Raw genomic sequence first — 144,179 nt, 5'->3', positions numbered from 1 at the left:
GTCTCCCCTGTGGGTGGCAGCAACCCAAGTACTTGAACCATGTTTCAGTGCCTTCCCAGACAGATCAGCAGGAAGCCAGATCAGAATTAGAGCAGGTAGGACTGAAACGAGCATTCTAACATGAGATGCTGACGTCACAAATGCCAGTTTAGCTGGCTGTGCCACAGTGCCAGCCCCTGGACGATTTCATTTCTATTATGCCTAAAAATCCACTTCACAGCTTAGCACTTCCTAGTTAAGCAGTTAGTAAATATCAAAATATCTACTGTCTATGATAGTTGTCAATGATTATACAATTATAATGATGATGTGAATCAAATTTGCATTTTGATAGAAGTATTCTGTATGATATTTGGAGAATCAGCACAAATGCATGGCATCTTGTGATATGCTATAAAATATAGACTGAGCTAAATTTAAAAAAAAATCTGTCTTTTGGTTACATTACATTCTTTGTAATTTCTTACAGAGTATTAGAAAGCAGCATTGGGGGATTGGATTCTAGTTCATAGTAGAGAACGCTCAAGCTAGCCACTTCAGTCCTCTTTTCCATTGGAATAACACACCTAACAGACTTGTCTGGTTTGCAAAGTTACTCTATGGATCGAGCAAGATTACTGCAAGGATTAAAGTTGTAGGACTATATAATGTGGAAATTCATACAAAAATATACAGAGAGATTCTTAGGCGAAGTCTTGTAGTGTTATCCATTAAACAGTGCCTTCTAACTAAGTCAGAAAAAAACAAATATTCAACAGCAGAAAACTCTTGGTCTGGGTGAGATGATTCTCTCAACTGGATAACACTGAACAACGGCTTGTAGCAAAGCTCCTTCAACATCATGTGGCCTCAGAAGTTCGTGAGAAGGGGTTCAGAAGTGGGCTAGAGCTGAAGCCTGGAGAATTTCAATATGCACAATCAAGTCAGCTCTAGCTTCATAAAAGTTACTTTTGCAAGGTAAGTAGAAAGAGAAGTTTCTTCCTTCCTATACCTTCTTAAATAAAGAATTATGAAAGTGCACAGTGGCTAGATTCAGCTGTTGTATCTTTTTTATAATTGTGAAAATTCTCTACTAGTCAAAAAGAAATCTCTATGATTATTACTGCAGCTGACTAGCATTTGTACTAACAGAAAATTACAGTCCATGGACACATCCAGTTCAACACCAGTTTCTCTGTGGCACAAAAGCTAAGACTGTTCTTACATTTGCAAAGTGTTGCAAGCCATTTAAAAAAAACGTTTCATGACTGAAAAATTATGCCATTCAGATCTCAATGTCAATAAGCAAAGTTTTATTGAATTATGATTCTATCCATTGGTTTGCTTCTGTGTTACCTATAACTGCTTTCACACTACAAGAGCAGAAGGGAATCAGTGTGACAGAGATGACACGCTGTATGATCCAGAAAACTGAAAATAGTTGCCGTCTGACTGAAACAAAGACATTGCCAATCTTAGATCCACCCTGTGTATAGCATGTATGGTACAGTAGATTTCACATCCATCATTTCTTGGAGTTTATACGGTGCAGCATTTGAAGGACAGTTTGATATGTGAGAGTATTTTTTACAGTTCATGAAAATGGGGTTAGAAGGTAATTCTGTTTGGTGCAAACAAAACAGAAACCATAAACAAACCCTGAAATCCATGCGTATCAGCAATTTTCAGAAAGTTTGTGGAAAAATCTGTATTATGAAAAACCTGTGTGGACTGTGAAGTTTTTGTCCCACAGTGAGCTTATCTTTTAATTCCATTTTGCCAGAAACTTTCTTGAATATTTTTGGGGCAATCATGAGTTCACACTTGGAAGAAATCGCTGTGTTGAGATGCAGGTCCTGAGCTTGTTCTAAATGTAGAGTCAGGGTTTCCTGACTCTGAAGTCCAGGGCTCCTGCTGCCCATCTGTGACTATCTCAATGCAAACTCCTGCTGAGGCTTCCTGACTTGATTTCCAGGTCTCACTTTCAGGTGAAAACCTTCCTTAAGAACCATGCTGTCCGCACCGCCTTCTTCAGTTCTTTAAAATTCAGTTCATACTTCTGAATGAATTTGGAGAATCTGTGGGTCCAAATGTGCCAAACCTCAGAACCTCACAATTCTCTATTGTGCATGGTGACAGCCTCATATTCATTACAGATCACACCACTGTGGGCTTTCCTAATTCATTGGAATGCTCAGCCTAGTTTTAATGCTTTAGGTCTTCTTTGAGGACTGTGTTTATACCCTATTCTGGGAGCCAAAGACTTCTCAGCGAGGAAAAAAAGATTGTTCAAAAAGTTCTCATGATACGTTACTGTGTCTTGGCTTTATTATTCATTAAGCCAAAACCTTTGCTTTAATTATTTCCAAAGATCTGGACTTGCGTTCCATGTGTTAAGGACATAAAGTCAGCAATTGAAGTTTTCAAATGATCCCACCCATGTGGGAGACCTGGTGGAAGCTCCTGGTGCCTGATTTCAGATCAGCCCAGCTCTGGTAACTGCAGCCATTTGAAAAGTGCACCAGTGGATGGAAGACCTCTCTGTCTGTCCTTCACTCTAAAAATCTGCCTTTCAAAAAAAAAATAAATCTTCAAAAAATGTAGAGATTTAACATTGTGTGATGCTCAGCCTAAGTAACTCAATGTGAATTACAGAAAGTACAATTCATTACATTATTTTAAAAGGTATTTCCCAGGAATTGACTCTATTTGAGCACTTTGTCGTGTACTTCTGACCCGTCATTTTTGTGCAGGAGCTTCTGACACCATTGGGAAACACGAGCAAATAAATTATAAGTGAAGTACAGTCTGTTAAGTGCTGTCAAAGCTTGAGCCTGACATGGGACGAAGAAAGCCAACTGTGCACGGTAAGGGAAACTGAGTTCTGAATAATGAAACTGAAATCTGAAGAAGCCCATTTCAGAAGAGAGGTTTTACACAAAAGACTCAAGGCAAGAGGCAGCTGGTTGGATCTTGAACCTACAAATCGTCTCCTAAGAGCAGAAGGGGAGGAGCAAAGAGTATGAGGGATAAAGTGAATAGATCCATATACTTCTATAAACACAAGAATATAATTTTGAATGTGCAAAATATTTCATTAGTTTAAGAATGAAAAAAACTATTTCTGGAAAGTCTAGATAAGGTGATTCAATTTTAAAAAAGCATTTGCAGTTCATAATACCTAGTAACTTCTTGATAAAGCATCAGCTTGACAGTAGCACAAATACTACATTTAGATTTCCTGACAGGATACCTTGTGTGTTTTCTGATTGGAGCCAGAACAAAAGGCAGAATCTGCCTAGGACTTAACGTGTCATGTGAATCAAGAACGGTTAAAAGCCAGGCAGACTTGGCCTCAAATTCAGGTGTTACTATTAGCTCTGTGTCCTCGGGCAGATTTTTCAATCTCTCTAAGCCTGTTTCCTCATCTGTAAAATGGAGATAATAATATCTCACATCCAGAGATGTTGTGAGAATTAAATGCAGTAATACCTGTGAAATGATTAACGCAAATTGACTGGCACAGAGAAAGCACACAAAAACGGTTGCTTCTATCCAATAAAAGACGACGCCGGCCATGTGGTGGAGACGGAGGGGGCTTTCTGGGAGGTGCACCGTGGTGAGAAGGACTGTCTCAGCTGGCTGCGAACTCATCCTGCTGTGCTCCGATCTGCTGGTGAAGAGTAATCCCGCGGAAGAACAAGCAGCCAAGCCAGGGCGGCTGATCCGCTGCCTTGGGCTAGCCAGCAAATCCGAGTGTGAGCAGAATGGAAATCACCTGCTTACAGTAAACTAATCACGGTGCACTCGGCACAGTGGCGAACATGCTTGGTCAGAATTAATCATCTAAAAAACCTCAGCTACTTAAAATTCATGAGCCATGAATATGGTAATGAGGCATTTGTCACTTTTATAACTTTTTATAGGAGAGAGTGTCTAATGTAGGATGGAAAAGGATTAACATAATTTTTGGAGCATGCGCTCCTTTTTCCTTCCATGTTTGCTGAGACTTCATAATAGGTTTGCTGCATATTCTGCGCTTTAAAAATCAGAACCGGGTTTCGAGTTTGAAATGCTTATTTGTAAATGGATCAACTCATTTGTACAGAACTAAATGTTTCTAAGTATAAAGCTATTATCATTTCTGTGAATCCCTCACTCTGTGATATTAATATCTGTTTTAAAGAAAAATATACATACATGTGTATATAATGACTACACATTTGGCAAAATGTTCAAAAATTACAAAATAAAAATAATAAAAATGAAAAAAGATCAAGATCTTTCTGACTCAATGGTTCTCAGATAATAATTACTTGAGCTTTTTAAACAAATGCGCTTAAGTATATTATATAATATATATTCACATTAATACATGTTACATTATATATTTATGCTAATATATAATTATATAATCATATTAATATAGAAAATATATTAATATAATCATACATAATATATTATATATACAATAGTACATTGTATATTATAATGTATTATAGTTATATTAATATGTAATATTACTTATACCATATATGTACCCACTTATTTAATTTAGTTTAGTGATCTCTGGTTCAATCTACTTTGTTGCAAATATCAGGATTCTATTCTTTTTATAACCAAGCAATATTTTTTTAAGATTTATATATTTTTATGCACCATATGTCTACTTATCTAATTATCTATTAATGGGCAGCTAGGAAAAACCAACTTCTTTTTAAAAGTTGATAAGATATATGAGTCTCAAGTTTAAAATACGAGTGTTCTGTCTATCAAAGAGGCAAACTGGAGGATTAACAGAACTCTTTCCTCGTCTGCTTTGTCCAGATCAGGACATATCCAGAAACAGGTTCCAAGCAGGAAAATGAATCCAGCCATTGATGCCCTAATGGGGCTTGGAGGAGGGCACTGTCTTCTGTCCCTGACCTTTGTGGTGAGTCATGGATAGCCTTCCTAGGATGAGTTTTCAGGCCACATCAGAGAACAAATCCTCTCAAACATTCTAAATAATAAGAACATTATTCAACGCTTGAATGGTCTTGGTTCACACCACTTAACCAGTTGACTTGGGGGCTTCCCCAAGTGAAAGATCAACCCGTTTCTGTTTTTTTTTTTTTTTTAATGTCAGTAGCAAATACAAATCTTGAAATATGGTCTCTTTCTTATTCCATTAAATTGTACATATTCCTGGGGAGTAGCACTCCCCCTGGACTACACTGACTCACATCAACGGTCAGCCTTAGAGGACAGAAGCAACAAAGGCGAGTCAAAACCAGCTCTTCATTTGCATCATTTGCATATCCTGACTGCCCACTGAAGAAATGGTAAAATCATCCAGTTTTTTTTTTAAATCCCCTACAGCACAATCTCAAATTTGGGCTAATTCTAAATCCTATTTTTTGTTGTAGTTTCATATGAGGCTAATCAAAGCAAGACCCCCAAAGAAACTCATTTTGACACATACACTTCAAAAAATATATATATACATATGTAGATGTATACACTTCAAATGATTATTGGTTGTGACTTCTAAAGATTTTTGCATTCATAATCGAGAAACCTAACAATGTGAAAAAGTAAAGGTTTTCATCTTTTACTTTTGGAAAAAGGCACATGCTGGAACAGCAAGCAATTCAAAGCAAAATTATGCACCAAAATCATTTTTGTTCCAATATAAACAAAAAAGCAGCCAAAGAAAATAAAAAAAACAAAAAGCTTTTCACCAGAAACAAACAAAAACAACTCCAGCTCTATCCACCCCGTGATTATTTCTCTGAGATCTAAATTCCTCCCACAGGATGTAGTTCACAAATCTCCATCAGTATTCGGAGCAGTGATGCTAACTCAATCTGGCTTGTCATGTCAGTCCGACACTCATTATCCCACTTCTCTTTTTTCTGGCTACTTGCCTTTTTTTTTTTCCTTTTTACCTTCCAGACATCCAAACTGAAATATTCCTGAGAGAGATTGCCTAGCATTTTGCCAAAAACATGAGTGGCAAAATGTGAAGTCTTGTAGCATCCTAAACTGCCCAGGAAAATACCACAGCAGAAGCTAACTACAAAAGAATTCCAGATATTCAGCAAAGAGGCAATCTACAGAATGGGAGAAAATATTTCCAAACTATGCATATGACAAAAGATTAAAATCCAGGATCTACAAAGAGCTTAAGAAACTCAACAAAACAAACAATCTAGCGACATAATGGGCAAAGGACATGAGCAGGTGATTTTTCTTTTCTTTTCTTTTTAAAGATTTTTTATTTATTTTTATTGGAAACCCAAATATACAGAGAGGAGGAGAGACAGAGAAGAAGATCTCCCATCCGATGATTCACCCCCCAAGTGGCCACAACGGCTGGAGCTGAGCCGATTCAAAGCCAGGAGCCAGGAACTTCTTAGGAGTCTCCCACGCAGGGGTGCAGGGTCCCAAGGCTTTGGGCCATCCTCAGCTGCTTTCCCAGACCAAATGAATGGAGCTGGATGGGAAGTGGGCTGCTGGGACATGAACCAGTGTCCATATGGGATCCCGATACATGCAAGGTGAGGACTTTGGCCGCTAGGCTACAGCATCAGGCCACAAGTGATTTTCAAAGAATGAAATAAAAATGGCCAATAGACACATGAAGATATGGTCAGGATCACTAGCCATCAGGGAAATGTAAGTAAAAAACCACAAGATTCAATTTTGTGTCACTCCAAAATTTAAAAAAAATGAATTCTACTAAGGATGCAAGGGAAAAGGTAGCTTATCTCAGCTCACTGTTGGTGGGAATGTAAGCTAGTACAACTATTATGGAAGACAGTACAAACATCCCTCAGAACTCTAAAAATAGATTTACTATATGACTCAGCCATCTCACTTCTGGTAATTTACCCAAACAAAATGAAGTCAGCATATGACAGAGTCATTTGTACCCTCATGTTTATTGCAGCTTGGCTCACAATACCTAAGATACAGAATCAACCCCAATGTCCCTCAACTAATGACTGTATAAAGAAAATGTGGTATATAAGCACTATGGAATACTACTCAACCATTAAAAAGAAGGAAATCCCATCTTTTGCAACAAAATGGATGCAACAGAAATCCATTAAGTTTAATGAAATAAGTCAGTTCCCAAAAGACAAATATCATGCTTTCTCTGATACATAGTAATTAATACAGACATAAAAACACAGGAATGAAAAGGACACCTTGAAATTTGACCATTTTTAGCCCTTGTTTACACTCATGTGGAAATGTGCTTTTTCAGCTTTTTGCTTATTGACTATTATGGTTAGTAGTGCATTAAACCTGTGACTGCTTAGTGTTGAGGGAGGTAGAGGTGAGTAGAATGAGTAGATTGGCCAGTGCTAAATACAGGTATCTGTTAAGAGAAACAGGCTTGTGTTAAAATTATTTGTGGTAATGGCTGTGCAACATTCTGAATTATCTTAAAAACATTAAGTTGCATATTTTAATTGTATCATATATGAATGATTCTCAATAAAGACTCTTTATAAAGAAGTGTTATCATAATACTGTAATTGCAATGAGAAATTTTGGTTCTGATGAACTTTATTGATTTTACTTGCTGGTAAAGCAGGTGGGAACTACTGTGACATGATCTTAGAGATAGGTAAGCAGGTTGTTAGTCTGACATAAGCTTCTGAAGAACAAGTTATTGCATCGTAACAGGGCATTTTCTGCCAGAAACACTACCTCCAGGGTGGTTCCTTAAACAGCATTATCGCAGCATCAAAAATAAATGTGGATTATTCTGTCAAACCATTCCATATATTTCAAGCAAACTAAACCAGGCATTGTCTGGAATGAAACTAACACAAAGTAGCATGCAATACAGGTGGAAAAAATCTCATTAAGAAGCAATGATTTCAACTGTTACTACTGACATGTCATTTAAAAAATATTTTTGGTATAAGACTGTGGGCAAGTCCCTTTCTTTCTCAGCCCTTAATTTCTTTTCCTTTTTTTAAAGATATTTTTAAATTGGAAAGTCAGATATATAGAGGAGAGACAGATTTGCTGATTCACTCCCCAAGTGGCCGCAACGGCTGGTGCTGCGCCGACCTGAAGCCAGGAGCCCAGAGCCTCTTCCGGGTCTCCCTCACAGGTGCAGGATCCCAAGGCTTTGGGTCATTCTCTACTGCTTTCCCAGGCTGCAAGCAGGGAGCTAAACAGGAAGTGTAGCAACCAGGATTAGAACCAGTGCCTATATGGGATCCCCGCACATTCAAAGCAAGGACTTTAGCCACTAGGTTACAGCACTGGGCCCAGCTCTTAATTTTTTAATATCTAATGATAACATTTCTGTCCCAATGTAAATGCTCCAGCACTTCCTATTATATTGTTCCAATGATGCCTTGATATTGAACTAAGGATGAGAGAGGTAATATAATCCAAGAATTATATTCCACCCAGTTCCAACAATTACAGATTAAAATAACTGACCCAAAGACTGACTTTGGTTCAGACTTTGAAAGAAATCTCTCTTGTTAATGTTTTGGTTTATCACATTACCACAGTAAAGTTGAAAAGACAGAAACAAAAATAAAAGTGATGTTTATTCGTACTGGGTGGGGATTTGGATTTACATTTTCAACAAAATTGTCATTCTTTTGACTTTCCTTCAGAATGGAGTCATCATACCCAAAAAAAATATTATTAAATAAAATGCTTGTTGGGGAAAAACATACAAAAAGTTAGTAGATAGAAAATCTAAGTGATTTTTCCTCTTTAAAATGTGACCCTTTATTATTTATTTTTTATTATTATTTTATTGGAAAGGCAGATTTATAGAGAGAGACACAGAGAAAGGTCATTCATCTGCTGGTTCTCTCCACAAATGACCACAATGGCTGGAGCTGAGTTGATCCAAATCAGATCTCTTTGCATCTCCCATGCAAGTGCAGGGCCCCAAAGCTTTGAGCCATCCTCCACTGTTTTGCCAGACAATAAGCTGGGAGCTGTATCAGAAATGGGGCAGCTGGAATACAAACTGGTGCCTATTTGGGATCCTGGGATGGGTGCAGGTGGAGGATGAGCCAAATGAGTCATTGCACCATCCCAAATGTGACCTTTGTCAGGTACATGTGATCTGTGTCAGTTAAAGTAATCACTTCATTCTCAGTTTCAGTTCTCTGTGTTTATGCTCCAACAAACAGTAATTCAGGCATTTGCTCTGATTAAGAGTCTAGACAAGATGGCTTAGGATGAGCAATCACGCCTGTTTGCCACAAGACGGGGATTTTATGGATATGAGAAGTTTAGAACTAGTATCAGAAAAGACCTAGAAGATTAGAATGGTTAGTCACCCTAGATCTTTCTTTAAACCAGCAGAAAAGATAGACATCCCTTGTCAGCATCCTCAATCCAAAAGGTTCCTAGGTAGTTCCGATGAGAAGCCAGGTTACCTGACACTTAAGCATTGACAGAGCATTTATGAAGAAACCTAAATGCTGCAAGAACTCACACACACAGCATATGGCAAACAAACTTGAAAGCAAGAAGCAGAACAATGATTAGAGACAATGATACACTTGCTATGGCAGTGAGGGGGCTACATCAGAAGCAGACACACACACAGGCCTGGAGGTATGACCACCAAAGTCTGTGACTAGGCTAAGACTAAAACTTGAGACCTGTGTGACTTGAGGCATCTGGCATCACTTCCCAGTTCTTTTCCTCATCTCACTGAGCCGGGTAACGTGAACGATGCTGCAGGGTTTCATCAGCAGTACTCCAGGTACTCCCTGTTTCTACATGAAATCTCTGTAGCAAAGTTCACCCAAGACCTGGCCATTCTAAGTTTACTAACGCATGGTTAAAACCAACCCTAGTGCCAGGAATTACTTATGGCTTTTTTCTTTTTGTTGCCATGCCCACAACTTACTTTATTTTTTTAAGTTGCCAGATATGCTACATATGGCATCCAGATGGCAGCAATAAAAAAAAGAATTTCAGTTTCTCTTTTCATTTATAAATGGACAATGGACAAACGAAATGCAAGCTCTGACTTCATTTCTAGAAGTCTATGTTTTCTGTGATTTGCAAGCAGTGGTGTTTGGGCAAACAAAGGGATCAGGTGATATACAGTCTTGAGTTAGGTTGTGTTCTGTCCTAAACTTATTACATGACCTCAGGTCAGTTTTCTGCTTATATCCTTCTAAAGCATGGTAGCTGCACAAGATGACCTCAGCAGTATCCTTATTTCTTATTTTATTTTTATGGAAAGTCAAATATACAGGCAGAAGGAGAGACAGAGAAAGATCTTCATCTGCTTGTTCACTCTCCAAGCAGCTGCAGAAGCTGAAGTTGAGATGAAGCCTCCTCTAGGTTTTCCACATAAATTCAGAGTCTGAAGGCTTTGGGCCACCCTTGACCACTTTCCCAGGTCATATGCAGGGAGCTGGATAGGAGGAGGAGCAGCCAGGACACCAACCGGCTCTGTATAAGACACTGATGCTTGAAGGTAGAGGATGAGCTGGCTGAGCAGTGGTGCAAACCCCCTCCGTATTTCTATCAATTGTTTTTGCAGCACTAGAGTCCAGGTTATGTTAAGAACCTATGGGGCATCAAGGTTTTGTGAACAAGAAGATATTACAGCTTGCAGAACAGTATGAAACGAGTGAAGATTGTTATATATAGGTCAAATATTAGCTCTATGTTTATGGAAGAGAAATTATCTCATAAAATGATCAGGATTTGACAGATTCCTTCCTACAGTATATGAAAGGTGTTACAAACTTTTGCTTCTAAAAAATATTTTTATCTAGATATTTGCAGTGGGAATTCATATATTTACTTTAAAGTCTTCTTGTCTGTAAAACAAAATGAATTACCACCCTCCTGTAACATTGTCTCTGGCCTAAGTAAAGGGGAAAAACATTTTGGTCAGCAATACGGTAGAATCAGAGAATGTTTGCCTTATTTAGTCATGGGCTTGGCTGAGTCATCTCGACTGATATTGTTTGGAATGAAAACTTGACCAGATGTTCGCCTAAATGAACTAGCGAGATTAACTATCAAACCCACCACATTATCTTCAAGGGTGGGTATAGTCATCGCCAAAGAATTTCCTGGATTTGCACACAAAGGTTACGGATTGTGTTTTCAGTGAACACTTAATTAAATGCACACAATGATGCACAGAGAGCCGACGAAGCTCTTCACATCTATTAGTTCATATGGACACACATATTCACTCCAGGGTGTGTACTGTTGTCTTTTGTTCATGAATGAAGTCACCAAGTCTCAGAGAGGTCAAGGAACTTGTGTGAGATCATCAAGCTAGGAAATTGCAAAGCCAGGATTTGAATTCAGGCACTTCGACCCCTTGGTTCATACTTGTAAAACTATGCTGCATTTGTCTTACACAATTCCCTGCTTTTGACCCAAGGTGCCACTAACACACCGAATATTAGGCTCATCAATAAGAGGGAAATGAGAGTTTGAAGTCTTATCAGTACGAAAAGAGTGTATATGTGTGTGTGTACACATATATTTATATACATAAAGAAAGAAAGGAAGAATGCTAACTTTGGGAGAAAACATTCAAATACCTGGTCAGAAATCTCCTGGGTTACTAAAATACATCTACTATTTATTCTATTTAAAAATAACTTGAGGAATGTGAGAACTGAAATGGAGACCTCTGCTCCTTGTCTGAAAAAGCTATCTGGAATGTTTTTTTGTTGTGATCAATGCCCAGTGGATAATATCAGTTGGTGCTTCTTGGTTAACCTTAAAAAGAAGCAAAAGCAAACTGTTGGATTCTCCTCATTTACGATGGAATCCCAGATATTTCTTTGTTGTACCAGTTCACACTGACATTCTTCTTTGCTAACTTTATTATCTGAGAGCCTTTTAAGTTTTTGTTAGTATACACTCCCAAACAAAATAAAGAACGCATAACATGCAGAGCCTGGCACGATAGGTCAAGGGCTAAATACTCACCTTGCAAGCACCACGATTCCATGTGGGCATCTTTTCATGTTCTGGCTGCTCTGCTCTTCATCCAGCTCCCCTGCTTGTGGCCTGGGAAAGTGACAGAGGATGGCCCAAAGCCTCGGGACCCTGCACACCCATGTGGGAGACCCAGAAGAGGCTTCTGACTCCTGGTTTGGGATCAGCTCAGCTCTGACCACTTCAACCATTTGGGTTAGCTTCCCGCAATAGAATCACAACTCAAAAATACTGCATTCTGAAGTCTACTGCAAATAAGCCTCTTGTAACAGTTTGCACTAATGCCCTTCAACAAACTTACTCACATGCGGTGCTGCTTGATTTGAGCAATTTCCAAAGTGAAGTCTGAAATGCAGGCAGTATCTAGGCCCCTATTTTCTGGTGCTTTAACTAGTTTGTTTTCTTAACAGAACACTTTCTCACTTGTATTTCTAAAATCATGCCATTTCACTTAATGCCCACTTGTTACTACTGTCTTTTGCTTCATAGTCTTCTAGCAAATTCTCTCATAAAATTTAGCATAGATAGCCTGGTGGCTAAAATGCTCGCCCTGCATCCGCCAGGATCCCATGTGAGTGCTGGTTCTAATCCAGCCTGCTCCATTTTCCATCCAGCTCTCTGCTTGTGGCCTGGGAAAGCAGTTGAGGACGGCCCAAAGCATTGGGACCCTGCACCCGCATGGGAGACCCAGAAGAAGCTCCTGGCTCCTGGCTTTGGATCAGCTAAGCACTGGCTGCTGTGGCCAGTTGGGGAGTGAACCAGCAGATAGAAAATCTTTCCTCTCTGTGAATCTGACATTGCAATAAAAATAAATAAATGTTTTTAAAAATTTTAACATACTTATTTACATTTACCTTTCATAGGAAGGTCGAGATAGCCACCATTTTAATGACCATAATAATTCCAGAGGTTTAAACAATGGGGCCAGAAACACACACTGGGGCTTTATGAATATTTTCGAATTTAGTGAGTGAATGAATGAGTTAACAGAAAATATAGTAGTTGCTCTGTGTATGTATTATATTAATGTTCTGCCCTCTACATTTTTAGCACTTCCTCAGATTAAGTGGATATCTCATAATATTCCATTCAACAGCTCCTGGGGAATGAAATATCACACACAAAACGGAGAAAATACATGTACTCCACACAAACTCTGGGAGGCAGATGTCCCACACCATCACTGATGCGCTTACGTGGCTCAGAAGTGAGTTGACAGCTAGTATGGGTTTCATGGTGGTCATCTAGTTTCTTTAGAATTAGAGTCATATCCCCCGGAGAGACCACTATCTAACCAGGTCAGTATTCTGACCTACACTTCAGCAGATATGAAATAAACCATCTCTCTTCACTAATTTTTCTCTGCAACCATTTATGTCTTAGACCCAAATTCAAGTCAACTCTGCATATGTCTGAATTCTGACTCAAAGAGCAAAATAACAGGAATACTGCACTTGCTAATTAACATACCATATGGACCAACAGGAAAAGAAGCTTTGGTTTGAAGGAGAGGTTCTAAATTGTTTTTTGGAAGGTTTGAACATGTAAACCCTTCATGTAATGTTTGCCTGTTGTGTTGTTTCCATATGAAAAACTGGAATTCTGTGGAAAAGTCCCTGGAGATTTTCAGAGGAAAAAGATGTGGTGTAGGTAGAATTTGAGATCAGCAAAGAAACAAGCTGCCTACCAGTTAATCAGGCTACCAGGCTTCAGGCTCCTCCCTGAATCACTTCCCAATAAGCCCTGGAGTTAGCTACAGAGGGATGCCTGGAAGTTCACTGTGTCTGCTTACTGTCACATGGCTTATTTCACTGCCTAATCTCTGCTCTGAGAAGCACAAAATTCAAAGTCACGGCAGGGGTGACCACCAATCCCGTGCCAGCTTGGGAGAACAGTGCTGCCTCCTAAGGAGTCTCACTGGAGAGCGATTAGGGTACACAGCAGAAAAGACACACACATTTTCTTTTCTCACTTTTTTCTCACCTTTTCTCACCTCAGTACTACCTGAGTATTCCTCAGCTAGTAACATTAATAGTTTTTAAACAAAATAGCAAGCCCTAAGACCCACTCCTCACTAATAAATGAAAAGGGATGAATAGAGATGGGTATATGTAGGATATCTTGTTGGTAATATGGAGGAGTTGTTAACTACAGACATAAGTTAGATCTAACAGGGAGGCACTCAAAATATTTGTTGAATCAATGATTTTTTTACTTAAATCTCAGTTTACTAGATGCTTGATTTGTGTCTAGTACTTTTTAATTTAACATTTTCTCTATTAATTTAACAGACAGGTTGAAGGAGGGAGAAGAGGAGGTGGCAGAATGGGAGGCAGAAAAAGAAAGAGAGGGCCTACCTCGGTAGCCTAGTGGCTAAAGACTAATTTGCATCTGCTGGCATCCCATATGGACACCGGTTTGTATCCCAGCAGCCCCACTGAGTGTGGCCTGGGAAAGTAGTCCAGGATGGCCCAAAGCCTTGGGATCCTGCACCCGCATGGAGACTTGTAAAAAGTTCCTGACTCCTGGCTTCTAATTGGCTTAGCTCTGGCTTTTTCAGCCACTTGGGGAGTGAATCATCAGATGGAAGATCTTTCTGTCTCTTCTCTCTGTATATCTGACTTAGAGAGAGAAAGAGAGAGAAGTTTGAAGAGGTCACCCCGATGCTCTTTCACATGCTCATAACTGCCAGACCTGTGCCAGGCACCAGGCACCAGGTTTGCCAGATGGATAGTAGAGACACCAATGTCTGGGCTATCGATGATCACTGTTTTCCCAGCACACTGGCAGGACACTGAACGGGGAGTAGAACAGCTGGGATTTGAACCAGGCTCCAACATGGGATATCAGCAGCCACAAGTGTTGGCTTGACCCGTGGTACTATAGCCCTGGTCTTAAGTGTCTCTTTTAAAGTCTGTTAGTTTCAATTTCATTTAGTTACAAAGGGGCTACAAGAACAATCTCATAAGATAATATATGCTAAGTTCTTAGCACAGCACAAGCATAGAATAAATGCTCAAATAACAGGATTTATTTTCATGTTTACACTTGACAGCTTCACAGGTTTGAACAAATTTCTGAAACACACAAAGTGGGAATCCACACAAAATAAGAAAGTTTGGAGGACCATGGGTTTGCTGATGGTTGCTTTACCCTAATTTCTGTTTTTCCTAGCTTTTGTTTATTTGTAGGTATGCTAGAAGCTTTCATAAACATCCCTGCTCACTGAATACATAAATGATTCTTCACGTAGACACAACTATAATTACCTTTGTGCACGGACTTTTGTCAAGTGCTTCTCTAAGGACACTAAGAATTGCACAGAAGCCCCTGAAGACAATCTGGGTCAAAGCTTCGCTTGAATCTACTCAGTGCATCAGGGATCTGTGTAAGGTTGTATTTGCTGAAAACTTCTGATAGTTGAAAGCATATTGACATGGGTAAATCATTGACTATTTGGTCACTTACTTATTCATATATTTGTTAAAAGTATGATTATGCAAATAATAAACCAACAAATATTCAATATCCGGCTTAATGAAGCTTACAGTCTCACCGATGAGATGGGATTTAAAGAAGCAAGTAGCTATAAACTGTAAGCAGTAATGAAGATGAGGTGTTTTTCTGGTTATTGAAGTGATGATCAAATATTTAAGGGGCAAGTGGTATCATCACATGTGAAAAGAACAGGGTGACTGAACTTGAATCTGAAAGTCTCATACATTACTTCGCCTTTTTGGCTAGGATTCATTTAAATGTCTTTCGGCTTTGAATCTAAGACAGCTAATTTAAAGAAAGAAGATGAGGAAAGCATGAAAATTTCTGCTGTACAGAGCAATTAAAATGGTAGCACAAATAGCTTGTGGAAAAAGAAGGGCTCTTTTAGTTTCCCTAAGCCTAGTAGCAGCTTTGAACATAATTATTGACTTGTGGAGAACCCAACTGTAACGTGTGGTTTTTGTGCATAATTGCTTTAAGAAATGTCATTGCTTTTAGGTCATTTTGTGGTAAAGCCAGCTTTTTTTGTTATGGTTTCACCTCTGAACAATAAATGAGACTTTAAGTTCATAATCTTGGGAAGAAAGAGCAAGTACTACCTTAGATCTCGCAGGTTATCGAGCCTTCAGCAAAACAAACCACTTTGTACTGAAGGACAGCTGAGGTGGGAGGAATGGGGCTTAATGATTATTCCAGGACTTGTTATGCATACACAGGGATTCTTAATGCTGGCACATACAAAGTCAATTGAATTGAGAAGGCGAGAAAACAAACACTCACACTTGTGAGGAGAAAAGGCTGGGAAGCAGAAGTGGAGAGGGGGCTCCTTCAGCACCTCCTTGTATCCTGGTCTGCAGAGAAAGCAGAGAAGTGCCATCTTCCCAGGTGTCTGGCCCTGTAATAATCTTGGAAGGGGAATGGCTATTCACAGGGTGCCCTATACTTCCCAGATTGCAGAGGAAGGAGAAGGGGGCAAGGCCTGATTAGCAAGTAAGCAGTTAATATTCTACTCGGTGCGGAGCTTCTGACTTGCAGGAACCTCCAGCTCCTTTGTCCTAGACTAGCAATCCCATTATCACATCCAGGAAACATCACAGCTATTTCTTTTGGAATTGTGGAACAGCAGGTTAAGCTGCTCTTTGGAACACCAGCATCCTATAGCAGAGGACAAGTTCGAGTGGCAGCTGCTCCGCTGCTGCTTCAGCTCCCTGCCAAGGTGCCTGGGAAGGCAGTGGAAGATGCCCCAAATGCCAGAGCCTCTGAAATCCAACTGGGACACTGTGACACAGTTTCTGGCTCCTGGCTTTGGCCTGGGTACAGCTGTCTATTACGGCCACTTAGTGAATAAACCATGAGTAGAGGAGCTCTTTCTTCTCTTTCTCCCTCTCTTTCCCTCTCTCTGTCTCTCTTTACTTCAAATAGATGAAATAAAATTTTTCCTTAAAAGCATATAGTTCACAGAGCTGTGACCAAGACGGGACCAGCATGATAGTCTAGTGGCAAAATCCTCACCTTACGCACCAGGAACCCATATGGCTGAAGGTTCTAATCCCGGCAGCTCCACTTCCCATCCAGCTCCCTGCTTGTGGCCTGGGAAAGCAGTCGAGGACAGCCCAAAGCCTTGGGACTCTGCACCCATATAAGAGATCCAGAAGAAGCTCTTGGCTTCGGATCAGCTCAGCTCTGGCCATTGCGGCCAGCTGAGGAATGAACCAGCGGACAGGGGATTTTTGTCTTTCCTTCTCTCTGTTAATTTACCTTTCCAATAAAAATAAAATTTTAAGTAAAAGGAATTGTGACAAAGTAGACACATCTATACTACCAAGATAAAAAAAAGCACATCTGTACCATCTTCCAAGATAAAAAGAGAATATCATTAAAGAAGGCGACATTCGACCTAATGATAAGACCCCCACATCTCACATCCAAGTGTCTGGCTCTTGATTGCAGGTTCCTGGGTGTAGACCCTGAGAAGTGGCAGTAATGACCCAAGTGGTTGATTCCTATCACCCATGTGGGAGAGCTGGATTGTGTTCCTGGATCTCTGATGTAAGCCCAGTCCACGTCATCATGGATACTTGGCTAGTGAACCTATGGCCACAAGGTCTCACTGCCTATTCATGTCTTTTTTCTTGCTGCTTCTCAGAAAACAATAAAGTATAACAACACCAAAAACCACTGCTGTGTATCTGCCTAACCGCTTCCCATGCTCTAGGTGGGTATTACTGCCCTGAAGTGTAACAGTACATATTCATTCACCTCACTGTCAGATATTCAACACACTGCATGTGTAACACTCCGTATTTATTGTATATAAATGGAGTACATAGTATTCAATATTTCATGCCTTCATGTCTGGCTTCTTTCTCTCAACTTCATTCTTGTGAGATTTTCCCACGCTGTGTATAGCAGAAGTCAATTTTTCATTATTATTTCTGTGCAGTTCTCAAATACTGCTATATGAACACTCCACAGTTTATCCATTCTACGCTCACTGGGCATGTAAGTTTCTAAATATATTAATATTAATGTTCTGTCAAAATACCCTTGTTAGGAACTTATAATAACCAAATACATCTATTTCTACTGAGCACATATTCATCTAGGAATAAATAGTATGAATCTATTCATCTAATAATAAATTTTCTTGACCATCTATTCACTTAAGGTTCATTATGAATAGATAAAGTTAAGCAGTTTTCCAAAAAGGCTATGTCAATTTTTATTCTTTCTAACAACATATTACAATTTCAACTTGAGCATGAAGATGGTCAGTTTTTTAAAATTAGCTGATTTTTGTGAGAAACAGCACAATTTTTAATATTTATGTATGCAATTGTTTGAAAAACTGTCAATTTCATGTTCGTTTAAAATGAACATAAAACTATGCAGCTTTGATCTTTACCAGTTCCTGATTTAATTATGCTGTATTCCACACAGAACAGTAATTAATATTAACGATTTAAATTGAAAAAAAAAGTGGAAGGCTTACAACACACCAGATACTATTCATTGTACTCGGGACCGGTTAACTCACTTGTTCCTCATAAACTCACAGGAGATAAGCTCTAGTGTTGTTTTCATTTGGTCTAGAACAGAGAGCCAAAGATGTCAGTGTGTTTAAAGTCACGATAACTGGTGATGCCTGAGTCGCATCCAAGTTCCCAGTGTTTGAGAATACTTTGCACGTACATGTCCACGTTTGGTAGAAAATGCAGCTTGTTCCTGTCACCTCCTGTCCCTTCTTACTTATGCTGATTTCTGATCTTTTTTTTTTTTTCATTTGTCACTTTGATCTCTCTGTTTACATCTTTGTCCCATAATCTGGGTGTAACTTATACATATCCACGGTATACTTTCCTTAATCTATCCCAATAACGGAAAATGTACTACATTAATTGATCATTAGTATGCTACAACTTAATGAAACTAACAACAAAAATCAATGTAAGATTCTTATCTTTGGGCCCAGTGTGATAGCCTAGTGGCTAAATCCTCATCTTGCATCTGCCAGGATCCCATGTGCGCACCAGTTTATGTCCTGGCTGCTTCACTTCTCATCTGGCTCCCTGCTTATGGCCTGGGAAAGCAGTCAAGAACGGCCCAAAGCCTTGCGACCCTGCATCCCTGTGGGAGACCCAGAAGAAACTCCTGGCTCTTGGCTTTGGATCAGTTCAGCTCTGCTGCTGTGGCCACTTGGGGAGTGAACCAGCGGACGGAAGATCTTTCTGAATCTCCATCTCTATGTATATCTGACTTTCCAATTAACCAATCAACCAATCAATCTTTAAAAAAAAGTTCTCATGTTTGTAAAGCTCTACTGCCTACTGGCACCTGAGCAATAACCTTTGGCAGATTTCCAGGCAGTTTCTCTGAGGTTGCTGTTTTCTTCCACCTCACCCTCTCTTCAGTATTTTTCTATCTGTAGTCTGTTTATTGAATCTTATTATATGCATGAGAGCGTCTTCTCGTTGTTCCTGGATTACTCCGGAAAACTCTCAAATTCTTGTTTGGTTGTTTACTCAGTTCTTTTGTTCTAACTTCTTGGCCTTTTCTTTCACTTCCTGCCCTCTGTTTTCCCTACCAGAAGGGGCTGCTCTTGGCGCTTTGCTAACACTATCATCTGCGGATCTAACTGAATCCTTAGTCATGGCTTCCTTCACACCAGAGTCTTTTCAAGAGAAAATAGTTGCTTTAACAAAGTATACACAAGAAGTATAAGACTGAAATACAAAGTAAGTTTGCTTCATGTCCAGAGAAACCCCCACACTCCCGATGTAAATGTTTCTGGTGAGTGTATATTCTGCTCGTCAAGGTGCCACTGAGTCCCGGGTTCCTTTCATGCTGTGGCTGTGATGCCACCATCCCATAGCTGTGAAGTTTGCCATGCTTCTTAAGCATCAAGTCAGGCAAGCAGTAAGAACATGGAAAATGACAGCTGGGACACTGTGATGAGCCAACTGCAACTAACCACAAGGCAGGCTGGAGAAAGTCTGCTGGCTGCGAGCCCAGGAAGCAGAGGAGCCACGTGTGCCAAAGGCTGTCGCTACCCCTCCCGCACTATGTGCGATAATCTTTCCCCTTGCTTAGAGTTACACAAACTCCCACACTCCCTCCTAGGCTCGAACAACTGAGCAAAAGTTTCCATTGTTTTCACATTTTCTTAAGCACCTCTGCTTGCACACATACTAGGAACTCTGTCTTCGCCATGGTTTGGGTACCAGGGGACCAGGAAAAGACGACTAACATGAAGAAGCCAAGGGTCTCATAGCCATGACAACAGAAATAAGAAAAAGTACTGGCTCAGGATATTGTCTTGTCTGAATGCTTTCTTCTGTTTGGAATTCCTTCATGTCCCAAGCATTCAATAAACACGGATACTTGGCAATTATTTCATATAAGGAATTAGAAAGGAAAGATACAACTTTTCATTCAAAAGGAATGAAGACTTCAACAAGGTTGCACACATGATATAAAGGAATTTTGCATAAGATTCTGAATTTTTATGATCATCTTCTGTAATCACTATGGTCATTAAACACCATGTATCTCTGTCCTTGTGTGTGCGTGTGTGTGCGTGTGTGGACGTGTGTGGACATGTGTGTGTTACACTGGATCATATCTTCTTCTTTCCACTGCTTAGCTCTCTGCCAGTCTCCGTTTCTCCCACGCCCCCAACGCCCACCTACACAAACATGCTCGGCTGAGCAAGCTGTCTGAACTGTGCAACAAGAGGTGTATGAGACAGGATCGACATTTCCCCATAGTGTGCTATTTCTATTTGGAGCCTACTGTATAACTGGCAGATAATGTTCCAATGAACTACACTTTTTTTTATGAACTACATTTTTTGTCTTCAAGCAGTTGACAATGTTGTCAGCCAGTCTTTCTCATTCTCATTTTTAGTTTTGAGTCAGTGAGTTTTCCAAATGATGGATATATTGGGATGTATCTACAGATACATGCTCTGCATTGGATTGTTAGAGGCAAGTGTAATAAGAAGCAGAAGCCAAGGGGGAGTGAAATATTTTTGACTTTGAGATGCTGGAATTCTCCCCTCTCCTGGCTTGATTTATTTTTTTTTAGAAGATTTTATTTTTATTACAAAGTCAGATATACAGAGAGGAGGAGAGACAGAGAGGAAGATCTTCCGTCTGATGATTCACTCCCCAAGTGAGCCGCAACGGGCCAATGCGCGCCGATCCAATGCCGGGAGCCTGGAACCTCTTCCGGGTCTCCCACGCGGGTGCAGGGTCCCAATGCTTTGGGCCGTCCTTGACTGCTTTCTCAGGCCACAAGCAGGGAGCTGGATGGGAAGTGGAGCTGCCAGGATTAGAACCGGCGCCCATATGGGATCCCGGGGCGTTCAAGGCGAGGACTTTAGCTGCTAGGCCACGCCGTCGGGCCCCTGGCTTGATTTATTGACTGTTCATCAAGGCCAGGAAATCAAAGGGATCATTGAAATATTTTTAAATTACATATTGGTAAGAAAAAATGTACTATCAGGTATGTATTTAAACTGACAGATATTCCTTGATCTATAAACATTCCTATCTGGGAAGCATTCCCTCATATTAAGTAGAAATAAAGAGAAATCAGTGAGTGATATTTTTACAGTCAAGAGGAAATAATCATGTTGAAATTAGATGTTATTGATAAGTATTTTTATTTTGAAGACACTTAGTAGAGGAGCTAAATATTTGTTAAAGATGAAAAATTTTGTAAATCAATGTCCCATTGAAAACCTTGGTCTGCCTCTTCTTAGTGTCATGATACTGGACAAGCGCCTTTGCCTGCCTGCACAGGTCAAGTAAATGGGAATAACACTAATACCAACATCTCAGGCTGCTCTGGTGATGAAATGAATCACTCAGTGCAAAGTGCTTAGCACAAATTTGGTCACCTGCTCTCTCAAGGGAGAGTGATTGACTAACAGATTCAAGTCCTAAATTTAACTCATTCCTCATACCAGACGGAAGAATCTCCTGTCTCTCTCCTCTCTGTAACTCTATTTTTCGAACAAAAATTAAATTTTTTTCTTTTTTAAGGCAGATTTACAGAGAGAAGGAGAGAGAGAGCAAGAGGGAGAGAGATAAAGAGAGAGGAAGTACCTCATAATAACCTTCAATGAGCATAAGCAGAAATTGGCATGTTTGCATAAGGTTAGTGAGAAAATAAACTTGTGTAACCTCCATTGGAAAACAGGAGAGCAGCTTTTCACCAAATTAAACATGGCATCATACAAAGCAGAAACAACACATCTGGTGCAAATCCCAAATAACAGAAAGTCGGCTTCAAACAGATATTTGTATACTTGTGTCAATTTCAAATGATTAAAAAAAAACTCAAATGTCTATGGACAGATGAGTAGATCAGTAAATGTGGCACAAATGGAGTATTACTCAGCCTTGAACAGAAAACTCCACCACCTACTCCATGGATGAATCTTGAAATGCTTTTTAAACCTTTCTTCTTACAAAGCAAAAAATATCATGTGATACAGTCAAGTTATTGGCGAGAGCAAGCACAATATTGGCTGCCAGGAGTTAGGAGGGGTGGGGTGGAGTTACTGTTTAGTTCTGGAACATGATGGAATACTACTCAGCGATACAAATGACTGAAATCCTGCTCTCTACAGTAAAACAGATGAAATGGGAGACCATCATATTTAGTGATATCAGCTATACTTCCAAAGACAAATATCACGTTTTTACTGACTTGTCGCAACCAATATATACAATACAAAAAGAATGATAGAGCGTGTGAATCTTGAGATCTGATTATTGCTTCCAGCCTTTGTTTTACTGCTTTCTCCTTGCTGAATTCTTCTTCTTCTTTTTTTTTTTTTTTTAAGATTTATTTACTTTTATTGGAGGAGAAACAGAGAGGAAGATCTTCCATCTGATGTGTCGCTCCACAAGAGGCTGCAATGGCCAGAACTGAGCCAATCTGAAGCCAGAAGCCAAGATCTTCCTCTGGGTCTCCCACGTGGCTGCAGGGTCCTAAGGCTTTGGGCCATACTTGACTGCTTTCCCAGGCCACAGGCAGGGAGCTGGATGGGAAATGGAGCTGCTGGGATTGGAACCGGCGCCCATATGGGATCCCGGGGCACAGGCAAGGCAAGGACTTTGGCTGCTAGGCCACCGCATCAGGCCCTCTCCTTGTTGAAATTCTTTATTGGATGATTAGTTTGTGCTTATGAACTACATTGAAGGTATATCATCACAATAATTTAAAGGGAAAGAAAGAGAGGAAGAGGAAATAATGGTGACTATGCCTATGACTCCAGCATCCCACATGAGTATTGCTTTCCAATCATGGCTGCTACACCTGCTATTCAATTTCCTGCTAACAATCCTGGGCATGTAACAGAAGAGAGCTCAGTGCTAAAGCTCCTGCACTCATGCAGGAGATCCAGATGGAATTCCAGAAACCTGGTTTCAGCTTGGCCCAGGCCTGGACATTACAGTTATTTAACAATGAACCAGTGAATGGAAGATCTTTGTGTCTCTCTGTACCTCTGCCTTTCAAATAAATAAGATAATTTTTTTTAAAAAAAATTCTTTGAAATTCTCTGAAAACAAGTAGGTATCAACTCCTCCCTCCCTGCCCCCTGCATGAGTAAACTATTCTAAAATTTTTTAATATATGAAAATATAAGAAAAGATGCAGGGAAAGCCTGTACAAGAAGAACAGGGGGCCAGGCCAGGGATCTGGAGAAAAACAGACAGGGCTGGGAGAAGGAATGTCATGAGGTCAGATGGATGGACATGGGCCAGGTCACTGAAAGCCCAGCAGGCAATGTGAAGGTTTTGTACTTAATTTGCGTGCCAAGCAGGTCATGGAGGGTTTTACACAAGGAAATGAACTAATGCAATTCATATTTTTAAAAGATCATTCTGGTTGCTATGTGGAAAACAGATCATGCAGGGCACTAGCCTGGTTCCAAGGCTCTTGCTGATGTCGTATGGGTTGGCCCTAGGAATGGCTTGGGCCAGGGAGGTGGCCGATGAGACACAGTGGAGGGGGTCAGGCTGGGAATCCATGCTGGAGCGGACTTAAGGTGATTTGGTCATATTGAGTTGATCACTGGGGACATGTACAGAGGACTGGGGGGAGGGGAGGCAGAAAAGAGTCTTTCAAGACTTTTGTGTCTTTTAGGCTTTTGTTCTATTTGAATAAAGCTTCAGGGGACCTTAGCAAGTAATAGTATGGATTGCTTTTGAAAAAGACTCAAAAAAACTGAATCCACACGAACGACTCAGATTGAATTCTGTAGGTGATGATAAATTAAGTCTTTTTGTGAACAGAGAGATGATAAAAACCAAGTTGTTATCCTTAGATATTGTCACCACTGGGCCAAATATCTATCTCACAGATTTAACAACAATGAAAATGCGGACAAGGAGGACAACTACGTGTGTGTGTGTGTGTGTGTGTGTGTGTGTGTGTGTGTGTTGAGGCTGCGAGAGAGCACAATTTGGGCAGCCAGGCCAGCAGACTCCACCAGAGGTTAATTTACTTCTTTGTTTATTTGATGTTGCTATGGTAACACTAAACCACTAGGCAGAAGGACAGAGAATAGTGGACTGTCTCTATACTTAATAATCTGATTTTATGTAAGACATTGGGAAAGAACGCAATAACTCAAGCTCTTTGCTGGAAGCATTAAAAGAAACCAGATGAGGCTAAGCGCTTATTCTTGCCGGTCACAGTGGTCCACTCCTTGGGTACAGCCAGGGTTTCAGGGCCAGCTGTCCTGGCACCACCCAGACTGACATTTGGAGGAACTTAGCCTGCATTTTGCTCCTCTCCCTATTGCTGCCTGGAACCAGAACATTGCAAACGTCCCCAAAGTAAAACAAAACCCCAAAAACCGGGAAATGAATTCTGCCTATTTTTATAGGCTTTGCAAAGGAACTGCTTCCTCGCTAGTTGGCAAGGCCCTGAGCACTGGTCATGGAGAAGCGACAGATTTCTATCTAGACTAGAATAGTCCGCTCTCTCTCGGGAAGTCCGTGATCTGAAGCTGGTGGTCCAGGTATTTTCCCTAATTAGAAACACATTCCTTCTGTTGTTTAGGAGAAAGCCAGTAATTTTTCACTCTTCCAAGTATCATAGTAAGATTCCTTAATGGACTTTTTCGTGGGATCAGAAAAAAAGAAAGAAAAAGATATCCTTTTTCTTCTTTTTTTTTTTTTTTGAATCATGGACATCTTAGATTTTAAACGACGTCTCTGTTCACTCTTGCCATAAATTTTGAGTCCCTTCAATGTGACAATCTTTGTGACAGGTGCTAAGAATATGATTCATGGCCCCTTCGCTAACCATCATAGTAACAATGCTTATAATGAAGGTCAATGCATTTTCATTTCTGCCCTGTATAAACCCTTAAAGCTAACAGTGAGATGAGAATTAAGCTGTCATTAGTCCTTAATATCTAATATCTCCCAAAAGTCATCCCCAGCAGGCTGGCAGCTGAGAAGTCCCTCCCTTGAGGACAAGCAGCTTGCCCCCTCCAAGTTTCTCATAGAGGGCATTCTGTCTTTAAGCCTTGATTTGACTATTTCCCTGTCTCAACAATGGCCAGGATATTTTACACCGCCTCCTCACTTTACCAGTTTGCTGTTGTTTCTGTAATTGCATTTCCTTAAGACTCATTAGCGCAGCATCAAGGACCTTGCTGATGCTGAGTCACTTTATTCGACAGATAAAAATGTTCTTTTCCTCCAACACTGCAGGATTCTAAGGCTCTTTCAAAGCTGAATTCCAGGTCCTACCCTTTGACCACTCTGTATTCAACCAAGTAAACGCTGCCTTCCCCCATCGGAGATGACCTCTGAAACCATCTTATCTACAACACATTCTCAGCCTAGATTCTGGTCTACATGATACAGAAAACATTTAAAACCTGAAGAATCCATCCTTTGAATTAAAGGCTAGTAAATGCATTCAAATATAACCTTGAATATCTTTAAAGATAAGCAAATATATTCAAACTTACCATCTGCCCCAGGTCATTTTCCCAGTTGTAAGGACAAGAAGATCACCATCATAAGACTTCTGTCTGGTCTGGTTTAAACCTGGGGTGAAAGACCTCAAGATTAGCACCTTTGGAAGTACATACGTGGCAGGGGTTGGAGCGTGTATTTGTAAAAAGAGTAAAAGGAAATCAAATGGTCATTTTTAAGTGTTCATTTTAATATTCCTTCCTAGGTCCAAGTGCAAGACCTGAGAAAGTTACTGAGCAGTTCACATAATAATCGATTATACACTGGTTGGTGAAGCCCTGGTTAGCAGCTACAGGCCTAAGGGAGAGCAAATTGTGTTGACATGTTCTCCTTTAGGAGTTTAAGTCTCACTTTAACCACCTGTTTCTTACAGAGGAGTCCTCAGACATTTTAGGCTGTGCCCCGGTACATCTATATCTTCATCCTACAATTTACAGTCATAGCATTTGCTACAAATGTAATTTAAATAAATACTTGCATTCATGAATTCCTTCTTCTGAGAACATAGAAAGTCTATGCCAGTGGCTTTCAATTCGTGAAAGAATCTAAAATATTTACTTCAGGCTAAATATACATGAGGTATTCAGTTTTTGTTGAAGATCTTAGAAGAAATTAATTTAATTTACCCAAAGTGATAAACCAAAACAACAAAAAAGGTTGAATTCATTGGATTTGAGCCTATATGAATTATTTTCCAATTTTTTTCAGATTAAAAAAAGGACTCTTTGGGATGGGGGCTGTACTTTTAATTACCACTCATTGAGAAAATATGTGCTGATTTAGAAGCCCCGGTGAACGCACTCAAAGCTTTACACAGCTTGTATTTTGTCATGGTATTAACTACACTTGGAAACAACCAGGATTTTCTGTATATGACACATGATTTATTCCATCTGTGGGTGACGCTACACATAACACATACACTCAGTATTGTTCCCCACCGCTCTCTGGAAACCTTGGGACTGTTTTCCATAGTCTGGAAACTACGAAGCTAAGCAATACTTCAAATTGCTCCCTCTTCTACAGTTCTGATATTTATACACCAAATGTTTAACAACAACATGAATAAAAAGAATATTGAGCAATTAACACAAAACAATTCTGAAATCTAAATACCTTTTTGTCTTGAAAGCTCCTTTTTCAAAAATTAGATTTCTTTTATTTTTATTGGAAAGACAGATGAGATTTATGGAGAGGAGAAACAGAAAGAAAGATCTTTTGACCACTGGTTCCCTCACCAAGTGGTTGCAATGACCAGACCTGAGCCCATCCAAAGCCAGGAGCCAGGAGCATCTTCCAAGTCTCCCATGTGAGTGCAGGCTCCAAGACTTTGGCCCATCCTCAACCGCTTTCTCAGGCCAAAGCAGGGAGCTTTGGAAGTGGAACAGCCGGACATGAACAGGTGCCCAGATGGGATCCTGACGCTTGCAAGGTGAGGATTTGGCCATTGAACCATCACGCCAGGCTCTCGTCTTCAACATTAAGTAATAAAGAGGCAGCACTATGCCTCTGGGATTTCTTTAATATCAGGTTGGAAGTTAAAGAACAAATGCCCTTTCTGACCTCTCTTTTTTACACAATCTTTTGATGTTGCCTCCTGTTAGCCAAACCCAACAGAGTTAGTTCAGTGGGCAAGGGGGCCTGGGTGACCTAAGGACATCGCTGTCTCAGAGTTCAGATTAGGCAAAATGGAACATAGAGTAGATCTTAACAGCAAATCTTGGATAACCAGCACAACCAGGAATCTGCATACACTTAAACACCTGACAGTTTTTCAAAGCACTCATCAAATCCTCCAGGCTGAGGCTGGGAAGCTGACAATGGAATGAAATAGAGGAATAGGGCATTTTGGTGATTTGCTCAGGATAAGGGAGGCACAAAACCAGACCTTCCCTTTCTTAAGCAATTTGGAACATATTTAGGACCTCTATTGTGGTTACGCCTCTTCCAGACCCAAGCTACATTTACAGCCGGAGATGCTATGGTTTGTGGGTGGTTTGTGTTCTGCTTCTTTTCTGTTTACTTGGGGATTTTGCCTCTGTTCATAAAACATTATCTCTCAGTGTTTATAGTATTTTGTTGTTGTTGTTAGAGTTCCCAGAACCTTTCAAACCCTCCACGTAGATGAGTTATATTCAACAGGGTGCCTGATTATTCACTCTGTGGGGGAGAGAAGCAGGCGCTCATAAACTGAGCCCTGGGGACCTGAGCCCCTTCCTGGCTGGGAGCTGAGTGGCTGTGGAAGACTGACGTGTTGGCGTGCCCGGGAGCCTCGTGCGCCCCTGGGAATCCAGACAACAGCCTGTTAAGATCTACTGCCAGCTCCCACCTTTCCTATGCACTGCTTTTCTCTCCCCCTACTGACCTTATTCACCAGTGGTGACTTTCTAACAAAACAAAACAAAAACAACTAAAAAAAAAAAAAAACACAGGTATTTTTTTGTTTAAGAAAGCTTTTTAAGATGGTTCTCCGCTCAACAGAAAGCTTCCTTTTCTGGGATTTGGAGGAACCTTGCGTTGTTGTTGTTGTTTGTTTTTTGACAAAATCATTTTCATTGGATTAAAAAAAAAACTGAGTTGAGAAGCAGAGAGCATGAAACTAGATTTGCACAGCTCACTTTTCACCTAGGAAGCATGCCAGTCACATCATATGGGAATCCCTGCAAAAATAAAAGCCCTGACAACTAATCAACAAACCCTAGACCACTGGCTTACAAACCAGTGAGCAGAAGAAACTATGGCAATTCTGGAAGAAATGATAAGCGCTGGCCTTCCCTGCCAATGTTAGACAAAGCTACTCGGTTTAATTCTGCAAGTGGAGAAGTTGCCAGGCTAAGTTTATCTGGTGCCTACCAGTTCCAGAAAGTTCTGTGCATGAAATCTGAAAGAACTGGAAATTAAGAGCTGTTTGATTCTAGTCACATTGTAAGTTCTGAAGGAGACCCATTCTGAGATCCAAATCTCTCAGTTACATTCTTTTGGAGAACCTCAGTGGGTGAGCTCAAGTTGGGAATGATCCTAGCTAGACAAAGGATGAGCCGAAGTAGTTTAGTTAATTGCAATCTCAGGCCAGGATAGAATTCCTGACATTCACATATTCAGATAGTTAAGGAGCAAATGCTGTCCTGTATATTTCTTGAAGGTTTCAGGTGGGTTTTTTTTTTTTGTTGTTGTTTGTTTTGTTTTGTTTTGTTTTATCTAATGTACCCTGTGCAACTTCTCCTGGAAACTAGCATTGATTCCACCTCTTAGTGTGAAAGTTGTAAATTCTTATCCTGGATAGTGGGGGAGGGGAAAAGATAGATGGGTTCTTTGTTATTACCTGATTACAGATTTTACATAGTAATTGCATGTGGTATGTTAATGTGTGTGTGGGGGGGTAATGTTAAGTTAGCTTTATGTGAGATTTATGTAAATTCTTCTTAGAATAAGGTGGGCATAATTTTTACGGGAATTATCAATAGACTACACTTACACAGCAGGGAGGTAAGCTAAGAAGAGAAAGAGAGCAGTTATGCAGGAATCTCTCCAAGAAGATGCTTTGATGTGCTTTGAATACAAGGATAACAAGTTAATTAGGAACCAGATTGAGGAATTTGACTTCAAAGAGAAGTCTGACACAATATATGGAAGTCACAAGACATTTCATGAATTGTAAGGAACATGCTTAGGAGTTAATTTAGTAACTACGTGTTCATGGTTATAAGTAATTTCCATTTGGGGACAATGTTCTCACCCCAGTAGCCATGCCTTATATTTATAAAGTGGCTTCTATTATTTATGAGGTTTTTATTATTAAGCACCTGCTATGTAGGAAATACTGTTTTCAGGTGTACAATTTCCAATCAATAAGCAACAGATCTGCCCCCACCATCTGGTATCTCCCCTTGGCCACATGCTGATCTGATGCCAAGAATGCCATTGATAACATGGTGAGACAGAAGCTTTGCTGGCTGCGCTCCAGCACTGCTGCCCAGAGAGTGGCGGACCTTCTCAGTGAGTCTCCATCTGCAACAACAGCGCTTGGTGTTCCTTCTTCAGTAAGCTGTGCTGAGCTCCCTCTGCTAGACGCCAGGCAAGCACATTCAATTCTATGCAACTTAGGGCTTCGAGGCCTATCAGGAATACTCATGAATTTTTCATAGATGATGATAAGCAACTCTAATCCTGGATTTTAAGCACAATGTGCCCCTGGTTTATTCTCTCATTTTTAATATGGCATCTAGTTAAAGCAGAGAGGAGTTGAGTATGGGGACCTTTTATTTTTAAAACATTTATTTATTGTACTAGAAAGAGTTAAAAGAGAGAAGGAGAGAGAAAAAGATTGAAATGAGACTTCCATCTGTCGGTTCACTCCCCAAATGGCCACAATAGCTGAGACTGTGCAGGAGCTGTGACTTGATGAAGCCAGGAGCTTCATCAAGATCTTCCATGTGGGTACAGGAGCCCAAGGACATGGGCCATATTCTGCTTTCCTAGGTACATTAAGCAGGTAGTTGGTTCAGAACTACATTGGCTGGGACTCAAACCAGGACCCAGATGCGATGCTAGCATTATAGGAAGTGCCTAAGTCACTACGCAACAATAACCCAAGTTTGGAGATCTTGATGGAAACGGGAATGCAAAGACCCCCATCCACCGTTTTGAGGCTGTGGATTCTCGCTCCCACTAATCAGCAAAGGTTTCTATTCCTGCAACTCTTAGATCTACTAGATAATTCAGTCTTTTCAAAACATAGGACTATATTTCCACTTTGGCAGCTAAGTAAACCAAACTGTTATAACAGCTAGGTCTTAACATCAAATGAATGAAGACAAAGGTCCTGTCCCTTGCCCAGGAATGCTTCTTGTTTTCCAAAATACATTCTGCACCGTTCCAGCCAGCGGGAGTGACAGTAATGGAACACGGCCTGGGCTTTCTGCTCCGATAATTACTCCTAAGTAATTAGTTGCCAGTTCTCGCCATCTCATTTACTTGTTTGTTTGATCAGTTAATTTATTTATTTAGATGAGGAGAGTGGACTGTCTGCCAACTGTTTTATTCCCTGAAACAAAGAGACTTTAGGACTCTTTGCTAAGAAGCCTAAGCCCAGTGAGTCACCTCATAGCTACAGCACAGGGAGGATTTTTTTTCCCTTTCTTTTCCCTCTTAGCTAAGCAAAAGTTGAATGGCTAGGCTCTGGCAACCTCATTGTATCCATTCTGTTCTGATCATTAGGTAAACAAATGGTATTCACTGGGCTCCAAGTCAGAGAGGCAGAGCACAGGCCAGTCTTTCCATCAGTCAGCTGGACCGCTCTCCCCTTGTCACAGGTCTTTTGTCTCCATTGAAGACCCCTCAAGTGTTGAGCAGCTCACAGAGTAATGAGATGGACGCAGGCTTTGTCCGCAAAGGGACATTCAGGCAACTCTCTTTGCCCTTCTGCAGATGCCTGGAGCCTTTTCGCTGTTTTTCTGTTTTGTTTTGCTTATTGGTCTCTATTCAAATCAAAAAGTGCTGCTGAAACACATGCAACACTGTGAAGACACGGTGGCAGAATTGGACAGGGTCACGGGCAGGATTTTTCCAAGATCAAGTCTCCCAAAGTCTTGAGGAGGGACAAGCAGCAATAGGCTGCAGCACTGACTTAGCAAAGCAGGAACGGGCGTTGAAAGAGACTGGCTCTGCAAAGAGTGCCTGGGTTCCAAGAATCTGCCACACTGTCTTGAAAAATGCCTTTGGCTAGCAAGACTTAAATCCTTTGTCCGCAAACGGGTACAGCAGTCATAAGTACTCACAGCATTGACTCGATGGCAGGCTGCACACACTGTGCTTATTGGAGCATTTGGAGCTTTGATTAAATTTTTGCATGTATAATTACAGCTGAGGACCGGTTTGTAGAGGGAGGCGGCCTTGAATCCTGGAAAAGAAATGACAGAATGCTTCAGACCCAAGCACACGGAGTCATGGGTTTGGGGGAATTAAAAAAAAATTTACAGTTTATCTTTTCACTTTAGGGTACAAAGTTAATAACAACATTTTACAAATCTGAAAGTTCTCAAGCAAGCTCTCGTGGTTAGCATGTTGCTGCTGGAACATAATTTCCCAAACCACAGTTCCACAGACTAATTGTCTAGGAATCTTTTTGAAAAAAAAAAATTGCATTTCCTAACCCATGAAAAAGAATTCTTTGATCAAATTTATTTGAAAAACTTCGCTTCTTTGGGCATTTATAAATATCCTTACGATAATGAGTCTGAGCAATACTATAAGAATATTGGATTATCCAATGTTAATCCTATAAAACTGGATGTGAAGTATTTTCCTGTTCTTGCTTCTCCTGCGGCCACTGTTCTGTCGAGTGTGGTTGTTTGGAGTTGGGCATTAGTTTTGCAACAGAGCTTTTTTTTTTTTTTTTTTGGTAAAAGAACACAGAGGTCCCCAAGACTTGTGTGGGAGCTCTGCTCTATTCATGCCCAAGAATGGACTTGGCTGTAAACCGACTCACCCAGCTGTCTGCTGTCATCACTGGTGTTTGGATGCATGGTGCCTCTTTCATCAAAGAATGTTCTTGGCAATAGTTAAGGTGAGACCAGTGAGACTCTAATGTTGTGGACCTAAAGAGTAGTTGCTTTGAAAACTCAAAGAAGTCTTTACTGGTAGAACTGGGCTGACTTAGCTCAGGGGAAAAATACTTTATAATGATAATGGAATCTTGCAGCCAAGTTTGACCAACTTTTTAAAAAAATATTTATCGCAAAGTCAGATATACAGAGGAGGAGAGACAGAGAGGAAGATCTTCCGTCCGATGATTCATTCCCCAAGTGACCACAATGACCAGAGCTGAGCTAATCCAAAGCAGGAGCCCAGAGCTTCTTAGGGGTCTCCCATGTGGCTGCAGGGTCCCAAGGCTTTGGGCCATCTTCTGCTGCTTTCCCAGGCCACAAGCAGGGAGCTGGATGGGAAGCAGGGCTGCCAGGATTAGAACCGGCGCCCATATGGGATCCCGGAGCATTCAAGGCGAGGACTTTAGCTGCTAGGCCACCATGCCGGGCCCCAGTTTTGACCAACTGTTAATCAGTAGAGTCTGCAAGATACATTCATTATTGGGTTTTTTGGTTTTTTTTTTTTCCAAAAATTTATATAAACTTCTTACCCACTCCATCTCCCTTTCTTCTTCCCTATGTGGGACTGAGAATGGATATAGTGGAGTAGGTGCTAGACAATGGGGGAAAAAAGGAGAGGGGATGGAGAAAGAAAATGATGTTGTTGTGCTCTCTCAATGTGAGATTACATGATAAGTAGTATACATTGAAACATTTTTACAATCAAAAGACACATTTTACATGTATCTACATATGTGTGTTTTTTTGGTGGCAGGGAAAAAAAAACCCTAAAACTAAGTGATAAGATTTTCTTTTATGTGTTTCCCCATAACTGCAGCCTAGTATTTGCTATCACTAAGTATGAAAGGCTTAGCAGATCAGGTTGTTGGCACTGTATCAGGAGTACTTGCTGACAATCTTTCCAGCCTGGGTTTAGCTACTCTGCCTAATGCACTGTCTTCATTAGTTTCTTCCTTTGTAAGCACATATTATCCCTGTTCCTAGGTCTTTATGGAACAATAAAATACAATCGTTCTTCAGTACTTACTCATATGCCTGGTAGGAGCATACCAAAGTTTGCATGGGCCTGCAGTGAAATAGAAAATTAAGATCAGTGTGATGAGCATTACACCAAATCGCATACTGTTACAATATTCTATTTTTATGGTCTAAAAAATATCTTACTTAATAGACTTTATTAGGTTTCTTTCTATTTTTTCCCCCACTATTTTATCAGTGAGTATAATTTCGAAGTCCCAGAAGCAGTGAGCTGGTGCAACAGAAGTACCGGTCTAGCACAGACAGGAGTTCCTGTGAATTTTGCTTTCCAGATGAAGTGATCCCTCCCTTGATACTGGAGCATCTTGATTAGCAGCTGTTCATCCAGCAGCAGAGAAATGAGCTCCTCAAAGTAACCATTTGAGGGTTAATCTCTCTTAAGAAATACTGCTTTTGAATGGCTGCCTTACGGATGACGCTGGAGTCCATGGAACGAAGGGAAGTAAATGCTCACGAGGGTCGTGACCACCTTAGTGCTGATTTCCTGCAAAGGATAGCAGCCAATGGAAATGGGAGAAACACAGGTGCTTTTGGTCGTGACCACCTTAGTGCTGATTTCCCACAAAGGATAGCAGCCAATGGAAATGGGAGAAGCATGGGGACTTTCTCACAGATGCTTCTGGTCACCTCTCAAAGCCAAGTAACACTGTCTCCTTCTGGTCATTGTCTACCATTTTCTGTCTCTCTCTCCTCTCTCTCCTTCCCAACCCCCTCCCCTCCAAAATCCAAACTAATTGTTGGAGATCTAGTCCTTAATTCATTTGACAGACATTCACTGGGGTCCATAGACTGTCAGGTACTGTGTTGAGTACTTTAAATACATATATATGTATATATATAAATATATATGTATATATATATAGAGAGAGAATTTAATAATAAATAAACAAAGTATTTAAATACTTTATCTCGTTTGAATCACACAACAGATTAGTGATGTGGGACTTCTTTCATTCACAATTTTCACCAATGAGGAAATGAGGCACAGTTGGCTAGGTGTCATGCATGTACTTTGTATAAAGGAAATCATCTAACTGGGCTCCCATGTTCTATAGGTCACGTCATTGACCACAGAAATAACAGCAAGACCCTCGGGTGGCAATATTAAAAGCAGAGACTTGTTGGAAACACACAGAACTCATTTACTCATGTTCTTTCTTAGTTGGTTTGGACATTTTGGATAATAATGGCACCTAACATTAAGGCTGCTATCATGATTAGGTCGAGTGATTTTTACAAAGCCCTAGGACATTGTACGTTTTTGTGAAATAATCACTGACAGTAAACAAATGAATAATAGGAACTAGACTGTGATATGGGTTGTATGAGACTTCATAAAAGATGAGAAGATAAATGTATAATATGAGATAAAACGGGAGCATTATAAGGCTGACTCAGAATTGAGTGAAACGATGCATGGATTGTAATGAGTGGGGAAGGTGTTTGGGTTCCAGTGTTGGAGGGAAGGCTTCCTTGTTGATTCCACTCTGAACACAGTGGGTCTGGGCAGGCTTGGAGGCACATGATGTATGTCCATGGCTGGCCACCAAGACTGCAAGCTATGCTGTGTTCCTGCAGAGCAGAGACATGATCAAGTGCCAAAGAAAGTTCTTGCAGAGCCTGTGCAACAAGTCTGCTTGGTTGAGAAGCTAAGTACAGCTCCCAAGGGGAAGCCCTCCACCCTGCTGTCTGTCCCAGACTGTGCATTGAGTCAGTTTTGATTACTTTGGCCAAAAACGCTATCTCACAATGATCCAGCAACTGAAAGATTAGGATCCTTCTGGCAGATGCTGGCATGTTCTGGATTGCAAGGTCTGAATTTACTCCAAGACTGGGGACCAGCTGCCTCACAGAATGAAAGACAAGGGATTTTCATATGCCCAAGAAACTGGATGCAGAAAATTGATATGGAATAATCATGACTGTTCCTATGTGGTGTGACTCAGGGATCAAAGTCTTACTTACCTTTTTTTTTTCTTGCCTTTTGTCTTCCTAGATTTGAGGTTTTTCGTTTTTACATTTTTTTAATGTAAATAATCCTAAAGTTTAAGATGAAAAGATAGTACAAGTATTCCATGTCTCTTTCACTTAGTTTCTTCCTGGTGGTTGCACAGGTCTCATCTAATAGGAAAACCAGGAAACTGACATTGTCATAATAGAAACTGCAGGCTTGATTCAGATTTCATCAGTTTTTACATGTACTCATTAGTGGTGATCCTGCTTTTAACTCTCATTATCCCTTGGTGAGCACTGCTATTACAGGTGAGGTTGAATAGGGACCATGTTGAAATTTATAGGGATAAACATATCTACTTTGAAAAGCAATTCTGCCTATCACCCATATGGCAACAAACTGGAAGGAAGCTGCCTCGGCCTTACCCAGTTGCTAGCAAGGATGCGCTTGAGCGGGCTTAAAGCAATCCCGGAAACCAGCTGCTCAATGCTCAGGAATTTTGTCATTGGTAGTTTGAAATCAGCCATGGTGGAACAATTAACTCCAAAAAATCTGCCAAAAATATAAATCAAGCCCCCCTCTCTCTTCCCAGAGTCTGTTTGCCAGCTCTCCACCCTACAGTTTGTCTTGATTAATCCCATTTCCCCAGAGACCTCTCTCATCTGGGTCATTCTGTGAGAGCTTACTCCCTGGTAGGACATTCTGCTATCCATCATGCTGCTGTTTTTCCCCAGGCTTGTAAAGTCAAGTGGCTGAGTAATCCAATCAAAAGGCACAAGTTTCTGTTAATGCATCCTAATACCTAATTATACGTCTTTTCTAAGTAATTCACTTCCTCTTTGCCCAGGGACTTTGTAGAATACAGGGATGTAGATTACTCCAAGAGCACGTTTTTATCAGGGAGCGTGGGAAGGGGGCTGCGCAGCAATCATCTGCCATCCATCACCTCTCCCTTCCTACCAGGCAAGCAGTTGTTGATGATCTCAGACTCTGGCGAAATTGAGAGAGAGAGAGAGAGAGAGAGAGAGAGAGAGAGAGAGAGAGAAACTGCCATATCCTGCTTTGTTCCTGAAACCATCAGAAACTCAATCTGGGTTTCCCATATGGTGGCAGAAACACAATCACCTGAGCCAGCTCTACTGCCCCCTAGGGTCCACATTAGCAACTGCTCTCTGCAGATAACAGGACCAACCCACAAGCATCTAGAGAGTGAAGGGCCAATATCCTTGATTTTTGGCAGGGAGCCCTTGGTACATCCCATATAAACAGAAAAAGAATGAAACAGAAATTGTACTTACTGTCTTCCTGTGACATAGGTGTGTGTTGTTTCTGTTGGCAGTTACATTATCCTTGTACACAGGTATACATAGCATCAGACATGCCCTGCCAGATGCACTTTTTCCATTGGGAAGCTCACTGTGCTAGGATTCAGGGGATGTAGTCCAGATTTTGCCGCTCTTTGTTACTGGCCCTGCCAAGGTTTAGGCAAGTCACTAACACGTGTATTCTCATTCATTCCCAGGCACACCGGTCACATCGCCAAGTGTTCACTAAATATTGTTTAAGCATGAAGTCATACATGAATAAATAAATGTTAAATTCCTTTTCAGGTTCAAGTGGAAAACGAATCATCAGTGTGTGGTTCAGAGGTTCCCAGACCACGGGCTGTCTTGGAGAGGCCCCTCGGGTGACAGTGGCCATAGGAACGGCCGTTCTTTGCGAGCATGTCTGCTCCTGGCCATTTTGCTTGGGATCTGCCCACCCACTTACTCGCTCTTTTCCTCTGGCTTGGTAACCCTGGGTGGAAGAGCCCTGGTCACCTGTTTATTTAACACCGCCACACTCTTGCTGAAGATATTTTGCTGGCTCTGTCACAGTTATCAGGATTTAGGAACGAATCGTGAGGCAGGGCCACCTGGGTTAAGAAGTATCCTCCAGTGTGCCGGTGTCTTCGACCTTCATGTCCTCATTTGATCCTTTTGTGATACGTCAACGTATGCTAAACCATGAGCTGAAGATGGAATGATCAAGCTGTGACTGTCTAAGCGCTTACTATGTACCAGTCACACTTCAAAGCTTTTTGTACCATGTGGTCATATAGTGTTTAATTCTCGTAACTTCCCAACAAACTGTATGGTATCATTATACCATTTTAGGAAAAGGTTTAGAATGGTTAACTTAGTCATCCAATGATACGTGCCACGAGGCAGACTAAGTCCTGCAGTCAGTCTTTCTGTCTCGTGTGTATATGTATCACTTCTTGCAATGGAAATGAAAAAATAGGTCAGAAAGAGAAAAGGGCATAGTAATTGGATCTCTGCTTCCGTGGGCTATTAAAATGAAACAGACACACTCGGCGTATTCGGACCTGCACTTGCCCGCTACAGCACCTACGTATGTGCTGGGGTGATGCCAGCACTAAGAAGCTAGACTTAACAACCAATCAACGCCGTCTATGGTTCAGGAATAGAAGACTAATGGGGTGCAGGATTATCCATCCCTTGGTTTATGGGAACAACCAAAGTTATTACTGCTTTTCAAAGGAATAAAAACTGTTTAAGAAACAAAATGCATCCTGGCAAAACTGTTGGAAACATGACGCTATTTAAAAAAAAAAAAACAGAAAATCAAGGACATTCACCTTGTAACGGCAACCCAGCACAGCAGCATGCTTCCCTGTGGGGAGCCTGCTGCAGAGGTAGGGGGTAGGGAGTGAATCTTCTGAGCTACCTTGTTATAAAAAGATTTATTTATCTTTATTTGAAACGAAGATGTACAGAAAGAAAAGACAGAGACAAGAATCTTCAATTCTCTGGTTCATTCCCAAAGTGGAAGCAACGGCGGTAGCTGAACTGACCTGAAGCAGGAGACAGGAGTCAGGAGTTTACTCCAGGTCTCCCACATGGGTGCAGGGTCCTAGGGTTTTGGCCCATCCTCCGCTGCTTTCCCAGGCAGTGGGCACAGAGTTGGATGGGAAGCGGAGAAGCAAGGATATGAACAGCGTCCACATGGGATTCTGCCACCACAGACTGAGGATGAGCTGGCTATTCCACCGTGCCGGCCCTACGAACTGCTTTGATGTTTTTGCTGGCGTCTGAATGAGTCTGGAATACTGTGTAGAGACTGTAATTGGTCTCTCCGTTTACAAGGACGTTTGTGTTTGCAACGAATTCGCTGCCTGGCTGAAAACAGCATAGTCTCCCTAAAATAAGGACAGACTAGAAAAAAATGGAGATGGTGAAGAATCACGGCGTAAGAACGAAAAGGAAATGCTTACACGCAGGTACCGCTTTGTTGTGGATGTGGGCTGAAGCATCACAGAACACCAGCGGCAGAGGTTCCTGGGACTTTTGTGCAAATGCTGCCCTCCTGTGGCCAGAAAGTAGAATACAGAGGAATAGAGAACCTGAATCTGGAGAAAGGTTGAGCGGGCAATATTTAAATGTTATCTGAAGAGCTTTAGAGTTGGGAGCGGGGCAGGGAGAAGAACGGGGTCTCCTTCAAAAACGAAAAAGAACGAAAAGAAAAAAAAAAAGAATTAACAGAGAAAACAAACAAAAAGAGCCAAGCCAAAATGCATTTCCAACCAAATAACCCAGTGGGCTCATTTCTGCCTTGGTAAAGCCTTCTTGCCATCTTCTCCTCAAAATACGTGTTCTTCCTCCACTGTCCAGTTCACAAACTGCAGAATTACGGTACTTTACCAAGACTCTGCTGGATACCAGAAGCTGTGCCACGAGCTGGGGACTGAAGCATGAGAAAAGATATTATTTCATGGTTTCGGCTTTTGTTGCGGAACAAGCAACTTTACGTGGCAAATAGTAAGATGGTACACCAAGAATGCTCTGGGGGAGCAAACAGAGATTTTGTCTAATGACTGTGATGGCTAACTTCATTCTTGAAGAACAAGTGGGATTTTTTTTTTTTCAGATAGAGAACATGAAGATGAGCATTCCTACCCACAGAGAGTACCCAGCCAACATTCTCAAACATGAACTTGACCTGAGTGTGCAACAACCAGCTGTGTGGGCCTCCCAAGGCTCATGTGTGTGGGTGAAGGTGTGTGTTGGAGGAGACAGCGGATGGCAGCCCTGGGCTGTTGAAAGGAGGTGCACCTGCTGGCACATCCTTGGGGTCTTAACATCCATCTGAAATACCCAGACTGAGATCCTGGCCCTGACCTGTGACCTGATGCAGGCCTGGCTTGTACACATATTTAGGGGAGTGAAAAGAACAGATGGAGGATATCCCTCTCTCTTTAAAATAAATTAATAAGGGCTCGGCAGCGTGGCCTGGTTGCTAAGGTCCTTGCCTTGATCCCATAGGGCTGCTGGTTCTAATCCCGGCAGCTCCACTTCCTCTCTGTCTCTCCTCCTCTCAGTATATATGACTTTGTAATAAAAATAAAATCAATCTTTAAAAAACAAATAAAAAATAAATTAATAAAACAGTGGCTGTGTTTAATTTGGTTGTAGTCCCCTACTCTGTTACTGTAAGGTCACATTTTTGTTGCTAAATGCTTAGTTTCTACAAACATTTTACATTTTTTTTAAGATTTATTTATTTATTTCTATTGGAAAGTCAGATATACAGAGAGGAGGAGAGACAGAGAGGAAGATCTTCTGTCTGATGATTCACTCCCCAAGTGGCCACAGTAGCCAGAGTTCAGTCATTCCGGAGCCAGGAGCCAGAAGCTTCTTCTGGGTCTCCCACGTGGGGTACAGGATCCCAAGCTACAAGCTTTCCCAGGCCTTCCCAGTCTACAAGCAGGATGCTGGATCGGAACTGGGGCTGCTGGGACATAAACCGGCACCCATATGGGATACTGGCGCATGCAAGGTGAGGACTTAAGCATCTAGGTTACCACACCGGGTCCCTCTACAAACATTTTATAGGTCATACCAGGTAGGCATTGGGAGCCAAGGAGGAATTATAAAGAAAAGCATATTCTGGCATTATTCTAGTATCATTTGTGCAGGAAATCAAGCTGTAGGCAACGAGCAGAGTATATTCCAAAAGGGGTACTTTAAGTAGAAAACTGCTGTATTTGTTGAGATGAGAGACTTACCAGGAATGACGCAGCATAGCAGGCAGAGGACAGAAGTAAAGGCAGTGGAGCCCAGGAAAGATGATGCAGAGAGTGATGGAGAAGACAGAGAAGGGAGCCCACGCACCTGTCACTGCGCTGGGGGCAGGTCCGGGCACTTCGGGACTTGTAGCTTTGTGCCTTTTGTTCATTCAACACTGACTGCACTTGGATTTCGTTTGTCACTGGACTATAAACTTACACAACAATGGCATCAAATCCACCTCATCACCCTCTGGCATACCTTGTGGAAAGCACTCTTATTCAATGGGCAAAAATAAAAGTTGTGTAAAAGGAGACAAACATGTATCCACCTTTTCTGTACCTCCCCGAACAAAGGATCCAGTCGAACGTGCTGCTTCAGGAACGTTCAAAGAACAGAAAAAGGCCTGCTGGCGTGAGAGCAGCATGTGAGAGACTAGAGTGGTTAAGGCATTCACAGGACAAGCTCTCCTCTCCCTCACCCTGTTGAAGGGAAGTGTGTGGCATCTTATCAGTTTTCTGCAGTCTAGGCACTGACGTTACAGCATGTCAAGGCATCTGACTTCTACTCAATCGTTTCATTTCCCATTTAGCAGATTACAAGCAGCTTTCATGAGAAGCTATAGACATTCCTCATTTTGCCTTATTTGGCCCTGATTTGTCGTACCTGTTTTCCTAAAGTATATAATAATTCAATTTAAATAAAAGTTCAAGGCAGGCATGAAGCAGAGCTGCTTAAATCATCAGTTGACACAACTGCACCCCCTGCTGGAGTGTCTGGTCAAAGTCTGGGCCCTCCTTCCAATCCAGCTTCTTTCTAATGTGCATTTAGGGAGTCAGTGGACGCGAGTCAAAAGCTGCATCTGCCACTCGGGCAGGTGACCTGGATCCAGCGCTGGGCTCTGGGCTTCCTCCTGGTCCATCCCTGGATGCGTCTGAATGAGTCTGGAATACTGTGTAGAGACTGTAATCGGTCTCTCCGTTTACAAGGACGTTTGTGTTTGCAACGAATTCGCTGCCTGGCTGAAAACAGCATAGTCTCCCTAAAATAAGGACAGACTAGAAAAAAATGGAGATGGTGAAGAATCACGGCGTAAGAACGAAAAGGAAATGCTTACACGCAGGTGCCGCTTTGTTGTCGATGTGGGCTGAAGCATCACAGAACACCAGCGGCAGAGGTTCCTGGGACTTTTGTGCAAATGCTGCCCTCCTGTGGCCAGAAAGTAGAATACAGAGGAATAGAGAACCTGAATCTGGAGAAAGGTTGAGCGGGCAATATTTAAATGTTATCTGAAGAGCTTTAGAGTTGGGAGCGGGGCAGGGGGAAGAACGGGGTCTCCTTCAAAAACGAAAAAGAACGAAAAGAAAAAAAAAAAGAATTAACAGAGAAAACAAACAAAAAGAGCCAAGCCAAAATGCATTTCCAACCAAATAACCCAGTGGGCTCATTTCTGCCTTGGTAAAGCCTTCTTGCCATCTTCTCCGCAAAATACGTGTTCTTCCTCCACTGTCCAGTTCACAAACTGCAGAATTACGGTACTTTACCAAGACTCTGCTGGATACCAGAAGCTGTGCCACGAGCTGGGGACTGAAGCATGAGAAAAGATATTATTTCATGGTTTCGGCTTTTGTTGCGGAACAAGCAACTTTACGTGGCAAATAGCAAGATGGTACACCAAGAATGCTCTGGGGGAGCAAACAGAGATTTTGTCTAATGACTGTGATGGCTAACTTTATTCTTGAAGAACAAGTGGGTTGTTTTTTTTTTCAGATAGAGAACATGAAGATGAGCATCCCTACCCACAGAGAGTACCCAGCCAACATTCTCAAACATGAACTTGACCTGAGTGTGCAACAACCAGCTGTGTGGGCCTCCCAAGGCTCATGTGTGTAGGTGAAGGTGTGTGTTGGAGGAGACAGCGGATGGCAGCCCTGGGCTGTTGAAAGGAGGTGCACCTGCTGGCACATCCTTGGGGTCTTAACATCCATCTGAAATACCCAGACTGAGATCCTGGCCCTGACGTGTGACCTGATCCAGGCCTGGCTTGTACACATATTTAGGGAAGTGAAAAGAACAGATGGAGGATATCCCTCTCTCTTTAAAATAAATTAATAAGGGCTCGGCAGCGTGGCCTGGTTGCTAAGGTCCTTGCCTTGATCCCATAGGGCTGCTGGTTCTAATCCCGGCAGCTCCACTTCCTCTCTGTCTCTCCTCCTCTCAGTATATTTGACTTTGTAATAAAAATAAAATCAATCTTTAAAAAACAAATAAAAAATAAATTAATAAAACAGTGGCTGTGTTTAATTTGGTTGTAGTCCCCTACTCTGTTACTATAAGGCCACATTTTTGTTGCTAAATGCTTAGTTTCTACAAACATTTTACATTTTTTTAAGACTTATTTATTTCTATTGGAAAGTCAGATATACAGAGAGGAGGAGAGACAGAGAGGAAGATCTTCTGTCTGATGATTCACTCCCCAAGTGGCCACAGTAGCCAGAGTTCAGTCATTCCGGAGCCAGGAGCCAGAAGCTTCTTCTGGGTCTCCCACGTGGGGTACAGGATCCCAAGCTACAAGCTTTCCCAGGCCTTCCCAGTCTACAAGCAGGATGCTGGATCGGAACTGGGGCTGCTGGGACATAAACCGGCACCCATATGGGATACTGGCGCATGCAAGGTGAGGACTTAAGCATCTAGGTTACCACACCGGGTCCCTCTACAAACATTTTATAGGTCATACCAGGTAGGCATTGGGAGCCAAGGAGGAATTATAAAGAAAAGCATATTCTGGCATTATTCTAGTATCATTTGTGCAGGAAATCAAGCTGTAGGCAACGAGCAGAGTATATTCCAAAAGGGGTACTTTAAGTAGAAAACTGCTGTATTTGTTGAGATGAGAGACTTACCAGGAATGACGCAGCATAGCAGGCAGAGGACAGAAGTAAAGGCAGTGGAGCCCAGGAAAGATGATGCAGAGAGTGATGGAGAAGACAGAGAAGGGAGCCCACGCACCTGTCACTGCGCTGGGGGCAGGTCCGGGCACTTCGGGACTTGTAGCTTTGTGCCTTTTGTTCATTCAACACTGACTGCACTTGGATTTCGTTTGTCACTGGACTATAAACTTACACGACAATGGCATCAAATCCACCTCATCACCCTCTGGCATACCTTGTGGAAAGCACTCTTATTCAATGGGCAAAAATAAAAGTTGTGTAAAAGGAGACAAACATGTATCCACCTTTTCTGTACCTCCCCGAACAAAGGATCCAGTCGAACGTGCTGCTTCAGGAACGTTCAAAGAACAGAAAAAGGCCTGCTGGCGTGAGAGCAGCATGTGAGAGACTAGAGTGGTTAAGGCATTCACAGGACAAGCTCTCCTCTCCCTCACCCTGTTGAAGGGAAGTGTGTGGCATCTTATCAGTTTTCTGCAGTCTAGGCACTGACGTTACAGCATGTCAAGGCATCTGACTTCTACTCAATCGTTTCATTTCCCATTTAGCAGATTACAAGCAGCTTTCATGAGAAGCTATAGACATTCCTCATTTTGCCTTATTTGGCCCTGATTTGTCGTACCTGTTTTCCTAAAGTATATAATAATTCAATTTAAATAAAAGTTCAAGGCAGGCATGAAGCAGAGCTGCTTAAATCATCAGTTGACACAACTGCACCCCCTGCTGGAGTGTCTGGTCAAAGTCTGGGCCCTCCTTCCAATCCAGCTTCTTTCTAATGTGCATTTAGGGAGTCAGTGGACGCGAGTCAAAAGCTGCATCTGCCACTCGGGCAGGTGACCTGGATCCAGCGCTGGGCTCTGGGCTTCCTCCTGGTCCATCCCTGGATGCGTCTGAATGAGTCTGGAATACTGTGTAGAGACTGTAATCGGTCTCTCCGTTTACAAGGACGTTTGTGTTTGCAACGAATTCGCTGCCTGGCTGAAAACAGCATAGTCTCCCTAAAATAAGGACAGACTAGAAAAAAATGGAGATGGTGAAGAATCACGGCGTAAGAACGAAAAGGAAATGCTTACACGCAGGTGCCGCTTTGTTGTCGATGTGGGCTGAAGCATCACAGAACACCAGCGGCAGAGGTTCCTGGGACTTTTGTGCAAATGCTGCCCTCCTGTGGCCAGAAAGTAGAATACAGAGGAATAGAGAACCTGAATCTGGAGAAAGGTTGAGCGGGCAATATTTAAATGTTATCTGAAGAGCTTTAGAGTTGGGAGCGGGGCAGGGGGAAGAACGGGGTCTCCTTCAAAAACGAAAAAGAACGAAAAGAAAAAAAAAAGAATTAACAGAGAAAACAAACAAAAAGAGCCAAGCCAAAATGCATTTCCAACCAAATAACCCAGTGGGCTCATTTCTGCCTTGGTAAAGCCTTCTTGCCATCTTCTCCGCAAAATACGTGTTCTTCCTCCACTGTCCAGTTCACAAACTGCAGAATTACGGTACTTTACCAAGACTCTGCTGGATACCAGAAGCTGTGCCACGAGCTGGGGACTGAAGCATGAGAAAAGATATTATTTCATGGTTTCGGCTTTTGTTGCGGAACAAGCAACTTTACGTGGCAAATAGCAAGATGGTACACCAAGAATGCTCTGGGGGAGCAAACAGAGATTTTGTCTAATGACTGTGATGGCTAACTTCATTCTTGAAGAACAAGTGGGTTGTTTTTTTTTTCAGATAGAGAACATGAAGATGAGCATCCCTACCCACAGAGAGTACCCAGCCAACATTCTCAAACATGAACTTGACCTGAGTGTGCAACAACCAGCTGTGTGGGCCTCCCAAGGCTCATGTGTGTGGGTGAAGGTGTGTGTTGGAGGAGACAGCGGATGGCAGCCCTGGGCTGTTGAAAGGAGGTGCACCTGCTGGCACATCCTTGGGGTCTTAACATCCATCTGAAATACCCAGACTGAGATCCTGGCCCTGACGTGTGACCTGATCCAGGCCTGGCTTGTACACATATTTAGGGAAGTGAAAAGAACAGATGGAGGATATCCCTCTCTCTTTAAAATAAATTAATAAGGGCTCGGCAGCGTGGCCTGGTTGCTAAGGTCCTTGCCTTGATCCCATAGGGCTGCTGGTTCTAATCCCGGCAGCTCCACTTCCTCTCTGTCTCTCCTCCTCTCAGTATATTTGACTTTGTAATAAAAATAAAATCAATCTTTAAAAAACAAATAAAAAATAAATTAATAAAACAGTGGCTGTGTTTAATTTGGTTGTAGTCCCCTACTCTGTTACTATAAGGCCACATTTTTGTTGCTAAATGCTTAGTTTCTACAAACATTTTACATTTTTTTAAGACTTATTTATTTCTATTGGAAAGTCAGATATACAGAGAGGAGGAGAGACAGAGAGGAAGATCTTCTGTCTGATGATTCACTCCCCAAGTGGCCACAGTAGCCAGAGTTCAGTCATTCCGGAGCCAGGAGCCAGAAGCTTCTTCTGGGTCTCCCACGTGGGGTACAGGATCCCAAGCTACAAGCTTTCCCAGGCCTTCCCAGTCTACAAGCAGGATGCTGGATCGGAACTGGGGCTGCTGGGACATAAACCGGCACCCATATGGGATACTGGCGCATGCAAGGTGAGGACTTAAGCATCTAGGTTACCACACCGGGTCCCTCTACAAACATTTTATAGGTCATACCAGGTAGGCATTGGGAGCCAAGGAGGAATTATAAAGAAAAGCATATTCTGGCATTATTCTAGTATCATTTGTGCAGGAAATCAAGCTGTAGGCAACGAGCAGAGTATATTCCAAAAGGGGTACTTTAAGTAGAAAACTGCTGTATTTGTTGAGATGAGAGACTTACCAGGAATGACGCAGCATAGCAGGCAGAGGACAGAAGTAAAGGCAGTGGAGCCCAGGAAAGATGATGCAGAGAGTGATGGAGAAGACAGAGAAGGGAGCCCACGCACCTGTCACTGCGCTGGGGGCAGGTCCGGGCACTTCGGGACTTGTAGCTTTGTGCCTTTTGTTCATTCAACACTGACTGCACTTGGATTTCGTTTGTCACTGGACTATAAACTTATACGACAATGGCATCAAATCCACCTCATCACCCTCTGGCATACCTTGTGGAAAGCACTCTTATTCAATGGGCAAAAATAAAAGTTGTGTAAAAGGAGACAAACATGTATCCACCTTTTCTGTACCTCCCCGAACAAAGGATCCAGTCGAACGTGCTGCTTCAGGAACGTTCAAAGAACAGAAAAAGGCCTGCTGGCGTGAGAGCAGCATGTGAGAGACTAGAGTGGTTAAGGCATTCACAGGACAAGCTCTCCTCTCCCTCACCCTGTTGAAGGGAAGTGTGTGGCATCTTATCAGTTTTCTGCAGTCTAGGCACTGACGTTACAGCATGTCAAGGCATCTGACTTCTACTCAATCGTTTCATTTCCCATTTAGCAGATTACAAGCAGCTTTCATGAGAAGCTATAGACATTCCTCATTTTGCCTTATTTGGCCCTGATTTGTCGTACCTGTTTTCCTAAAGTATATAATAATTCAATTTAAATAAAAGTTCAAGGCAGGCATGAAGCAGAGCTGCTTAAATCATCAGTTGACACAACTGCACCCCCTGCTGGAGTGTCTGGTCAAAGTCTGGGCCCTCCTTCCAATCCAGCTTCTTTCTAATGTGCATTTAGGGAGTCAGTGGACGCGAGTCAAAAGCTGCATCTGCCACTCGGGCAGGTGACCTGGATCCAGCGCTGGGCTCTGGGCTTCCTCCTGGTCCATCCCTGGATGCGTCTGAATGAGTCTGGAATACTGTGTAGAGACTGTAATCGGTCTCTCCGTTTACAAGGACGTTTGTGTTTGCAACGAATTCGCTGCCTGGCTGAAAACAGCATAGTCTCCCTAAAATAAGGACAGACTAGAAAAAAATGGAGATGGTGAAGAATCACGGCGTAAGAACGAAAAGGAAATGCTTACACGCAGGTGCCGCTTTGTTGTCGATGTGGGCTGAAGCATCACAGAACACCAGCGGCAGAGGTTCCTGGGACTTTTGTGCAAATGCTGCCCTCCTGTGGCCAGAAAGTAGAATACAGAGGAATAGAGAACCTGAATCTGGAGAAAGGTTGAGCGGGCAATATTTAAATGTTATCTGAAGAGCTTTAGAGTTGGGAGCGGGGCAGGGGGAAGAACGGGGTCTCCTTCAAAAACGAAAAAGAACGAAAAGAAAAAAAAAAGAATTAACAGAGAAAACAAACAAAAAGAGCCAAGCCAAAATGCATTTCCAACCAAATAACCCAGTGGGCTCATTTCTGCCTTGGTAAAGCCTTCTTGCCATCTTCTCCTCAAAATACGTGTTCTTCCTCCACTGTCCAGTTCACAAACTGCAGAATTACGGTACTTTACCAAGACTCTGCTGGATACCAGAAGCTGTGCCACGAGCTGGGGACTGAAGCATGAGAAAAGATATTATTTCATGGTTTCGGCTTTTGTTGTGGAACAAGCAACTTTACGTGGCAAATAGTAAGATGGTACACCAAGAATGCTCTGGGGGAGCAAACAGAGATTTTGTCTAATGACTGTGATGGCTAGCTTCATTCTTGAAGAACAAGTGGGTTGTTTTTTTTTTTCAGATAGAGAACATGAAGATGAGCATTCCTACCCACAGAGAGTACCCAGCCAACATTCTCAAACATGAACTTGACCTGAGTGTGCAACAACCAGCTGTGTGGGCCTCCCAAGGCTCATGTGTGTGGGTGAAGGTGTGTGTTGGAGGAGACAGCGGATGGCAGCCCTGGGCTGTTGAAAGGAGGTGCACCTGCTGGCACATCCTTGGGGTCTTAACATCCATCTGAAATACCCAGACTGAGATCCTGGCCCTGACGTGTGACCTGATCCAGGCCTGGCTTGTACACATATTTAGGGGAGTGAAAAGAACAGATGGAGGATATCCCTCTCTCTTTAAAATAAATTAATAAAACAGTGGCTGTGTTTAATTTGGTTGTAGTCCCCTACTCTGTTACTGTAAGGCCACATTTTTGTTGCTAAATGCTTAGTTTCTACAAACATTTTACATTTTTTAAAGATTTATTTATTTATTTCTATTGGAAAGTCAGATATACAGAGAGGAGGAGAGACAGAGAGGAAGATCTTCTGTCTGATGATTCACTCCCCAAGTGGCCACAGTAGCCAGAGTTCAGTCATTCCGGAGCCAGGAGCCAGAAGCTTCTTCTGGGTCTCCCACGTGGGGTACAGGATCCCAAGCTACAAGCTTTCCCAGGCCTTCCCAGTCTACAAGCAGGATGCTGGATCGGAACTGGGGCTGCTGGGACATAAACCGGCACCCATATGGGATACTGGCGCATGCAAGGTGAGGACTTAAGCATCTAGGTTACCACACCGGGTCCCTCTACAAACATTTTATAGGTCATACCAGGTAGGCATTGGGAGCCAAGGAGGAATTATAAAGAAAAGCATATTCTGGCATTATTCTAGTATCATTTGTGCAGGAAATCAAGCTGTAGGCAACGAGCAGAGTATATTCCAAAAGGGGTACTTTAAGTAGAAAACTGCTGTATTTGTTGAGATGAGAGACTTACCAGGAATGACGCAGCATAGCAGGCAGAGGACAGAAGTAAAGGCAGTGGAGCCCAGGAAAGATGATGCAGAGAGTGATGGAGAAGACAGAGAAGGGAGCCCACGCACCTGTCACTGCGCTGGGGGCAGGTCCGGGCACTTCGGGACTTGTAGCTTTGTGCCTTTTGTTCATTCAACACTGACTGCACTTGGATTTCGTTTGTCACTGGACTATAAACTTACACAACAATGGCATCAAATCCACCTCATCACCCTCTGGCATACCTTGTGGAAAGCACTCTTATTCAATGGGCAAAAATAAAAGTTGTGTAAAAGGAGACAAACATGTATCCACCTTTTCTGTACCTCCCCGAACAAAGGATCCAGTCGAACGTGCTGCTTCAGGAACGTTCAAAGAACAGAAAAAGGCCTGCTGGCGTGAGAGCAGCATGTGAGAGACTAGAGTGGTTAAGGCATTCACAGGACAAGCTCTCCTCTCCCTCACCCTGTTGAAGGGAAGTGTGTGGCATCTTATCAGTTTTCTGCAGTCTAGGCACTGACGTTACAGCATGTCAAGGCATCTGACTTCTACTCAATCGTTTCATTTCCCATTTAGCAGATTACAAGCAGCTTTCATGAGAAGCTATAGACATTCCTCATTTTGCCTTATTTGGCCCTGATTTGTCGTACCTGTTTTCCTAAAGTATATAATAATTCAATTTAAATAAAAGTTCAAGGCAGGCATGAAGCAGAGCTGCTTAAATCATCAGTTGACACAACTGCACCCCCTGCTGGAGTGTCTGGTCAAAGTCTGGGCCCTCCTTCCAATCCAGCTTCTTTCTAATGTGCATTTAGGGAGTCAGTGGACGCGAGTCAAAAGCTGCATCTGCCACTCGGGCAGGTGACCTGGATCCAGCGCTGGGCTCTGGGCTTCCTCCTGGTCCATCCCTGGATGCGTGAGCATTTGGGTAGTGACCCAGTACATGCAAGATCTCTCACTCTCCTCTCTCAAATAAAATCAAAATAAATAAAAAGTGAAAAATCCAATAATATTATGAATAGCGCAAGATAAAGGTCTTTTTTTTAAAAATGCAGCTTGTTTTATTTTCATATAAACTAAAACACTGGAATTGATTCCTATTTTAAATACATAAATTATAAAATAACCATTCATAAAACTTTACATACAGTAAATTGATTTCAATCTCTACGGTAATACATACAGTACATGTACATGTTCAGTGAACTTTCTCGGACCATTCTGGTAAAATTCAGTTTATACTTTTCTTCCATTACTATTCAAGCACTGAAGTAATATATGGAGTCATGCTAATGAGGTGGAGAGAAAGAACCACAATGGAGGCAGCTGATTGGATGAAATCTTTGAGAAATTGGCCCCTTGACCATAGTAACACAGTAGACATTTAAGGAGATATGTGTCCAACTATCTTAGCTCTATACTTGCGTTCTCACAGAACTGAGCCTTGAGAGTTAAAACATGCATGAATACTCCTTGGAACGGGAGTCATAGTTGTGAAAGATACGGGGCTTTTGGCTAACGCTAGTACTATAGATTGTGCTGGGATTTTCTGTTAACTCTTTCAAAAAAACAAATATATTGCTTGGGTCTGGATCACTGAAAGAAACGATAGCCTCTGGCTTAATCACCAGCGGGACATAGTAGTCAGGAACAGAGGTGAGGGGGAGGAAGAGGCACAGGGGACTAGTACTGAGCAGAGATACAAGATGCTGAAGCACACGTGAGGGCAGGGCAGCATCGGGAAACCCTTCCTGTCCTCCATTTTCGCACAGAGGCTCGACCCAGTGCTTCTGTTTACCATCATGTTCTGATTTCTGTCTGCCTCGTCGCGGCAAACTCTTACGGTCCACGGGAGGAAATAGGCACATGGTGTGAACTGTCATCCAAAAGATAAGTGGTTGCTGTCATTAGTGGCTGCTTGGGAGCCGCTTCCAGTTGAGGAAACTGTGTCATGACTCTTTAGTAAGTCTGTGGGGTCTCAGTTGTAGGCAAAACTGAATTCAACATTGTTTAGCGATGCTACACTCCCACCCAACCAAACTTTGTAACAAGAATGGAAATAAATGTATGGGTGCAGAGGTCTCAGTGCAAAAAAATAAGCAAAAACAGGAAATGTTACCAACTCAACCACCTGCATATGCCACAAAGTTTGATACACTAGGTGGAGAATGGAAAATCATAATCCTGATTTTGTGAGGTTGCCAAGACTTAATGTATTCTATCTTTAGTGATTCGAGTGTTAGATTCCCAACAACAGAAGATGTATTCAGGTAGGACTAAACTTTTCAGCTAAAGAAAGAAAAGAAATGTGAATCTGACCTACCCTGTTCTGAAATGAATCAGAGAATTTGGCACTTTTTTTAACAGGGCTAATGAGGATCAACTCCAACCTTCCATTACGTCTGAATCCTCTTGCCAACATGCCTGAAACACAGTCCCAGTGCACTGTATTATCTAGAAATGACAAGGCAGTTGAACAGAGTGGAAACTGTCCTCCCTTAAGACCTCTGGCCCATGGTTCCACATCCTCCTCCCTCTTTGGAAATCAGATGTTCAATTAAAGAGGGAGTGGAGCCCTTCCTGGAAACATTCACCTGACAAACAATCATCTAAGATTTGCCTTAATTTCTGATCTTCCAAAAGTGATCAACCTTTTTCAACCCAGAAGATAAATCTAAGTTACTAAGGCGATCGATTTAAGTAACTAAAAGCTATCCTTAAATTACCAGATTTGAATTACTAAAACTTCACAAAGGGCCATAAGTATTATAACCTCAAAACACACAGTGAAACCTTATTCTGTAGATGTGTTTTTGTGTATTCTGTGCAATTTGCCAATATGAAAAATGCAATCAAATATTTAAAAAATAAATTGTTTATGCTGTCCACCTATGTGGATGTAACAACACAGGTGGTGCAATTATTTAAACATCAACACAAAAGGTCAACGGATACTCTTTTACAGTTTACGTAAGAACTCAGGCAGTTTACAAAGATATGCTTCATTTAAAAGCAATGAACTTATAAATTATTACATTGAAGACATTGAACGTATGTGTCACACAATTGGTTTGCAGAAACAGTCAACAATAAATAAGTAAATAGGGCTAGGTTTGCCAGAAATGTAGTTGAGATGAAAAACAATCAGCATCCAGTTGAAGTAAAATATTGTAGCACAACTTTTTTTTGGTCAAACTTTAGCTCTTCTCTTACTAGTAGAGCACTCATGTTTTCCTTCTTCAGTGATGACCCGTGCATTATACAGCTTCTGCACTGAACGTAACGGTTGTACCTTCATTCATGTTTATTGTCAACTGAAGGGAAATCACAGCACAATTGTTTCTTCCCTCCCTCAATCCTCGCTTTTGGCGATCATTTAAACTACTGCTTCCTCAAAATGTTTGGGGGGCATTAAAAACTGGTTCTACTATGACAGTTGAGTCCAATCTGTCCCTTTTTCTTCCTTTCTCATGAATTTTTTTTGCGGTCCTGAATAACTACTAAATTAGAGTTTTCGTCTTAATCTGTTTTTGATAGTTATGTTTATTATCTGAAGAATAAACATTTTATTAAGAAACCTTAACCTGGAAGGACGCTATTCTGATTGCTACTACTCACTGGCCAGATGCGTCAGGATAGCACAGCCACAGAGTGGACGATATCTGTTCCTGGTAGCGCTTCCCATGTCGGAGGAGACATTCTGTTTATTCTTCCTGAACAATGTATGTGAGGGAAGCATTCTCACAGACGTGGCCCACTTCCATAGATCTGTGAGCGACTAGAATGCAAAACTAACCTTTTGCTGATACTTTTAGTATTGTGGAAATGGGTCAGATAGCTAGGTTTATCCAATGATTTACTTTAGAAGACCAGAGGCAAGACTTGGTAAAAATATCATCATGACACCTACAATCTACAGAAAGTTGTTAATGCTCGTTTTCTGGATCTTAAGCAAGAAGAGGACTCTCCTCTGCATTTTACCCTAAATACGTGGAAAGCTGTGAAGATGATCATCCTTGCTGCTGCTGCTCTTGTGTGATTTTGTGTATGATAGACTCCCGTTTTAAACGATGAGTTTCTTGGTGGCAGAACCAAATAAAGAGAAGATATGTTTTGTGGGACAATTGGAGTGTGGATCAACTCGGAGAGGTGCTGGGACTGGTAGTAGATTACAGTGGAAGATAAAAGTCTGAGCCATGGGAGAGGAACTTTTCCTCTTCCATATTTCCTTATTGCGTTTGCTGGAATTGAATCAAGACACTGTAGATGTGACCTGAGAGGTTGAGCAGAATCCAACAGGTCTACTTTGTCTTCTAGGAAACATGACTTGTTCTCCCTTCAAAATGAAAGAGACAATCTGGCTAGTTAGATGCCAACTGACGCCAAGCCTTCAGGTCATGGTAGGCTCTCATGTGATAAAGGCAGAGTTTTGTATGATGGCATAATATGCAAATGCTCTCATTAATATGCTCTTTTCTCTCATTCCAAAGCATGAGATGACCTATTTGCTATAGATTATTTTGAGATCCTGGGTTTAGATCTCTCTCTCTTTATTGCTAACGATGTCCCAGGTAGTTTGATGGGATAACTTCAGTGCTTAAATTCAAGCAAACTGATACACTATTTTGTTACACGGCGGGGGGGGGGGGGGGGATCTTTTATCTCAACAACACAAGAAAGTCAAATAATACAGCAGTTGTAATAGTTACAAAGCACTTTGTGCTACTGTCAGCACCTCTTGATCCAGAATTGCAAAGAAAATCATATGAAAAAAAAGCATTTAACCCCATTTGCGGATGAGGAAACAGGCACGGAGAGGATAAGTGACTGGGCCAAAGGTACCTGGGCCAGCAGTAAACAACAGAACCAAAAGTGGGACTCCAGCATTCCAGGCGTTTTGTTCATGTTTCAGTTCCTGTTCTGGCTCTGAAAATGCCAGAGTTAAAACTGAAGGATCAGATATGGAAAGGTTTGTGTAGTATTTCCTAGAAAGTTTCTGGCCCCCTACATGTATTTTCTATGCTTGTGAATAGCCCAGAAAGAAAACCTTGAAAATTTGAAAAATTGAGGTTGTTTTTGTTCTCTACAGGAAATGAGGTGTAAAATTAGCTTTCCGGGAACATATATCTGCTCTCAAAATTGAATCCGAGACTCAGTAATACATAACTTAGGAAAAGTACCAATCTTCTCATTGTCTCTGGTAGAAAAAGGACCTTATCAATGAGTGTCATTTTATATAAAAAAGTAGCGCTGTCTTGTTGCTGTCAGCTGTCTGGGAAAAACGTCATCACGCTCTGAACAACAAGAGGTTAGATTGCCCTGGGCATATCAGGATACTTTAAAAATAATTCTAATTTTGTTTCATAGTCACATCTCTCTGCAAACCCAACTGTTGGTACACATTTACTCATCACCATGAGGTGTTTACACCCAAACCATTTAGCATACTCATCTGCAGGCAATTTTAAAAGCCATTTGAACATCAGCGTTTTGGAAACGGAAAGATTCAGAGATGCTGTCTGGCCCTTGTTCCCTATAGATGTAGACTTTCTAAGCAGAACTAAGTCAGGAGCTTGGGATTGAAGGGTCCTTCTCTTCATTTCCAGCATGAGTGAGATCGGTCTGTTGTTGGCAGAGATGCAGACCTGGAAGGACAGGGAACAGTCCAATCTGCTTTTATTTCTCAAGTCCCCAGGTGGGTCCCTTGACTTGGTTGCCGGCTTAGTCAGGGTTGCTGTGGTCCAGCTCATCTGTCATCTGTGGAATGCTTTCCACAAGCGCCACCTTTAGCAGATGAACCATACGGACGGAGGGTGTTTTTCTTCCCATTCAAACAGCGGATATCTCTGTTCCTGAGTTTAAAGCAATCAAAAAGACAGGAAAGCAAATCCCTGTAGTAAGAAACCAGACTTTTCAAACGAAACATTTTATTGTAAATATCTCCTCATTGTTTCTCCTCGTGCTTTATTCCCCACCCACCCTTGGTTTATTTTTGTGATGGTATTGATTTTTTTTTGAAAGTGATGTTTATTGTCTGGACTAGTGTTTTCCATGGGGTGGGGTGTGGTGTTACGTTAAAAGAGCCCCCTGCACAGCAGAGGTTGAATGTTTCATTGTAACTTTGGTTCCATGCCCAAGACACATCATTGTTGATTTGCTGAAACTGGTTCCATTGCTGAAATTTTTCTTTACACAATATATTGTTTATAGGTCTTTTCTTCTGGTTTGACATATACATGTTTCATTAAATGCAGCATATAGTGTAGATTTTCAACAGGGTCATGTAGGAACTGTCAAGTAAGAAACCTTGAATAATGGCTTTAAAATACACATGTGTAGTCCTGGCTACAGGAGAGTTCATAGTTCCCATCTCCCTCTTGTTGGTGTAAACAATTTTGCCATCGTTGAAGGTTTAAAAGCATTTTATCTTTCTGGGGTCTTATCCATGATTTCGGTTACTCTGTAAAACAGGAAAACTTCTTTAATCATCAATGCTGTTATTAGCTGTATCAGAAAAAAAAGGTATTAACTATTTTTTAATCCTTACCAACTCTTTGAGCTGTGTGATTTTGTGCAAATTCCATGACATTGCTAAGCTTAGCTATTTTAATTTTAAATGAGAAAATAGAGGTATGTATTTTTAGGATTGTTGTGACATAATGCAAAGAAGTTATCTCAAAAAGTTCACGGAAAATGGAATAAGCAGCTTATTCCGTGCACAAAAAGAAAGTTGAAATCCGTGCAGCTATTTCATAACATGCATTTTCATGAGGCTTTTTTGAAGACTTCTAGCATGCATGGATTTTAATTTCTTTGCACCAAAATACACTTATCTTTTAATTCCACTTCTGCAAATGTTTTTGGAGTACTCATATTTAAAGTAATTAACAATTCTCGTTCCACAATAAAAGGCCTGAAATGTTAGCTATTGTCATTGTTGCCTCTTCATCTGATCTTTTCAAGGTGATTCTGGAAGCTCACACTGAAGGATCTGTGCTGTGTCGCAGCACGCTAAACCACTACCTGTGGCATCCCCTACGGGCACTGGTTAAAGCCTTGGCTGCTCCATTTCCATTCCAGCTCTCTGTTTATGTTCCTGGGAAGGCTCCTGGTTTCAGCCTGTCCCAGCTCCAGTCACTGCAGCAAAATCAATGATCTCTCTCTTTCTCTCTCTCCTTCTCTCTCTCTCGTTCAGTCTTTTCCTCTCTTCTGGTACTCAGTCTTTTCCTCTCTTTCTGGTACTTGGCCTTTCAAATAAATAAATGTATGTTTTTTTGAAGTGCAGCTGAATCATTTTGCCTCCAAACAGGCGCTAAGGTGTTACTTACAGTGCAATCCTCTCTGTGCTCTTTAACTACTGACGTGATTTAGCCTGCCCTGCTTCTGGTTACGCAGTTTGTCTCCACTCTGACATCCAGATTGGAGGACTCCCTGGGAATCTTGCTACAAGAGTTTTCTGGTTGGCCTAGATAGGTGCTTGGAAAGCACGTATTCTGTGGCAGTTGCCATCTGGACTCCAGGTTCCTCTTCACATGGTGTGTCTGGATTTTCCCTTGGTTAGATGTCTAGGTCATCGAAAGCCACAAATGGCAAAGAGGATGTGTTGTGCTGCACCACTTCAGGATAAGGGCTTTCAAATCTGAAGAGAAGAAATGAAATATCTCTTTCCAAGACAAATTCAGTTTCTTTGTTGTTAAAATAAAGATGGTCACTTTTTAGGAGGACTTTGCAATTGACCCACAAATGGTCATCAAGATCCATATGGAAGGAGTAGGAGACAATTTAAGTATTGCAAGAACACTTCCAGTTCACTCCATTCAAGGACATTAGTATTGTACATGTAAATTAGAAATACGTGGAATGCAGATTTGTGGATCCCATCTTGCTGCCAACACTGAGTAAGACTAGGAGGAATGCACGCTAGAGTCGGAGAGAAGTGGTGGGAAGGAAGTGCAGTGTTGAGATAAGACCACATTGAGGGTGTGCGGGATGGGTTCTGAGAAGAACCAAGAAATGAGCGGTACACAGGAACAGGGAGATTGGCTTGTCTGCTTCCCAACCACTGCCTCCCTCACCTTCCCTCGGGAGAGGGATGCCAGAGCAGACAGGGCCAGTAGGGCAGTTGTCTGCCTTCCCATCCTTCATCAACAGGCAGCCAGACTGTAAAGAACGTGCTGTTGTGACACCAATGGCAGGAGCCAGAGTGTCAGTGGGATAAGTCAGCCCCTGTCCAGGTTAGGAATGGTGCACAGGGCATGCTCAGTGTAGTCTTGTGAGGAACTCACATATTTGTCCCCCAGAGTGGCCAGTCTTTGGTCACTGGTTCCAGGAAAGGCATCATGGTCAGTCGTTGCCAGAGGAACAGCCACCTCCACTGTTAATGGAAGTGAGAGGTTAAATCAACACCCCTCTCTACCTCCCTGTCCTCAAGAAGAGCTGAGTTTTGAAGAGGAAGGGAAAGACAAGAGTTCTCTTGGGGTTGACCATGACCCGACCCAACCCCTCCACAGAAGTACCTGGCTCAGACTAAGAGAAGGAATGAGATGAAACAGAGCCTCAGATGGCACTTTTAACCTAGGCAAGGCTTTGGAAAGCTTAATGTGACTGCAAATTTAGCACCCAATCTAAATAGGCTGAGAGAGGGAAACAGGACAGAATCTGAGTGAAAGCCATGATTTAAGAAAATAGATCAAATTCATATTCATATTCCACTGAGGTGAGAACCTTAGGCACCTAGTTAACAAATACAATATTCTGCAGTTACATTGTGGAATAGAGAACGAGTCTGAAGCTATCTAAAATAGTCTTTAAGGAATACACACCTGTTTTCCTATTTGTATACATACAATGAAATATATGGAAAGTTCAATATTTTCATCAGAGTTAGAATTAAAAGATTAGTTACATGAATGCAAAAAAGTTTTAAAACATTTGTTTTCCCATAATATATATTTCTATGGACTTTCTGTCTACTTCTCATATGTAAACTCGTTTTGAACATAAAGTCTTATGTGCAAACTTTCCCTACATAAACTGTCAGAGATTAAATCTTAAATCTATGCCAAATTGCACATGCAGAAAGTCTTCATTTTGTTTTAAAACATTTTTAAATTTCAATTTTAGTTTCGTAATAGCTCCAATGTGATTTGTAGATACAATTCTAAGAACACATTCCCTTCTTTTCTCAATCCCTTTACTCCTTTTTCTTTTTTGTTTTTATTTTTTTCAGATAATTTTTTAAATTTACATAATGGTAAAGAGGTTCATATGCATTATTTCTATCACAACTGAAGTTAAACCCACCATTTGAGTAAGCACTTGCAGTTTTAAAGACCAACAGAGTGGGATGTGAAATTAGCCTAGCAATTAAAAAGTTTGTGTCTGAAGTAGAAGTACCTGGGTTCGGTCCCTGGCTCTTCCTCCTGACAATAACACAGATCCTGGGGTGCAACAGTGATAGCGCAATTATTTTCTGACCATTATGTGGAAGACCTGGATTGAGTTCCCATCCCCTGGCTTTGGACTTACAATTCTGACTTACTTCAGGTATCTGACAGGTCACAGGGGTTCTTTTGGTTTTCACTTTTTTAAAGATTTACTAATTTTTATTGCAAAGTCAGATACATAGAGAGGAGGAGACATAGAGAGGAAGATCTCCCATCTGCTGGTTCACTCCCCAAGTGAGCACAACGACCAGTGCTGTGCCGATCTGGAGCCAGGAGCCAGGAACTTCCTCCAGCTCTCCCATGCAGGTGCAGGGTTCCAAGGCTTTGGGCCGTCCTCGACCGCTTTCCCAGGCCACAAACAGGGAGCTGGATGGGAAGTGGAGCTGCCCGGATTAGAACCGGTACCCATATGAGATCCTGGCTCCTTCAAGGTGAGGACCTTAGCTGCTAGGCCACTGCGCTGGGCCCAGTTTTCACTTTTTATTAGTGACATTTTATTTGAAAGGAAGAGAGACACATGCACACACATACACACGAGAGAGAGAGAGAGAGACAGAGAGAGAGAGAGAGAGGTTTTCTCCCTAGTAATTTACTCCTCAAGTACTAGGAACATCCTGGGCTTGACTATGTTGAAGTCCTCAACCCAGATCTTCCACTTAGGTGACAAGCATGTAGGAACTTGAGCCATCTGCTTCCTACCAGAATGTGGACTAGCAAGAAGCTGGATTGGCAGCAGAACAACCAAGACTCACACCATGCACTCAAATTTGAGATATGGGCATCCCAGGCAGCAACTTGGCCACGAAGGCAAAACGGGTGCCTAAGAGTGCTGGGCTTCAGTCTTCTCCTCTGTAAAACAGCAACTGGAGCTGTCATTTTTGGGGCTTGACCAAATGCCATCAGATGTTCTGTCATAGTGCTATGTTGACACAAGTGACCTCTGAAAGAATGCTGTCATCTGAACACCTGGGGGCCATCTCGGGCACTTAACACACCCCCAACACTCTACCACACGCTGTTTAATAAACTGTAGTGTTGTTATGACTACTATCAAACAGAGGAGGTCATACTAACGATTGCTAAGCAATTGTATTTTATGAGCCAATTGGGGAAGATAGACAATATCAATGAACGAAAAACCTCTTTGAACTCAGAGAACCTGAAGAGGGTCCCTGATTTCCTCTAGGGTGGGAAAAAATGGGATTCTCATATTACCCATTGACAGTAGTGTTGGGAATATTGTCTAGGCAAACAGAAGTAGATCCTGAATGTTCCAGACATTAGGAACTTGACTTTGAATGAGCCTTTCTGTGTGTCAGCTATTATATTAGTTGTTTTTGCCTACATATCATTCAACCCTCAAATAAAAGTAAATAATACCACTTGCTACTTTTGATATTATAAATTAATTTTGTGGGTCCGGCATGATAACCAATTAGTTAAAATCCTTGCCTTACAACCGCCAGGATTTCCATATGGGAGCCGGTTTTATTTCCCTTCCAGCTCCTCGCGTGTGGCCTGGGAAAGCAGTAGAGGATGGTCCAAAGTCTTGAGAACCTGCATCCACATGGGAGACCAGGAAGAAGCTCAGAGCTCCTAGTTTCAGATCAGTTCAGTTCCAGCTGTTGTGGCCATTTGAGGAGTGAACTGGCAGAAGGAAGATATTTCTCTCTGTCTCTCCTTCTTTGTAGATCTGACTTTCCAATAAAAATAATAAATAAACTTCTAAAGGAAAGATACATTTTTAGAGAGTATAGTGATTTAAATGTTTATGTCCCCTCTGGAATATTTGTTGACATTTGATCCCTGTTTTGGTAGTGTTACAAGGTGGTGTTTTTAGGAGGTGACTGTGCCATGAGAGGTCTGCCTTCATGGATAGGATAAGCTCCTTGTGAAAGGACTGGAGGGAATGAGCTGGGCTCATTCTTGTCCTTGCACCCCTTCCACTGTGTGCAGACATAAGCCAACTGATCTGCAAGATACTGCAACAAGGTGCCATCCTGGAGTCAGAAACAAAGTTCACAGTGCACGTGATGCCTGTCAGCACCTTAATTTTGAACTTCTCAGCCTCCAGTACCCTGAGACATAAGTATGTGTGTGTGTGTGTGTGTGTGTTACATGCAAATCATGTACTCAACCTCAGGCATTGTTCTATAGTAGCAAAACAGACTAAGACATGAGGTTTGATAGTATCCATAGGCTTATGAAAGACAGTCTTAAAATAGGACATTTCTTCCCCCTTAACACAGTATCACCAGGATTATTTTTTAAAGAGCATTTGTTGATTGTGGATCATGTACTAGACACTGCCTGGGAATCTAGGACAAAAGTGAGCAAAACACATCTGGTCAGTGCCTTTATTAAGGTTATTTTCAGAGAGAGAGAGAGAGAGAGAATGAATGAATAAATTATGGAAATATCCACAGGTGCCAAATTTCAAGCCAGGAGGAAAGCTGAGGAAGTCTGCCACTGAGGGAATGACAAGTCAATGGAGACCTGAAGGATGTGAGCGGATCCCTTCTAGGTAAAGTAGGAGGGGAACGTTTTCTGTGCACTAGATGGTAGGCTTTCCTTTGTGGTGGACAGGAGAGAGTGTGTTTCCGTATGGAAAGTGGAACCATATGAGGCCAGAGAAATTGTGGTCGGGCCACCCGGAGCTTTGCTGGCCGTGTTAAGGAATGGGGACTTGATTCTGATGGTGATATTTTCCTAGGAAGGGACAAAAAAATAATATTTGGTGTTTGAAAAGCTCACTCTAACTGCTGTGAAGATAAAGGGTTAGAATAGTGTTCTTCGGGGAAGTCGTGAGTCCAGGTAGTAGGCTGTTTAGCTAGGAAGGAGTGGGAAAACCTATGTACTTCGGTATTCTTTAGTTCCTTAATGGACTCTTTAAGTTGGTTTCCAATTAATGTATTCATAGGAACCAAAACAGATATGTTATTTTGGTATTATATTGCTATGTTATGCACAGACCAGATCTAACATTTCAAAAAGATGATTTTATTATCTCTTATCCACCTGACTATTCATCTATCTGCCCTTCACTTCCTCTATCATTTTAACATTTATTCAGCACTTAGTATTTATGGAACATTACAAAGACAGATAAAACATAAACACAACTCTATGATATAACAATGTCCAATTTGTGAGATAGGGAATAATTTTAATGTGACTGGATAAAATTTCCTGGATATACTACTTAAGTAGAGGAATGACTTACTGGAATATAATGAGTCATCTTATACATTTTCTTTACTAAGATAAAATACAAAGGCCAAAATTTTCCTGTTTTGTACAACAAATAATACTAAGTGGCCATGTGGCCATTTATTTTCCTCAGATTTCATCCAATAATAGATGGGACAGGAGACTGAACAATGCAAATAAAACAGAAAGCAAACCTTTGCACATTTTAACAGATCATTTGTAAATGATAACTTTATAAAAAAACCATTTTATGGGTTTCTTTTGGCTTTGAAACAATGCATTGTTGTATGCTTTTAATATTCTTCAAGATACTTGACAGGAAGTAAAAATATGGAGCTGTGCCTGGTAAGGAAGCCTAGTGACTAAAATACTTGATTTGCATGCAAAGTGGCCCCGCTTCCCATCTAGCTCCCTTCTTGTGGCCTGGGAAAGCAGTCGAGGGTCCCTGCACCTGCATGGGAGACCCAGAAGAGACTCCAGGCTCCTGGCTTTGGATTGGCTCTGCTCTGGCCAATGTGACCAAGTGAATCCTCAGACGGAAGATCTTCCTGTCTCTCCAGTATCCCACCTGAATCTGGTTCTAATCATGGCTGCTTCACTTCCAATCCAGCTCCCTGCAAAAAGCTCAGTTATATCTGAGCATCTATTTGTCTATCTATCTACCTTCCTGTCCATCCATCCATCTACCTCCTATTCCTTCTACCTCTTTGGAGAATCCCAACTAACACAGCAGTACATTATCCCCTTGGGATAAAGAGAATGCATGATCAGATGACATTTCCTAGCACTATCTGAGTTCCCCAGGTTGAGGTGAAGTCCCACTATAAGCCCTGCACCTGAGTTATTTAATCAGCAAGCACTGAGTGCAGTCAGAAGGCCTTCTGGTAAGCTTTTGGTAGTTTCCATATCACCACTGATGATAATGACTTAGGTAATTGCTAAAAGAAAATGAGTCATTCCATTTTAAGGAAGGTATCTTTACATAATATTTAAGTACAGTAGTAAGTAATAACATCTTGTGTTTATGAGAAGAATATAAACCATTACTTTAGCACACAAAAAAATCTTCATGATTATTTGCAGAATTCTTTTACTACCCAAGAACATGTCAAGGCCTTTCTTCCCTCCTTCTTTCTATAACTCTCTTGCCTACCTTAGAGCTAGAAGTGCGATTAATCTGTTTTCAGTAACATTTTGTGTCTTATATTATTATTATTGTTTTAAGATTCATTTATTTTTATTGGAAAGGAGATTTATAGAGAAGAGGAGAGGCAGAGAGGAGGAGAGGCAGAGAGAAAGATCTATCCTCTGGTTTGCTTCCCAAATGGCTGCAATGGCTAGAGCCAAGCAGATCTGAAGCCAGTAGCTAGGAACTTCTCCTGAGTCCCCCAGGGAGGTGCAGGGTACCAAGGCTGTGGGCCATCCTCCACTAGTTTCCCAAGCAGAGAATTGGATTGGAAGTAAAGCAGTTGTGATATGAACCGGAGCCCACATAGGGTATCAGCACATTGAAGTGGAGGATTAGCTAGTCTAGCCAATGTGCTGGCCCCTCTTACATGGTTTAAATTCAGATTATTACTCAGAAACAGGAGATGAAAATCAACTACTTTTTGGAATTTAGGCAATTATAACAATTTGGCGATACAATACATTAAAATTTTGAACTTAAATATTTTCAAACTTAGTACATGTTCCAGAAATCTTTTTATAATAATACCTGCTAGCCTTAATTATTGAACTATTTCCATACAGTGTGGTAAGTCTTACACATACATAACCTCATTTAATTTTCAACACAACTTTCTATATAAGTAACTTACATTTTATGGACCAGAAAACAATCTGATAGATCAAATGAGCTTTTTAACAACGAGGAAAATAGTCAAAAGAGGTCAGGATTTCAACTTGCAAGCATATTTGACCTCCAATCTTTATAATCTAAACTACTGATTTTCCTATATGTATCCTACACTGCCCAGATTCATTGTAAAGCTAACTTGTTATGTTATTTATTATCATTATAGTCTTTCATTCAACAGATAATTATTAAATGTTTCTTAGGTGGTGTTTTGGAGGAAAAACAAACAAAATCTTGTGCTACCTTCAAGGAGTAACATAAAATGGGAAAAGGTATGGTGCTGAGGACATTGAATTTAAAACCCAGTAGTTAAACAAACAATAGAAATGGAAGATGGCCCTGCTTCCTTGTATGTGATGGTTCTTATGTTACTGATGAGCCAGTGTGGTGGCTCAAAGAGGACTCTGGAGTGAGGCTGTTGCAGTGGAGGGGGCCCATTCCAGTCCCGCTAGGTGTAGTTTATGGTCTTGGGAAAGTCACATGGGGCAGTTTCATACAAAAGAGGAACAAAACGAATACCCACCTCATAGGTGGTTTTGTGAAGGTTACTGTACTTCATGCTTAGAAGAGCTCTTAGCACATAATAGTTATTTAGGTATTATTGATTATAACTCTGTTTCATAAGGTTTTTTTTCTTCCCTAAACCTTCCATGTTCAGTCATCTCTCACTCAACCTTATTTATTCTGTTTATCTGTTGTGATGGGCGGAACAGGCACTGCTTGTCTTCTGTTGTTCTGGCTAGTTTGATCCCTTTCTAGAAACTTTCCTTTCCTCCTACATTACTTCTTTAATTCTTCCTCAATTTTTTTTTAGTGTGATGCAAGGCTACCTCCCTTGGCACAGACAAAAGACACTTTTAGTTTGCAAAATAAAGATCCTTTAGAAGAAGGACTAAAGTCAGAGAATTGGTTATGATAAGAGATAGAGCTCCCAGGAATACCTGATTAACTCTTGCAGGTCACACTAAAGCATCACCAGTATGGTCCATATCCCGGTACCAGAGTTGATACCCATGGAGAGAGAGAGAGAAAGAGAGGGAGGGAGGGAGGGAGGGAGGGAAAGAGAGAGAGAGAGAGAGAGAGAGAGAGAGAGAGAGAGAGAGAGAGAATCTCTTTCATTTTTTCAACTTGCCAAAGACAACGTCAAAAAATAACAGGTCCAAGTAAAGATCTCTGCCTGATATAACTTAATAGCATAAAGCTGGTGGCAAGGGCCATGATAAATGGATTTACAATAGTAGGTAGCCCTTTCTTGCTTCTCACAATGATACTGAGATTTGGTGTTTTCATACCTGGTTGTACATCAGAGTAACCTGACATGCTTGTTAATAGCTACCAATCACTGCTCTCCACTTCTTCCCTGGGGTCTCGCCTTTATCCCCAGTGATTTATTGTGTCTGAGGTGAGGCCTTAGAATCTGTATTTGTGAGCACCGGGATCCCTGGATAGCATTATTTATGTATGTATTCATGAGACATGGGCTTAGTAATAAAACCACTTTTGTGTGTGTCAAACTGACATTGAAAAGCAACTTATTTGAAAATAAGATCCAGTTTCACTTAAGCAATCTGCTTTTCTGAATTCTAATGAAGAGAGACTGGGAAGAGAGGTTGAAAAAGCAGTTGTCATTATTCTGGGAAAAAAGGGTTGAAAAAGCAGCAGTCATTATAGTCACAGAATCAAATTTTCAAACTGGAATCAACACTAAAGACACAGTCATGATTCTCCACTTTGCATATACAGAACCAACTCTTTCTGTGAAATGAAAGATTAAAACGAGAAAACTAAGACCCACAGACACAGTGACTTTTCAAAGTGAAACAGCAAGTTGAACATAATTCATAATTCTTAAAACTATCTTTACTAATCACTCAAGTGAACTGGCATGACTGCCAATTTATGACATCGAATCAATCCAAACCAAAGGTGTTTATTTTTTCAACAAATATGACAGAGTAACTATGTGCCATATTTAGTTTTATCAAATACTTGCTAGAGTCACATTTTGGGGAATTAAATGGAATCTTACCTTTAAGAGGCACCTTGACATCAAGGCCATAGAATAAAGGCAAGAGAGAAGAACAAGAATAGAAACAGAAACTGCAGAAGAAAAAGAAGAAGATTATGTGCACCTGAATTTTGCAGCACCATTCAGGCAGTACAAAACCTCAGTGTCCGACAACTTTTCACTTACACATTAACCACCCTCCTTTTTGTTTCAACAATCCACACCTTCCATTTCTCTGATTACTCATAAAGCAATGCTACGTTCAACTAACGTTAGTTTTACATTTTAGAATTATGATTGGTTATTACAGATAACTGATCTAAGCACCCAATTTTATAGATGAAAAATGTAGGCACAGAGTACAAAACTGATAGTTTAACTTCACACCAGTTCATGGCACAGTAAGGATTAGAAATTCCTTGAGTCCTGTTTCGTCATCTATTATTATTTCTATGTTTCTTGTATGATATGGTATTGTAAAACGTAAAGCATGACCAGAGCATATGTGTAATCATGCAATGATATCATTGTTGGTTAATATGGTAGGTTTTAGGACTAAAGCAGAGATGAGAGAGCAATAATATAGGAGATAAACACATGAAGAATTATCCCCGTTGAGCACTTCTAAGAGGGAAATGGGATAATACCAGTAATTAATAGAAATCAGTTATACCCAGGTTTAGTGACAATGTGTGATTATCTTCCTGGTATGAAATATTCTACTCCAATGACCACATCAGACAATGAAGGTTTGATCTTGCAGCTGCCATGCTGCTAATCCAGACGTCCCCTTACTTGACTCATGGAAATGAAATGGGTTCTGAATTGTCCTTTTTCATCAGAAAAATCACTTTAGAAATCAGCTAACAGGATGTACAAGGACATGTTTATTTAGCACTGGTCTATAACCGACTAATTACAAAAAGTCACAGGGCAAGACACTTTCTTAAAGTATTGATTAATTTCTTTGGTGATGTACTTTTACAGAATCAGTGAGTCTCTGGCTTGATTACGACATTTAGTAACATGTGTTGGACATACTATCTTTTAATAGGGGTCATGAATGCCATTGCCATGCAGCACACATTTAATACCACTGCTTACACGGTTCTTGCTTCATGATGGCTAAATTCTATAAAAGTGTTGTAAATGTGGTGCTAACAGCTATGGATTGGTGACTAATCCACTATTCTGAAAAACAGACTCTGGCTTTGTGTGTGTGTGTGTGTGTGTGTGTGTGTTTTCTTTTATTCCCTGGATTTACACCTGTGGTAGGAGAAGTTAAAGAGGAGAGGAATGGAAGGCTTCCCACTGTTCCCATAAGAAGGCCAGACATCAGAGCTACCTCTCTATGTGTGAAGGTTGTACAGAGATTCTTGGTCCCTGCAGGTTGGTGAACAGATTGGTAGTAAGACATCCTAATTTCTGAGCTTGATTTTATGAAGATTGGTTGTTTCTTCTTGTTCAGACTGTCTAATCTAACTGACTCACTGTTTTATTATCTGCATAAAAGGGGCTCATAGCGTCTGCTGTTTCCTTCTCATGGAATAGTTATTGGCATTAAATGAGACGATTGCAGTGGCAATGCTTTGGGTGTGGTGAACTGCTATGTACAATTGGAACTATTTTGTTTGTTTGTTTCAACATGTTTACCTAATGTGTGCTGTGTGCATGGTAATGAGCAACAAACAATGGATATTGGATGTCCCCCAAGTAACTGCTCAAATTCTCCAGGCAAAGAATGAAAAGCATCTCTGACATAAGTGACCTTTAGCATTCTTACTTTTTTTCTTTGTAAAACTAATTCGTATCTATCAAAATTCATGTAGGAGGGACAATTGATGATAAGTACAATAACTACGCAGTTAGTAATTCCAGGGTCCATAAACAAAGCAAACATAATCAAAAAGAGACACTCTCCATTCCTCAGTCTGCAGGACAAATAGAACTGAGGTCAAGTGAACAGAGGTGCTTTTTAACCTCATTGTTTATTGAAATTTCTAATCAACTGGATTGTTTTTGAGGTGGTTTAGTTTACTGCCACATGTAGAACATGTAACTTTTATAAATAAAAATCATGATCTTCTATTAAGTATGTTATTCCATAATCATAAATATTTAGGAAATTCAAACTTAAAATATGTATTGAGCAGAAGAATTGTGAAAAAAGCTCATGAGGATTTTGACAGTAAATATAATGCTAGTCATTTTTAGCAAAATTTCCATGAGATTTAGTTAGCCAATAACTAAGGTGGTAATATTCACTAAATATTTTAAGTTTTTTTCTTTCTCTCTCTTTTTTTTAACCTCAATAAAGTTGGAAAAGAGTAGTATCATAACATGTTATAGGCAAATGGCCTTAACTGTGACTTCCTCCTTAAGTCAGCCGAGTGGAGCTTGTGAATTTGCTGGAAGAGTGGCTGGGAGGGAGGCATGCTAAAGCGAAGGAGATGGAAGACAGCAGGCACATCCTTATTCCAACAATCAGGGAAGCTGAGAACAATCTCTGCTACCTGTCGGCCTTCCTGCCAAACACTAAGCAACTAGACTCTGTCCTCAGTTTATCACATTTCACCTCGGCCTCACTCAGTCTTGCAGGAGGGAAATTCACATTTTAAATTTAAGGTTGGAATTTTTTTTAAAATAAGACTACTTGATTTGACTTACATTGTCTTTGTGTTTCCTAATTGTCACATAAGTGAGCTCAGTTATGTCTCACAGAACCCATGAGACGGGGAGAGGGTAAGTATTATTATTCCTACTTTATCAAAATGGTTTAGACAAAAGAGGGGGGACATCACTTATTCAAGTTTTTTCTAATCTATTTTTCCTTTTTAAAAAGTATTATTATTTTATGATACAGTTCCATAGACTTTGGGATTTCCCTTATCCCCTCACCAATTCTCTTCCCATTCCCACTGGTTTTTCCCATATTATTACAATACTAAAGTTCCTTGTAAACAGTCATAACTCCATCATTGCAGGCACAGACAATGGCAGAGTCCAGCATCTTATTGTCAAGACAAATTTAAGTTTAAACAAATGTCTGAAATATCCAACCTGCATAAGACTCTGGGGTCCAGACCCTACCAATTGCCTCTGACCTCTCATACAAGAAAAACTGAACCAAATTCTAACCGTTGTCTCTGGAGTGGTAGACAGTTTCCTGTTTACTCCTTGTGTGGCCAGGGAAGATGCTACAAAGCAGCTACTCCCTTTTTCAGTTAAAGGATTCAAGTAGTTGCCCTGAGTCAATCTGACTGGGAGAGCAGGGCAGACTTCTTTGCCATTTGTGTTGTGTTCCTCAGCAGGACGCCTCCTGGCATCTTGGGCAGGAAAGTGTTTTCATTGGGCCAGACTACTCAGCTCACTAAGCCTGCTCAGCACCTCTGCCTGAGCCCGTCTCCTCTCTCTCACCACCTCTACACTTCCAATTACTCTTTGAAAAGCCACTGCACTTCACCTCCCTGATCCTCCAACACCTGAAACACACACTGGTTGACTTGGGAGTCACAGTGTCTCCTTCACGTCACTGAGGAAGTGACAGGACCACAGAGTCACCATGTGCCACCCTAAGGGAGGTAAACTGTGGCACAAAAATAAAAAGGTACTTAGAGAATAATAATGGGAAAGATGAAAAAAATGAAGGCACAAAAATATTTTTGAGGGCCCGGCACAGTGGCCTAGTGGCTAAAGTCCTCGCCTTGAACGCCCTGGGATTCCATGTGGGCGCCGGTTCTAGTCCCGGCAGCTCCACTTCCCATCCAGCTCCCTGCTTGTGGCCTGGGAAAGCGGTCAGGGACAGCCCAGGGCTTTGGGACCCTGCACCCGCATAGGAGACCCGGAGGAGGTTCCTGGTTCCCTGCATCGGATTGGCGCACATCAGCCCATTGCGGCTCACTTGGGGAGTGAAACATTGGATGGAAGATCTTCCTCTCTGTCTCTCCTCCTCTCTGTATATCCTGGCTTTCCAATAATAATAAAATCTTTTAAAAAATATTTTTGAATAAATAATGAAGTAGTACATTAAAACTCAGGAGGAGCCAGAAAAGTGAAGAAGGTAGAACTGCAGAAAAAAATACAGAGAAGAATCAACACAAAAGGCAAAAATGTCCAGGCCAGGAAAGAGATGGTAGAACCTTTTCTGGAACCCCGGGCTCAGTCTGAGACTGAGGGCTACGCGGATGATAGCTACACCTGCCTGTACAATTATCCATCACGGAGAGGAAAGAACAGAAACAGTGAGTGAAACCAACAGGACCTTCTGATTAAACACATTAAAAAAATAAACCCAGATGTTACACTGAACCCGTACCTTTTCTTCCAAGTCCTTTATTTGTCTTTTCTGGATGTCTGTTTTATCTTCTAAGTCTCGGATTCGCTGAAGAAACAATAAAGAAAATAATTAGTAGCTGATTATTAGTATAGAAAAATCGTTTACCAAACTAAAAAAAAGTTCATGAAACATTAACTTTAGTACATGAAGCTAGAAAGATTCCATGTTTATTTTTCCATATTCAGATGGTTGTTTTATTTTCAAAATTTACCCATGCTTGTTATAGAAAGTCATTGACATTGACATTGGCTGTATTTCCAAAATTACTTGCTCTCCATCTCCACTGGCCTTATCTGTGCAGACCCCTTCCTCTTATGACATAAACACCCCTCCACACTAACACCAATCAGGTGTACCACAGTTTTTTCTTAGTGAGTAAGAAGAGTAAAAAAAACATGCTTTGTGGTGTATCACTTGGATTGAGATAGTCATTATTTACTACCAAAGTAAAAATGGCCAAAGTTGACTCATGGAAAAGTAAATGATTCTATTTGTCTTTTGCTAGCCTTTCTCTTCCACCTTCTTTAAACCCTGTTCCAGGATGGAACTTCTTCACAATGACACCTGGTCCAATTCTTATAAAACAAAACAGGGATAATACTTCAACAAAAAATTTCCAGGAAGGAACTGCTAAACTCGGGGGGGAAATGAACCCTAGCCTACAGCAAACACAGGAGTAGTAACCCTATGGTTAGCAAGGCCTCCAGAGCTGTCATTGGACTTACCTGTTAACTGGGCAATGAAATCCCACTCACTGAAATAGTGCAAATTTGAAGTCAACATTACATAGATCAATATTTATTAGGAAGAAAATTCCTTTCACATTTCTTTGGACAGTCTAAAAGTTTCTTTCTGATCATGCAAGAGATTGTGCCATGCAGGCTTATTATTTGATACTTGCACTGGGAACAGTAGGAAAATAGAGAACTGGAATCTAAGAAGGAAACCTGGGAAGCCAAATGGGGTGATAATATAGAAATAGAGGTTTTTATAATGCAAAGTGGGAAGAAAAAAGGGAAACTAGGATATATGATATTTGAACTTAAAAATTGCAATTCATTTCCCCCAAAATAGTGGTTCTCAAATGGAGGATGACTTTGTCTTCTTCCCACCCAAAAGGCATTTGGTAATATCTGAACTTTTTTTAAAAAGAATATATTTGTTTATTTGAAGTGTATGAATCAGTTTTAGCATAGTCACAGAGTAGTACAGTCATCACCACTACCTGATTCCTTATTGTCCCAACAGTGGCTATGTTCTGCAAGCAACTAATGGGAAGATGCCAGGGACGCTACTGAACATCCCACAAGGCACAGGGAAGCTCTTCCTCACCCTATTAAGAAACAAGCAATTGGGCCAGGCACAGTGGCCTAGCGGCTAAAGTCCTCGCCTTGAACGCACCGGAATCCCATATGGGTGCCAGTTCTAATCCCGGCAGCTCCACTTCCCATCCAGCTCCCTGCTTGTGGCCTGGGAAAGCAGTCGAGGACGGCCCAATGCACTGGGACCCTGCACCCGCGTGGGAGACCTGGAGGAAGAGATTCCTCGTTCCTGGCTTCGGATTGGCGCGCACCGGCCCATTGCGGCTCACTTGGGGAGTGAAACATCGGATGGAAGATCTTCCTCTCTGTCTCTCCTCCTCTCTGTATATCCGGCTTTCCAATAATAATAAATCTTAAAAAAAAACAAAAACAAGCAATTATCTGGCCCCCAATTGTCAAGTGTGCCAAGACTGAGAAACTGTTCTAAAGCAAAGGGGCTGAGGTTTACACAGGAGGAGATGGTATATTTGGTCATAGCAGGACCATCAACATTGAGCTTGAAATTATACAACAATGAACACTGGAGAAGGGGTGGCACTGGAATGCTGATGGTGTGTTTTTATGTGTATAGTGGGTAGGTAGATATATCCGTAGGGTTGCCGGTGCTCCGAAACAAAAGAATAAATTTGTGAATCCATCTACCTTGAGTTTGCAAGTTATTTTTTGGTGAGGCTCCTGGATGTGTAGACAAATGCTATATTGACAAGATTAGGTGACATGTGAGATGACCACAGAATCCATTCAAGCCATCAAGTCTATACGTGTTAGGCACTGTCTTACTTTATCAGGAATGTGTTGGTTGTGACAGAAAACAGAACAAGAGGCATCAACTGGCTCCTGATCTCAGATGCAATCAGCTCCAGATGGGAAGGAAAAATGTAAACAGAGGGAATGAGAAAAATAGGAAAGGTAAATCATGTTAAGCATCTTGTATTAATAATATTCATCACCCATCTCCTAGTACAGTGGTTAACTTAAAGAAGCTGCCCACATATGTTTGTTAAACAAATCATGCTATATGCGTGGTTCCTTACCTTCCCCATTCCCTTACCATCAAATTCAACAGGAAACTTTGTCAGATTCCAAACAGATACCCTTTCAATTTGCTCCTTTTCATCCCTTCTGAGAGCAAGCACACTAATTAACCATCACTCCTTATCAGAACTGGGGTTTGATAGTACCAGGTCTTTCTGCTTCTTACATTGTCCAACCTGGACCTATGCATAGCACCCCAGTCTTAAAATGGGAAAATGACCATGGAAGTCCCCTGGGCTTAAATGGGTGTGTGAGACAAGAGGGGTAGGCAGGATTAACTGAACTGTACTCAGAATAAAATCCAAGTTCTTGCAGGGCCTCACATGAGCTTTCTCTTTCTTAACCCACTCAACTTCACCTCCTAGAAACCTCCCCTGGCTCTGTGTGCCCCTGCCACGCTGCGCCTTTCTTTGCTCCTCATATTTTCCAAACTTATTTTCCATCTAATAACACGGCTCTTGCTATCCCTATCTTCAAGGGTACGATTTGCCAAGGCATGTATGTGGTTGCTTTGTATTTCAGACATTTTCCGAGGGATCTTATTTGGCCAAAGTGGCTAGTTAGTCCCACTCCCAAATTCACACACACCAAGATTCACACATATCAATGATTTCGCATGACCCTTAATGACATTCTCTGAAAAATGTTTCAGTCATTGTTCATTTGTGTCAGAGCTTTGTGGGTTTCCATTTACAATGCAGATGAGAGTAGCCGCCGTTATGTCTTTATGTACTCTATATTTCCCTGCATCTAATACAAAGCAGGCCCTTAGTCATGGTTCTGAATGAGTGTACCATGTGATGTGATCTGCACATATTTCATCAGTGTTCCAGCTTGATCACCAGGGAGAGGATCCTGTGAGAGGTAGAGCTAAGCTAGGAATGGATAAAGGAGTACAGTTGAATTAATGCAGAGGAGACAAAAGCTTGGAGGTATAGCTGGCACTGAGGCAAAGTAGGTAAAACCACTATCTGTGGCACCAGCATCCCAGGTGGGCACTGGTTCAAGTCCTGGTAACTCCATTTCTGATCTAACTCCATGCTAACGTGCTGGGGAAAGCAGAAAATGGTCCAAGGTTTTGAGCCCCTGCACCCACATGGGAGACCCAAAAAGAAACTACTGGTTCCTGGTGTTAGATTGCCACAGCTCCAATTGTTCCAGACATCTTGGGAGTGAACCAATGGATGGGAGATTTCTCTATGTCTCTCTGACTTTCCCCACCGCCCCATCTCTGCAACTCTGTCAAATAATAAATCTTAAAAAAAAAAACAAAACCATAAGACCTGTAGGTAGGAGATCATGGTACAAAGGATACTGGGAAGTTGTTCATGAATAGAGAGGACAGTATGCTATGTATAGCCTCAACTCAGGTTTTGGGGGATGGTAGTCCACTAATGAAGGACCTGAAGAGAAATGCGTAGGAGTAGACTCAGCTAGAAGCGGAGGTCATGAAGCTTTTGGGTAAGAATGTTCTGCCAGGATAAGAGGGAAGTACCCATGGTGAGATGCTTGGAGAACTGAAGACAAAATGTGAGAAGTCTTTCGTGAAACTAGGCCTTGGAACCTGCATGTATTTCTATGCCCTTTATCAAGATATGTCAGAATTGTCTTTGTGTTAATCTCCTTTGTCTTCATCTGTAGATCCTAAAGTTGGTGAGGGCAGGTCGATGAAAAAAAACTCTGCAGTTAGCCTAGTATCTAGTACCTAACATTTAATTGTTAATTTAAATGTTAGCTGAATAAATGCACAGATGATAGATTATCCCAGAGGACATCTGGCAGTGCATGGAAGCTGACGCAATAATGAAAGGTCATGCACACGCCTGGGTAACAGGTGTGAACAGAAAGGATCAGCTTCAAAAATAGCTCAGGGGAAATGTCAATCGGGCGTGGTGTTATATTAAAATTCTCAGAGGCAAGGGGCAGAGATTTCAATGTTTCCAACCTGTGGGATTTGGAATGTGCTGATTCTCTTGCTCACAATAGGAAGTGGAAAAGGCAAGAGAGGCAACCGTGCCTATTTGAGCTCATCATGAAACATTCAGGCAGAAATGTATAATAAATAGTTAATGGTATGCTCTAGAAGTTAGTCTATATAACTATAAATAACAAATGCTGATCATTGCTTTCTGGAACAATTCTCTGAAACTCAAAGATTGATTAAAAGGGAAGATGAATAACTGGAAAAGACATATTCGAATGATCATTTGTTCAGTGGAAGTCTCTGAGGCTATGAGATGTAAGATGCCTATCACCACAGACGTGGTCAACAAACAGAACCAACTTGCTCAGGACTGAAGTAATGACAGGTTGAAGAGAGGCTCAAATGGGATGACAAGGTCTTACTTACAGATATATTTAGTTAACTATTAGCTCACCTTAAAAATAAGCACATCTGTGGTTCCATTTTTGAATGAATGCTCCTGATTGTTAGAAATTTGTACAGAGGAAACCCTTGACCCTCTATAGAATAAAACTGAAGTAATGTAATAACATCAGAACTTATTATTCAAGAATAAAAATTATTTCATTGGTTAGAACTCAAACTTTTAAGATGGAATCTCAAGCAGCACTGGTAGAAATGTACATGTATTTATCATCTCTGGAATAAATGAAGTCAAACAGTCTCTGCTATTTGAGTAATCTGCTGGTCTAGAAAGATTCACAAAGATCTTGGCTATAGCTGAAGAGTTAGTGTGAAATGTCATGTTCCCATAATTTGGTTTAATTGGTGTCACAAAACAACCCTTTTCTTCTCATCTAGATCTCTCATGTACATAGGATTCTCACCTATACACACGAAATGCAGATTTTGTATGAACTGTTTGCTATAGCTTCTGAATACTATAGCTTAACACTTTCAAATCTGTGATTGCTACTAAACATGTTTCTTGACCAGGACCCAGCAATCACCTGTCAAACTATGATATGGATGAAGAGTTGGGATTAAGAAGTTTGGCTGGGATGAATATTGGATACCTGGTTTAAACTTAGCTGGCCTAGGTGAATATTTTAAGTCACAGATAAGGTAGGAACATGACAGTACAGTGCAATAGTTATAGACATGTCTTGAGGTATTGTAATCCTGGCTCTGTGGTTTACTATGTATCACCTTGCGTAAATCAGCTTGTGTCCTGTCTTCAGTTTTGACATCTCTAGAATCAGGATGATAAGACTACTTAGCTCATAAGGAAGCGTGAATGAAAAGATGTAAGTAGAGCCCTTAGTTTAGTTCCTGGCACATGGCGAATGACAGTAAATAAATGGCAGCTTCCAGGCTTTGTTCATGCTGCTGTCTGTGTGAGGAATGCACAGAAAGGCTCTTGGTTTCTGCTCCAGATTTGGTCAGGCTTGGTTATGGACTAGAATAGGAGGGGGTCACTATGCTGCCGTGGAGAGTGTCCAGCTTCCCTGCATAGGCGCAATAACAGGGACCCACGAGATTCAGGTAATATTTCATGACATGGTAGTTCTAAAAAGAGTGGCTCATTTTGTCAAGGTTGAGTCATTACCATTTTGTGTCTGCTCGTGAGTGACCACAGTTGTCAGGTTCTGACAGTCACTTCCATCTCCTGCGCTCCTCCACACTGCACTCACTAGCGTGTGGTTAGGACTCTGTGCCAAGGCTTCCTGGCGTAGGGCTGACTGCACGGTCTGGCTGCCCAGTCCTCACCTGATGGGCTTGCTGCAAGAGCTCCATCCTCTCCTGGAGAATCTGACAGTCGTACTCTCTGCTCTTCCTCAGCATCTGTCGCCGTAACTTTTCCACTGCCGTCCTCAGCTCCTCTTGCTGTTTCTCACTTAATAACTCACCAAACTTGATAACAGTTTCCTGCTGCAGAGCATTGTACAAAGTAGCTTCCAGTTCCTGGATTCTCTGGCAAATAGAATTAGAGATGTCTAACTTTGTAACTCAGCATTTACGTGTCACATGGGAAGGTGTGTGTAAGTGTGTCCGCATGGGTATGTTACTTTAGTCTTACATGTTCTTAGCAATAAAAGACATTTTGGGGCTTCTCCACCCAGATGGCCCTTCTGGAAATTCTCCCTGTATGAGATTCCCTAACAGCCATTCAGCTCGCAAGTCAGCTTCTCTAGTGAGGGACATTTGCTCTTTTTCATTTCTTTCTATATTTTTAAAATTCACCACTTTTTAACATGTTGCTGCATCCACTTCATACATAGAAATTAACATATACACATATCTACCTTTTTCTTGAAAGTTGGGACATTAAAATCACAAGATGTGGGATTCATGACAATAACTAGAAAGTGAGGAAAGGAGGGATATTGTTGTGTAAGTGGAATAACCCAATAAGGACAATAGTTATAACTAAATGCCAAACAACGTAATATTTACACAATTTTTTTACTGTCTATTAGCTTCTACATATCAGAGAAAACACATGATTTTTATCTTTCTGTGCCTGGCTTATTTCACATACTTTTCATTGTCAGAATTTTACCTGGTCATAATAACTATAACTCCTTCTATTCTCAAATGTTGCTGAAGCTAAATTTCCTTTCTTTTCCACTTCAGATGATTAAACACATTGATCATGATGACCACACTTTAGTAATAAACAGTCTAGGTTGGATCAAAATGCTTGAAATTGGAGATATATTTTATTCCCCAAATGCTACCATTTTTCCACATGACAAACCTCTGTACTTGAAGATGGTCTTATGGTCTCTATATTTTTTCTTGAAACAAAAATTGAGAAAAGTTGATCAAAAAGTGACCTTAGTCCCATAATTGGCCTGTTTCAATATGCTAAAATTTGTACTTGCTCTGGGTAGGATATTTTTCTTTGAACATTTCCTTTTCTAAGTGAAAGGTGTATTGTCTTTCATATCAGACTTTTAAGTTTATATATGCTTTCAGGCATAGTTGCCAAAACTGCAAACTTATTCTCTGTAACTTTGACAGAAGTGATTGAACATTCCCTGGTTTGAGGGTATTTCCTAGTTCTTGTCCCAGACTAAGCCGACCTCAGCTTTCAAAAGCAAAACTTAGGGGCTGGCATTGCATCATAGTGCTTGAAGCTGCCCGGGATCAGTTCATCCAGGTTTCTGCTAGTGACCTAAGAAAAGCACTGGAAGATGTCTCAAGTAATAGGGTCCCTGTTCCTACACCGTAGACTCAGGTGGATTTCTTGGCCTGGCCCCAATTCCAGCCATTATTGAGGCTGTCTGGGGAGTGAATCTGAGGATGGAAGATCGCTCCCTCTCTATGTCACTTTGCCTTTCAAATAAATAAACGAATATTTTTTTAAATTAAGTATGTTTTTCTGAATGAGTATTCAGTGGTCTTTTCTGCATTTGGACCTGCATTAATACACTGCTTCAATTTATGATACGCAGGTAATAGAGGGAAGGAAGAGGGGTACGAAGGCAACGGAAAACTCCCTTCCTTGTTCTCTAATTTAGTGACAAAGTCACACTCTTTTTTTTTCCATATCGGTTTCAGAATCTCTTACTCAGTTTGGATAGGAAAGATTAATTCATCTTTGTTACAAGCACAGCATAAATGCTTCAATCTTTTCCCAAAAGTGACTCAAGCTGTTTCCAGGAAAGCATTATAAAAACCTCTTCTATATTCCTTGAAATATCCCTCTAAGTTCTTTTTTTTTCCTTTTTCTTTTTCTTTAAATTTGATTCATCACTGTGAATGAATGGAGCTGGGCATAAAGTAAGAAGCAATGTGAGCTGTAGTCCAGTACTGAGAACTCTGCAGCATGAATCGGGTGCAGGCAATTGCATCAGATGGGGTCCTCCAGCCACAGAATCTACCACCAGTGGAAGGTGCACTCTCGACCAACACAGCCATGCCCCGGGGGCTGCAGCATGGCAGCTCAGCCCTGGAGCTCAGCCCAGCCCAATGTCTGGAGTCAGAACAACACCCCACCCTCAGTTATCTCTGACAAAGTTCTTATCCTCCTTAAGCCTTGATTTCTTCATATGCATGAAAGAATAATAGGATATGTAGCTCAGAGGACTACCATGAAAAACAAGTAAAATATCTCTCCCAAGAATTGGACACATTATTCTGCTGCAAATTCCCAAATGACTGGATTTGATTGAATAAGATTTCTCATCAATTCATAAAGCCATCCAATTTATCCTTCACCTAAATATTTTTTAAAATTTTAAAGAAAAGTACAATTAAACATAAAATATTATCACTAGTAATATTTTAACAAAACTCCTGAACTCCTTGTGTTGTTCTGAAATTAGAACTAGAAACCAATGAATAAATTACTTCTGTGTTGTGGCTGATTCAAGCACATGACATGATAAATAAATGGGATGATTTATGTCACAGTATATAATTATGAACATCCTAAGTGTCTCTACTGATTATTGTACCTACCATGTATGCTTGGTCGAGAGCCTGCTTTCTGTAGTCAAGTTCCTCCTCCAGATAGCCCTTTATTTTGCAGAATTGTTCCTATAACAAAGGATCACAATCATTTATAGAAAAAGTCAGCTTCGTTAATTAAAGTGATATCGAAATTGAACTGATCAATGTTTTCCTTAATCCAACCATAGGAAAAACAACACGTATTTGTAGATTTGCAAATTCTCATTTCTTAGAGAATTACTTCGACTTTCATGGGAGAGTGTCAAAGAACGACTCCCATTTCCTGCTCCTTTCAGCCCCTAGCGACCAGAAAGCAATCCTACATTCTCTCTCATGAAGTTGGTTGTTTCAGTACTTCACATGCGTTGAATCACACAACATTTATCTTCCCATGACTAGCTTATTTCTCTTAACGTCCTCAAATTTTATCCATGGAATAAATGTTCTATCCTATGTACACACCACATGTTGCTTAATTCATTCATCTACCAACAGACTTTTGGACTACTTCTGGCTACAGCAAACAATGCTGCTGTGAATACAATGTAAAGATGTCTCCTCCGGATTACTGTTAATTCTTCTGGTTATATATTGAAAATGGGATTCCTGAGCCATGTGGCAATCCTATTTTAAGTGTTTTTGTTTTGTTTTGTTTTGTTTTGTTTAGCAATTGACACATTGTTTGGCATAGCAGTTTTACTGTTTTGTATTTCTATCAACATATTCCAGGTTTTTCACAAGTTTACCAACACTTAATATTTTGTAACTTGTGATATGGATGGGATTTCGTTTGGATATTTTAAAAATCAGAGTTACACAGAAAAATTATTTTGGCTAAGAATGAAAAATGCAAGAAAAAAATTCTCTTCAGCTTTAGCTTTTAGAAATATTACAAAATTACATACCTGTTTGGGACAACACAATTTGAAATTGTTGGATATTTCTGAGAATTTTGCCCCATTGTATTCACATAAAATAATGGGAAGAATTACATCTTTCATGACTGCTAGTTAAAACTGACAAGGGCAGTTTATATTTCATTCGCCTTGCACATCTTACATTTTGTTTGAGGTTTCATCTTTGTACTCACCATGTCACTTTCCAGTTCCATCATCTTCTGGTGCAGGGCTGCCTCTGCGCCTTCAATCTGCTGGATCCACTAAGGGGTTCACAAAACAATTATTTAATGTCATGTGTATCCTGTCCATTGTATATGGATGTGCCCAGTCTCCATTCTTTACATGTCATAGAGACTGAGACATGAAGGGAGATCTCAATGCAGTTTTTAAACTCTAAATTCAGAAACTAGACCAAGTCTTCCATCCATCCATCCATCCATCCCATAAATGTATTTCCTAATGCCTACCGCGTGTCAGGCACTATGCTAGGTACCACAAGATCAACTAGATTTTTGCTCTCACTAGCAGGCATCATGAGAGATTTTTCTTAATGGATTGGAATTCAACGAATGAGAGAGATGTTTGGGGAAAAGGAGAAGGAAGTTCAAGGCCAGAAAGGACACCCTATTCCATAGCAGCATGATTACAAGGAGCATGAAGAAGGCCAGATGATAATATAGAGATGGTAATTTTTTAGCATGTAAAATTGAAACCAGCAAAGAACTGAGAAACTATTGTTGTTAAGTGAAGAAATGTTAAATTTCACAAAACATCTTATCTTTCATAAAGCTCAGAATATAGTTCTTTTACATTGTATTGATGTTATTATGAATCTAATTACATGAATGAGTTTAGAGTTTGAATACTATGTGAGCTGACCACATACATGCTTTAACGGAATACACTGTCTCTCAAGTTAAATATCAGCTTATATCTCAGGGAAGCAATTGGGCATATTAAGTGTGGGCAGGGAGACAATGTTGGTTCAGATATAATTCTTGTGTTTCATGGCTGAGCAGCCCTGAGTGATTACCTGATTTTTCTAGGTCTCAAGTTTCTTATTGTAAAATCGAGTTGATATGCATATGAAGATTAAAGGAAATAATTCCTGCATGGTACTGTTCACCATGCACTGAATGCACCAGTGGTACTCAATTGCTACATACTTAAGTTAAAGTATGTGGTGCACTGAGCACTGATACACACTAGAAGCTTAATGCATTTATGAGCGGGAACCAAATCTGATCATGCTCATTGAGACTGAAGAGGTGATAACCTCCCCATTTGTTGTATGTACAACATGGCTTCCCAAGTACTAAATTTCAGTCCAAAGCCATGGGTTTCTGCTAACTTGACTCCTAGTGCAACTGTACACTCTCAAACTTAACAACCCTCTCTCTCCTGCCCACTGCCATTTTCACTGAGCAACAAATTTTTAAAATATTATATGCTTGTAAAAGAACTATGGACCAAAATAGTTAAAGCATGAAGTTTAGACACAGATGTGGATGATGGTCCCCACTCCTATAATCTGAATATCCCAGTCAGTGGCTTTCTCATATGTGAAATGAAAATACCAAGGCCTGTAGAGTGATTCTAAGAATGTGAAGTATTTTGCTTGGCCCGTAACATGTTACCACACAAGGGGATTATGATTAATACAGAGCCACAATATAATTTGTTTACTGGAATTTTCTGTAGACTCAGATTCTGGCTAAAGATCATGATCTCATACAATAGAATGCCATTCAGATTTGAAGTCTGAAAATTCAGGATGGATATTTGGAATTCCTTGGAAGGAAAACATTTTCTTTGTGAATCTTAAGGTGGGAAGTGAGAGTTTACTCAGTGAATTTAAAAAGTCTGCACCAAAGACATTCACATAGACTGTTGGCATTTCAGGGAAGGTTCTTGTCTTACTCATCTGTTTTTTGCTTTCTATCATAGTGTTAGGCAAGTGATCATCACCACATGCTTCTTCTTCCGGCCTCTCTTCTTGTGAAAGTGGTAAGCAGAAGTCCTGGCTTGTTAGACAGAACCCTAATAGCCCAGAGCTGTGAGCTCTGCATGCCTGCTTTCTGGTTTTATCCCAACCCATAAGGGGAAGTCAGGTAAAACGGTCAAGATCATTGGCTGTAAAACCATACTGCTCCATTGTAAATTCTGGCTCCATCCATCTTCAGCTGTGTGACTCTTGGCAGTTGCTATCTTTCCCTTTGTGCTAGATCCCTCTTGTACAGTGGGGACAATAATACCAGCTAGATAGCAGTTAGAACGATGCACAGCTCAGAAGCACCATACAAGCACACACTGCACAGTGTGTACTCAGAGGAGGAATGGAGTCTAAATGAACTTGGAGTTCCCAAGGCTGTTTTCCCTTTCCTTCACCTCCCTAGTCCTCATCTTACACAGAATCCGCCTTAGGTTTTTTGTAGCTCTAACAAAGGCAATTTTTCTTGCAATAAAGAATTACAAACATTCTTGATTCTAGATAAGACTTATTGTTGAATAAATGGAACATAACTGGTCTCACATAAAGTGCCTTCTTCTGTGTCTCCTTGTGTGTTATGGAAAGATTGTCTTGTGAACAAATACACTCATTGATTCCATCAGCAAATATTTTGACTATCACATATGCTGTTCTAATGTGAAAAGAAAAGGATAAAATTAGAGGGCATATTTGTCTTCCAGGAACTGGGGTTTGAGTGGTAGGTGATGGAGGGGTGTGGCAACAATACATGGGCAGGTGAAATGCAGCTGTTAAAGACCACGGGAGCAGAAGCACAGGTCACTGTGAGAGCCTAACGGAATGGCATCTAACTGGGTCCAGGTGAATACAAAACTTCTCCGTGCATGGGCAAGTCTACTGTGGGGAAATGAGTGAAGAGGAAGGAGAATGGGAAGTTGGGAATATTCTCCATATAAATGGGAACATAAGGCAGATAAACAGGTAAGTGGTGGTAGGAAGCACTAAGTGGGGAAGGGAAAGCTAGAGACAATTCTAATATAGGTAGGGAGGACGTAGGTAGCTGGGTGGACAGATGGGAAGATGTCCCTGAAGTAAATAGGGACTGGATTCTGCACCTCCTGTTAAGGAAGATGTGGTATTATTAGTCTGTTCAAGAGAGGAAAGTAAAGTGAGAAGTATGTTTCTAAAATAGCAAATTTCAAATTTCCTGTCATACAACATGTAATTGTGGGTACTTCAATATATATTTCTAATGGATACGGTCTTTATAAAAACACAATCATACAACTATTTTCACATTTGGCAAAATGAGCATTAGTTCCTTTCATCTGATAGCTGGTCCATATTAAAAAGTCTCCCAGTTGTCAGCAAAGCATACTTCTTAAAAACACTAACAACAGCAAAAGCACGAGAATCACTGCAACACTTCTTTAATGTTGTTCTCTATTTTTTGTTTACATCATTATTTTTCCACAATTTTTCTTTACATCATTATTTGTTTGAGTAACTTAACTGTGTTATTTGGCCTGTAGATTTTCTTTATCTTAAATGGAAGAGAGCTGACTGCTTGCTTATGTTTTTACATAATTTCTAACAAGCCTTTTATGGATATCATAGTGAGAGGAGCATCTTAGATGATGTGTAAAACTCTCATTTATCCAACTGTGTGCATATGACTTGACTTTCTGTCTGTTTCTGTGGCACCCTGAATACAACCAGCTCTCTTGCTCCTCTACTGGGATCTTTCCTCTTCTTTCTTCTTCATCATTTACCTCATTGAGACACAAGAGGGCAAACACACACTGAGTGAAGCTTTTCTTCTAGGCCTCCTACACTACACTTTGAGAATGATACAGCAGTGAGCCACCATCAAATGGCAGAACGAAGTGGGAATGACTGGTTTATATAAACCCAGGCCAACAACTGCACTTCTGTACACTCTAGTCTGTGACACCAACCCTGTTCCAGTTGACCACTATCCACAAACCTCTCTTCAATGGTTTCCCAAATTAGTAGCAATTACTAGAATAATGTAAACCAGATATCTAATTATATATATTTTAGAAATTTTAAGCAAAAATTATATACCTCCCCCACCCCGAAAAATCAGGCGTTTACTTTTCGTTTGGATGCATGGTTTCATTTTTTCTGTTTGTGTCACCCTCAACAACAGAACACGGATGACAAATTAAATAATGCAAAGACACATGTAAATGGAATGTCATTCACCTCTCTACAGCCTTCTTCAGGAGTCAAGTTAGACACAAAAATGATTTGAAATGTCAGAATTTCATTAATCTCATTACCTTCTCTGCCAGGGATAGCACAGTGCTGGCCTGAATGATGGCTACTTGTTCTTCATTTCTTAAATTCTATAAAAAATAAAAAAGGAGGGAAATAGGTGAAGAGACTAAACATACGTATATTATAGAAAATACTGCCTGCCTGCCTGTTGCAGCCACCACTGTATGTGCATGCAACCTTAAGAAATTCCTATTGTGCTTAGAAACAATTCAAAGGAAAGAATTCATTCAAAATTTCATTAAAGTACTGATAATGTGATTTTTTTCCGTAACTCCCTACTACTGATTTAATTTTGCATCACTGCACTGCTATCTTATTAACAGTCGTGCTATGACAAAACCAGAAACCAAACGAGACAGATACTTCTCTTCACAGGAGCTTTGATGTGATTTCCTGGATCCTATTCTCTCCTGTGATAACTTCTCAAGGGTGAAAAATGGTGACTCCTTCAACCTGCGAGCATCATTCACACAGAATCACACTGAATTAATATGCCTTGACCCTGTGTGAAAGGTGTTTTGAGAAAGAAAAGCTTCCTGGTTCATTCTTAGAGGGCCTCCAACAACGCTAGCATTTAGCAGCGCCTGCAACAGCATGACTGACTAACTTCATGCCGGATGCCTCTAAGCAGCAGTCAGGTCATAATCAGTTTTAATCGCTGCAGATGTGGTCGCGTGCAAGCCTGAAACTTGCCCCTGGAAAGCACTTTATCAGGTTCCATTTCTGACACTACCTTCCAAGGCTCCTGTGGTCCCTTAGACATTTGATGAATTGAAGCGTCTCCCCAGGGAACTGCATCCCTGAGTGAACACAGTATCTCTCTGGCTGCTCCTTCGTACATGGAGCATTGGTAAGTATTTCTTGCTTCTGCTCAAACTCCTATTTATTCCACACTTAATTAATTCATTACTTACCCCGTTATCACCCAAGATATCCAGCTGTTTTATGAGATCAGGGATGTTCACATCCTACAAAATTAAGAACATGTATTCAAGTCAGTGACACAAACGTGGCTTATTAGTCTATTGACATGTTCATAATAAGCTAGAGATGACTTTTTAGGGCCTATGTTTCCTTGTTGTTTTGTTTTTTACTTGGTGCTAAGCCCCTACCACGCATTTTATGAAGCTATGAGAACTTAGGCAAACTACTTAATATTGCATAGGCTGATAGTAAAAAGTAAAGACTATATTCTATTAAAATCTATCATATAGCAAGGACCAGTAATACATTCATTAACTTTTTTCTTAAAATCACCAAATGTTGAATTATGATAGCTTTCAAGCATAACGAAAAATTAATAGGTAATGAATATAAATAATCAACCAATTTCATTCTCAGTAGTAATTTCTGAACTGGCTGACTTTGGCTACCACACAGAAAACAACAGTGTTGCTCCATTTGTTAGGTGTGCAGCATTAATTCCACCTTGTGGGAAACAGCTCATTTTTACTCTATTCCTAAAGTCAGCTTGAAGCAGCTGACCTCCATCGAAAAGAGTTTTCTTGGATATGTTATAACATCTACCAGATCAGACTGTGATTCACCTAAGAAAAAAATATCTAAGGGGGCAGCACAGTGGCTTAGAGGCTAAAGTCCTCACCTTGAATGTGCTGGGATCCCATGTGGGTGCCAGTTCTAATTCCAGTGGCCCCGCTTCCCATCCAGCTCCCTGCCTGTGGCCCGAGAAAGCAGTTGAGGATGGCCCAAAGCCTTGGGACCCTGCACCTGCATGGGGGACCCAGAAGAGCTCCTGGCTCCTAGCTTTGGATTGGTTCAGCTCTGGACGTTGCGCTCACTTGGGGAGTGAACTAGCAGATGGAAGATCTTCCTCTCTGTCTCTCCTCCTCTCTATATATCTGACTTTGCATTAAAAAAAAATTTTTTTTTAAAAAGTCTACGGAAATGACAAAGTACACTGCTCTTCATTTACTTATATTGAATTGAAAAACTGCCTTGCTTTATAAATTTTCCATTCAGCCTAGGAAAGGAAAGGTGTGAACTCTGGGAACCTGGTTTAGGATAGAAGACAACAAAGCATTCATTGCCTCTTTCTCTCCACACACACCCCACGTCACCTTTTATCTTGTTAGCATCCTCTGTCCACTTACTCGTGTCCTAACAGCAGTGTAGCAGAGCCCAGGCACCAGGAAACGGATGGGCTAGTTTAACGCCATAGGTAGAGAGGAGGCAACTGCAGCATACTTGGCAGCTCAGAGAGGGATCAGGGAGGGCCATGCAGAAAGTCAAGGAGGGAAGGACCAGGGAGAGGAGAGGCACCCTCGCTGGGTGACTTCATCACATGGAAGGACAACACGTTTTCTGATAGAGTCACCTTGACTTAATACTTAGTATATCAGCTGACACTAAAGACAGAATTATGTTTTACCTAAGCAACATGCTGTAAACTCTAAGTCATCCCCAAAGGAGATGATCCCTAAATAAACACACTGAAAGAGACAGTGGATTGCATGGTGTCATAGTCTCTGTTAAGTCTGAATTTACACAATTACACCTTCTACAACTCCAGTTACAGACCAACACTGCAAACGGACTTAGTGGACACATTTTGTGAATTTAGCAAACCTGAACTGCCCTTCTTGGAGTGTTGAATTCATGTCCTATGTCCCCTAGCTAATAGGGGCTGCTTAATAAATATCTTCATTGTGCACCTGCCTTTATGTTACTTTGTTTTAAAATCACTGTGGCTGCACGTTTACTGTCACTATTTAGACCTCTGTCACGTCCTGGCCTTGTTTATGTGATACTGACTATTTCCAGTTCTTGCATCCACGCCTTTTCCATTTCCCAGATTTTCTAATTTCTACAAATAAACAATTAAATAGCTGCCTACCTTGACACCTTCTTTCATACAGTAGATCTGCAGAGCACTCACGCCATCTGAGAATGGGTGGATTTGTAGATTAAATGGAGGGGATCGTCTCTCTCTCTCCTTGAAATACCATGAAGAATAAACGGGATTAAAAAAAAAAAAAAGCAATGAAACCAGTTGTCTCTTTCTGCTGTTTCAGCAGTTTATTTAACAAGTCCTCTGGGATAAAAAAATAGCTTAACACACTTCTGCTTAAATTTAATCGAAAAGCACTGGCAGATCAGCCCAAAGTACAGAAGAATTTAAAGATGGTGTCATCCAGTCTCACAAATTTTTATCACAAAATAAAAAAAATGGAATTCCAATTTAAACAATACTACTCAATGGAGCTTTCAGATATCATAAAGAATAGCTTTGCAATGAACTTTTATGGCAGCTAACAGCTAACATCAAAGCTTCGTGAGTAAGTTATGTAGGCCAAAACAATGACTTACTTCTCTGTACTGAGGTATTGTTGCTAAGTCTTTATCCTTACCTAATTTGAAATAATTTTGTGAAGGAACTACTAGCAAACTAACAGAAACAAAATGGGAATTTTCTTCCGTTTTTATATATCAATATATCACCATATTGTGTAATATATAATCCTAACCTGATTTGGCGTGTTTTGCAAACTGAAAAGTATACAACAAAAACTAACACTTGCAAAATACTAAACAAAATATTCCTTTAAAAATTACGTTGCTTCTAAGCCTTTTATTGTATAAATGCACCATAAAATTCATTTATAAACTCAAATTTAACTTTAAAATAGCTTATATATAACTCATTTAGAAATGTAACTCTTAAGAGAACAGTTATTAATAAGTGAATGCAATGGAATGCTGATGTGTTTTGTAGCCTATTCAAGTGATTTCAAAGTTACATGTTAGTCTTATCTATAAAGGTAGCAGTGTTAAAAAGAGCAATATCTGACCCAGAAATTCAGAGTTGAAGGAAGCCTTTCCCACTGCCTTGTCCCAGGAAATGGGCATGGTGCTGAATCTCAGCAGCCCTGTTGTAAAGTTTTGAGGGTGATAGTGAGGTCCAAACAAAAGAATGAATTCAAATGCTTAACTTAACCCCTGGCCCAAAGACATGCCCCAGTGCATGTTAACCATCAGGATTACGGATGTGATGATGATCCCCATCATTTCCTTACTTCTAGCTCTAGGTTTCGAAACTCCAGCAGCTCATTCTGGTCTCGGGCATCCTGTAGTTCCTGTTGTAACCGGTGATTTTCTGCCTCTTGCTTTTCTATCTAATAAAGTAAATCCTCAAGTTAGGAAAAGTGTTGTTAAAAGCAATACAAGTGAGCAAAGCAAGCATAGATGGCACTCATTTACTTGGTGAATAAATCATCCAGACCATGAAGAATAGACCTCAGTGGATATAAACAAGATCAGTCTCTGGCTTTCCTTCTAGTTTTCTTGGGTTGACTTTTTTGAGTCACAGAGAAAACATGGCGGAAATACTGGTTTAGGAGGTTCAAGTCTAGGGCTCCCGTGAACACTGAATCTGATCATACTCTGTGCCCTGGCAAAGGGCAGGACAGGGCACTAGAACCATTTTTAAGGATGTAAATAAGCAAAATTGACACCTTTCTTTTCTGCTGTCAGAGGAATACTTTTTGAAAAGCTGCTTTCATGATAGAGAAAGATTGGCTTTATTCAATTGCTTAGGATAAAGCCATTCTCTACTTTGAAATTAAAAAATCCTAATGTGTCCACCACCTAGTGACCCAATTTGAAGTGCCCCGTCATCTCTGCACACACTCTCACACACTCACATGTAATTATGCATCCACACGAATCGAGCAACCCTGACCTACTCTGTGAGCAGACTATTCTGAAGCACCCTCCACACCCATCTGCTGACAAGGGGCGTCTCTATATTCTTTTCAATGGGAGCAATTCTTACACTTTCTTCCCCAGAAGTGATACCTCCTCCTTTGGTTTTCCTCTAGGGCTTTCCCGTAGCCCTTTCTGACAAAACATGGGATTAAGCAGGTTCTGTATGAATGTGCTTTCTCTGTAGATAGGTCTAATCTGATTTTTATCTCTGGATTTGGTGAAATCAGAGCATTTTTATGAACTTCGGTTACTTTTGAATTTCCTTTGATGTTAGTTGTGTATATTGGTACTTATGTACAGAAATTATTTAAAGTCTTGGATTTAGAAATATAAACTCAGGATTTTGCTTTGTTTTGAGAGGCAGAGTAGACAGCCAACAGAAAGAAAAGAGAAGGAAAGAAGAAGAAAGAGAAGAAAAGGAAAGAAGAAAAGAGAAGGAAACACTTTTTCCTGCTATTTCATTTTCCAATATCCCACAATGGCTAGGTCCGGGCGAGGCTGAAGCCTGGGACTGGGAACTCAATCTGTGTCTGCCACATGAGCATTGAGAGGTTCAAGTCATCACTGCTGCCTTCCAGAGTCAGCACTCGTCGGAAGTGAGAATCAGGTGCTAGAGCACTTATTGAATCCAGGAACTTGTATTTGGTGTATGAGTCTTTACCACTAAGTTAAATGCCTTCCTTAAGAGGGTGTGTGTGTGTGTGTGTGTGTTTGTGTGTGTGTGTGTTTAAAAATAAATGCATCTTGGGCCCGGCACAGTGGCCTAGCAGCTAAGGTCCTCACCTTGAAGGAGCCAGCATCTCATATGGGTACTGGTTCTAATCCGGGCAGCTCCACTTCCCATCCAGCTCCCTGCTTGTGGCCTGGGAAAGTGGTCGAGGACGGCCCAAAGCCTTGGGACCCTGCACCCATGTGGGAGACCTGGAAGAAGTTCCTGGATCCTGGCTTCGGATTGGCGCAGCACTGGCCATTGAGCTCACTTGGGGAGTGAATCATTGGATGGAAGATCTTTCTCACTGTCTCTCCTCCTTTCTTTATATCTGACTTTCTAATAAAAATAAATAAATCTTAAAAAAAATAAATGCATCTTATTTTCCCAAGTATATACTTTTGAAATGCAATGTTTAGTTTGTTGCTTCTGTTCTGTATTTACTTCTGTTAGAAGCTAAAGCTAAAAGATTCTTTTAATTCTCAAAAAAATGAGTAAAGAAAATTAAAATCTACAGAAGAGAATTTTTTGTTATAAAGAAATGGATTAAAAACTTCCTACTGGATGTCTCTGAGATTAATTCGAGTGGATGCGTAATTTCCCACTTTATTTTCCAATTAGTCTCAGATTAATCTCCAACTGTCACAATTATTGTGTCCAACTGAAGTTTTTTTGGGTGTATGTGGTCTAATGAACTTTCAATTGTTTCTGAAAGTTGACGTGGATTATAAAGGAGATTCTACTGCCCACAATCGTGCATTGGCTCAATGCTGCAACACCTGGGAAGACTGATGGTTTTGGTGGTTGATGAAGTTATTAGATCAGAATTCTCAAGTTATAGTTCATATACCAGGGCCAATATCAAAGAAGTCTTTATATATGTTTGTCAAAGATAGTGTAAGATTTGTAATCTTTTACTGAATTTATGAAAGATAAGTACTAAAATAAAAGCCACATATGAGCTTAAAATGCTCTTTACTATGTCTACTTCAAATCAAAAGTCTATGCTCAGATAACCAAGCTAATTACATCTATTGGGCCTTCACCATACTTTTGCATCTTGGCTGGTTGAGCAGTTTCTTAGATAGGCTATTTCGTGCGTTGAAAGCATTTGAAAAAAGTCCCTTTTCTACAAAAAAAATAAAAATAAAAATAAAAACAGCCAAGATTAGTCAAAAGATTAAAAGTGGCACACTCCAATGAGAACCTCTAATGGGTTGTAGCATGGTTTGATAGTCATATTCTGCTCCTTCCTTGCACAAAAGGTAAGAAGTTTTACAGTGCTTTTGAGTGGGTTTACAGGCAACTACATAGAATTGTGGCTGTGTGCATGTGTGTGTGTATGTGGGTATGTGTATGGGCACATTATCTCATATATATCTTTACATATAAAGACATATATATATATATATATATATACACATACACATATATCTTTACTTATATCTGGAAAACAAATCCATGTGCTTCAGAGAGCGAATCTTTCAGGTCTACACAACACCCAGCATAGAGCCATGCACACAAGTGCCACACAAGTGATGGTGACGGTGATGACGGGGATGCGGGTGAGCATGTAGCAGAGGACAGAGCAGCGCCACAGCAGCCTCCCTTTCCCCTGGACCCCCAAGCCACTCCTGAGAGCACCCCCTGCTGCTCCTGGATCGCTCACTTTCTGCTCTGCCCCACTAGAATGTTGTGCCCAACATACCTTTTCTAAAAGCTCCTGGTTTCTCTTAATGAAAAGTTGCTTATCTTCTACCCAGTGCGAATCCTGTTTGACAAAGAATATCGCGCAGTCAGCATTTCAGAGTGACGGGAAAAGAGCATGTGTCGTCAAACCCCTTGGCCAGAGCTGTTCACATTTCCACCCTTTTGTTTGCCTGCCAACAACTTTGCAAATGACATCTACCTCTGCCAGCTCCTTTCTTTCACAGACCTTGAGGGAAACTGAACTCCTGAACTCCCTTCTCATCATCACCCACACCCTCTACGCTTTCCTGTATGAATAATCCAGGACCAGCCTTCTGGGGACTCAGAAGTGACCACACAAGCGAAAAAGAAAAATAGTGAACAGGGTCAGAATGCGCACAGGCTAGGTACATATGCATGGAGAACATCAAAATGCAGAGCCATAAATATAGCAGAGAGGCAGAGAATGCAGCTGGAGGGGTGGGGATTGGTCTCAGAACTTAGATGGCAACTCTGTGCTGTTGGTACAGAGCTCCTCTTCCTCTGGCATTCTCTCTCTTGCCCAGCCTCATTCATTGTTGTGACGGGGTCCAGACTCCAGCCAGAAAAAAAAAAAGCACCAGGGACAGAAACACAGGGTGGAACATCCTGATACATTCGGGATAGGTCACTGTGGACAGCCAAGCCATGTCCTGGATGTGGCCCATGCGCAGGGTGAGCTACAACAGTCAGATTGAATCTTCCAAATCCACAGAAGAACTAGCACTCTGATACCTACCTGTCCTTTCTGAGCCAGGGTTGCCTCCAGATCTTCGATTTTGGCCTTATACCTTTGCACCTCTGCTTGGAGCTGTTCTTGAGCCTAGTGGGACAAAAATTCCAGAACAATTCGTCAGTTAACATTTCTTTTTTCCCATGTTCCTTGCCTAGAAATCAAGTAGTGCAAGAGAGCAAGTAGAGGATTTTCTTTGTCAAAAATATCTTTCTAAACCACCTTTCTCTAAGGCCTAAATTAAACTACCTTCAAGATCTATATTCTTGATTAAAACTTCCTCTGGAGTTTTAACAGGTTAATGTTAAAGCTCCTTAGCTCAGCATCTTAGATTTCCTATTAATATCAAGTCATTATTGGCACACACGCATGAAAGTATGTAGGTATGACCCACATCTGATGTGAGCTTGCCTCTCCATTCCAAATTATGGTGCTTTTACTAAGTATTTGTTCATATTTGCTTATTTGAACACCATAAAAGAAGAATGATTGGTTGATTTCATCTGCTGGTTCACTCCTGCAATGCTCACAAAATCTACAACTGGGTTAGGCTGAAGCTGAGAGCTTAGAACTCAATCCAGGTCTCTCACATAGACAGGGATTCAAGTACTTAAGTCACCATCTGCTGCCCCAGGCTCTCCTAGAATGTGTGTAAGTATCAAGCTGGACTGGAAGTGGAGGTGGGACTTGAATCTAGATTTCCAACATGGGATGCAGGTATCCTGAGTGGTGTTTTTAACCTCCTGTACTACAATGTTTTTTTTTAAGATTTATTGATGATGATTATTATTGTTATTATTTCAATTGGAAAGACAGATTTACAGAGAGAAGGAGAGACAGAGAGAAAGATCTTCCATCCACTGGTTCATTCCCTAAGTGGCCACAACGGCTGGAGCTAAGCCAATTCAAAACCAGGAGCCAGGAGCTTCTTCCAGAACTCCCATGCAGGAACAGGTCCCGAGGTTTGGGGCATCCTCTACTGCTTTCCCAGGCCATAAGCAGAGAGCTGCAAGGGAAGTGGAGCAGCCAGGACACAAACTGGCACATACAAAGCAAGGACTTTAGCCACTAGGCTAGCATGTCAGGCCCCATGGTGTTACTTTTTTAAAAAACGTTTACTCACTGTGTGTGTCTATGTGTGCACATAGGTATATTTTTATGCAATCTCCTAAACACATAAAACTGCAATATTTCTCCTTTCCCACTAAACAATTAATAGTACTTCTTCCAACTCTCCTTAGTGTACAAGGGAAACTTCAGAAAAAAGAAAAGGGATAATGTAATTATATGGTCCTGTTCCTGCTTATCTCATGTAAACTAAGCTATGAGTCAATTACAGCATACTGAATATGACTTTCAAGTCAGAAAGCTGGGTTCGTATTCTAGATTTGTGATTTTAGGTAAGACATTTAAACGAATTCAGCCAAATTTAGCTTCCATTTAGATATGATGTCCTTTTCTTCAAAATGCATATAATGAGAGTGTTTAACCCAAAGGTGTCTTTTAGGATTGCATAGATAACAGAGGAGTCTTCAAAAAGCTCATGGAAGATGTCTGTTAGGAATAAATGATGCATAGACTTTTTCATACCAGAATATCTTACTTCCACTTCCTAGCTTCACTTTTTCATGAACTTCATGTGAATTGTTAAGTATAATTCATGGAACACAGCAAGCATTTAATAAATGCTAATATTAGTAGTGGATATGTTTAATTTTTCTTTATTTTTAACAGGCTTCTGAGAGGCAGTTAATAATGGAAAGAACACCTGGCCCTGTATGATTGGAGCTGGATTCCAGCTTTGCCATTTACTGGCTGTGGGCTCTTGGGCAATTCAATTAACCTGAGTTTCAAATTCTTCTTTTATAAGACATGTGTCTCAGGGAACAGACACAAGGTTAAATGTAATATTGTCTGAGGAAATCCTTGGTAAGCTCACAAGTGTAATGCTTTGCACTTATTAATAAACTGGCAACCATTGCTTTTGAAAGATAAAAGTTCTATTTCCAAGCAAGAAATTTAAAATCTGGATTATCAAAATCCATTACTGTCTGGCTTTGAAAATTTAACTTTTGAATAGTAACAACTATATACTCAACTCTCTTGAAAGGAATGAAAGCATAGATCTAAGCTGATTGAAATGGCTTTAGATCCAAGGTTTACTGACATAAAAAGAAAAGGATTCAAAAGCTACAGAGGCGAGAAGGGAGCAGGGAAGGCTCCCTCCTGATATTTTTATGCTGATGGTAAGCCCTCTCCCAAAAGAGAACCTTTGCTTCTCGTTCAGCATCGATGATGCCTCCCGTCTGCTCCTGCAGCAGGGCGTATGCTCTTTGGAGGGCCTGGTATTCCTTCGTCAGTTGTCGAAATCGTAGCTCAGATTCTTCAGCTGCTAAGCTCTGGAGGGTAAAAAAACAAGTAAAAAAATAACAGCGCTATGTTCAAGACCTGGGTTCAACATGAAACATGAACATGTGCCTGCTTTTCAAAGAGATATTAAAGATATATTTAATGTTCTGTCCTATTGTATTTATATTCAGTTTTTTAATTGGATTGAGACAGAGTGAGCATGCTGGGGCTGGGCTGGGCCTGAAGCTGGAAGCTGGAAACACAAACCAGGCCTCTCACATGGATGGCAGCAGGTTCGTGACCTAAGCCATCCCTGCTGTGTTCTGCACTGACAGCTGCAGTAAGGAGCTGGAGCCAGGAATTCCAGACACCGTGATGTGCAGTATGAGTGGTTTTAACTACTAGGGTAAACTCCCGCTCCTTAATTTTATTTTTAATTATAAAGTGTACCTGTGGACATACTTACTTTGATAATATGAAGATGGACATTGCCTAAATATGCAAGCATTAATAAAAGAAGTAGTTATTTATTTATACATTTCTGATTGATACTCATTTGGGCCTGAGGTATCAATTAATTTAGATCTAAATGACTGTTCCCCCAGTTTTGGGTTTTAATCATTACATGGAGATTTTTCTCTCATCTCTATGTAATATATAGCTATTCAACAACTTGTTTCCCTGATAAATGACCCAAACTGTTTTTCAGTTTTAGATCTTAAAATTCCAAGGTATTAAACAATCATCACAGAAAATCCAGGTTGGTGACCCCCAAGGACCTGAATCAAGAGTTGTGTGGGAGGATCCAGGAATTTTCATTTAACCGGGGCCCCTGGCTCACTGTGATGTGATCCACCGAGCACAGATTACTAAGCGTTGCCTGAGACTTATCCAAAAGCCTCATGGACATATTCTTTGGCTCACATCTTCCCTAGATGAGACATTTCAGAAAGCAACTTCTTGGTTAAAAGAAAACATCAAGTAAGAGCTGAATAGTAAAGAGTATCTCAGTTGGTTATTTTTATTATCTTTCAAGAGGAAAGAAAACCAAGAATGATCTCAAAAACGCCTCTACTATGAGACTACTTTGAGCTGTTTATAATTAAATGGGAGGTAAAGTGCTCTTTCTTTGAAAGGAAAGATCTAGGCACAATAATAGTCAGGACTAGAGACACAGAACAGCTTACTTCATCTAAGTCATCATCGGGAGTAGCTGGAGTGCGGTCTGTTCTGAAAGAGGCCATGGATGATGTCTCTGAATCCATGGAATCCTCATCATAGCCGATGAAGGGGTCCAGAACAGGTCTCTAGAAGGAGGAAAAGTGCACCAATAGAGACACAACTAAACGAGGAGAAAGTTGACGAGTCATAGCATTGCCAACTGACATACGCGCCAACGCATAGAGGATGCAAGTCTTCTCCGATGCTTCTTCGGTGACAAAAATATCAGGCATGAGCACAATGATTTCAATGTCGGCTTCTACCATATTATTCCACTTTTGAAACATTCAAGGGAGATTCATTAATATGTGGCTCTTTTCACAGAAGCACTGTATTTCATTTTAAACCATGATGAGTTAATGTAATTTACTCTATCTTGTATTTAAAACATAATTCAGGGACTTCAAAAATCCAGACACAAATCATATGACTTGTCATTTAATTCTATATTCAAATCAAATGATATACCAAGTAAGAACCACAAAAAGTCAAATAAGTATGCAAATTAAATAACAAGACTTTGTGTATTAAAAAGGGTTATCCAAATATTGGCAGATTAAGAGTGTCTTTGGGAACACAATGATGAGTTATAGGACGGGGACCAGACACCAGTATTACTTAGTAGGATACATCAAATCATATTTCTTTCTTGTTCTTGGAGTTTAATTCTCCAACTTGTCAGATAAACTTTTCAACATCAGAGCTAGTAGCTTCTCCATTCAGAAAATTCATTCAGTGCAAATTCTTTCAGGTTAAAATTTACAATGCAATCATTTTGGACTTTACAAGAACAGATTTTTTTCTAGCAAATAAGACTCTTGACGTATCACATTTTTGCAGGAAGATTTGCTGGCAAGCCTCACCTTTCTGACTGTTTGTGGCACATGCCTGATAACCCCATTTTTCTCATTACCTTAATTGGCTTGGAACTTCTTCTGTGTTTTCTTCTGCGAATGAGCTTTTCTCGGTCCTGTAAAACAGACTGAGTTTTCAGACCTGGAGTTGTTGTATATTTCCTGACAGTTTAATCACCTTTAGAAAAGACAGTATTATTTTCCCCTTAAGGTATTATACATCCATTTATTTTATGTAAGGATGGGGGAAGGTTACATTTTGGCAAATTTTGGATAAGTATTTTCAAAAAAAGAATATTTTATTTTCCTTGATCATGTATGTGAAGTCTCATAAATGCCCAATTTTTCATCAGAAAACGTTCCTTTGTTTTTGTTTTTGTTTTTTTGCCTCTGATTATACTTGAAAATCAAGTAGCTCTGAAAATAGCTTTTTATCTTCCCCACAAAGCACAGTTCTTCCATTTTCCAGGACCCAAAGTTACTTCAGATTTGTTGTATAAACTGTATCATTTTAAGATAATGTAAAACATTTTTCTTTTCATTGAGTAATTTGTAAAGCACAGAAACTTGTCTTTTTCGACTGGTTTTGAATCCTTGAATTGAATTGCAGCCCCTGACAATGGAACAGAAAACAGAGAATTGATTGGACTGAATCCAGTGTTTCTTTGGCTGTTTTCAATTTTCTGTAAAATTTAACAGCTAGAAATTATAAATTTCTTGATTCATTTCTGCTGTAAATGTAGATATCCTGGGAGTTTGGCATCACCCACTAAAGTGCTCTACGTACTTACTGCACAGAATTCAATTAGCTGGAATAAAAGTTATTCTGAAAGTCAAATCAGCATGCTTAAGACCTCCCTAACTCTGTAAGAAGCTCACACCTTTATCTCAGAAGCTACAAAGCCAGGACTGTACCTGAGCTAACAAATCCTGGAGGTTTATGGGATATTATAACAGACATGGATTCAGACTATTTTTGAAAAAACAGAATTAAACCACTGATGTATAGGGTGTTTTTTTCTCCCCCTTTACAACTACAAATATTTTGATCATGCATACTCAATGTATCTCTTTTAAAATATATATACTCTGCTTAATTATTCCAGCTTATCTAATATACATAGTACAACACATACTCACAAAGGGATTTTCTTAATGAACTTTTAAAAATTACAGACAAAAGCTATACTTTTTCATTCTCTTGACTGCTAGGAACCATCTTGCTCACCCCAATCCAGAGACTACTGATAAAAACCCATCATTGCTAATTCCTTTCACTGTTAAGTCTTGGCCTTGAAACAACAGCAAAAAGAAAGAACCTTTCATGAAATAAAGGCAGGAAGGCAAAGATACTCTATGCTAACAGAAAACAAGTGAGCAGGAGTAGTCATTGTAATATCAGATAAAAAGGACAGTAGCACACATACACACATAGACAACTGTTAAAACACTCACAAAGTCATTATGTAATAATGGATCGATCCAAGAAGAATATGTTACTGTAGCAACACATGTATGTCCCTAATCCAGAGTGTCTAGCTATTTAAAATAAACATTAATCAATCTACAGGGAGACATATTCCAAAAAACTAATACTACACTTTCATCAATGAAAAATCAGACAATAAATAAATAAACAACTGAACTATGGACCACATCGATATCTACAGAACATTTCATCCCACAGATGCAGAATAAATATTCTTACATCAGTGTACAAAAACTTCTCTAGGTTAAAAACATACACTAGGCTATAAAGTAACCTTGGCCAAAACTTTTTTGTACTTGGAATCATCCACCTATCATTCCTGATCAAAATGAAATAAAATGAGGTTGGAAATTAACAGGTTAAGAACCTCCAGAAAGGCTGGTGTGATGGCTTAATTGGCTAATCCTCCACCTCCAGGCACCAGCAACCCATTTGGGTACCACTTCATGACCTGGCTGTTCCACTTCCCATTCAGCTCCCTGCCTGTGGCCTGGAGAAAGCAAAGCGAGACGGCACAGGGGCTGGGGCCCTGTACTAGCAAGGGAAACCCATGAGAGGCTCCTGGCTCCTGGCCTTGGATCAACTTGGTTCCACTCCAGCCATTACAGTCATTGGGGAAGTGAGCCCATAGGTGGAAGACCTTTCTGTCTCTCATTTTCTCTGTAGATTTGCCTTTCAAATGAAAACAGACAGATTGTTAAAAGAAAAAAAAAAACCTAGAAAATATGCAAACACTTGAAGACTGAATAATATGCTCGCAAATGAACAGTGACAGTTAGAAATCAGAATGGAAATTTAAACATTTCCTAGGAACAAATAAAGATGATACAACATATCAAAATTATGGGCTACAGTAAAAGCAGTAATAAGGGAAACGTTTACAGCAGTTAGTGCCTACATCAAAAATTGGAAAGGTATCATATCAAATAAATAATCAAACAACGGAACTCAAGGATATAAAAAAAACAGCAAACGAAAACCCAAATTAGTAGGAGAAAATTTTAATAACAGAGAATAAATGAAATTGAAACAAAAATACAAAAGATTAGTAAAATGAAGAATAAGTTTTTGAAAAAAGTTTTATAACATTGACCCAACTAACCCAAAAAAGTTTGGGAGGGGAGAAGATTCAAATTATTAAAATCAGAGATAAACAGAAGATGTTGCAAGATACCATAAAAATAAAAACAATGTTCAGGAATTACTACAAACAGATATATGCCAACAAACTAGACAATCTACAGTAGACTGATAGATTTCAGGACTCAATCTATCAAAACTTGGCCAGGAAAGCAAAAGAGCCTATTAGACTAATTATCAACATGGAGAGAGAATCAGAGAAATTCCCCATAAAGAAAGCCCAAGATGGACGGTTTCATTGTTAAATTCCACTTAACTGGGGCCAGCGCAGTAGCCTAGTGGCTAAAGTGCTTGCCTTGCATATGCCTGGATCCAATATGGGTACTGGTTAGCATCCCAGCTGCTCCACTTCCCTTCTAGCTCCCTGCTTGTGACCTGGGAAAGCAGATGAGGATGGCCCAAAGCCTTGGGACCCTGCACCCACGTGAGAGACCCAGAAGAAGTTCATGGCTCCTGGCTTTGAATCAGCGCAGCTCTTGTCCTTGTGGCCACTTGGAGAAATAACCAGAGGATGGAGGCTTTTTTTCCTCTTTCTCTCCTTCTCTGTGTGGCTCTGACTTTCCAATAAAGAGAAAAAGAAATCTTTAAAAAAAAAAAATTCTATTTAACTTCTCGAAAAAGAAATAACTCCAATTTTCTCAAACAATTAAAAACAATTGAGTAGAAAGGAATCCTCCCAAACCGAGGTCAACATCACCTTAATTCCAAAACCAGAAAGAAGATACAATAAAAAAAAAAAAAAAAAAACAGAACCAAAGACCAGCATCCTTGATGAATAAAGATGCAAAAATCCTCATGAAAATACTGGCTAATCAAATCCAAAAACATATCAGAAAGATTACCTATTCAGAACAAGAGTAATTTTTCCCCAGTATGCAGGGATGGTTCGACATAGATGAAGCAATAAATGTGATACATCACGTTAACAAATTAAAGCATAAAAACCGCATGACTATCTGAATAGATGAAGAGAAAAAATTTGATAAAATACTATCCCCTTTCATGAAAAAGCCCTTAGCAAATCAGACATAGCAAGAACATTCTTCAACACAATCAGGACAATGTATCACAAACTTTACCCAGCATCATGCTGAAAGGGAAATGGTTAGAAGCTTTCCACCAGAGCTGAGAATTAGACAAGGACGCCCACTCTCGCTACTGCCATTCAAAACAGTTATGGAAGTTTTAGCCAGAATCATTACAATGTACATATGTATATGCAAATTGAAACGGAACGAGTCAAATTATCTGAGTTTGCAGATGACATGATCTTAAATATAAACTAACCAAGAGGCTACTGAAATTCATAAGAAAGTTTGGTAAAGTCCCAGGATCTAAAATCAACAAGCAAAACCCAACAGTTTTATATACACAAACAACGCTATGGTTGAGAAAGAATTTGTATACAATTAGTTCCATTCAAAGTAGCCACAAAATATATATATATATATATTAAATACATTGTGTTACCAGAAAAGGCCGGTGGGGTCTTCCCTTAGTTTCGTACAGAAATAAAAAGCTGGGAATTGGTTGCAGACAGAGATGTTCTGTTTGTTGATGTGACTGGGTGAGTGTGGGAAGAAGGCAGAAGGAGAGCACATCTCCTGGGAGAGAGCCAGGAGGGAGATGGGCGGCCTCTTGAAAGGAGACAGGAGGGGATACCGAGGTATTTGGAAGGGTCTTGGGATTTTAAGCATCACTGACCCCTCCTTGTCTGGGCGAGAACCTGTGGCAACATGTTTCCCGCTGGCGGTCTCTCAAACATTTAAGAAATGGCTGGGTGATTCTTGTACCACCAACTTGAAGGTGTGGCCAATATTTAATGGGCTTGCATGGTTTCACCTTGGAATAGATTTAAACAAGGACATAAGAGATCTTTATAATCTCTACAAAACAATAAGAAAGAAATAGAAGACATAAACAATGGAAAAATCTACCATGTTTACTGATTGGAAAAATAAATATCAAAATAGCCATACTATCCAAAGCAATTTACAGGTTTAATCAAAATACCAATGACACCCCTCTAATATCTAGAAAAAAAAAGACTATGCTAAAATTTATACGGAAAGGAAAGTGAAGACCCTGAATGGTTAAACAACAAAATCAAAGCCAGAGGCATCAGAATACCAGATTTCAATGAATACTACATGGAAGCTATAATCAAAACATCCTGGTAGTGGCGCAAAGATAGACATGTAGACCAATAGAGCAGAACAGAAATCCCATAAACAAATCCATACAACCACAATTAGCTAATCTTAGACAAAGCAGCTAAAATCTAATCCCTGGAGAAAGAACAATCTCTTCAAAAATGCTGCAAATAGACCAGTGGGGTTACATCAAGCTAAGAAACTGCGTCACTGTAAAGGAAACCCTCAACATGCTGAAGAAGCCATCAACAGAATGGAAGAAAATATGCGCAAATTATACAACTGATAGAGGATTAATATCCATGATCTGTAAACAGCTCTAGAAATTTCAACAAGATAATCCCATTAAGAAATGGGATATCTGTAAAGGATATGAACAGGCAGTTGTCAAGGATGAAATTTAAATAGCCAAAGACACATGAAAAACTGCTCAGGAGAGGAATGGCTATCATACACACAACACAAATGTTGCTGAGGATATGTAGAAAAATTACCCTAAAACTGGTACAACCATCATGAAAGACATTGTGGAAATTCCTTAGAAATATTAAAATCACCCATCCCACTTCCTGGGAATCTACCAGATGAAATCAGCAATGATCAGAAAAATCCAGTCTGGAATTTGCCCCGCCATCAGGTATTTATGATGCTCCTGCCTATTCAACAGATGCTAATTAAATAACATTGATGTGTTAGACTCTTCACTAACCCTAGAAAATACTGGGATTCAATCCTGTGTCTGCAGGCAAAATATTTCATCTCCGAGTTTCAGGATCTTAATAAACTGGAAGGAAATTAGAAATAGACAGCCACTCTACCCACTTATGTAACAGTACATTTGAAAGTTCTGTTACTGTGCTTTGCAGTTCTTATTTGTATTACCAGGTTAGATAACAAAGGGCTATATTTCAAAGGGTATAAATCTATGTAGAAATATAAAGTATTTTCAGGAAAGAATCTTTTAAGCCTCTGGGATTACTCCAAAATGATTAGCTTGCAGAGTGTGTTGGTTTATGGCTTCTGAATTTTAGGGATGGATTAGAATTTACAGATTGATCCAGACCTACCCTTGTGAGTTCATCAATAATGTTCTGCTGCTCAATGACCTGCAGTTTTAGGAATTCTGTCTCTTGTTCTTCATTAGCTTGGTCAAGGTCATTCAGAGATTTTAATTTCTTCAAGGGTGGATGGGAAGTTATCTTTTCTCTCTGGATTAAAAAAAAAAGAAAATATTGATAAACCTTTTAAAAACGCCTAACATTAACTTAGAGCATAAAAGATTTGTAGACTACATATGAAATTCCAGGTAGCATTGAGTACTGTGCAGCCAGACTACTGTGCATGCGCGCACACACACACAGAGTTCATTTCATTTGCTTTAAGACTTTGAAATTGTTGGGATTATCTAAAGGCTTCTCTAAATGTATCAGAAGTCAAGGAGTACATTACCATATCACTCACTCATACATAATAATGGTATCTACTGTGCAAGATCTTTGAACCAAAGCATGCCTGCTGGCAAGGTGTATGAAGAGCATCTTTAAGGGAGGTGATCTGGAATTTTTGAGCTTTTAAGGAGCGTGCAGATTCCTGGGAATACTTCTATAGTTCTGTAAATCTAGAAATTGTATCAACTTCAAAGCCAGCAACTTTCTCTTGCCTTCTTTCTTAAAGCTTCCTTGCTTACATAAGGGACAATCCAAACAGCGTTGTATGTAGAGAATCAGCAGGGGAAAAAAAAAGTCAGGCGGCTGCAGTGATAGCAGGCAGGGCGCAGGTATTACAAACGTGCCACCATTTTGCAGAGTCGCATACAAACCATTTCTGAATTTTCCTTGGTAACAGCTTTTAGTTTCTCCTCCATGCGCTGCAAAGAGACCATCAGCTCATCATTTCTCTTGGCGAGGCACTTGTTCCTTTCCAGAAGAGGTTTACATTGCTTTTCCGTTTCTCGCACACGTTTTAACTGGGAAGAAATAAATTAAAATTTGTCTTTTGTGGACAGGATTGGGGGAGAGGTGAGAGAGGGAGTGCCCTCTGTCCCCAGCCTTGTCTTCTGCACTAGGTGTCTCCGGGCTGATTGCTGACATGACAATCTTAACCTGTAACTGTTCAGTTACAGTGGTTACCATTTCCTCTGCTGGTTTTCACCTCAGTCTTCATAATCTGTTATCAAACTATAGCATGAGCAGGTGCTGTAGAAGTACTGCCTTTGGAAATGCTCAGGGGAATTAAAAGTTCTTCTTGTCTGAACTGCTCCCCTTATAACAGTAATCCAGCATTCTCAGCTCTGCTCTCTGGACCTTCAATGACCTCTCGCTGGGTCAGTCCACCCCCCTTCAAGGTCACAAAGTAAGACAACCAGGACCTGAGGCCCAGAGAGTTGTCTTCCAAGCCTGCTGTGTCCCTCAGAGATGTTGCTGTGACCCCTTAACTCACAGTGTGTTTTATTGTGGGTGAAAATCCCATGTAGGGCCCGGTGCAATAGTGTAGTGGTTAAAGTCCTTGCCTTGTACGCACCGGGATCCCATATGGGTGCCAGTTCTAATCCAGCATCCCTGAGGCTCAGCTTACCAGAGGTCAGTAATACCTGACAGTGGTGACAAAGATTTCACCAGATTTTGCCCAAATATCCTCGAGCTTAAAAGCAATTGCTGATAGTTCTACCTTGCACTCTCAGAAGTCTCCTGTTTATATAGTTAATGGTCACCCTATACAAAATGAGTTTCCAATTTAGAGTTCTTGTTATTCAACTTTTTCCAGATTGATGGATCTGAATGAAGAATATCTGGAAAGAGTTTTAAAAGTACTCTCCTTTTGCTCTTAAAATGGCCAGGATGGGCCTGGGGCCAAAGCCATACCCTGAGAACTCAACCCAGATCTCTCAGGCTGGTGGCAGTAACGTAGTGACCTGAGCCATCACTGTGTCCTCTCAGGGTCTTTACTGACAGGGAGCTGGAACGGCAACCAAACCCAGGCACCCTGCTGTTGGACAAGTGTATCCTCACTGCCAGGCTAATTTTGCACTTATCCATTAATCTTTCTGGAGGTTTGTACCATGTCATGAATATTTATTAAAGTTTAACTTTATTATGTGTGTACTCTTTTCTGTTACGTGACACTTCCATAACACAATGCCGAACAGGAAGATAAATGGGAAATATTCTGAGTATAACTCACCAATTCATTTCGTTCATCTCCCAGCAAAGTATTCCTGTCTTCTAATTTTCTTATTGTTGCATTCAATTCAGCTATTCTCTTCTGATTTCTTCGCAAATCCTACAGATGAAAATTAAAATAGCTAGTTCTTTAGTAACCCTTTTCAATTTTGGAACACTGCTCTAAAATCTCAATATTCTTTATCTGAAAGTAAAACTTTCTCTTAGAGAAGAGTAACTATTTACTTCTTTCCCCTAACTCATAATTGAAGTCCTGGTAGAAACTGCAAATGGATTTCTTGCGGATTCATGGTAGGGGCATCGGCAGAAGGTTGAATCAGCTTCAAATGCTGTAGGACCGAGGTCATGTAGTGATTATGTGAGTTCAAGGATCAACCCTTAAGTCACGGCTGTACCTTCCCACAGCTTACACAGACCTATTGCTATTATACATAACCATTGCAGGCACTGACTAGGAGGTGGGGATAGATTTTTAAATTCCTGCATATCTTTGTAGAAAAAACAGTGAGAAAAGGTCAGTGGGTTACCTTCATGTATAAAAACCAATAGCTGGTAGGATAGCCCTCCCTCCACTGTGTATTTTGTCCAATGCAACTGACGAAACTGCCACAAATCACTTTACACCCACCAATCCTGGCTTACTTCTGTCCCCATCCATGGGACTGTTATGAACATACACTTAAAATTACATTCTCATCTTATATTTTGATAATACAGTAATGCTTATAAGCAGCTTTATACACATTATAACCCCAGAGCCATTATACCATAGCAGAGTCAACAAAATAGATACAAATCTGGGAAGCCATAGTCAGCTTCAGGTTTTATGGCTAGAATCAACAGATCAAATATATACATATATACACATATTACATATATACACATATATACCTATATAATGTATATAACGTGAATAAATAATACATATATATGCTGTTTTCTCCTCAGTTATGCTATATTGCAGGTGTCAGTGATTGAACCAAATTTACCTCTGATACATGCTGGATCAGTACTGTTTCTACCACCCACCAGGAGATATATATATCTTGAATACCAATTCATAAATTATTCATCTCTTGGTTTAAAGTAGTACTTTGGAACCTATTTCTATTTTTAAATGATACATTTTAATTGTTTAACAGATAATAATTTGAAAGGTATAGCTGTAGTTAAGGTATTAATTAAATGTCCTATTGTATCTCTGCACTTTTGTAAAGAATTTGCTGTAAAGAACTTGCTATAATTCCAGGGAAATGAGTGGCAAGTCCAACAAAACTAGAAGCTTTCACATGAAGAGTATAAGCAGTTTAGTTTCCGATACATTTACACATTTTGATCCATTTAAACGATAGCCTTATTTACCAATTTCTAACACAATTGCTCACAGAAGAAAAATTGTTACTCTTGGTAAGAGCTTATATATTTTCATCTAATTTATGATTCTTATAATTGGCTTGAATTTGGACAGGTATTGCTTGCTCTCTTCTAATTTATGATTCTTATAACAGACATAAACTTGGATAAGTATTGCTCGTCTAGAGAATTTTATGAGGGTTTTAAAGAGAGCTCTAGTTCTCACGTGACCTACTAATGCAGCACAGAACACTTAGTTGTCTCTGAGAGTAGAATACCGTTTTCCCAAGACACTAGCTGGTTTTACAGTGGGAGGTAAAATTGATTCCTTGTGTAAAAGGAAAAGAGCTTAAGTGAAAACTAAAATTTGGAGGCTAAAAAAAGATGACTTTTGAGTTCTGAACCCCAACTTGGACAGACTTACAGGACTGCCGCAGTGTTCAGAGCCGTCTCCTGCCCTTCCCGGAATTTCTCGTTTTGGACTGCTCATGTTACACTCAGCCTCCTTGACAAGAAAGAGTTGTTCGTCCAGAGCCTCCTTCTGCAGCTGGAGTTTCTGCACATAGCCTGTCTGGGTCTCCAGCTCCTTTTCCAGGGAGAAGATGATCCTGTCCTTGGCTTTGATTTCATCCATCTGAATTAAATGAGATCCAGGTCATTTTTATTTAATAAATCTGTGAAGAAATACATTTTTATAATGACATAACCTCTTTCTTCTGATATGGAATATTAAAAAAAAACCGGAAATACGACAAAGGAACAAATTCATGAATATGTTGAGTTATGTTGTGAAATGAATGGCTATTGGGATTAATTAGAGGTCAAGGAGAGTAATTTTTTTCCTCTGCTGTATCCTGCATGGATGTTTTCATTCAATGGATTCCTTGCAATGGTCTGGGGTTGGAAAGAAAAGGCAAACTTAAAAATAGGCTAATGGAGTAGATAAAGACAGACATAAATATGCCACTACAATGTTTAACTTTCTTTCTCCACACAGAGAATGAACATTAACGTTCAATTCAAATTAACAGCTGCCAAAATTAGTAGGACATTTATGACTGAAGAAACTGTAGACTTCCCAGGGACCTAGTCATTTCCAAAGACTAACATGTTTACATTCAAGTAGTGAATTTGGACATGAATTAGGTTCACGTCCTGTGGTTCTTTCAAATCTCATCCATATTGTATAGCAACTATTATTTAGCAACTATTCCACCACTGCTCTCTGAAATTGATGGTTGGGAACTGGAACAGGGATGGAAAATATCAGGCTATACTGTATCAGACAATATTTCCCCTGTGGGATATATTTATTGATTCCAACACATTCCTGCTAAACCTTATCATGGCCTCAAAAACATTTCTCAATGAAAAGACAAAGGCATCAGATACCAATGGATCAGAGTTCCATTGACATGAAACCTTTTTGCCATCCCTGGATATGGACTAATAAAGTAATTGTAAAACAGACAACCTGGTCATTGACTAACATTTAATCTCATTTCACTATATTCTGTGTAAAAATTCAAAATGCAGATGGGCAAAGACATTCAATACAGACAAAAATATGCTATTTTCTTCTTCTGAAGGTATCTCTTAATGACTAATCACTTTGTATAAATTTTTCTTGGTGGGGCTGACATGGTGATGAAGTGGGCTAATTCTTTTCCTGTAGTGCCTGCTCCACTTCTGATCCAACTCCTTGCTAGTTGGCCTGGGACAACAGTGTCAGCCAGGGTGGATGGCTCAAGCCCTTGAGTCTCTGCACTCCTGTGGGAGACCTGGAAGAAGCTCCAGGTTTCTGGCTTCAAACCAGTCTACCTCTGGCCATTGCAGCCATTTGAAGAGTGAACAAGTAGTTGGGAGATCTCTGTCTTTCTCTCTCTACACATATATAGCTCTACCTTCCAAATAAAAATAATTTTAAAAAGCTTCTTTGTTGTGCTCTTTAGACAAGAAAAATATTTGAGGCATAAATTATATTTGAGGCATAAACTAAGATACATAGTTTCATATTTTCCAAATACTGTGAGCTCTTGCCTCCAAGCCACAAAACTAAATTTCGAGTCAATTTTGGGAGGGCACTAAACTAAATTTTAAATTAGCCTGTTGTTTTGTTGTCTTGGATAACCTGGTGGACAACCATTAGTATCCTGCTAATTTTGCAATAAAAGTGCCATCTCTAGTTTCTATCTCTTTGCATCAGACTTGAGTTCAGCGTTCTTAATGGAGCAATGATTTCTCTGTCAGCAGGGTCATCTATAGTCAGCTCCTCATCTGCATGTTCCTAATTGATTCTGATGTATCCTCCCTAGTTTAATCTGATTCTGTAACTTCCCATATAAGCACCCTGATCATCACCATCATTCTAACCGAAATGTATACATCTATTAGCATATTTAAAGCACTATAGTGAGAAAATCAGATACTTTCTCATTTTAGAGCAGCAGTCTTATTCAGTAGATTCTATTATCAGTGTTTTTCCGGTGATGACAACTGACCTGAAAGGTTAAAAAGGTGCTTAGCCTAACCTTTAAGATGCCTGCAAATCACACTGGAGTGCCTGAATTCAATTCTGGACTCCAGCTGCTCATTTGAACTTCCCACTAACACAGACCCTGAGAGGCAGGTGGTGATAACTCAAGTAGTTGGATTCTCTTTTCCTCTCAAATAAAAAATAAAACACCCACACAAAATTTGCTGGTATTCATCTGCTAGTAAGTGTCAAGGTCTGATTTTTAATTCATGTTTATGATATTAGGGAACACTCTCTTAGATACTACGCACACCTGGCTCCAAGATTACCCATTTTCTTGTAGCATTTCCCAAACTGGTTTTCTGTGGAGTATCCTAGCAGCTAGTATTGTAGTAGTGCTACTGCACAGTGGTTTTGAGCATGGTCTCTCATTCCAGAATACTGAGTATTAACCAAAATTCTACTTCATAGGTAGGAAGTGATACATACCAGATTTCTCTAAGGGAACTTTCTAGACAGACAGTTCCCGTCTTTCTCCCTTTCAGCTATATAAATGAAGCTAGAGGACAGGGCAGGGACAGAATAAGAAGAAAAAAACCTTAAGACAAGTGCATCTGTTTTACTGAAACAGTTGCCCATGTTACGATGTTTGTACCTCATTTTTAAATCACTTTTCAAATGACTTAGATTTCAAATGGTCACTAAGCGGCATTTCTGGCTACTTTAGCTATGTGTTGGCAGAATGAAAATCATGGAAACAGTTTACAAATCAACAAGATCACATACTTGTGGCATTTACATTGAAAACTGTCAGGAAGCAAAAACATTTAGCACAAAGCTTCTTTCTGATTACTTACTTGCACCGTTCCTGGGTTCAGTCTTGCTTCTTTCTTCATCAGTCATTATTATTTCAAAAACCAAAGTCATGGCAGAAACCAATGTCTGCCCTATGCTTGGCTTTTACTTTCAAACGATGCAATATAAGGAATTAGGGGTAAAACACTCAGGATGTATGGTGACAGCAACATTTTACAGCCACATTGTATTATAGTACAAAGAACATTATACATGTTTAGCTTTTCAAAGTGTTCCATGGTAACTTTTTTTAACTTCCAATTGAAATCCTGGAGATAACATCTGAGGGACATCATGGAAATTCTTAGAAAACAATTACTTAGTATTGGTTGACACATGAAGGAACCTACCGTTTCTTCAAATAAACTTTTTTTTTTTCTAGGGAGGTACGCACTACTTTCTAACAGGTGTTAGCTTCTTTGATAGGCTAAAGCTAAGGATTAGCTGATGTTACACATCCAAGTGCAGTTAATGTGTTTTTTTTTAAGAATTGGGCAATTTCAACTTAGTATGCTATAGCATTCAGACAATTATTCCATTTGTTTTATCTTTAAGCATGTAAAAAAAATTCATGTAACTTTTGTTTCCATGCGGTAAAACAAAAGACTAAACTTTAGAGACTGAGTTAAGTCTTGGAAATTGTTAAAAGCAAACAAACTAATTCGGCAGGACTTATAATTAAACATTACAGTGGTTTCTATTGTAAGATTTATTTTTTTATTACAAAGTCAGATATACACAGAGAGGAGGAGAGACAGAGAGGAAGATCTTCCATCTAATGATTCACTCCCCAAGTGAGCCACAACAGGCCGGTGCACGCCGATCCAAAGCCAGGAACCAGGAACCTCCTCCGGGTCTCCCACGCGGGTGCAGGGTCCCAATGCATTGGGCCGTCCTCGACTGCTTTCCCAGGCCACAAGCAGGGAGCTGGATGGGAAGTGGAGCTGCTGGGACTAGAACCGGCGCCCATATGGGATCCCGGGGCGTTCAAGGTGAAGACTTTTAGCCGCTAGGCCATGCCGCCCGGCCCAATTGAATGTTTTACAGTGGATAGGAAGGTAGCTACTGCTTTCCATGTGTCGGAACATTGTGTAACCAGTGGGAGTATTCTGATTCACCATTTTTCCAGGAATGATGTCAGAAAACAGAACACAAGGACATAAAATTCCTAGTCATTTTAAAAATAGGTCATTTCCCCAAAGTAAACATGGTCCCATCACAATAGAAACCACTGGGCCCGGCGGCGTGGCCTAGCAGCTAAAGTCCTCACCTTGAACATCCTGGGATCCCATATGGGCGCCGGTTCTAATCCCAGCAGCTCCACTTCCCATCCAGCTCCCTGCTTGTGGCCTGGGAAAGCAGTCGAGGACGGCCCAATGCATTGGGACACTGCACCCGCGTGGGAGACCCGGAGGAGGTTCCTGGTTCCTGGCTTCGGATTGGCACGCATTGGCCCGTTGCGGCTCACTTGGGGAGTGAATCATTGGATGGAAGATCTTCCTCTCTGTCTCTCCTACTCTCTGTATATCTGACTTTGTAATAAAAATAAATCTTAAAAAAAAAAAAAACATTCAATAATGTTTTATAAATGAAAAACCCATAAAACATGCTGACTTGAAGCATATTTTTGCACAGATCCAAGAACATAGTATTTTTTCCATGTATTGTGGTCTGGAAGAACCAAATTTTTATGAGAAAGATGATTCCAAATCTTATGCTTGCAATCCAATTATGGTCTGTACTGATTTATTTATAAATCTCCCTATCTACCTATCGATGCAGCTTGCATTTTAAGCATGGCGCTAGACAAAAGGTGTGCAGTTCACGGTTGTCCACTGAGAGGGCGACACCTGACAAACAAGCCCAAAACAGAGCTCTGAAACCTGGAAAGAAAGTGGTTTGGCCTGGGCCTGCGAGGATTACTAACCAGCCTCCGAATATCCCGCTCCGACTCCCACTTGATCTTCGAGATGGCTTCTTGGTGGGATTGATGCTCGCTCCTGAGGTCCCCAGCCTTAATTTTATCTGCTTGGATCATATTGCTCAGAGCCTCGTCCACCTGTTTCTTGGCAGTTTTCAGATCAGCAATTTCCTGTAAGAGCTTAAGGCGCTCCGCATCGAACAGTTTCCGGGCCTCCTCCCGGGCCTCAATGGTGAGCGCTGTCCTTACTTTGTCACTGCTGCCATCCCGCAGAGCACACAAGGCAGACTTGAGTCTCTGGATCTCCCCATCCCGCACCTTCACTGTCCTCGACATCTCCTGCTCGTGCTGCTTGATGAGGTTCTCCCGCACGGCTTGCAGCTCCTTCATCTTCTCCTCGTGGAGCTTGGTTTTGAGTTCTGTTACCAGGACCGTGTGTTTGCGCTGCTCCAGCTCCCGAATCCTCTTTGCTTCTTGCGTCTTCTCTCTTTCAAGCTTGGATACCTGGACGGAGAGAGGCCAGAGGATGAAAAAGAAATGAGCCTCAAAGGAAAGGGGCACTCCTAGGCAGCATCGGCAGCACAGGCTGCTGGGATCAGTCAGTTCCTCCTGCCTTTTCCAATCCCAGGCCCCTGTGCACTTCCAGGCAACGTCATCCCAGGCCTTCCAGCTAGGCATGTGCTGTGTCAAAGGAGGAAATACTGGAGACCATTTACACGACATCGTATAAATGTTTGGTGGTTTTAGTGTCTGTTCTGACTAGCAGCACAGGCAGTGTCCACCAGCTTGCTAGAAATGCAGAATCCCGGGTCCTATTCCAGACCTACGAATGAGAAGCTGTGTTTTTACCAATCCCAAGGTGGCTGGTATGCACATTAATGTTAGGAGTATTACTAATTGTTTTCTGCTTGCCATGAGAAGGAGTTCAATATAGATCATTGAGAGAGTGCTTTATGCTACACAGACTTAGCCGGGTCCCAACTAGTACCTGTGAGCATCTCACGACACCTCAGAGTCAGACACTGTGGTCAGGCTAATAAATCAGTGCATGGGATAATATTATAAATGATTTCTCTCATTTGTTGTTTTCAAAAGAGAAAATACTGAATGAACAGACAAAGAAGAATGAACACAATGAGTACATACTCTCTTGCCTTAACTGGTCACACACACACACACACAGGTCAAAAGAGAAAAAAAAAAAAAAAAAAAAATGCCTGCTGCTCCTTGGAGTCATCTGTGTGATAAACAACTCTGGCGGCCATGGTTACTTTTTAAATAATTTTTTTTTAACCTGTTCCATAGATACCTCCTTGTAGCTCCACATCTACTCAGCCATTTTTCTTGCTGCATCCTAAGCTGGCACACCAAGTAATTGAGCAAAATAGTTTTTTTTTAGCCAACCACAAATTCTGTTTAAAATATTCTTCTGTGTTTTGTTATGTTTTTAGTAACAATGTGTATTTGCCGTTAGATCCCCAATGATACTACTACCTCTGGCTGAGTTCCTTTGCGAAGCAGCAGATCAGGGTGAGCCCCTAGCGTTACAAAGCACAAATGCTCCCAGTCTTTCTGTTGTATTGTTCCCCCACCCTCCTTCTGCATCACCTCTGCTCTCTGTCTCTCTATGTCCTTGTGGGCTCTTCTCTCTCACATATAACAGAGAGGGAGGGAGGAGAGAGGCAAGAAGGCAAGGAAGGAGGGAGACAGAGACAAGGAAAGACAGAGACAGAGAAACTGGAAATAAACAGGGAAAAATAGTTGAGTCCTTTCCGCTGAAAAGAGAAATTAAGATTCAAACGTTCCGTTGAAACCACTGTAATTACCACGTAAAATGTCTCACATTTTACTTACCATAGTGGTTTACCTACCTTTAGCCAGAATAATATTTTTCCAACTCTGCAAATATCATTATCCCTGTCAAGGTTATTCTAAAGGAGCTCAGAGCATGCGGTAGCAGCCAGGCTCCCTCACGTGACTGACCTCTCGTCTACTGACGGCCACCCTGCCACTTGCTCTAGAGCTGTGCCAGCCCGTAGGCAGGTACTACCACACTGCACACTTGGAATATCCTCAGTTTGAATCAAGATTTGCTGTAAGTGTAAAGCACAATACAGATGTTGAAGACGTACTGTGAGGTGAGAATGTAAAATATGGAAAGGGTGTTTGGCATAACCCTTATCACAATGCCTGGTCAGAGTCTGTGCTCCTTTGCTTTCAGTCTAGCCTTCTGTAAATGCAGCAGCTGGGAGGCAGCTCAAAATCTTAGATCCCTGCTCCCCAGGTCTCCCACCTGGGAGGAGTTTCTGATTCCTAGGTTCAGCCTGGCCCAGGCCTGTCATTTGCAGGTGTTTGGATGGTGAGCCAATGAATGGATGATCCGTCTGCCTTTCAAATAAAATGAAAATACATAAACTCAATACATACATGGCTTACACTCATGGCTCATATTTCTCTTGTGCAGCATTGCTTTTGTGTCCTGAGAGATTCATTTAGTAAAATTAACTTCACAGACACTGCCAGTGATAATCCTCTCAGTAAAGTCCAGCTATGGTCTTACATATGTACCTGCTCAAAAACCACCCAGGGCCCCATCTCCTGTGGAATGAAATCCCTGCATTTCCAGTCTCCTTTCAGCATCTTGTCTGTTTCTCAGAAGCATGCTTGCACTTTCAACTCCCCCTTTTCGCTTTCCTTCTCCCCTCCCTCACCTGTCCTCTACCACAGAGGTAAGGGATTCAGCTATTCTTTAAGTATGTTTTGCATTCTAGAATTTCTTCTTCTGAACTGCCCCTCCTTCAGCTCTTTTTGGCATACTGTCATGTCTTATTGATAAATTAGATGTCATACCTTTCTGTTTTGTCACCCTTACTGCCCTACAGAGTTTATTTCTCTGGTCTGTCTTCTCAGTACATATTGGTAACATCTCCTCACTAATCCATCCCAATGTTTTTTTTTTGGGGGGGGGGGGCATGCTCTTTTTGGCACACTTGTCTGTTCTCATGAACTCTCCTACCCTAGTTCAGACTGAAGGCTCCTAAAACGCCACCAAAGAGTCTTGTTTATGTTTATGGACCTGGTGGTTGCCAACACAGCATGTAACAGACAGCTACAACGTATGTAACTTGAAGGGTGTAAGTCAGTATGTTATCCTGGACAACCCATGAACAGAAAAAAGAATGATGGGTCCTCTTTCATACTTTAGGGAGCCTAGTCATTCTCAGTTACCAGAGCAGCCTCTAATCTGCTGTATAAAACTACAACAAAAGAAACATCCACTAACATCCAAGGCTCCCAGGTTCTCCTCTTGGTGTTTCCCAGTGGGGGCAACCTTGAGTTTTCCATTGCTCTACAGTAAATGCAGGTGGGTATCCTGTGGGCCAGAGATGGAAAAACTACAGTCCATGGGCCAAAAAAAAAAAAAATCTCTCCTGCTCCCCATTTTAATGAATAGTTTAATTAGAACATAGACACACTCTTAGGTTGTTCATCACTGTTCTGATGTAAACTGGAGCTCAGTAATTTCATAGAGACTATCTGGCTCACAAAGCTTAAAATATGTACTATCTTTCTCTATTCAGAAAAAAGTCTGTTAAGCCCTGTCCTGGAGAGTACCATTTTGAGAAGTAGGGCCTTATTATTTAATGATTAAGCTACTTGTTACTTATTTTTTTCCATCTAAGACAATGGGAAAGTTACTTGGGCTCAAATGATAAGGACTTACCTTTAAGTGCAGCAGATACTAGCTATGTCAGACATTTGGAACACTACCACGATTACAAAGACTACTGTAATAAATTACTGAGGGAAGTTTTAGCAATTATTTCTAACAACAAAAATTGTAGTAACAATGAAAAGAGTGAGGAATTTGAGGTTTGCATTTATATTTCTTGATTTGCTACTTCTAAGAAAGTTGCTGAAAAATGCTGTACTGGGATTTTCTTAAAAGTTCCCTTACATAATGTCCGTGAAAGTACCTTGAATTCTAAAGTACTCTGAAAGGTAAGGCAATACTATTCCTGGAAATGGTTAAGGGATTGAAAATACTTGTCAAACTCTCTGTGGTGCACTGTATCCCCCTTTCATTCTGTCATTTCAAATCATAGACACTAGTCTTTTTCTATGTACACTAGAGGGGATATTAACAAAAACAGAAAAAGCTAAAAATGCATGAACACAGAAAGCAGAGTTTAGCCTGAAGACAAAAACAAATATAAACACAAGGGTAGCCTTCTTGGCTACCCTTAAAAGGATCCATAGAAACCAAAGAAAAGAAAAAGGACTTGAATGACATCCAACATTTCTCATGTCCACTTGTTTGGGTTGCCATGGGAACTGGCATTTTGTCAGGATTTCTAGGCATGACTTTTGTTTTTAGTGCTTGGGAGAAGCGCTGCATGAGGAAGGAAAATCAAAAGGTTATGACTGAAATTTGGATAAGGAAAGAGCCAATACCATTTGTTTTACTGAAATCACCTTTGTAAAAATTATTTACAGTGAAGATTGTGTCACTGAGGAAATAAATGTTTTACATTTTAAAATGAAGGCATGAAAATATGAGGAGCTGGGCCCAGTGCAATAGTGTAGTGGTTAAAGTCCTCGCCTTGAACGCGCTGGGATCCCATATGGGCCCCGGTTCTAATCCCGGCAGCTCCACTTCCCATCCAGCTCCCTGCTTGTGGCCTGGGAAAGCAGTCGAGGACGGCCTGAAGCCTTGGGACCCTGCACCCATGTGGGAGACCCAGAAGGGCTCCTGGCTCCTGGCTTCGGATTGGCTCAGCTCCAGCCACTGCAGCCGCTTGGGGAGTGAACCACTGGATGCAAAATCTTCCTCTCTGTCTCTCTGCCTTTCCAATAAAAATAAATACATCTTAAAAAGAACAAAAAGAAAATATGAGGAGCTGTTTCTGAGTAACAACGAAAATGAAGATGATAGTACTCTGAAACAGAGAAAATTTATGTAGCAAAAATATCTATATTTTTAAAAAACTATTTTATTTTTGTTGCAAATGCAGATTAGCAGAGAGAAGGAGAGATAGAACCATCTGTTGGTTCATTTCCCACATGGCAATAGTGGCTAGAGCTGAGCTTGGCCAAAGTTACGAGTTAGGAGCCTCTCTCAGGTCTCCCATGTGGGGTACAAGATTCCAAGGAGTTGGGCTGTCCTCCACTGCTTTCCCAAGCCATAGCAGGAAGCTGGATGGGAAGCAGAGCAGATGGGGTATGAACCTTGACCCATTTGGGATGCTTATGACACAAGTTCGAGGATTAGCCTGTTGAGCCATGGCACCACTCCGAGGAAATCAATTTTGATTCACGAAGATGCTTTTTGGGAAAAAAATTTCAACTTCATCACAGAATATTACTTGTAAAGGGCTATTAGGAGTTAAAAATATATCTAAGTAGGTTTTTTTGTATATCAGTAAATTGAAAATTTGGGGCACCTCTGTCACATGGGTATAAGTTACTGAATCACATTTCAGATTAGAAAAGTAAAGAACAGCCTATACAGAAGATGCACCTGGTCAGTTAAGCTTGACTGAAGTCTAGTGTGGACCAGGAGTCACCTCTGGGTCAGGGTCAAATCTCCCTGTTTGCTTTGAAAGCTTGGGCAAATTGTTCCAGTTTTCTCCTAGTGCGAACTAGGGCTGGTGATACCATTCTTAGACATACTTAATGAGGACTCAGACAATGGATCATATGCCTTTAACAGCAGCTGGATCACGGCAGATCAATAACTATTAATACCTGGTATATTATTAACATTGATGAATATTTAATATGTTAACATGACATTATACAATATTAATACAGTATTATATTAATACCACCAACAACATAAACATAAGTATAGTACTCCTTCTTATCCACGCTTTCAGTAGCCTAGGAAACTTTGATCCATGATAATTACATGGAAAATTTCAGAAATAATTCATATTAGTTGCATACTGTTTCAAATAGCATGATGAAATCTCATGCCAGCCAGCTCTGTTTTGCTCAGCATATGAATCATTCCTTTGTCCAGTATATCTGTGCTATGTACTCAGCCTCACCATTAATCACTCAGTGTCCTTCTTGATAATCACATGCTCTATTGCTGCTTATGCTCAAGAACTCCTAGTTGACCTAACCATGCTTCCAAAGCCCAACAGTAGAGATGTTGACAATCTGGATACAACAAACAAGCCAGAAGGCACTTCCTTTAGTTGAAACGGTTAAAGTTCTTGACTTAAAAGAAAGAACAAAATTTAAAGTTGAAGTTGTTCTACAATACAGTAAGAACTTTTAAGAGGAAAAAATCCCTGTCATTTTTATTATATTTCTCATGTTCTAGTTTGTTATATATTGTTAATTTCTTAGTGTGATTAATTTGTAAATTAAACTTTCTCATGGTTAGGTTTGCATAAGAAGAAGCTTATGTCCAGATAGTGCTTGGCCCCATCTGGTTTTAGGTATCCATGAGGGCTTTAAGACAGACATATCCCTCTTGGATGAGAAGCGACTTCTGAACCCTATTATCATGAAAACACTCACATTAGCATTACACTATTAAGAGCATTACATTATTAAGAGCAACAATTCTTTTCCTGATTAAAAGACGTGTTCAAAGAGAAACCTGAGTTTTCGAAGTAGTTACCCAGTTTCCTAGAATTAGAAGCATCTGATTTTTGAAATATCCGGAGTACATGCAGGCACAAAATGTAGGGTGCAGCGTAGGACACTGGCACATTAAGCAGACTTTGGATGAAGAGCTCCCAGATCCCTTCTACCCAGAAGGTTTTATAAAAAAAAAAAAATAGGAAATATCATTAGCAAAACTTAAGCCTGCTGGGAAATGTTACAATATGACACAAGAAAGAATTCATGACTACTTTATAAAGGCCTCTTTCTCTTCTATCCATCCTAAACCTAGTGTGACCTTTGGAAAACGCTTTGGTAAATTCTGCTGAGATAAAAGATGGCTGTGACTTAAGCTTCCACATGATCTTAGAGAGCCAGGATGACAGACTGGACAGCCCAGGCAAAGGTTAGGAAGGGACTGAGAGGTTATCAAGGCAAGACAAACTAACATGAGCTTTTGCATGGATTATCTGCTTTAGATGTTCTTGGAGATCTAAACTCACAGTAAGCTGGCAGGAATCTTCATGGCGACAAAGGAACTCTCGCACAGGAGATGTGAAAGAAAGAGCTGCCCTTCTAGGAGGTTGCTCCCAAGAGCCTTACACACCTGGGGAAGCACAAAGCATTATAGTTTTTCATTTCTTGCTTTTACCTACTTACACTTTCCCCAAACAGAACTCACAGTACAGACAGCAAGAAATATCCAAGTCCCAGTGGGGGCCTGACCCGGAAGGCTCCGGAAACAGTCACTCAGCGACAGGGCAGATGGGACGGCTAGTTTCCCGAGAGTGCTCCACGGGCAACAGAGGGAAGAGGAATAAGACACTCGTGATTATCTTGATAACCACCACCATCTTAACAGAAGACAAGAGTTGTCATTTTGGCTCATCACTCAGTGTCACCGGGAGCAAATGAGTTACAACAGTTGTCACCTCCTTGCCTTCCTCAGTGAAGTCATATCCCAGCAGTCACTTTCCCAGGTCTGCAATGATGGTGGTAAGCTCAGCGGGGAAAGTACTTTCAAATGCAGGGTGGCAGCTCTGATTCTTTCTGGACTCTGCCACCTAGGCCTGCAGCTCTGATGCCTCTATCCTCTGAATCCTGTCCCTTCCCTTCCCAGTCACTGCTCCCACACTGTGCAATGCAACCCTGTCCTATCTCTGCAGAATAGAGAGCTATGGGGAATCCAGTGAGAGGATTTCTCATCTCATGACAATCACTGGTGTGTTCACACAGAGTCCACAGGCGCGACAAACAGAGGAAAATATAGATTTGATAGCTCAGAGTGCTGATCCAAAACAAAGATAGACTTTAGATAGAAACCTTTTTTCTGACCAAACCTGACATTTCCTATCTCGGTAAGTGCTGTAACAGTACTTACGCTACAGCTTTGATGGGGAAATGTTTAAAGACAATCATATAAGTTAATTCAGCTCAAAAATTTGCCTAGAATCCTCACACCAAGTGGGAGAGCTGAGACTGGGGCAGGATTAAATGTACTTTATGCACTGTGTGACAAATAGTAAACTTTCAAAAAGTTGTAGCTATTTATATACTCAACCCTAAGCACTCACGGCTAGACTTTGAATACATGCTGGATGTTGTGTAAATGGCAGAAGGATCATTTATGCTGCTAGAAAAATAAGTGATGCCTCATTGCCCCTAACGGTTTCTATTCTTTGCCTTGTCCACTCCCGAGTAGCTAAATTGTCATTTTTTTTTTTTAATCATCAGAGACTCAGATCAAAACCAAGAGTGTAAAAATCACATTTTGGCCTTCTTTACACTCTCCTAAAAGCTAGCCCTTCCAAAGCACTCTCATATTTATTTATAATAAAACTGCTTTACGATCTATTTACCCTTGAAACTCGCCTTGCTCTTTGGGGAAGACAACCGGCAGGTGGCGAGGCTTTGTTTGAGCTCCCAGGATTGTAACGAACTGTCACGGGGAGGAAGGCAAGTAGGGGCAGCCCCACAGGGAGGGCAAGGCAATGCTCTTCTCTAAGACGCAAGTTGCCAGTCTCTTGTTAGAGAAAGGGGGCAGGTACTACTGAGCAGCCTGCCCGCACCCTAGATTAACAGGGAGCCTGGTGGGAGAGTGAGCGTTTCCCATTTTCAAAGGTTCCATTGTATGGGGAATTGGCAGTGGTGGGATCCTTGGGGACCTCTGCCACATTGCTAGCTCATGAATTTGTTCTGTGTAAAGCAGCAGCTACATATGGTTCCCAGCTTCTGACCTGATAAACTTCTTCTTGTGAATGCAATTTGTCATCCTGTCCTTCCTGTAATTAAAGGAGTCTGCCCCCTCCCCAAAATGTTACATGGCCTGAGGGCAAGTAAGAACCAATTTCATATTCCTAGATTGTCAGTCCTAGAAGGAATCATACAGAGAAGCGTTCATCACCAGGAGGGCTGAGATGCCCAGACATTTTGTTACAATGATAAGTCTTGGTCCCCACCCTAGCTTTCCTACCTGAAGCTAGATTATTAATAAGCTCTTCTAGGTTATTCTATTACCCTGTGATGCTTAAGAGTCACATAAATGGACAAGCAGATTCAGTCAACTGAATTCTAGACACCGACATTCAGACACTTCAATTTCATCTGGCATATAACTCCAAATCTCCTGACTCCCAATAAAATGCTTTCTTAAACATCATGTTCCCTTTGGCTTCCCAGGAACAAAAACATTTCTTGTATAAACTTGCAGTGGGGTCTTATCTTTTCCCAACATCAAGGCTTAGTTGAGATAGAGTAAATAAGCTTTGGCAGATCCAAAGTTTATTTATTATTATTGTTAAAATGAGCAAAATGAGATTTGGGAGGAAATAAGAGATTAAAATTTAATCGTGATGTCAAAGGAAAAGACATAGATAAAACAGAATACGAATATCTGTTGGTGTGTGAGCTATTGATTACTGATGTAGAATATTTTCTTCCTACACAGAGTTAACTGGATGAAAGGTAACTTTATGGTGGCACAATCATACCAGTCTGCAGGGAGTAAAAATTTCTCTTGCTTCTTGAATATTCCTATGTGCTTTCCTAGTCATGATCCTACCTGATATTTACACTTCTCTGATGAGATATGTTAATGTATCCATTTAAGCAATGAGACTTTGAAATACAAGGAGACTTTTCTACAACTGACTCTAGTCCAGAGAACATAAAGATACCAATACTAAAAAGCTTTCGATAGTTTATTATGTGCCAACAAGCACTTTGAAAGCTTGACATAAATGCTCTTACTTAATTCTTGTAAGTTCTCCACGTACTTCTCTAATTCATACCTCATCTCAACCCTACAATTTAGTGGTAGTATTTTATTAGGGAAGAAACTTGGGTATAAGGAATAAATCACTTATCATTCCTACCTCTATGTTTTCAACAAATGCATATTGAGTTCAAGAGGTCCTGGTCATTGTTTAGGCTGAAGAGATGCTAAGTAAACCAAGTCCCTATTTTCATAACAGTTACACTTAACTGGGGAAAGATCAGCACAAAACAAGTGAATAAGTAAATGTATAAATTGCTGTGAGTAAGACAGTGAGCAAGGGACAGAGAGCGAGAGTGCATGGGCACAGCAGTGAAGTGTCAGAAAAGAGCCAGAGGCAACACCGGGAGATGATATCAGGAAAGGCCTTTGAGAGAGACAAGAAACCATTCAGGGTGTAGAGCAACAGAGTGATGCAACCTGCTATTTTAGAAGAATTGCTCTGAATTCTGTAGGAGAACTACAAAGAACAAGACTGGAACTACCCAAAATCATACTAAGTTTTGGGAGCTGCTGTGAGTGGCAGTCAGTCTCCATTTTAACACCTGACTTCCTAAACCAGTTTCCCAGGAGGGAACAGGTCCAAGTGATTCTGTATCACATGCTTGGTTCCTTCTTGCGTACCAAGGTGGTTGTTCTCTTGGGCAAACAGCAGGTGTCCACTGACGTGGGCTGGCAATAGGGCCAAGGCCACAGCCTCAGGAGGCCTCACTCACCTTGGACTTCTCCTGGTGCAGCTCTATCTGGATGTCTGTGAGCTTGGTCCTGAGGTCTTCGTTGGCAGCTTGAAGGGCAACAATGAGTGCCTCGGGCTTCTCGCCCTTATTTCGCCCTTTCTTGGACATTGTTCCTTTCGAAATGGAGTCTGTTGGTTTTCAGTTCCTTTCAAACAGGGGCTGCCATGTTACTGATCCTTATCCTGGGGTGCGATGTTTCAGCATCTACTGCAGGGTGCTCCTTGGGAAGGTTTCCCCAACCATTGTCCTGGAAACCCTGGGAAGAGGCAGAGACAACAATTACGGTTTGACAAAGAATGGCAGGCAGACTGAGCCAAATATCTGCCCACTCTCAGTCCAAGTAGCTGTAACAGCTTCCTTCATAGGCACTGCTGTCTCCAGGTTCTCTGCCTGTCCACTTCACACATAAGTCTAGAGTGATTTTTCCAAAGGGTTAATCTGATCATAACAGTGCTCCGCATCTTTCACATCTTAGCCTGCTCTTTTTTGCCTCAGTCTGCCCACACAGCCTTCTTCATCTCCTCCACATCACTCACTGATGCTGTGCTCACGGAGGATGTAGTTGTCAAAGCAAGTGACCTGTCTAGTGACTGCAGTGTGCTGAGAGCCTCCACTTTAAAAACCCATTAGATGAAGGCAGATGATTATGCAATCGCTAAACTCAGAAGTCGGGGTTAGATATCAATGCATTATTGCACTAAGCCACTCACATATTCATTCATTCATTTACTATTATTAGAGTTTTTTCCCATATGATGTGTAGGAACGATAAGTTGAGTACTTTTTTTTAAAGTGAGACTTTCAAGGAAACAAAAATCTGTTGCCTATCTATCATGGTCAGCTAAATCTATCTTACAATGGTTTCAAAATAAATAGACGCTAGTTAATACAGAAGAAAATTTTCTTTCTGAATGAATGAATGAGGAAGACCCTTGAGAAGGGGACAATGGCCTAGTGCTTGAGTAGTAAGTAGCATGTCTTAGATGGTGGAACAGAAATATCCTGAGCTAAGGAAATGGCTAATGCAGAGACACAGTAATCAGTAACTGTTCTGGACAGTAATCAGTAACTGTTCTGGGGGAGAGGTGGAGCATCACTCCATATATGTTTATAGGTACTAGAGCTAGAATTTCATGGACATTATAGATGGTGGGAAATGTAGAATTTCCAGCTTAGAATTTTGGAATGTTTTTGTAGTGAGCAATACGGAAGATGCTGTCATTTCTAGAAGATGCTAGTCTGGTCATCACAGAGCAGTAGAAGTGATTTAGTCATTCTGGAGAGACACAGAGGCAGAGAGATTAGACAGTAAATTCTTGAAACTTTCCAGGTAAAGGTTGATGACAGCATAATCAGAGAAAGTGGGGCTTAGGTTGAGGGGGATACGTTTATGGACTTATAAATCTTTACATCCTTCAAAAGAACAAGAAGGGAAAGTGGGGGAAATGTCAATGGGAAAATATGCAAGACTCTACAGCAGGACTTCCTTACAACTTGTCAGAAAACTGGGCGTCATGCCTATTGAGGTACTTCAGAACAGAACTAAGACGAACTCTTGCTGCCCACCCATATGGTCCATCACCTGCTGCTCCATGAACACCAGGGTAGTTTAGCTTTGACCAGTTCTGGGATCCTGGGCTTTGTGCCATCCTCTCAGAAGTACTATGGTTATGATCTTTGGTGTAAGTCTCTGGAGGTATGGGAATAAAGACAGCTTACAGGAAGGGACTGTGAGTCGGCCTGCCACACTCAGGGAACTTCCCAACACACTGTATCTTGTTCTAGGTGCTTGAGTAACTCTCCACACATCTTCTGCAAATCTTGTCAAGTCATTAAAATGCAAAGCTTGAAGGCCTCTGCAAAACCATCTTCCTTTTTCTAGCATTGAAATGAATTCAGTAACCATTTAAACATTAGTAAAATAGACACTATCATATGCATGATTTACATAAAGCAGTTCTCTCAGATAAAGTACTGAGTCAGACTATTCACATATGAAATGCTTCTCTTCCTCTATTTGTTTTCTGGATGCCACTACTTCCTGAACATCTCCAGCTGATTTCCACAGGCAGCATCTGTACAGTTACAAGCCTTCATTGTCTGTTCACTGCCTTTGCAGCTCTCCAAACTCTAGATTTCTAAAGACACTAGACTATTTACCTTCACCAAATCCACTTGAATATCTAATTGATATTTCAAACCTAACACAAGTATGTCTTTATCATTAGTTTTCCCAAAGTTTATTTTCCTCAGTTCATAACCATGTATCTAACTGGTTCAAATATAACCTTCAAAGTCAACCTTTCCTCTGCTTTACTGCTTGCTTTATCTTATCCAAGTCACTAGGAAGTCCTGTCTATTTTATGTATAAAATATGACTTTGACCAATTTCTCTCCAACCTTTAAGGTACCATTGAAACATAGAAAACATAGGATATGGGAAAAGCTTAAGAGTCATTTCATATTTGTTATGCTTCCCTGAGTGAAAAATGGGCTTTTCTAAATGGAGACATGAAATAGTACAGAAAAAAATGAAATAAAAAGATTAAATAAAAAAATTAAACAAAAATGTGGACAAATCTGCCTAATGTTTTTAGCAAAGGTTGATACATACTGGGAAAAGACATATTGGGTTCAGATTTTAAAGGTTCCTACAGGAAAAGCTAAATAGTTAACTTGAATGCATAGAAATGAGCAAATATGCCTGAATTTGGATATAGATATAATAATAAAAGTTGGTAGTGAAAGACCACTTAATATGTATCCATCAATGGAGTAAGTACTTACATTTGTCTCAATTAATTGTCACAAGAATTCAGGGTAAGTGACCCATCAAAAGATGAAGTAACTTGCCTAAACTGACCAGCTGATAAGCAAGTGTGGCTTGTCTTTGCAATTTTGCTGTAAGCAATTGCAGAGAACTTGTATTAATTACTTATAATGGAAGAGAATAATATTCAGATGATGCTTTAAGTAGTACATGGTTTCATTGGTGTCTTCATACGTCAAAATTGCCATCTCCTTTCACATTCCCATGGTCATGGCCTCGTCCAGGACATTATTACCATGGTATAGAACATTAAAGCAGCCTAATTGATCTACCAGGAGTTGCCACCTCCCATAATACTGACCATTCCCTTTCTGAAATGCAAGAAGTCAACAAAGCTTATTGGATAAGAACTGGAATCTCATTATCAGATTCCTTGGATTTAAATAACTATACTTACACACAGAAATAGAATTTCAGAACTTACTCTTCATATCTAACTAAAATTGTAGGTCCCCTGACCACATCCTGCTGTAATACTCTGCTATGTACTCTGCTCCTACAAATCTGATTAATTAAAATTCCTGGATATGAGAAAGATTATGCCATATTTTTACGTACCTCACTTATTTTACTTAACATAATACCCTCCGTGTTCATCCATGTTAAGAAAAATGACAAAATTTCCTTTCTTTTAAAGATGAAATAATATTTTGTTGTGTGTGCATGTATATATATTATGCATATACATTTATATATAACATACTTTCTTTATACATGTGCCTACTTAGGTTGATACCTTATGCTGGCAATTGTGAATAATGCTATTATTGTTATTTTAATGTTATTTTAATGATACACACACTTCAAGATTAAAAAATCAAGTAATCAGAGTCCTATAGTAAGTGAATTTATCATTATTTAAATGCAATGAACCTGTGCTGTTTATCTTGGCTTACAATCCAGTTACTTTGTCTATCTAGCAAAGTAAAAAATAATGTAGAAATACTAATATTTTGCATGATCTTACCTTTTCCACTATCATATTGTAAGACACTTTCAATTCTTTGTCAGGGGTATGTCCATATATTTGGTCAGGAAAATAATGGCCAAGATTAATGAGTACTCTTCTATGCATTTTGTAGATTTAAAAAAAAATGTACAATTCCTCTACTCTCTAGTGGCACCTCGCCTGAACGAGGAGACACACTTGCAGAGAAAACAGATTTTGCAGAGTAGTGGATACTAACTAACGTGGGGTAGTTACAGTGGATTGAGGGAGTGTTAAACACCTTATAAAAAGAACATCACATGAGCTGGGCCTCAATGGTACTAGATGCTACTTGTGAGCTCTGCCAGTCACTGTGCTTGCACAAAAACTCACTGAAAAAAGCAGTTTAGCCCTTTCTTATATTCATTCTTATCATCGTTTTAGACAGGGAAGTTGAGGGTCAACAAGGTTGAATAAGTTGGAAAGATTATAATTACAGAATGGCAGAACTACAATAGAAATGCACATCTGTTAGTCTATAAAAGTTTGTTACTTCAATAATTCTCTCTGAAAGAGATGAAAGGATCCAGCACAGATAGCTACCAATACGACAAAGGAAGCATTAGCTGGAGGCCTGTGAAACAGAATAGTGGAAGGTAACGGCTAAAAAATCAGAAAACTGGATGAGATCAAAGATGGCTAAATAGGGACAGGACATTCTTATTTTAGTGGAAGATAACAGATGAAAAGGGAGGGAGGGACCACATTCCCAGGAAATATCTAAAGAGATGTTAGCTTCTTTCTACACTGAAAGCAGCCATTACAAACATGCAGCAGCAAGCAGGACACTGCTGGTGACTCCCGCAGCAGGTTGCTGGAGGGGTCACCACTTTCTTAGAGTGAGATAAGAACCTGCAGCAAACCATGCCACTGGTGATACAGCCTGAGGGAAAATGTCACAGTCCCCACTGAGTCTGGCTTGAAGCTCTAATGGGAAAGAAGGGTTGAATGTTAATCCAGCCCTATGCAGGGAGAGCACGTAACTATCTTCCTCTTCCTCCACCAAGAAGCCTGGCAATTACCTGGGAAGAAACAACTGCTTAATACAACACATACAAATGGAAATCAAGGACCCAGAGCAGTGGCCTAGTGGCTGGAGTCCTCGCCTTGAACAGCCTTGAACAGCCACAACAGCTAAAGCTAGGCCAGTCTGAAGCCAAGTGCTCCTTAAAGGTCTCTCGCATGGGTGCAGAGGCCCAAGGACTTGTTTTATCCTCTGCTGCCTTCCTAGACCACAAGCAGGGAACTGGATAGGAAGTGGAGCAGCTGGGATGTGAACCGGCACATTTACAGGATGCTGGCACTGCAGGGAGAGGACCAACCTGCTATACCACCACACCAACCCCCACCAAACTTTTAAAGAATGAAATCCAAATCTTCTCAAACTATTTAAAACAATTTAAGGAGAGGACATTTTCCCAAACTCCTCTGAGAGGCCACCATCACCTTAATCTAAACCAGAAAAAGATACAGCATTAAAAAATAATTGCAGACCAACAATCCTGATAAACTTAGATGCAAAAGTACTAGCAAATACACAAAAACCATTCATCTAGACCAAGTAGGATTTATCCCTGGCTTGCAGGAATGGTTCAACGTATATAAACTATTAAATGTGATGTATCACATTAAGAAACCACGGGATTACCTCAACAGATGCAGAGAAATCATACAAAATACAACACCCTTTCAAGACAAAAAAAAAAAAAAAAAAAAGAAAGAAAAGAAAACAAGCCTTGGGTTATTTGTTTATAGAAGGAACAATTTATTAAAAGGGAAAAGCTAGAAGCATTTCCACTAAGATTCAGAATTGGAGAAGCATGCCCATTCTCACCATTATTATTCACTATAGTTTCTAGAAGTTTTAACTAGAATTATTAGTCAAGAAAAAGAAATGAAGAATACAAATGGGAATGGGGAAAGCCAAGTTACCCATGTGCGTAAGATATAATCCTACATATAAGAGAGCCAGCAGATTCTGCTAAGAAGTTATTGGAATTCATTAGAAAGATTTGCAGACTATAAAATCATCACACAAAGTCAATAGATCTTACATGAACAAAAAACGTCACACCTAAGAAATAAATTGTAAGATTGGCCCCATTCACAACAGCTACAAAAAATTAAATACCTTGGGATAAATTTAATCAAGCACATGAAATATCTGTAGAATGAGATTTTTATTTTTTTTTAAAGAAGGGGTTGGCTGATCCTCTGCCTGGAAGCTACGATATCCCATATGGGTGCCGTTTTGTGTCTTGGCTGCTCCACTTCCCATCCAGTTCTCTCCTTGTAGCCTAAGAAGGCAAAGGAGAATGGTCCAAGGCCTTGGGACCCTGCACCCAGGTAGCCTACCTAGAGGAGGCACCTGGTTTCAGATTGGCTCAGCTCCAGCTGTTGTGGTCATTTGGGGAGTGAACCAGCTAACAGAAGATCTTTGTCTCTTGTCTCTTTCTCTGTGTAAATTGGCCTTTCCAATTAAAATCAATCTTTTAAAAAGTTAAGAAATAAATGACACAAAATAGTTTTCATGTTCATACGTTGGAAAAATTAAGTCATCAAAATGTCCAAAGCAATTTACAGATTTAATGTCATCCTAATCAAAATACAAAAACATTCTTCTCAGATCAGGAAAAAAAAACACGAAAATCCATATGGAATCACAAGAGATACAAATAGCTAATTAAGCAATAAAAATATAGCTGGAGGAATTGCAATACCAGATTTTAAGACATATTACAGGGAAGTTATAATTAAAACAACCTGGTACCAGTGTAAGACCAGACATGTAAACCAATGGAACAAATCAGAGATCCCAGATTAATTCACACATCTAAAACCAATTAATCTTTGATTAATGAGCTAAGATTACACCCTGTAAAAAGGGTTGTCTCTCCAAAATCCTCTGTATGTGGAAATATGAAACAAATCCCCCTACCTTAAACCTTACACAAAAATCAACTCACAATGGCTGGAAGATGTCCGCCTAAGACCTCAAAGTGTCCAATTTTTGGAGGAAACAGGGAAGACACTGAAAGACTTCTTGGATAGTACCCCAGAAGCACAGGCAATAAAAGTGAAATGGACAAATGGGATTACATCAAGCTAAGAAGCATCTGCACAGGAAAGTTAAACATTCAAGCAAGTAAGGAGGCCAGTGACAGGATAAGAGAAAATATCTGGAAACTCCACATATGATAAAAGATTATGAATTATGTGAGGGGCTCAAGAAATTCAAAAATAAAATAAGTAAACCAGCTAAGAAATGGACTAAGGATATGAACAGAAATTTTTCAAAGGATGAAACGCAAATGGCCAACAGATACATGAAAAGATATTCGGTATCATGAGCCACCAGGGAATTACATCTTAAAGCCCCACTTTAATTTCACTATGCAGCACTGGGAAAGCCTCCATACACTGTATCCTTTTGTGTAGATGTCAAAGGCTTTTGCAAAGATGCTCATGGAGAAGCGTATGTGTCATACGTTCTTGTTGTACTGCCTTTCTCTCTGGGTTCAAAGTTATTTTAGAGGTGTTGTAGAGTAAGAAGTCAGCTTCATTGCACACGGAGGAGAAATCTCAAACAATGGCCATGGTCAAAGCAGTCTCTGAACCCAGAACCGCACAATTTAGTCGTTCACACATCTGACTATTATAATTACTGAGCTAATCACAGCATTAATACTTCAGATTCAACCCTGCAGTATATTACTAATGTTTAAGTACTTAAAACCCTAAGTAACACAACTTTGAATGCAAACAGTGTAATACCTATGAAAGTTCATTTCCCTCCACGTTGTCTTTCTTGTCACAGAAACCAGAAACTACAAGTTCTCATTCTGAGTATTAAATTATCTCTGGAGATGGCTTTGCTAGGAAAGACCAAAGCCACAAAGCTTCAAAATTGTCTCTTCTGCATCTCAGAATCTCAGAAGTTTCAGAGAGCTGGAACTTCATCTTTGTCTACTTAGTAATCTTTTATTCCAATGCCCTGAAATGCAAGGCTGTGGTATTATAGGTCCTAACAGCATCTATAAAGATAATCATTATACCTCATCTGCTTCCTCGCCTCCTACAAATACCACCACTGCTAACCATCAGAATCATTAGTAGTATGAGCGACCACTTACTACTGCTAGCCATGGTGCTGAGATAACGATGTGCATTATCTTTTTAATGCTCTGAGTGGGTGTTAAAAGTCTATTTAGTTCAGCCTCTGAATGTATGATTTATGAATCCACTCTTACAACTCTTCCCCGCTGGGAGAGACCAACATGTAAATAATGAACTGCAGGCCTGTAGATGTATTGAGCGCTGTTACAGAGAAGCAAACTAGGCACACTACTTAGCACTCAGTGCAGGATACCTAGTTCCCTGGGGGTTGACAGTGAGAGTAGGGAGGGTGAGGAGAGAGCATGCTCCAAGAGAAGGAAGGGGTGGCTAAACTGAATACAGAAACCTGAGAGGAAAATTTCCATGGAAAAGGGTCCACGGAATAAGGAAGACTTGACTATGTATTATGTAAGAAATCAAGATGCATCAAAACTCTTGATTAACTTGAATTGGGGGGAAAATGGAGGAGGAGGAAAAGGAAGAGGAGGGAATCTGGAAAGGGCTGCTTGTTAAATCTTATATTACACTCATCTAAACTTTCACACTGCAGGAAAAACATTTGTTGGCTCTGTGACTTGAGGTTAAATCACAGACAATATTGAGGGGGGAAATACGTTTCACAGACAAAAATTGATGACCTTTGCTATTGTAATGGTGAAGCTTCTTTTGGCATTCTGTTTTCCGCACTCTAGAGTGTAAAAAAAAATTGATAATTATCACATTCTGTGTGCCATGTACAATCTTTGAAAGTGCATGCATTGCTACCTCATTAAAACAAACTTATGATATAGGTACTGTTTTCCTATTCTGCAAAAGGATGCAACAAACTTTTAAATCTGTTCAACAGCACACAACTTGGATGGCTATGACTCATTCCATCTTAAGACGTGATAATTCCTCTGTGAAACTTTAAAAATCAGACTGGCCTGATTCAAGACATTTCTTTCTAACCTACACCCAATATTTCTCTCTCCTTTATTACCAGAAAGAGAGCATCTTTCTTCCTTTCTCTTTGGAGGTATTACTGTTTTTAAACCTATCAGATAACTTATAAACAAATGTTGTAGTGTAGAAATCAAGGCATAAGATCAATAAGCACAGTTCTTGTCCAGAGCCTTACAAAGACTGAACACAAAGCTGTGAATCATTCATTGCAGGAATGCTCTGGGCACCAATTAACTTAATCACCTTAGGGCATATAACTTATAAATCCCATTTTTCTGGGCACATATAATCTTGTGTTAACATTTTTCCTATTTGAAACAAAGTATTAACAAGAGAGTACTTCACTCCTCCAAACAGTATGCCCCAAATTGCTATTAAATTTTAAATGATCACATGAGAAAGATAATTAAATAAGATGAGATTTGATTCCTATATCTAGGACTATGGTTGAAAAACTTATAACGTTGAATTGGCTGCTTTATACACAATCTGATAAAATACAACAAATGTAGTAAATAATGATCATGAATATGTCCCTTTGGTCTCTACAGATGGCATAACACAGACTTGGTAAAGATGAGTGTGACTGACCTTTGGTCCAGAGCCAGTAAATACCATGGACTGGGAATTTCACCCAAACTGCCTAACTGTAAGGTCAGTCTACCTCTTTATCACTGTCATAGTGCCATCGTTGGACAGTGGTGAAAAGCACACAGCATGACGCAGGTCAAGGGCATGTGTCCAATAAGTACTCTGCTGCATAAAAGGTTTAGTCAACAAATAGGTATTCAATGCTTTTATTGGCCAGCGATGTCCTTGGCATAGACAGTACAGCAGCAAACACATACAATGGCAGAGATGCACACTATTGGCTTGTGTTCATTGAGAGAGACACAAATAAGACATGATCTGTACATACACAATACCTACACACTAGGATGGATGATACAGGAGAAAGACTGGTAGGACGTGTCCAGGTGGGAAAGCATTTAATGTACAAGGGAGGATGTTAGAAGGAAGGCTGAAGGGGAGTAAGGCATGTAAAAGCCTGGTGGGGGGGGAAGGGGGTGGAGGAAGAGGGAAAAGAGGGCTCTAAGTTCCAGGAATCACAGGGAGTCAGGGAGGATACAGAGAACAAGTGATTCAGGGCAGCAGCCAGGAAGAGCACAGATGTGAATGGCAGGGCGGTGCGCGCAGACTAGGCTGTGCTGTGTACAACATTTTTGATCAGCTTTGGAATGTATCCAGTGTGCATGGGGGACCCCTGGAGTGGTTGAGAAGAGCACTGCCCTGATCAGACATAGGCTTGAACATGTCACTCTGACAACTCTGGGAAGTACAGAACAATTAACCTAAGGGTGTAAGTGAAGGGACTGCCTTGGAAGGAAATGAAAAAATCTAGCCATGTGACAGGAGTGGCTTAAAGCAGAGTAGGTTCAGGGGAAGTGATGACAGCAGACGGCAGCTGCTAGGAACCCTTTTCAGGATGCTGTGTCACCAGCACTGAACAACCCACAGGTGCTGAACTGCAAGTGTCTGACCAACGTGTCCAACAGTACACTTGATTGCCCTTGGAGGGTATGAGGCCCCCAATCTGAGCACTCCACTAAGTCAGCCACGATGGGGAAACAGATACAGGCAACTGTCCCTGCCTTCAGGGAGCTGCACTCCCATTAACAGGATAAGAGGGATGCTGTCACGGTCAATGTTCATTTGTTCAATTTCTATGTATTGGGTACACAGTCTGGGGATGTTGGAGACACAGTTATGGGTAAAAGAAAAGACATTGATATTGGAGGACAGTGAGAAAAAGATTAAAAGATAAATATATAAATTATATCACATATTAAATGGTGAATTTAACAAAGGACTTAGGAAAATCAACCCCAAACCTGTTCAGCATTAATAGTGAAAAACTAGATGCAATGCGACAGCCATATAAAAGCTTACAGCATAAAGAAAGTGGTATATGCAAGTACCACATCACTACATGACAGTTTGAAAATGCACAGGTAGTTCTACAAGAGTCAATAGGGTTAGTTGTATTTCAGAACAGTATTTAGTCAAAAGACAGAGATGCATGGGGATGGTGTGGTGGCACAGCCAGATAATCTTCTGTCTGCAGGGATAGCATCCTGTACTGGCACCAGTTCGTGACCCTGCTACCCCATTTCCAATTCTGATCGCTGCTTGTGGCCTGGGAAAACAGCAGAGCATGGCTCAAGTCCTTTGGCCCCTGCACAGACGTGAAAGACCCAGAAGAAGCTCCTGACTCCCAGCTTGAGGCAGGTTCAGCTCTTGATGCTGTGGCCACTTAGGGAAAAAAACAGCAAACAGAAGATTCTCTGTCTCTCTCTCTTTCTCTCTCCCTTTCTCTCTGCAACTCAGACTTTCAAGTAAATTAAATCAATCAATCAATCAACAAATTAAAAAAAAAAAATAAACAAAATGAGATGATGGTGAATGAAACACATAGAATAATGATATTTATTTATAAAGCTAAGTAAATACGTATTCATACCTCTATGTGAACATTTGAGGGTGCTTCAAAAAGTAACCAGAAAATTGAAATAAAAGATAAGTTTGCTTTGGTGCAAAACTATTTTCAAATTCAGGCATTCTTTTATCATTATATACATTTGCATAGACTTTTGATATGCATGAACTTCAAAATATTTTTTCTTACCAAAATACAATTATTTCAAAATTCCATTTTATTTCTCAGTGACTTTCTGAAGCACCCTCAGATAGCTGCATAAGTGTACAAAAATATTTTAGGAAGATACACAGGGCAAAAGGCTTCACCTCATTCAGGGATCAAAAAGTCTTACAAAAATATTACACAAGGTGTACTTTCTTTTTTTTTTTTTTAAAGATTTATTTATTATTATTGGAAAGGTGGATATACAGAGAGGAGGAGAGACAGAGAGGAAGATCTTCCATCCGATGATTCACTCCCCAAGTGAGCCGCAACGGGCCTGTGCTGCACAAATCTGATGCCAGGAGCCAGGAACTTCCTCCAGGTCCCATGCGGGTGCAGGGTCCCAAAGCTTTGGGCCATCCTCGACTGCTTTCCCAGGCCACAAGCAGGGAGCTGGATGGGAAGTGGAGCTGCCGGGATTAGAACCGGGGCCCATATGGGATCCCGGGGGTTCAAGGCGGGGACTTTCACTGCTAGGTCACAATTACGGCCTGACAAGGTGTACTTTCAACCCTCTGGGGAACATGGTTGCAATCCCTTCCTTCTCTCCCTGGGGTGAGCCTGCAGGCCATTCTCTACAGCTCCTTTGCCATTGTGCGATACCCACTGTATCTGCTGATACAAGGTCAAGCCCACTTGGACCACAGCTACAATGAATTAGAGTTTGATCAGTTTCTGGAAAAGTTAAGGCACTCAGAAGAAACGCTGGATCCTGGGTGACAGGGACGTTCCTTCAGTTCCCCCATCTCCGGACTCTGTTGGAGTGAGGACCTTGCAGCTCCATTCTGGCCTCGTTTCTCCTTTGCCTCATTTGTCGTCACTTTCAGTCTACTCCACTCAGCCTTCCCAATATCAGTTAAATCTGTCAATGTGTTAACTGACAAGGTTTGTTTTAAAACTCTCCCAGCCCCTAGACATATGTGGATTTTTATTTTAAAGAGGGTTTAAGAAACACACTGTTATCCAAGATAGTAAAACAAAACAAAAAAAGGAACTTAAACCATGGACGTTTATTCAGTTATCCCAATTATGAACATTACCTCTCCCACTTTCTTCACTGTGCACAGATTCAATGCTATTGTTAGTATTAACCTTCCCACTTCCCACACAGTGTACAGATTAGGAAATGCTATTAATGATTCTCTCCCCCACCCCCACTCCAGCTCCTGCAGTCACTATGTAGGCATGTGATGAACTACGTTAGACTGAAAAGGCCAAGGATGTTGAATCTTCCCTGTTTTAAGTAACGTTCTTTGTCCTTATATGTTGTATAAGTTTACGAATTACTGGAAGGTACTTTGCCACATTTCATTTTCACATCCACACTCTAAAGCAGTGATTACTCTCCTCACTATGTAGATGAGAAATTGGAATCAGGATGATGCAAGCTGCCTTAAAGCTGGGATTTAGCCCAAATCTTCCTCCCAATTCTGTTTCTATGTCTCACAGCCATGAGCTTTGCCCCCTCCCCACCCCCACAAAGGGGTCACCACATAGAATTTCTCTCCTACTCTCTGACCCAGAAAAGGGGAGTGATTCCCTCTCTTTCCAATCTTGGGTGTTTGAGGACATTACTTCATCAGTGAACTTGGCATGAAGGTACTAGATGTGTGGTGTGCATGCCTTGAAGGAGGGGTTTATGTCTTAAAGCCTTCTTAAAGCTTTGTTTAAAGCCTTCAAAAGGATGCTCCCTCCTACCCCAGGGTCTTTACACATTCTATTCTTTACACAAAGTTCTCTTTTCCCTAAATCTTAATTTAACCAATGTAAGGGAACAGTTAACCTGTATTCTTCACAAATGCCATCTTACATAGCAATATGGTCTTTGCAGTTGTAAAAATAATAATAATAATAAATAGGATAAAGTCCTGCTAGATTTGGGTAGGCCCTAATCTAATCACTGATGTCCTTCTAAGAGATTCTGACACAAACCACAACACACACAAGGGAGGACAAAGATGAAGACAGAGGTTGGAAGGATTCGTCTAATACTCCCATGGACCCCAAGGATTCCCAGGAAAGAGACAAGGAACAGATCCTTGTGAGATCCCACAAGCAACCAACCTTTAAAAAAAAACCCTGACTTCAGATTTCTGTCTTTCATAAGCACAAGAGAACCATTTTCTACTGCTGTAAGTCACCCAGTTTGTGGTTACTGGTTCTGGAAGCACTAGGAAGCTAAGAGAGAACACTTCCAGAATCTTCAGGATCAGGCAAGGCCCTTCTAGTGCCTGTTTTCATAGCACAGGCTGCTTTTTTAAACAAAGCATGTCACAGCTTGTCATTATGTTTAATTTCTGGTCCACATTTATCTTCTCCACTAAAATAATATGTACCATAGCTTGTGATCATGTTTAACTTTTATTCATATTTCTTTCACATGCTAAAATTGGAATCTTGTGAAAATGGGGATGGTGTTGAAATACTGACTAGCAGAAAAACTGTATAGCACTCAGTGAATTTTGAGTGAAAGAAAGAGTGTCTGAGTGGGTTGGTGAAACACAAGAAGAATCACAGAAAAGCTTCATGTCAAATCACTCTCCCCTGCCTTTACTCCTTCTCCCTCCCTCTACTCCTTGTTTTTGTGGGGTGAAGCCTCCAATGTTTGTCTTTTTAAAAGTCTCTAGATTATAATGACAAAGACAAAACAATTCATAATACCAGGGAAAATTGTCAATACTGATGCAAATGATAAGGAACCTAAAAAGATAAATATGAAGATGGATCAATTTTTTTCTTTTGGAGAAATCAACTCTTTGTTATCATTTTATCTTATAATCAAACAAAAATTACTTGTGACATCAATTTAATATTCTATCTGAAACCATAATTTTATGTAATGGAAACAGCAAATTGGTGCATATTTCCTATCTTTAGAGTTAACAACAAAAAATCAGCATATACTCGTTTGTCTTAAGAATTACTGGATCCCAGATTGGGACCGTTCCTAGCCGTAAATCACGCACCTGCACGTGGTTGCTCCGAGGACCATTAGGTGCCAGCCTGCTAGACAAGCCGGAGCTTATCTTTTACTTGATAGGTGTTCAAAGCTCAGCATTATTAAGGGATTGGAAGTTCTTCAAAGGAAGAGTTACTGGCATTGGGAATCTTTAGGATTGACTCGATCCAATCTGGGATGCCACAGCTGGGATGAGGTTCCCACCAAGGGGTGCATGTGCTGGAATGGGGGCTGCGTTCTATCTAGGAAACAGTTGCAGTCACCCGAGGCACTAGTGTGGGCTGGGATTGGATGCACCAGGCCGGTTCAGATCCCAGCACCATCTGGTGTTATGGAGAAACAGGGTAGATGTGGGACTGACTAGGCTGGGTCTCAATCCCCTTCTGAGCCATGTGTGAGCTGTATGTGGGTATGGACGAGCCATGGCTGGGCTGAAACATCCAACAACAAGAGTCAGAATGGGGTGAAAGCCAGCCAGGAAAAGCCACTGTTCCTGCTAGGACAGGAGGTGAACTGAGTAGGGTTGGCTCAAGAACCCCCTGGCAAGCGCAAAATCTGGCATTGGGAGGGGTTCTGATGGAGGAGCCTGGGCAACTCCTCTGGCAGGACACAGTCCCTGCAGGTAAGCGCGAGAAGCATGATTGGAAACAGCCCAGAATAGGCCATGGAAAGTTTCCCACTGGCATGCATTCGGCATGGGTCAGGAGCAGACCAGGCTGAATCAGTTCATGTCATCCTCTGGCAAATCCGATCACCAGAACAGAGTGTGGAATGGGCCGGGTTTGGTTGCGACAAAACCAGTACACATTATGGAACGCCAGGGCATGGTTGCCTGTACTGGATATGAATGCAGCACCCATCCAGCACACGTGAGATCCAGGAAGGGAGGGGCAGAGCTGGCGGGGGGGTTAAGGGGCTGGTCCCCTCGCTGGACAGCCACTCCCACTGGAGAGCGTGGGCTGGGATAGAGACAGACATGACTAAGCAAGGCTACAACACCTGTGCGCTGCATGTGGACTAGATCAGGGCCACAGCATCAGCTGGCAGAAGCTGGCACTGGGGACTAATTCTGTTGAGTCAAATCACAGGACCACCTAAAGAGTGCATAAACTGGGACAGAGAGACCTGGGAGGGAAAAAGTGGGTTCCCCCTTCTTGGGTCACTATTCCCGTGGGAGGGCATGAAAACTAGGACGGGGGCTGGGATGGCTAGATAGAGAGGTACTCAACAATATCTGTGAGGGCTGGATGGTTGAGTTGGTTAGACAAAACTAAGCTTTAATACCCATTGACAAGTACCAGAGCCAAATGGGATGGGGGACAGACTGGTCTTCTGCTACACATACTGGCAAACCAGGGTAGGGGGCGGTCTGGTGGGGGTTATTGTGGGTCGCCCCAACTAGGCTACAGCTCCCACTGGTTGATGTAAGGGCCGAACCAGACTGGACTGCAACACCCATTGGTTCCAGTGCAACTCGGGACTGAAAACAGAAGCAACACAGCAATTGCAACCACCAGCTGATCAGGGTGATGGACTGTGCCGGGCCCTGTGCTTGCTAGAACATACAAAAAACTAATCTGGGAATACCTCAAAGTTTCTTTGGAGATCTCCCCACTTGAACTGCTGGACTCAGAATTCTAACCAAGAAAAGACAGAAGACAGAATAGGACAATCATTCATCTCAGCTACATGTTGGCAGCGAAATATGGGACAAATGGAGACTTCATGATGGACCATATCAATCAGTGGACCACCTCATTGAGCGAAACTGGCAGTGACTCATAACTGGAGAACTATTAACTCCACTTGAGCACATATCTCAGAGCATGCCCCACATCCGGGACTTGGGGTGGGCGGGAAACCAGGTGGGGCTTCTCCCTCAATATCCCCCTTTACCTCAGATACATGATGGAAACAATATGGACATAATAGCATTGCCCACCTCCCTATCCCCCTGAACCTTTTTTTTTTCTTTTTCTTGTTTTTCCTTCAACTATAGTTAACTATGTAAAGATTGTCAACAACAATACAATAAAATGGATGAAAAAAAAAAAAGAATTACTGGAAAAAGTTACAGTATACTTTCACACAGCATACTGGACATATTACACTGCTGATGTCTGTCCAGTTTTTAATTTCTGCTTCACACAGTAGTTACTTAGACATACAAGCCAATATAAAAAAAACACACTTGAAAGTAATTGACACATAGGAGAACCCCATACACTTTAACCATGCATACTACCACCAGACATTTGGCAACTGATGAGATCATGGGGAGTACTCACGAGGCAATGTTACCTACTCTATGTCATAATTACATATTATTAAAATTTTTTCCTTTTCCATTTTGAAAAAAAAATTAGAAATTGAGTGAAACATAATGTGAGTGATATGTGAGATTAGGCTGGAAAAAAGATGTGCAAATGTACTTCTTTACAATGAGAATGATAGAAGCTAAATTAACCTTTTTTATTTTTGGCAAGAGAGTAAGAAACATAAAATGTCAAGACAAAAAAACACCCTGGAGAAAAAAAAAAAAAAGAAAAAAATGCTCTGGCATTAAAATTCCCTACCTCTATTCTTTTAAAAGCATTAATTTATTTTCTAGTCATTTTTAAGCTTAATGATGCTGCCAAGTTGAAATTACAAAGGTTTTTAAAAAAAAAAAAAAAACTCAGGTTAACTGAATGATACAAATTCTCACATTTACCTCCAATTTTGGGTGTTGAATTTCTGATTGGACAAGTCACATTTTCAAAAATTGAGTCCATTAAGCATATCTGTGGTGCTTGCCCCTTCTCAATGTTTTGTTCTAGAGAGAAAGGGAAATCCTCTATCTGCTGGTTCAATCCTCAGAAGGGCAATGTTTTGCTTTTAATTTTTCTTAATTTTGCTGGTTATGATGCACTCAGAGGGCAGAAAAATTATTTATCTATATTCTTAGTGCTTGGTATACACACAGGACTTTAATAAAATGTTTACATAGTATTAAAGTAAAGAAAATTATATTCTTCAAGCAACATTTTTAGTAACCTGTTTGCTAAAGAATTGAATGGTCAATTAATATACCTCAATGGATAATCCAGAACAGTCAAACTAGATCTTAGTTCTTTTGGTTTCAAATATGATTTCTCTTGTTCCATATGCAGAAATCACCATTGTCTGCCCTGGAAATATCATGAGGTTTTATTAAATTCCTTTAATATTCAGAAGTGTGTTCTCTCTTTTTTAGTGTCTTCTATCTTGACTGTGTGGCTAACTCTAGGGTCACAATTGGACTCATTAGTGGGCTGTTTACACCACAAGTAGCCATTACACTTGGTCAGAAGTTCCAGGGAGACAGAGAAGCTGTACAGAAAAATGAAGGTTGTCAATAAGATTGCTACAGACTCTATAATCATCTAGTAAAATTGACTGGCTATGCTTGTCAAAGCCACTTTTTGGTATTCTCTCTTTTTGCTTCCCTTCCCCACTTCTACCCTGCTTGTGCCTGGCAATTTCCATGGGCAGTTTTACAGTTGGATGTGTACTTTGGTCTCTGAGGCCTTCCTGAATGTATCTTCAATTATTGTCAAATTTCTCTTACCTCTTAGTATTGTATAGATTCACCCTTTGGTAGTGGACAGAGTCCATCTTCAGAAGACAAAAAGTAACAATCGAAATAATTGTCAACTGAAGAAAACAAAACACAAAGACAAGACTTTTTCAGGCAGAAAAATTAAATTTTGTGTCATGATCTTTTGACCCCAGTGTATTAACATGGGCTCAGCACTAATCAAATTATGACCAATGCATCTTAAGATTCCTCCTTGGAGGGTGAGTAACATGGAGGCACTGAATAAGAAAATCACCTGGAAGAAAGTGAATTTGTTTTGTCTGTGACCATTTTCAGATATGGGACCATAACGATTTTCTCCTTTTGTCCTCAAACTTCCAAGGGGTAAATAATCATGATCAAACTTCAATCAAACCAAGCTACTGACATGATGACTATGGACACCAGTCTTCCGGAATAATTTCTCTGCAAAATCTGGCAGCTACAAGTAGTTGTCCTTGATCAAACACCATTGACTGCTCTTAAGCTGAAGCTGAAATAAAGGAAATCCTTTGTAGCTGCTGAAAGGTTGCAAAAGCAAAGCAAAACGGCACCAACTGCCTGATCTGCTTCCACATTCATCCTACAAAGAAAACTCTCAAAGCTTTAGACTTTCCCCTCTTGGCTACAGGAAGCTGATGATGGACACTGCACTGAGCTCTTCTCTCAAGTCTAGCAGCTTGACTGCACCACTTCTCTCTCTACTAGAAAGAGACAGAGGAATAGGATTCCTTCCTATGGCATTGTTTCATGGGGGTGGCACTGCTCCAACTCAGTATCCCTGGCCTGGGTCCCAGGCCTGGCTATTTATGTTCCTTCCTAGAACTGATCAGCGCAGCAAGCCTTGCTTTTCTCTTCTTCTCCTACTGTTACAGAAGTAGAGTGAGTCAGTGTGTATGTGTGTGTGTGTGTGTGTGTGTGTGTGTGTGTGTGTGTGTTGAGGGGAGTGGGACGATGAGCACTCAAGGACTTTGCTGCCTCATTTATGCTCATTTACTATATCCTGGCTTACAAAACTTGAATTTAATTATCAGCATATCTGCTTGACTAAAGGCTGATATTTAAGTTCTATATGAATTGAAGTATCTTTCCTGATAAGATAATACTGGACTATACATAGTAAGATTGCATTCTATGGTCTAAAGCTAAACAGATTGGGTATAGAATCTGAATTATATCTGCTTCCATTTTAAAAGAGAAGCAAAGATTTAACGAAATAGGAGGTTCTATGGAGATTTCCTAATTTTCAACCTGTTACCAGTCTTAATTTTCCTACCTCAAAAATAATTTTGAAATTACCAACAGAATATTGAGTTTCCTTCTTTATGCAGACAGATACAATTTAGTAAGCACAAATTGAGTCTCAACAATGTTTAAAATGTTGCTCTAGAAGATTAGCATTTAGCCTAATAGTTAAGATGACTCTTAACATATCCCTTTCCCATATCAGAAGACCTGGGCTCAGTTTCCAACTCCAGCTCCTGAGTACAGTTCCTCCCAATGCAGACCAAAGGAGATAACACTGATGGCTCAAGTAATTGTCTTCCTTCCCTCAACATGGGGAAAAATGTACTGAGTTCCTGGCTCTGGCTACTGCCCAGCCAGCCAGTTGGCATTTGAAGAGCAAACTAACACACAGACGTTTTCGTTCCATTTCCTACTCTTTAAATAGTTTTTTAAATTAAATGCTTCCTACTTTATATGAGGTTTACTGACACTAATATGCTACATGACTTCAGCAATGCTATTCAGATGTGTTCCAACAAAGTGATTGTACAGCAATGAATATAATATTATATTATGTGACTTGTAGAAATGAACATTATTCATTGTTGGCAGCAACACTGAATACTGTTGGTGTCTTCAACAACAAAAATTCCTCACAAAGAGACTTCAACCATATTTATCACAATTTCTGTTATTTAAGGTTTGAATACGTATTATCTATTCACCCAGCTCTTAACTCTTCATCATTGCCTTCTCAATGCAATTAAGATAGAAAATAGCATCTACTTGGAAAGTAAGGAATCAATCTTATTAACAACAGTTGCAATTCACTGGTGTTGAAAATAATATACCACTGTACGACTTGTTTCTATCTTCCCCAGACTCACATTTTTAAACCTAACCTTTACAGTGATGGTATTAAACAGTGGCAACTCTAGGAGAGTTCCACTTCCATGAATGAAATCACTGCCTTTTCTTACCAGAGAGACCTGAAGGAACTTGCTTCACTACTGCCACCACTGCAGGACACAGCAAGCAGTCGCCACCCAAGGGAAATGGGTCTTCAGCAGACCTGAAATCTGTTGGTACCTTGATTTAGGGTTTTGTAACCTCCGGAGCCATCAGCAATAAATTTTGTCATCTATAAGTTACTCATTGTAAGACAGAGTTGTTCTTGGTATCTGAGGTTAGTGGGGATTCGTCTCAGGACCTGCCCTACTCCTACAGATAACAAAATCCACCAGCTCAAGTTCCTTGTATTTTATGTATAATAATTACATATAGCTGCTGCACATTCTTCTATATTGTTTAAATCACCTCTAGGTTACTTATAATTTCTAATATATATAAATGCTACCTAAACAATTGTAGAATTCAGATACAAGATAAGAAAAAAAAAGCCTGTGTATGTTCAGTATGAATATAAACTTCTCAAGGAAAGTACTGTCAATCTGCAGTTGCTTGGCCAAATGAATATGAAGTCCACAGATATGAAGAACCTATGTATTCTGTTATAGAAGCCTGAATGGACTATTACACAAATAACCACTCATGTTGCATTCTTTTTCTTAAGATTTGATTATTTTGATTGGAAAGGCAAATCTACAGAGAGAAAGAGAAACAGAAAGATCTTCTGTCTGCCGGCTTACTTCCCAGGTAGCCATAATGATTGGAGCTAAGTCAATCTGAAGCCAGAAGCCAGTAGCGTCCTTTGGGTGTCCCATGAGGGTGCAAGGTTCCAAGGCTTCAGGCCATCATCTACTGCTTTCCCAGGTCACAAGCAGGGAGATGTATGGGCAATGGAGTAGCTGGGACACAAACTGATGCCCATATGGGACCCGGGTACATGAAAGCGAGGATTTAGCCACTAACGCCATTGCATTAGGCCCTCATTTTACATTCTTACCATCTCCATTTCCTTTTGATAACATAATCTGCTTAGAGGAAATATACCTCTTGTACTCTCAGTCAACTGCCTTTCCCCATCTTTCTCCTCCTTGTTTGGCTCAAAGGTTGGCATGTGATCCAAAGCAACTGGTTCTAGGTTAGTCACAATTTGCATCAGTGAACGAAAATCCAAGACTTCTGATGGAACTATTTTTCTAGGGTTGATGAAAGGTGAGGCCAGATCTGCCCCTGGAAGAAACTCACACAATGAAGTCAGAAGAAGCTCCAAGGGAGGGAGACGGACAGCACAGCAGAGGTTTTGTTGATATGAACAAGACATGCTAGAGTAAAGCACTGTCTCTGTACTCAAGACAACGAATATATGAGAAAATAAATTACATTAATCCTATGTCAGTTCCAGTTGCATTTCTGTGACTTGCAAAAGATCTTTGGAAAATAACATTAAGAAAGCTTGAAAGGGACTGAATTTGTTCATAACCATTGTTTTAATGTGCACAAAACACCCTCATATTTCAAAGCATGAAGGATCATAGAAATAAAGTGACTACACAGGAAAATATTTTTGGTATGCTTTAAGGTGGATTTAGTGCTAGAATCCCCGGGTTTCCTATACTTTTCTTCTCTCAAATAGAAATAATACACTTCTCCTTCCTCTTGCCTTTTCCTATTGGGAATTTTGAAAAGACAAACCGATGAGCCTCCAACATTAGACAAACAGGAAGGCAAGAGACAGACAACCAAGGAAGGAATGAGCCATTGTGTTAGAGGACTAAATCACCCATCAGCTTCCTCACGGAAAACATGCTGAATTCTCTTCAGTAATCAGCACCGTCCATTTTGAACAATGAAGCCCAACAGGATTCACTCCCTTCACTCCCGAATATTTCACAGTATACAGAATTATGTGGGCCTAATACTACTGATTACTCTGACTTTGAAAAAACAATGGCTCTGGAGTTAGAGCCAGAATGCTTCTCCAAAGAAGCCCATTTTCTGTCTGTGCTGGAGCTTGGGTTGTTCACGTCTCTAAAGCACACAGCATTTATTTGATAGAGCTAAAGAGAAAATAGCACTAGCACCATCATCAAGTGTGAATAACAAGGTACAGGCAAATATCTGCAAACAAAGCAGACAGGAAAAATCTATCTTGTCATCTCCCATAACCAGGACACACGAATGAAATCTCTTTGGAATATGTTCACTGGTGCAGCAAGAGAGAATATGCTTTGATTTTAAGGATAATTGTTCTGTGATTGCTTGGTTTTCTGGAATGTCTTTTGCATCAGATAAGCCTGTTGTGAATGTCTGAAAGCCTGTATTGATCAAGCTGAGTTTGCTGCCTCAAATTTTAATAAAGTCACTTATCTTCTTTACCTAAAGCAATGGATTGCTGAAGTCACAAAGTCAATTAAAGAAACACTTAATTGAGAGACAGTGGTGGGTCACTCATTACAGAAA

At 40.6% G+C, this 144,179-nt stretch overlaps 1 protein-coding gene across 2 annotated transcripts; it reads right to left on the bottom strand.

The window, feature by feature from the left end:
* Positions 1–55,088: 55,088 nt before the first annotated feature.
* On the bottom strand, positions 55,089–121,560 carry JAKMIP2 (janus kinase and microtubule interacting protein 2). 2 transcript variants are annotated; one of them, XM_058677698.1, is made up of 21 exons: positions 121,429–121,560; positions 110,824–111,321; positions 105,990–106,199; positions 104,214–104,312; positions 102,853–102,999; positions 102,101–102,241; positions 96,311–96,367; positions 95,364–95,483; positions 94,098–94,226; positions 91,834–91,917; positions 91,075–91,137; positions 87,967–88,065; positions 86,787–86,885; positions 84,847–84,900; positions 83,935–84,000; positions 79,851–79,919; positions 78,770–78,847; positions 76,070–76,273; positions 70,019–70,084; positions 65,725–65,795; positions 55,089–55,641 (listed from the first exon to the last, which is right to left on the bottom strand). In XM_058677698.1, exons 1-20 carry the CDS (start codon positions 121,555–121,557, stop codon positions 65,745–65,747), a joined length of 2,463 nt encoding a protein of 820 aa, XP_058533681.1. In that variant the 5' UTR covers positions 121,558–121,560; the 3' UTR covers positions 55,089–55,641; positions 65,725–65,744. The 2 variants fall into 2 exon arrangements, with proteins under 2 accessions (XP_058533681.1, XP_058533682.1); XM_058677699.1 differs by lacking the exon at positions 65,725–65,795.
* Between the last annotated feature and the right edge of the window lie 22,619 nt (positions 121,561–144,179).

The sequence above is a fragment of the Ochotona princeps genome, chromosome 19 (assembly GCF_030435755.1).
Source record: "Ochotona princeps isolate mOchPri1 chromosome 19, mOchPri1.hap1, whole genome shotgun sequence".
Classification (NCBI taxonomy): domain Eukaryota; kingdom Metazoa; phylum Chordata; class Mammalia; order Lagomorpha; family Ochotonidae; genus Ochotona; species Ochotona princeps.
This window is presented reverse-complemented; position numbering and strand designations above follow the sequence as displayed.

Bases quoted from the DNA above. Each gene is read 5' to 3' on its own strand.
- JAKMIP2 (XM_058677698.1), bottom strand. From the start codon at position 121,557: ATGTCCAAGAAAGGGCGAAATAAGGGCGAGAAGCCCGAGGCACTCATT. The intron at 111,322-121,428 runs GTGAGTGAGGCC...CTCTCCGTCCAG, and splicing joins TGCACCAGGAGAAGTCCAAG to GTATCCAAGCTTGAAAGAGA. The intron at 94,227-95,363 runs GTAAGCTGTTCT...TTTACCCTCCAG, and splicing joins CCGATGATGACTTAGATGAA to AGCTTAGCAGCTGAAGAATC.